The 121,896-nt window shown below is 46.9% G+C and overlaps 4 protein-coding genes across 5 annotated transcripts; 2 read left to right on the forward strand and 2 right to left on the reverse strand.

The window, feature by feature from the left end:
* Positions 1 to 19,849: 19,849 nt before the first annotated feature.
* On the forward strand, positions 19,850 to 51,457 carry LOC119379036 (G protein-coupled receptor kinase 2). 2 transcript variants are annotated; one of them, XM_037648175.2, is made up of 9 exons: positions 19,850 to 20,251; positions 21,095 to 21,190; positions 33,663 to 33,775; positions 39,971 to 40,048; positions 40,100 to 40,197; positions 48,368 to 48,665; positions 48,742 to 49,419; positions 49,484 to 49,621; positions 49,680 to 51,457. In XM_037648175.2, the coding sequence occupies exons 1-9, from the start codon at positions 20,200 to 20,202 to the stop codon at positions 49,824 to 49,826; spliced, it is 1,698 nt and encodes a 565-aa protein (XP_037504103.1). In that variant the 5' UTR covers positions 19,850 to 20,199; the 3' UTR covers positions 49,827 to 51,457. The 2 variants fall into 2 exon arrangements, with proteins under 2 accessions (XP_037504103.1, XP_037504104.1); XM_037648176.2 differs by having other exon boundaries at positions 19,851 to 20,251; positions 21,104 to 21,190.
* Positions 51,458 to 55,177: 3,720 nt separating this feature from the next.
* On the forward strand, positions 55,178 to 102,943 carry LOC119379034 (histone-lysine N-methyltransferase NSD2). The gene is made up of 5 exons (XM_037648173.2): positions 55,178 to 55,253; positions 55,367 to 56,392; positions 62,820 to 63,011; positions 92,555 to 93,691; positions 102,682 to 102,943. Exons 2-5 carry the CDS (start codon positions 55,453 to 55,455, stop codon positions 102,852 to 102,854), a joined length of 2,442 nt encoding a protein of 813 aa, XP_037504101.1. The 5' UTR covers positions 55,178 to 55,253; positions 55,367 to 55,452; the 3' UTR covers positions 102,855 to 102,943.
* Positions 102,944 to 102,947: 4 nt separating this feature from the next.
* Positions 102,948 to 119,412, reverse strand: LOC119379035 (protein TRC8 homolog). The gene is made up of 2 exons (XM_037648174.2): positions 118,478 to 119,412; positions 102,948 to 104,515 (listed from the first exon to the last, which is right to left on the reverse strand). The coding sequence occupies exons 1-2, from the start codon at positions 118,719 to 118,721 to the stop codon at positions 102,975 to 102,977; spliced, it is 1,785 nt and encodes a 594-aa protein (XP_037504102.1). The 5' UTR covers positions 118,722 to 119,412; the 3' UTR covers positions 102,948 to 102,974.
* A 25-nt stretch (positions 119,413 to 119,437) lies between these two features.
* LOC119379037 (TWiK family of potassium channels protein 18) lies at positions 119,438 to 121,089 on the reverse strand. Its single transcript, XM_037648177.2, has 3 exons — positions 120,454 to 121,089; positions 120,198 to 120,403; positions 119,438 to 120,126 (listed from the first exon to the last, which is right to left on the reverse strand). Exons 1-3 carry the CDS (start codon positions 120,983 to 120,985, stop codon positions 119,461 to 119,463), a joined length of 1,404 nt encoding a protein of 467 aa, XP_037504105.1. The 5' UTR covers positions 120,986 to 121,089; the 3' UTR covers positions 119,438 to 119,460.
* Positions 121,090 to 121,896: the final 807 nt, after the last annotated feature.

A 121,896-nucleotide genomic window follows, 5' to 3' on the forward strand; every position in this document is an offset into this window, starting at 1 on the left:
TTTTCGTTTTATTGCGATAGCAATTATATGGACAGTCTCGACGGGTTTCTGCCGTCGCCGTCATGTCCTTTCGGGATGAAGTCCAAATTGACAAGATCCCCCCGCGCATTGTTGTTTTACCGCGGGTAAAAGCGCGCGAGCGGGGGCGACGAACAGACGCAGAGATCAAACGAGCCGGCCCGTTTCCATCGCTCGGAGAGTGCATGCGATAACATCACCCCGCTCGGGAGGCCCGCCGTCGAAGCAGACAGGAAACGCCCCGCCTGTCTTAACCCATATATGCCCAGTGTCCTACATATAGGACGCTTCTTTGATGCACTCTAACATCGCTATTTCTTTAGCTCATGACTAGCGCCACCTACAGCACATCAAGCAGGCCTCATTCTCAACGTGCGCAAGCCTAGACACATGCTTGCTTTTCAATTTTTCATGCTGCCACGTGCCGACCGTTTTCTCCGGGTAAACGCGTGCGTTGTGTGAAAAAATTAACAGCATATCCACGGGTGAATGATGAAGAGCTTGGGCGACGCTCCTGAAGCAATCATGGTTACACCGTGAAATCTTCAGTGGTTTCGCCCAGCAGTAATCAAAGCGATAGCCCAGTACATCATCAAAGACGTGATAAACACTGTATATATTTATACAAGAAATTTTATTAATCGTAAGTAGTAGCTAGACATGGCTTCCGTTCCCCCTTCATTATAACGGCTTTATGGTCAGTGAAGTGATGGATCGGTGATGGGTCGTAGTGGGATGTTTGCAAAGACGAAGTAGTGGGCAGTTTGCAAAGGTGGCTTCCGTTCCCCCTTCATTATAACGGCTTTATGGTCCGAGCAAACGCGTGCTTTGTATGAAATACGTCATGGAGAGGAACAAGTGCAATGTCGGTGTGCACGTAAAATGTTTCAAGGCTTACTACACCCGCACATAGCACCCGTAATGCCCAGTTTCCTATATATATATTGAAACGCGCGAGCGAAGGTTCGACGAAGAAGAGAACGAGGCTGGACTGGCTCGCGAGCGACGCCGTTGACTCTTGGCCGAGCTACACCTCTGCATTTTCCCATCTTGTAAATAAACGCTTTCCATCGTCACAATTGTGGTGGAAGGTGCGGGGTAAGCCAGCTACTACCAAGTGATACCGGAGAGACACCGTCCCCTAACGACGGAACCGCAACAATACGAGCTTCGCCGCAGCCGTCGACTAGCGGGCTTGGCACCACTACCTCAAGAAATGAGCTCTGACGGAGACAACCAGCAACCATCTCATTCGGAACTGGAGCACGGAGCCCCGTCGACGGCTTCGGCGAAAAGTCGCCATCTTGGCTTGCCGGAACTTCAGTGGCGTTGTAACCTCCCGGAAGCGTTGGCGTGACGTCACGGCCTACGTCACGGCCTCCCCGTCTGCCCCGGCCATGTTCTCTTCTTCACAAGCCGCCATATTGGGCGCCTTGCCCTACGGCTTGAACAAACGCTTGGTTGGCCAACGACAACGCTTCGAGCGTCCGACCTATTTCTTCCGCTTTTTCCAAGGTCAACTCTTCGCCGTATGCCAGCAGCTTCTCCCGCAGCCGCAAGTTGGACGTGCCATGGATAATCTGGTCGCGGACGCGTTCCGCGTACATCAGCCCAAACTTGCATCGTACGGCTTTCTCTTTCAGAACGGTCACGTACTCCAGGAAACTTTCACCAAGGAGTTGACGCCGACTTGTGAACTCGTGACGTTCAACCAGCGGATTCGTGGACGCGGCGAAAAGCCGGTCAAGCTGCTTGACGAGACTGTCGAACTTGGAAGCGGCCGGAGCCGAGGAATCGGGGGCAAACGCCGGCGCGGACGCCGCGTTGCTTGGAGTCGTGCGGGCTTCTTCTAGTTCTGCTGATGCAAAATATTTCTTCTGTCCTTCCCGTCCCAGCATGCTGACGAGCACGGACGCGCGAGGCGCGTCGTTCCAGTCGATGCCGCCGGCCGCCTCAAGGTAGGCATGAAACATTTTCTTCCAGTCAGTCCACGGAACCGGGGGTGGCCCTGACAGCTCGAGGAACACAGGGAAGTGCCCGAAGAGAGCCACGCCGACAGGAGAGGTACAGCGAGGTGCAGCTGGCGGAGCAAGGGCGAAGACCTAGGCGAAAGGCTTGACAGGAGCCGCACATAAAGAGCTCTAGGCCTCGCGACGCCAGACGCGTCAGAGAAGCCAGAAAAAGGCGGGAGTCACGGAAACTCACGGGTTCTCCCTGCCGCGGTGGAAACCGAGGCGAAAAACATCCTCGTCGCCATGGTGTTGTGTCGGCGAGCGGTGACCGACGGCGAGGGCCCGACGACTGGCACGAGACGCGCCGCGCGCCGGCACGGCCCGCGACACGAGTGGGAGAAGTGAGAGTCCGGAGCCCGCGGAAGCCCAACAACGACTGAGCCGGCCAGCGGCCGTTTATTCAAACATGACACAACGGACACGCGTGCACCCGTGATTGGCCATATGCCATCACGTGTGCCGATACAAGACGGCCTCTGCCGACAACACAGCACAATAAGGCGCACTCTAAGTGCGCGCGCCATTCGCAGATGGCGCCACTACACTAGCAGATGGCGCCACTAGCAGAAAGAGTTGGTGGGATGGGGAGGTCCAAGCAGCATTAAAAGCCCGCCGAACCGCCAACCGATGTCACCGCCAGTGTGTAAAGAGGCCCCACAGCGAGGATGTCCAGGCGACATGGCAGGAATATCTGCGGCGAAAACGGGAGATGCAGGCTATCACACAACGGAAGATAGCAGAAGCCAATCACAAGACGCTCCACGCAATCAAGTCTGCAGGCAGAGGAGCAGCGGACAAATTCTGGACATATGTCTCTCGGCTCGATGGCAAAGCAACACAACCGGAAATTCGCACAGAATCAACGGGGGACAAGACCACAGATCTCCACCGAGCCTTAACCGACCATCTTCACCAACTGTACGCGCAGCCACACCCCAGTACACATACTGAACTCCCCTGCCCAGATGTCTCAGAACCGACTGGCACAGGCCACCAGAAGTGGACAGTGGCAAGGAGCGCCATTGACAGGGCTATCTCCAAGATAGGTGCCCGCACTGCTCGGGGCTTCGACGGCATTCCTGCAGGGCTGGTGAAACGCCTCGGTGCTGGCGCACGGGCCCAGCTGGCCGATTTCTTCAGCGAAATCCTAGCTGGTGGCCCGATATACCAAGTGACTGGCTACGTGGCAAAGTAATCCTGCTCCCGAAAAGGGGGGGAGACCCCGGCCTCCTACGAGACTACAGGCCACTCACAATCACAAGTGTCGTGTACCGTGTGTTCGCACAAGTTCTCAAGGTCTGGATGACTACGTGGGCCGAAGAGGGTGGTCACCTCACGGAGTTACAGAACCGTTTTCGACGAGATCGACGGCTGGAGGACAACCTTTTTGTCCTGACCCAATGTATAGAGGTTGCACGAAAGGAGGAACGGGGGCTGATTGGCTGCTTCCTAGATGTGTCAAAGGCCTATGACAGTGTACCACACGAGCTATTACTACAGCACCTAGAGGCACTTGGGATGCCGCCCACATGGACTGGATTGCTCGGACGCCTGTATAGAGATAGCTCTGTTGTGGCCACCCTAAACGGAGCCTACTCAAGTGAGGTGAGGGTGGACAAGGGATTAAAACAAGGCTGCCCTCTTTCAAAAATACTAGCCTCTGGGGTGGGCTTTGTGGTGGAGCGCATAAGCGATGGGCTCAAAGAACAGCAAACCCTGCCGGGACTCGTATTCGCTGACGACATTGTGCTGCTGGCGGGAAACAGTGGCGACCTACAGACCCTCGTTACCAGCTGTGCCGAGGCCATGGCGCCACTGGGACTGCAGTTCAACACGAAGAAATCGGCGGTGGTCAACTTCTCTGGCCCGGGGCTTCCTGGTTTGCTGACACTGCCAGGTGGAGGACTGCTGCCCGAAGCACCTGAGTACCGATACCTCGGGGTGAACTTCTGGGCACAAGTAGATTATACAGCAAACCACGAGAGGCACCTGAGACAAACATCCCAGAGGGCCGGCCAAGTACTCCGTAGGAGGTGCCTGTGGGGTTTCAACCGCCCCATTATGGTGCGCGAACTATGGAAGGCGGTACACGTGCCGGCGCTGACTTTCGCTAATGCAGTGATTTGCCCCGCTGCGCAGACCCGGGAGTGGCTTGAACGCAGTCAGCGCGCCGTGGGACGACTGGCTCTGGGGTGCCACGGCAACGTTGCCAACGAGGCAGTCCAGGGTGACCTGGGTTGGTCCTGTTTCGAAGCGCGGGAAGCTCGGAGCAAGCTGTCCTACGAAGGCAGGTTGTGCCTGATGCAGCCACATCGCTGGGCACGGCGAATATTTGATTATGTTCACCGCAACGGCATCCGCACCAGATGGTCGAAAAGACTGCAGCACCTCAGCAGGAAATACGGCTTCTATGCGAGCCCTGTGCAGGAGGACACCGAGCGTAAGTGGTCCAACGCAGTTAAGACCCAAGTGCGAATGACGGAGACTGACACTTGGCGGCGAGACATGGAGGAGAAGAGTACACTGAGGATCTACAGGGAATCCAAACAGGAGATCCATGTCGAACCCCTATTCGACAATAGTGTATCCAGCAGCCTCCTCTTCGAAGCACGAGCCGGCGCTCTCAGAACTCTGGCATATCGCCGGCGCTTTGATGACAGCGTGGGAGATGCAATGTGCCGTGTATGTGGTGCCGACGAGGAGACAATCGAACACTTGGTCATGGACTGCGAGGGCCTCACAACAGCACCTACAGATGGCACCACCTTACAGCAGGCGCTTGGCTTCTCGCCCAACGACGCTCCTGATGGTGGCGGAGTGGCTACGACCAAGAAGCGACTCAGTGAGTGGTGGACAAAGGTGCGCGCACATTGACATGTCGAAGCTCTTCTCGTTGAACATGTGCATGTACCGTGGTGGTTAGATGTGTGTGTAGCCACTTATGTGTACGCGCTATCGTTTTCTTTTTTAACGCGGTAGCGTTAGAGAGCTCGTGTCGCAGAAATTCCGCTGTCGGCGTCGGCACCGTTGGTTGTGAGCGAAAAATCATCCGTGAGCGAAAAATCGAGAAAGTAGCAAATAAAATAAACGATAAAATCTTCGGTCCCAATGAGGATCGAACCCGGGCCGTACGCGTGGCAAGCAGGTGTCTTACCACAAAGCCACGATGTTGCTTGCAGTTACTTCGGACAAAAACACTACATAAATGTCATGTAGTGAAAGGAGTCTCGACGCATTTTGTTCGGCAGGTGTCACGACGAAAACGAGCCCATACGGTAGGCGCATTCGCGAGGCCATCAAACTACGTCGAAAAACGCCGGGATAGTGCAGCCATCGCCGCTAAATACACACACGAACTTTCAAACAGCTCTAAAAATGGACAACTATGTCCATCTAGAGGAAAACATATCAAGCAAACGCAGCAAACGCTAGATAATGTGCTGCCATCTGTGAGGCATTGTGAGAAATATGTCTCGACTTTTCATGGCATCCGAGAGGGCCGGCGCGCAGCGTATATCTTGGAGGCCATGCGACTCTTGCTTTAGATCGAAAGCCTGTAAAATTCGCGCGCGTGTGTGCGTGTGTGTGTGTAACAATACACATTAATAAGTATGCACTTAGTGGTTGAGGTGCGCACTAGGGGCCGGATTTCGCTATCGCGTTCACCTCTTAAAGGCGAAGCTTAAGGGTCCCCCAATTTTTCTTTCTTTTTTAAGTCATTAGGCCAGGGCATCGGTTGATGCCCGCCCGTTACAAAGGGTGGGGGCATAAATCCAATCCAATCCAATCCAATGCTTCATAACAAGGTAAACAAGGTTCACGTACTCATTGACGATATTCCCACGATGGCTCTGGTAGACACCGGTGCAACTGTTTCTGTAATGAGTTCAGTTTTCAAGGAAAGACTTGGCCGCAAGGTTATGTTTTATTGGGATAAATCTGCTACCTTTCGAGCAGTGAGCGGCACGGCTTTGTGTCCAGTAGGTGTGTGCACTGTGTCAGTCTGTGTTGCTGGCAAGGCGTTCAAGGCAGAATTCGCAGTGCTCGCTCATTCCACGCATGACGTTATCCTTGGAATTGACTTCTTGCAAGAGTGCCGTGCGACTGTGGACTGCGGGGCAGGCGAGGTTCTGTTGTCTGCCCTCGCCCAGCAGCCTCAGCGTAGCAGAGACGACAACCTCGTTGTAGTTAAAGACGCTATTCTACCGGCATGGTCTACGGCCAGCGTGCTCGTTGCAGCTTCGAATGCCGACTCGAGTTTCAGTTCTCCTGGCATTGTGATTGAGCCGTTGCCTTTACCTTGCGTGAAGAAAAACGTCTTTCTGCCGCGCTGCGTTGTGTCTCTTACCGAGGGAAAAGCTAAATTATGGATAGTGAACTGCTCGTCTGAGTCTGTTGTACTACCAGAGGGAATGCGCCTTGCCATGTTTGAAAGGCAGTGCAGTATCTGCATAGGAGCTCTCAGCAGTGCGGCAAATTCAGACTACGCTGATGTCTCCGGCACGGAAAAAGAATTTTATAAAATGGTTAGCAAGTCTATTCCCTCGCATAAGCGCAAAGTGTTGGTTACACTGCTGGCCAGGCACGCTAAAGTATTTGATTTTGCACAGAAGTCGCATAGACCTGAGGCGCCCAGCACACGCACTCGTCACAAGATCGACACCGGATCTGCGCACCCCCTCCGACAGAAGCCTTATCGAGTTTCTGCGTCAGAGCGCAAGGTAATTTCACAGCAAGTCAGAGAGATGCTAACCTCCGGCGTAATCCAAGAATCGTCAAGTCCCTGGGCCGCGCCTGTTATCTTGGTCAAGAAAAAAGATGGGTCCTGGAGGTTCTGCGTTGACTACCGACGTCTCAACTCTATAACCAAGAAGGACGTGTACCCGCTTCCACGCATCGATGATGTCATCGACTGCCTGCATTCAGCGTCCTATTTTTCATCGGTGGACTTGCGATCCGGGTATTGGCAGATTCCCATGGATCCGGATGATAAAGAAAAGACGGCTTTTGTTACACCCGACGGTCTGTTTGAATTTAATTGTTATGCCATTCGGCTTGTGTAATGCCCCCGCCACATTTGAAAGATATATGGACACCGTTTTGCGGGGCCTCAAATGGGAAATCTGCCTGTGTTACCTGGATGATGTGGTGATTTTTGGCCGAACATTTGAAGAACATAATCATCGCCTTGACCTCGTTCTAACCTGTCTGGAGGAAGCTGCGCTTACACTGAACTCAAAAAAATGTCGCTTTGGAGAACGTGAAACCTTCTGGGACACCTGGTGGATAAAAATGGCGTGAGACCGGACCCGCAGAAAGTCGCCGCTGTCAGCAACTTCAAGCAGCCGCAGTCCCTCAGGAAGCTGCGAAGCTTCCTGGGCCTGTGTTCTTACTTTCGCCGCTTTGTCCCGAATTTCGCTGATAAAGCACAACCACTGACTGACTTGCTGCAAAAGGACGTCCCTTTTCACTGGACACCGGATTGCGAAGCAGCCTTTCAGCAGCTTCGGTTCATACTGACTTCAGGACCGGTACTACGCCATTTCGATCCTTCTGCTGAAACGGAAATTCACACAGATGCCAGTGGAATCGGCCTTGGTGCTGTGCTCGTTCAACGCCATGACAATGCCATGACACGTGGTAGCTTATGCGAGTCGTTCGTTGAGCAAGGCAGAGCGAAATTACACAGTCACAGAACAGGAGTGCCTCGCCGTCGTTTTCGCCGTGCACAAGTTTCGCCCATACATCTACGGCCGTCGCTTCTCGGTAATCACCGACCATCATTCTCTATGCTGGTTGGTAGGCCTCCGAGACCCATCTGGACGACTGGTGCGATGGGCTTTGCGCTTACAGGAGTTCGACTTCACTGTACGCTACAAGAGCGGTAACCGGCACGCAGACGCCGACTGCCTATCGCGCCTTCCTCTACCGACGACTGAGTGCGACGCTGACAACTTCGACCAGTATATCGACGCTATTACCTCCGAGTTCCCCGACCTCGCGACTTTCCGGACAGCCCAACACGAGGACCGCTCCCTAGATTCTCTGTTCGCCTCCGCGAATGAACACGCAAACCCAAGCTGTTTCGTGATTCATGAAGGCGTCCTTTACAAGAAGAATTATTCCGGACAAGGCGCCCGTCTGCTTCTAGTTGTTCCACGCACTTTACGGGCTCACGTCTTTCAGTCCTTACACGACGACGCAACCTGCGGCCACATGGGCTTCGCCAGAACGCTTCAACGAATCCAGCAAAGGTTCTATTGGCCCAAGATTCGACACGACACGGAAAAATACGTTGCTGGATGCGAACAATGCCAACGACACAAGCGTCCCACGGCTACACCGCCAGGACTTCTCCATCCTGTGCCACCTCCTAACTCTCCCTTCGAGACAGTTGGTGTCGATCTTCTCGGTCCATTTCCACGATCGAGCAGTAACAATCGATGGATCGTCGTATGTGTTGACCACCTGACGCGCTCAGAAACTGCTGCAATACCTGCTGCAACGGCCATGCACGTGTCGCAGTTTATGCTTCGCTTTATAATTCTCCGCAATGGTCCTCCACGCGTTGTCATTAGCGACCGCGGACGACAGTTCGTTGCCGACGTCGTTGAAGAGATCCCGCGTCTGTCTGCCTGCCATTTCCGCCATGCCACACCATATCACCCGCAGACCAATGGCCTCGTAGAGCGCACAAACCGACTCTCACGAACATGCTGTCTATTTATGTCGATTCCAAGCACAAAAACTGGGACCAAGTGCTACCTTACATCACATACGCGTACAATACCGCGAAGCATGAGACTACAGGTTACTCTCCATTTTACCTGTTGTACGCTCGTTCCCCACGATGTTGTCTCGACACTATACTACCTTTCACGCTAGACGTGGAAACCTCGGTAGCCGAGACGCTCTGCCGCGCAGAAGAAGCCCGTCGCATCGCACGCCTTCGAACTTTGGCATCCCAACAGCGTTCTAAGAAACGTTACGACGCCTGTCATCGCTCCGTATTTTATACTAAGGGCGATCTTGTGTGGTTATGGACACCAGTCCGCAAACGTGGTTTGTGCCAGAAGTTCTTGGCCCACTATTCAGGTCCATTCGTCATTCTTGACCGCCTCAGCGACGTCACGTACGTAATCTCAAGCGTCGCAAGCAGTGGTCGCCGCTCTAGCAAAACACAGCTGGCACACGTTGCGCGCCTTAAACCGTGCTACCATCAACCATCTGAGTGACTCGCCCAGAGGGCATCGTCTGCGAACCGGGAAGTGAAACGCGCGAGCGAAGATTCGACGAAGAAGAGAACGAGGCTGGACTGGCTCGCGAGCGACGCCGTTGCCTCTTGGCCGAGCTACACCTCTGCATTTTCCCATCTTGTAAATAAACGCTTTCCATCGTCACAATATGTATAGGACGGCTTGAAAAACAGTGTTGCGTTTACCTGGCAGTAAAAAAAGAACTTGTGCTTTCGTTTGAGGGTACAAGAACACTTTTTCTGAAAAAAAATATTTGTTTTGTCATTTTTTCTGAGTGTGGGCATATATGGGTTAAAAAAGACGCGAGGTGGGGAGCGGGGGGAGGGGTGTCGCGCGAGCAGCCACTACGCCACTACTTTGAACTTTGGATCTAAGGACGCGGTCGCGATCGCTCGCGCGTGCGCTATCTCGAAAGCCATCACAGCGGTCTCAACGCGAAGTGACTATGCGGAGAGCATCTCTCCCTGGAGCGGCCGCGTATTCTCTTACACCAGCGTTTTGTAGTTACGCGAGATCGGATACAAAACAGTTAGCTGCCAGCCTCACTTCGTGTAACACTACAATTTGTTGCTATCGCATTCATTGCTTCGCCCTTTCGCTGAAACTGACTTTTTAGATGCGAAGTATCTTAAGGCGGAGCTCAATCCGGTGGTGGTGGTGGTGGTGGTGGTGGTGTGCGTCCTGACCACCCTTACTGCGCATGCGCATACCCTGTCCACACACCTCCTCTCCCCTCCCCTCTCCACACCTCCTCTCCACTTTCCATCTCCCCTCGCCCTCTCCACTTTCCCTCTCCCATTCCCCTCTCCCCTTCCCCTCTCCCCTCCCCCTTTCCACTCTTCCTCTGAAACGTGGGCTAGACATGCATGCCGAAATTCTCTCCTGCGCAACGCCGCGATGAGCTCGAGCGCATGCGCGTCCCCTCCCCTTCTCTCTCCTCTCCTACGCTGCCCCCTCTCGCCCGCCTGTAGGCCGCGTTCCCCGCTCGCCCTGTGAGAATTAACGGCCAGGCTAGATGGAAGATACGACGCGCGTAGCGTCCCTCTTTGCGTTCCACGACGCGAGGTCGGTAGCATGCCCAACGAACGCCAACGGAACGCGATCGTGCAAGTGCTCCGGCTTCGCATCGCCTCATGGTCCCCTTTTTTCAGTCGGCGCTTTTGCATCCGCACACTGATGCGTGAAAGCTGTCGCAAGACACTGTCGGATTCAGTCGGCGCAGCTAGCTTATCAGACCGCTCGGCGTGACTGTGCTGGTACGCTAGCGATTTGGCAGTTGCGTTACCGGCCGCAGTTGCCGATTCGCAAGCGCACACACGCTGGCAACAAGACGAAGAACAGCAAGGAGCGCGGGCAGCTGCTTGCAGACTAATCGGAAGTCGTAGGTTCTTGTTCGACCAATCGCAGCATCGCCTGCATACCGCATCACAGATTCAACACGCTGACGTCACACACGTCACTAGGCAGACCGGAAGGGCCGGAGAGGAGAAGAAATTGTTTCTTGGAAATTGTGGCGCGCCCACGTGTGGCATCGTTGATCGTGACGGCATTCTGCATACGACGCGCGTCGTTTGAAAAAATATCGGAGGTGGTTTAGGGGCCCTTTAAGCTTGTCTACCAAAGGAAAACTAGCCCTTAAAGTTCCTCCTCCTTCGTTTATTTATGTAAATGAGTGTTTAAGTTATCGGATTTTAGGCACCCGTTGAGCCCCTGAAGAAGTATACAGGGTGTTTCTCGTAACAAGACGCAGGATTTAAAAAAAAGTGGTTAAGTGCAACTGAATGAACCAACGGCATATGGTTTACCGCCATCTTTATGCTTTGCTTAATTAATTAATGAACTTAGATCAATTATGCAAAATTGTTAATTACTTCCCCTTCAGGGTCAGAACGTACGTTTCGTTACGGGGGCATTCCTAAACGACCGACCAAATTTTTCCGGCGTTTCGAGCTAATCAATCGTGCGCGTGGACCCTGGCGAAATGAGCGGTCGCAGTTCTACAGGCGTCGGCTTCAGCTTTTTTGACGGCGGCACACGGCAAGGAAGCGGAGTGACGGTCCGCGCGCACGGTTGTTTCGTTCGAAGCATGGTTGAGAGCGCTCGCGTGAGCGCATGCAATCACGTGGTTTTATTTCATATTTTGCGGGCTTCCTTTAAACGCCGGGAAAAAAATCACCATGCAGCACGTACGATGCCACAAAAAGTTGGATCTTTCGTTTTGGACTGCCCTCTACAACGTATACCGAAACACACTTAGCCATGAAGCGAATATTAAATATTTTTGCTTAAATGATCTTAGTTAATTAACCATTTGAGCGCAATAAAAAAAATACCCTAACACACCATATGCCGTTGTATGGTTTCACTCAGTAGCGGTTAAGCACTTTTTTATATCCTTTGTTCTTGTACGTGAAACCCTCATATGTATGTCAAACAAGTAAACCTGAAGTAGATATGTATAGCCATGGCTGCGCTGTCGTGCATCTTTATTTTAATTCTCACCCTGCAGGGAAATAGTCTGGCACCTTCATTGATATGTTCCTTTTTAACACGAAAGTGTTTTATGCCGGGGTCCACCACGGCTCCACTTACGCATTTCCGTCACGGATATGACGTTCTAAAATATAAAGACTAACATATGGCAAAGAAAAAACTATAAGAGAAAGTTCCGTCACCGGGAGTCGAACTTACGACCTCTCGATCGCCAGCGCGCAGCGCGAAACGACTCCGCCACAGATGGCATGCTCGCTGCAATACTAACGGCGAGCTATTTATGTACACCATTTGCCGGTGGCGGTACTCAGGGATCGGCGGTGCAGCGTGTTTTCGTTATCACTAGCGAGATGGCGCGAAGGGCTCGAAGAGCGTAGAAGAGCGCGCTTTAAAAGTCGTCCCCCACGCGGATTAGCGCGCGCCTCGACAAGGAGTGGTCGCTCGTGCGGACGCTTATCTCGTGATCTCGGTGGTTTGTACGTCTTGCGCTCTGCCTGCAAGTTTCCGTTGAGAGCACAAAGGTCCCCTCGCTCACTGTAGCGGCCGCTTTTGCCAAAGGAGCGCGCTGCTCACACAGAAATAAGTTAAAACTGTGACAACCCTGTGTATGTTCGTTCCGCGTGTCCTTTCTGCATGAGCAGCGCAGTGCAAGTTTCGAGCGGCTTGCCATTCTTCGCGTAACATTACAATTTGACGCTGTAGCATTCATTCCTTCGCCCTTGGGGCGAAATAATGCACAAAAAACGCTCAACTACGTCTGTGAAGACACGTTTCACTTTCGTGTTATACCGATTCCTATGACAGAGGGATCAGCCATGTTTTTTTTGTTTTTTTTTTTGAAGAATGTGAGACCCTATAACTCATTTTTTTTTTTATTGTCGATGCGATTTAATAGCTAACGAAAAAGAACATTAGAAACCCAGCTTTCTATTTTCGGGTTAAATATCGTTATTACTCAATTGCTTCCTCGAATTTGGAAACAGCGCCAGACACGTTCGCGCTGCTATCCAGAATTTCCATGTGTGCAAAATAATGCTGCACGTTTCATTTTCCTTCTATACCACAAATCGGTCGATTTGTTTTAATTACTTGTTCTTCATTAATTTCTCAGTTTTCATAAATGCGTCTTCAATCTCTTTCTTTTTGATTCTAACCTCAACTCTCCCTTTAAGTCTCTTTTAATGTGTTTTGAACTATCCGGTTCGTGGCCCATGCCCAGAGACGTGCGACTCAATCGCAGTGCTGTACACCTACGCGTTTTGCAACCTTCTGCTTCGACGTGCCGAACGAACGTTGAACCATATATGGTCTCAGGTGTCGCCACACGGCGTCAAATGCGTCGGTGCGCGGCATCCGGTGCGGGCAGCCCACGAACCCCACCCACGACGACGCTCGTGTAAACCAACAATTGGTTCTTATAGAAACGTTGCGTATAAACAGCGATGCAGGCACACTCGTCACAAATTTCGGCGACACGAATTCACTTCTGCGCCAGAATGATTGATTGACATTTACGAGCTCATGACAGCGCGCACATGCTTGAGTAAAAACAGCAAATTTTTCCAACGACGGACATTTCGGATAGCACAATTAAGCACGTATAGAAGCCCATGCATATATGCACCAAGTAGCCGAAGGCCCCTCACACAGTGAAGGCGGCGAAACACCCACGGCATACCTGAGGCGACAATTAAGTGAGGCGTCTTTCGGCTTATTCGGCACACCGAAGGTTGTGGATAAGAGCACGAACAATTATCTAACATATACTGCAGGTCTCCTTATACTGCTCATATATCCCGGTCTTTTTCCGCGTACAATGGCGCTTTGGAATTCTCTACCCGGTAACACTCGCTCCTTGTCACTCAAAAAACTTGCAATTACTGACACATGTAAACTGTACCTAATTTTTTACCATTGTTATTTAATGTGCATTTCTTTTGCCACTACTATAGTAGCGTTTTCTTACTTTTTTGTTTGTTGTCTTAGCATTATACATATGACGTTCCCACTCCTGCTATATAAATAGGGCTTACAGTACACGCAATAAAACGAATAAACCCCATTTTGCTGGAATCATAGGCGTGCGCACGAGGGGGCAGGGGGGGGGGGGGAGCGCAAAGTCTGCCCCATACTTTTACTCAGTTCTCCCGTCATTGTTTAAAGAGCATGCAGGGTTATGGCCACGCAGGTTTTTGACGATAATGGCGGCCGAAGGCCCCTCCTGCCGAATTTCAAGAACATCTGTTTACTTCCCATCTTTACTCCCGCAAAGCCAAGGACCAAAGGCAGGCCATTGTGAGAAGCACGTCATCACTTCGTTTTTTCATTCATTGTTAAGCATGTTGTCTTTTGGACTCGACCAACCAGGGGGGGGGGGGGGCTGAGATGGAACTTTGCCACCCCTGATGGGGAACCCTGCACACCTATGGCTGGACTCTATTTCTCGAGTAAAATCTCCGTCGTTGGCGATTCCATCAATGTGATGCCTGCTATACAGCTCTCGAGACAGTTCATATGCCAGGAGCTTTAAACTGCACTGCAATTTCCTTGCACAAAGTGGGGATTAAGAGCAAAGTTTTCTCAAATCTCGATTTTAGCACGAAGTGCAACGCGCCAAAACAGACCTTACAGTGTGTCCGCGTTGCTTTTTCCCCACAATATTTTTTTTTTAGTTTTTAACCGTCAACTCAGCTTAATGGACAATTTTGGTGTGGAACCAACGTTGAAGAACCAATTAACAAGAGACACGACTACATGCGTACTTGGACAGAATTCATTCCTCCTTTACGTGGCACAGATTATCCCGAGTGGTGAGTATGCCTGAAAATTCCAATGGACGCCGGACGAAACCACGGAGCACGAAATCGGAGCACGAAATCACGAAAAGCCCTGTCCCCAGTAGCGTAGCCAGGGGGGGGGGGGCGCTGACCGGGCTACAGCCACCCCCTCCCCCTCGAAATTTTTTCCTGTACCACCCACCAAAACAGGCACCTGCGCCGGAAATTATCTGAATTTTTTCTAGAATTCCTTTCCACAGTCGAAAAGACACTTCGGTGCGAACATTGCTCATTTGGGGCTGGCTGTCCTCGCTACGCCCATGACAACTGGTTGCCATGCTGGCTGGGAACGAAAAAAGCGTTCCGTGTCCATGATATAATCGCAGGTGCAGGATGTACACGTGTCTTTGGATGCAAAAATGTTCTGAAATACGGATAAATACGGGTGAATTCATGATTGTGGAATGTTTACTCCAATGTGTCTGCTTGAGTACGGAACGACCTAACCTGCTGTCATTCCCGTCGCCGACTTCGCGCCGGCGACGCTAGAGTGGCAGCTTGTAACAGTGTCACTGCACAATAAAGCCTTTCCGGAAGATGTCCCTTCACGTAAAGGACTTGTGTAAATGACCGTGGGCCGCGCGGGCAGGGAAAGCAGAAAGGGCTCCGTTTTCGTGAGAAAATCGCAGCTGCAGGATGTACACGACATCCCTTTAGATGCAAAAATGTTTCCAAAAGACGGGTGAATTCATGATTGTAAAAGGTTTACTCCAATTTAACAAAACAGTTATTAACAAAATGGCATAGACGTTTCGCCACATATGCACCCATGCACACCCCTGCACATGAGGACATAGCTACGACTTAAACGATGCGACGATGTTGGCTCGTGAACGAAAGTGTGGCAAAAGAAAACTACTGGAATCGTGGTTCATTCGTCTTAAACCATTGGCTTGCAACAACAGCCGCGGCCCCCTACTGGACATTTACAAGGAGGTACGCGACACTTGTCGGTCTCCGCTCCGCATGTGTGGCTAAACTATATTCCCGACTAAAGTCCCTAGATTTTTCCCAAGGAAAAATCTAGGGACTTTACTCCCGACAAAAACTACTCTGCAAAAAATATCCCATCCGACTCCTTGGCTCGTCGTACGCCAGCTTTTGTTTACTTTTGAACTGTTAGCGAATAGCGATTCGAGCGCTTAACCCCCCCCCCCAATATATATATATATATATATATATATATATATATATATATATATATATATATATATATATATATATATATATATATATATATATATATATATATATATATATATATATATATAGTTAAAAAATCAAGCACGTAGGAAACATTGTTCAGTAAAGGACTGACGTTTCGGCCGCGGGATAGGCCGGTCCCGCGGCCGAAACGTCAGTCCTTTACTGAACAATTTTTCCTACGTGCTTGATTTTTTTTAACTTTCACTTCCGGGTCCTTTGTTAGCACTTTATTGTTTATATATATATATATATATATATATATATATATATGTGTGTGTGTGTGTGTGTGTGTGTGTGTGTGTGTGTGTGTGTGTGTGTGTATACATAGAAAAAAACAAAGCATAGACGTGTATGTGTTCACGTGACGTCACAGACAAGTTCTCTGCGCTACCTCAACATGGCGGCCACCGTGACATTTTATCTCATTAGAGAGTGTCAGTGCAGGGGAGGACACACAGTCGTTCCGTCCCCGCGTTCTTTTGTGCTCTCCCCCCCGCTTTCTTCTGTTCGCCAGCCGCGCCAAGGGTGAACACAAAGGAATGCGAGGGGTCACCGGCACTAATCTAATGTCACAGTTTCTTGCTCCGCGCGTTCGAGTAAGAGTTCATGCAGCGTCTCAACCAGCTGGTACCCGAAGATGGCGGCCACGGTGACGTCAATGCACAAGGGGTGGGAAGAGAGAGGTGAGGGGGTAAAAGCCTAGCCAATCCAGGACCAGCTAGGTGCCCAGCAGCTCTGCTGTGACCTACTGTGAGCCAGCCTTGCGCGACTTAGTTCAAGCTGCGCTGATTTTTGTTGAAGCTTTGAGATACGGGCTAGTTGGTGTACGCGTTCACGGTTCATAAAAACAGCGCACGAAAGGACGGGACCAAGGAAGAGCGCCCGTCCTGTAAGCTTCTTTTCCGTTGTCCCGCCATTTTGTGTGTTGAGCGGAACATGCAGTGCCACTGTTCCACTCAGCGCTTCGCTTCTTCCTTGCCATTCCACCCCGTGAGCGATGTAGGGGTGTGTCCAAATAAGCTAATCAAGATCGCGATCAAAAGTGCGCCGCGCAACACGTACCAAAGATGTTTTAGCAGCGCGAGTTTCTCGGTGCGTGCGGTGTATTAGCAGTGACGGTAATCGGTATTACCGCTCCGTGGTAAATTTACCGCTGTTTGGAAATGTTTCAGCTGCGCGGGTTGCTCGATGCACGCGGAAACATGAATAAATGATTATAGTAGCTAATACAGGCCTTGTAGATTGAAGCACATATATACCGACCACGACGGTACAATGTAAACCGCGCTGTAATGGATATTGCGATGATGATGATGATGACCTCTTACTAGTGGCGCTTACCCACAAAGGGGGATGGGCCAAGAACCGGGCGGCAGGATCTTTGAGGTAAATACTTATTAGGCTAAAGATAAACGTTGTAAATTTAGACTAAAAGAGAGAGAGAAAAAAAACATAGGTAATACTTGAAAATTCTTCAGAGCACAGTCAGACTATCAGGTGTGATGTTTGACGGATGTAACAACGGTTGGAATTAGTAATGAAAATAAGCCGATATAAACTAGCATGGTAATATTCTTGTTTCCTGTATGTAATTAAACACTGCAGAGTGGACCTCCCTGTGGCTATAACCTAATGTAATGCCACCAAATGATAAAACTTGCGGAACATTGATTTGTAATCCTAACTTTTAAAGGGGAGCGACGAGACATCTTTTTCTCTGATTAGAATACCGGTGATAGAATAAAAAGAAATGCTCTATTGTCTCTATTTCACCGCAAAACTGACATAACGGAGACGCGCCGAGTCCAGCTTTGTGTAAGTAATAATTCAACTTCGGAATTCTGCAGCGTAGTCTGGTGAAAGTAACTTCTACTTGCCGTGATACACACCACTCCTTATTCCAGCAAAATCTTAGATGTGCGAAGTCGCTGAATTGATCCCATGAAAATTTGCCTATTTCATTAAGCAGACACGCATTTCGAAATCTTACTACTGTCGCGTACGCAATATCGGGTATAATCGGTGTAATGGGTCCCCTTAAAGATATTGTGGCTAATGTGTCCGCCATCTCATTTAAATATATTCCGCAGTGGCCTGGTACCCATAACAGCTGATTTTTTGTGTTGTGAATATATATCGTCTTCTTCGTCCGTGGAAAACTCTCATTATAGTGTGCTTTTCCGAGCACTGCCGAACATAACCTAATTGGCTGTTCTGTGCAGTGGATCACATCCCATTTACTTTGCTGGTGATATATGTATAACAGCTGCGCAAGTAATCAGGCTGTGTGTATTTATCCACCTTGGAGATCGAAAAACAGAGAGGCTGCTGTCGGTGCTTTTTGTTGGTTTGTTTTTCTATATTTGCAGTCCACCATGGAAGCTGTTCACAGGACGAACCCTATGTGCCGAAATACATGGCTTGCATTGACGTCACCGTGGCCGCCATCTTGGTGCACAAACTGGTTGAGACGCAGGGTGAAGTCTTGCTCGAACGCGCGTAGCAAGAAACGGTGACATCAGATTAGTTCTGGTGCCCCCTCCAATCCTTTGTGTTCCCCCTTGGCGCAGCTGGCGAACAGAAGAAAGCGGGGAGGGAAGGGCTGGTTGTCCACCGCTGAAATGACACTCTAATGAGATAAAGTCACGGTGGCCGCCATGTTTGTAAACAAGCGCAGAGAACCTGTGAGGTCACGTGGCTTGCACTAAGCCGAAGTAACTGCTACTGAGAGACACATGAAATAAATCAGTCATTATTGTGATGAAACTTCGAAGTCCTACGTAAGGTTAAAACAAAATGCAGCCGCTAATTGGGGCTGCTAGGTTAGCGGACCGAAGGGCAGCGCCCCTCCCCCCACCCATGTGGCCGCGTACGAACGAAAGGCAGCTTCTCAATGGATACAAACATGAAAACGAAGCGATGACGTGCTTCTCACAACGGCCTGCCTTTAGTCCCCGGCGGTAAAGGTGGGAATTAAGTAAACAGTTCTTATGATGCAACATCAGGGGTCCTCGGTCGCCATCAGGATCAAGGACGTAGTACCCGTAGTACATGATCGTAAGCCTGCGTACGTGGCTAAAGCTGAAGGAATTCGCCACGAAAGAACAAACAGTAATTTATGTCTCAGGTACCAGAACCACGAATACAATTATGAGGCACCGTCTATGTGGGTGACTCTGCGGAATAATTTTGAGACCACCCGCGCGGTTCTCTAGCGTTCACCTAAATCTGAGCACACGGGTGTTCTTGCATTTCGCCCCCATCGAAACGTAGCCGCCGTGGCCGGGAATCGAACCCGCGAGATTAACACACATGGCGCACTTGCAAGCGACACACGCTCTCAGCTTGCTCCAAACAATACATAAGGGCACTCCTTTGAATCGCGTGCGTGTCCGCGAATTCAGTCACAACTCGCCGCTGACGATAGGCCGGCTTTGGCGCCAAGAGAGCGGCGACAGACCGAGAGAGCGACGCTGTAAACAGCATCATGCATCACAACGTAGCTGAAGAGACGCGACGTCGCAAAAACTCAACCTCACAGGAGTCACAGCGCATAAACAAAATAACAGCACATGTGCGCGCACTCAAAGAAGTCACCGGGATTGCGAGGAGCCGGCTGCATGTTCAGAAATGAAAAGAAGGGAGAAAAAGAAAAACACCACTTTGAATTTTAGGCGCCAAACACTGATGCAAATATGGCCAACAATTGAGCCGGCGGTCGAAGGGGAAAAAGGGAGCCAACTGGTTATCGTCAGTAGTCACGTATGCGACACGCACAAAGGAAACCCAGCACCGGGAAACAAAATGTTATTTTATCTGCTGCCATACGCTTGTGTAGTGCGCTCTCTCTCTAACCTTTTATTGTAAACTTGTATTTGAAAGGACGTTGCTATGAACGTGGTAAAGCGGCGAGCGTAACGTTGAAGGCAGTCAGGAAAATAAACGTCACATTTTATCACACACTACTTATTATTTCTCGAAGATGCTCTGCAAAAGCAATAAATAATGTGCAAAAATCTGACCAATGGCTAGCCTCGCTGTCCGACGCATCTCTGCTCACCGCCATTTTACCCCACCCAAGGCTCCGTGGAGGACTGTTGTTTTCTTGTTATATTTATACCTAGTATTTATTCATAGATATTTATATTTCAGGCTGATCTGGAATGGTTTACTGAGAGGAAAGGCAGAGCTAGCCGAAATGCAGTCTGTTAGAGCACCGGGACAGTCTTTAGCGAGGTGAAACGGAAATTGACAAACTTTGGGCATGTGTTTACTGTACGAGTCCGTAGAAATCTCATCGACTAAGGGCTGAACAAAAACGGGGTGGGTTCCATAAAGAACCCGCCGTTGGACCAAACTGCGTTCAAGCTGGAACTGATGGAACTGGAGAATATTGTCGCCAACACGGTTTACCTCAAGGCCAGGGAAGGTTGGTGTTTTCGTCTCCGTAAGGCCAGGTGCATGCACTGTGCACGTTCGCTCGCGATGGTGGCGGCGGCTGTGTGCGAAATGCCGGCTCCGTGCGGCCTTTCGCGCCGACATCGGCCACTTTGCCGTCCGGACTCTCGTAGCGACCAGAACCAAAAAGCGCCTCGATCGTGCGGGAGCCTGGCCATTCATAGTGGCACGGCTGCTTCGCGCAGTCAGAAAAAAAATGCTGATCCGAGTGCCGCGCTGCTCCGCCGCGCTCGGTGTGGCCCTTAACCACTGCCGGTCTGCATTGCACGTTGAAAACGTTTGTGCATGCGCTAGGAGTCGGCCACAAAGTCCAGTGCCTGAAACGCCTGCGTTTTCTGGCCCTGTGCTTTGTGCGGCCCGATTCTAAGGTGCCAAGAGAAAATCGCCGCTCGGCTACGGCCGGCCATTTCAGTGACCCAGAGAATATTCCGCATCTGTTGCGGTCTTTTTCATTCGAAGAGCCACGATGCAGTGTTAAGTTACCAAATATTGTACCACTCGGTTTTCATTCGATGCTGCTACCTGGACTACATTTGTGCGCATCTCGAGGCTCCACGGGCGACATTTTTCCTGTTGCGCGATGTGGACAAATGCGGGAACGAATTTCTGCGGAATAAGCGCACGTGGCTGCTGTTAAACTTGCCCAAAGTCGAGCGCGAACGAGAATCATGGTGCCATCCCATCTCTTACGTTAACTTTGAGAAGCACGAGTGTAGCGGTAATATGGAAAGCATGACGCCGTGTTTGCTGACGCATACCTGTGGTTTGCATGGTGAAGTTTTGTGAAGAACTGATGCGTGTTCTAACCCGACAGGTGGAGCAGACTCAAACAAAGGCAAGAGCAAAAAATGGAAGAAGATACTGCAGTTTCCACACATTTCGCAGTGTGTATATCTCAGGGACAAAGTTGGTAAGCACTGTTAGACTGCATAATTTTTATAGCTTGAAGTAGTTTTGTGTTACTGGGTTTTTATTTGGCTTCGTACTTTGTGTGTCGCGAGTGTATCTGTATAACTGGTTGGTCAGACTTGTTGCTTGAGTACTTTGCGTAAATGTTCTGAGCGGTCTTAGCATCTCTGTACTACATTTAAGGTTAGTATCTGTTGGATTCGTTTTGTATGGCTGCTTTCTCACTATCACCACGTTTAGTGGTGGCAGTTGTGTATTTTTTGTATGAATGCTTTGACACTGCAGCTGTAACTTTGTGATGACATAATTCTTTGATTTTTCTCTGCTTTGTTTATGTATAAACAAATGTACTAACAGGCTGTCACTAGCTTTTCCATTCCTTTCATTGCCATGTCCACATTCACACTGAAAGCTTGCATCACCTTTTAACACCTTGTTATGTACTTTACTGTCATGCTAAAAATTATTTAGCATGCGTCCCAATATTATTCTTGCATATATTTTCTGGGTCAGTACCAAAATTCTCAAACTAGATAATCAGGCGTGTAAGAATTGTGGTTTTCGTGCACATGCACGAAAAACGTTGAAAGGAAAAATATATATTTTTTATTGTGTGGGCTGCAAGAGTGATCTGAATGAGATAAAATGTGGTAACAGAGTTCACATCATCCGATTTGCATGACTGTGTAAGATGAATACGGCATGTATTGACAGTTTTGTTGAGTACAGTAGTGCTCGTCCTATGTGCATAATTAGTATTGGGTCCGAAGCATAATTCCATAGCAGATTTTTAACCTGATTAATACAGCTTCTCATCCAGTTCATGATTGGATGGTGCTTCAGTTACAGACTTCTTAGCTATACATAGTTTTCACGTGATGCACAGACGGGTTCTATGCGCTTGTACAGCCGCCCAAATCTTTACCTATAGTGTGCGAGCGCAGACTTTTTTGTGCGTCAGTGCCGTACGACAGAGCCAAGTTGCAAACAGGGCAAGAGTAAGCGCATGCCCACGAAGCGCACTCAGCTGGGCCCATCGTCTGCTTGGCTGTTCGTTCGTGAGAATGTCACCCTGCATTAACTCACTTCAGACGAACAGGCAGTGCGTCTTGCTCGTATCTTATATTCCGAAGATCAGCAAGCAACCGAGAAAGTAAAATCCGCAGATATGTCACACGCCCCCACGCACGAGATAAGCTGACAAATGTGGATCGTTCATTTGTTATGTGTTGACGCAAATGCTTTTTTTCCTCCTTGTAAGAGGGGCGCGCTTACTCTCGCCTTGTTTGCAACTTGGCTCCGTCGTACGGTGCTGACGCACAAAAAAGTCGGTGCTCGCGCACGATAGTTAAAGATTTGGGCGGCTGTACCTTAACAAGGCAGCCACCCTCACGCTTTATCTCATTAGAGAGTGTCAGTGCAGGGGTGGATACGCAGTCATTCGGTCCCTGCATTCTTTTTTGCTTTCCCCCGCTTTCTTCTGTTCGCAAGCTGCGCCAAGAGCGAATGCGAAGGTTTTGGTATGTAAGATACTTGGGGGCACCAGCGCTAATCTGATGGCGTGCAGTCACTGTTTCTTGCTCCTCGTGTTCGAGCAAAAGTTTACACAGCATCTCTACCAGCTAGTACTCCAAGATATCGACCACAGTGACATCAGTGAAAACTATGTACATGAACAACCACGAAAATTTATGTGATAGAAGTCTTCCCAATGGCACCTTAGAAGCATGGACTGAAGCCTATGTATTATTAATTCCCAAAGGGATTTTCTGCACCTGCAAATATAGTAGTCTCATGCATCGTGATTTTGTCTTTTTCATACTTACGGTCAGGCTGTATTCACCTAAAGGAAGCTAACAAGCATGTGTAGGTAACTGGCTACCAATGTCAAAAACACTGAGAACAGAAGTTATGTTTTGCCACCTAAGGATCGGTCACACGTATAGCACACACAGCTACCTGCTGACCGACACTGAACCACCTACTTTTGAAAATGCGGCAAGTCTCTCACTGTGCTTCTGGAATGCAATGAGCTGGAGATGTACAGGAAAAAGTACTTTCTATTACCGTTTTGCGAGTATGTGCCATTACATCCTGTAATGTTTATCGGCATTGAGCCGCTTTTCAAAACAGTCAGTTTTAGCATTTCTCAAGGAACTTAAATTTTTTCGGGTCATTTACCCAGGAGACCTAGAGCGACCTCCTGGGAGAGGTTGTTGCTGCGGCAGTTTTAAGGGAAGCACCTTTCTCCTAGCCCTTGCATGCAAGGACCTAGGTGACGTATCGGTGCCATGTGCATACTTTCATGAACCTCATTATGATCACCTGCCATACAGCCCATAATCATCGACCATCCTGTGCACCATTGTCATATTTTAAATGCGAAGCATTTCTTAGTGAACCTTTGGCACTTTGAGCGTTTCTATCTATCTATCTGTCTGTCTGTCTGTCTGTCTGTCTGTCTGTCTGTCTGTCTGTCTGTCTGTCTGTCTGTCTGTCTGTCTATCTGTCTGTCTATCTATCTATCTATTTATCTATCTATCTATCTATCTGTCTGTCTGTCTAGCCACCTACGTCTGGGTGCTCTCATGATCACCTCCTTAATTTGGTTTAGACCAAAAGTGGCATGGGAGGGTAAGAGGATTTGAAGAATATGACTGTCGGGTCATGACATGAATAACGTGAAAATCCTGTCGCGTATGTCGTCAAACCCTTTCCTCCAGACACGTGTGGCACATACCCGTTTACCACGGGCCGCGGTATACGGGTATGCGCCACAGGTGATTGACAGTTTATATCTACCCAGGAACGGCGAGAACAGACATCTTTAGCTTAAATGCAAGAGCGTTAAGAAAAATTGACATTGACAGCGTTGACCCGACGAATGTAAAGAATAAAAATTAGGATCCCAGCAGGAATCGAACCCAAGCACTCTGCGTGGCAATCGGGTATTCTACCACAGAGCCACGCCAAGTCTATAAACTGGTTTGGAAAAAGCAGCCTCCGTAGGCATAATGTCGGTGCAAAGTCAATTGTGGTTGTGGTGCTGGCTATCCAATTTTGCAAGAAAGCAATAAAACACTATACATGATACTCCCACGATGTGTACTCCTACGATACAGGCATCATATCAGATTAACGTCTGTGGTTCCAGTGTTGGCTCCGCTTTTATAGCAGTCTAATAAACATTACATTTGTATTCCTATGATTCATCAAGCTATATTGAAGCATTGCTCGACCCCGGAGGAATACATCAACGATAGTTACGTATATTCACATCATGGCACCATAAAGTGCCCTTAGTCCGCCAGAATGACACAGTGTCATTTTCATTTTTTTACGAGGCTGGGCGATGGCCTCATGCTGAGTGAGGATGATGCCAGATTGACTGACAGCAGCTTTGTAGACTAGGCTACGTAGGCCACATACACCCAGATAGTCTACGAATACAACAAGGGCCATCCACTGATGTTGGTGTACCTAGCACTATCCAGGCCTACCAGCCTCGACACCCTATACCTCAAGAACGCGAACTGTGACTTCAGGTTCCGACATGTCGCCGGCTATATCGACAAGCAATTTATCGAAGAAATGACCGAGGCATCCACGATTTCCAACAGCTGTACTGTACCTCATACTTCACAACACATGGACCCCTCGTCACCGCGATCACGATTGAATCCAACGACAAGTCATGACCAGCTGCTGGTGCTCACTGACCACGGTGATGATGACCTTATTCAAGAACTGTCAAGAACTTCTTCCACACATGCACACGGGTTCGTGAAACGTGCGTGCGTTCTCCATCATAAGGGACAAGTATAAGCACTAAATATCAGCTTACCGCTTCTGGTGTTGATAATACCCACGCTGCCGTTGGCAGCATTACCCAACTGTAAACAACTGCTTATATAGCACATATGCGGCTCTTCAACATATATGTGTGCGTATAAAATTTATACATATCTTTAGCGTCATTTTGTAACATTTCGCTGAGTAAAAAAAATTACGCCACAGTCACCTTCCTGCCACATGCTTCGCATAACATCGACTCCCTTGATACGTGGGATCTGCCGAATTTTTTTAATCTATATATGTTTTAAGCTTGTATAAAGTTATTGATTTTAGGCCACTTTACAGCCCTCTTACATAATCCATCATAGTCCATTCATCATCGCTTACTGAAAATTCATAGCGCTGGCGCTCTTTGGCTACACTTGGCCCTTGTGCCAATAAACACTATCATCATCATCAACGAAAGCCAAGGCTAATAGGAATTATATTGTTCTGCCTTATGTTAACCCACTCCTTTTGGTTTTTCTGACCCATTAAAACAGTTGTGAACCTCAGTTTTACCGATGCTGCATGCCGGGCTTGTGAGTGTCTATCATGAATGCTTGCTTCAACCTATCTTGCTACCAGATTAATTTAGACTGATGGTGAGATTGAAAAGAGCCGTCAAGAAATTCAGTTTATCAAGGTGAAGAACACCAGTGGGCTCCCTTCCAGTAATGCTTGGTCACATGCAAAAATTCTGCCCTCTTCACCACCCAGGTCACGTGGTGCTGCAGTGCAGCATCATAGTATTTATTTGTTTATTTATAAATACTTTACATGGGCATTGCATAAAGTGAGTCTAATATACACTGAATACATGATCTACATGAAAAAACAGCAGCATACATCATGCAGTTATGACAACTGAGGTGCAAAAGAATTACATAGTTCATGCAACACTAGTGAAGATGGAGTACTGGTAAAGATAAAACATATGTTATAGGGAATCACTCACACCAATTAACTTCAGTCAACTCGTGTAATCACACAAGATTAGAGTGTTTTACAATATTGAGGTGTACAGAAAAAAAAAAATTCTGGGATGCATTTGTCATCTAGCAAAATATGCTATGCACATTATGAGGTAACAGTCAAATCTAACAAAAGATGGGGTTTGCCTACTAATTGAGCAGAGAGAGGGTTGGTAGGCGCGTCGGCTCATGAGCTGCAGGCTTTCGTGGGGCCACTGAAAAGCGATGAGAATTATCAGCTTTACCAGACATGAATTATGCGGACATGATTTTCAAAACTGTTACTGCTGCACAAAGACTGACAGTTATAAGTATACTTGTCAGGCTTCTTTGAGTTTCTTATAGTGCATTTCACACTATCTGTTTACTGGTATTCATAAGAGCATGCCAGACTTCCACACTTGCTTTTGCCAGCATCTTCTTTCATTTAACTTGTGGATTAGCACAAACGAGCATGCAGGACCGCATAGCAGACAGACACCGCTCCTCTGTTGTGCCCACTTGTGCATAACCAACTAGCCCGCCATTCTGTTATTTTCATTGTTCATGTTTGTTGGCTGACCAAAAGTGTGGCCCATGGCATTCTTTTGTACACTGATTCATCTGCAACTCTTGGGACTGACATTTTATATACGTGGTAATTTTTATTTCTATTGTGGCTTTGCCATTATTCACTGTTTTTGAGTGACAGAACAGTTTTTTTTTCCTGACATTTATTCGACCACGGAGTTGTGTTCTGTTTTAGGTCAGCTTGAAGGAGGCAGTATAAAAGGCATATAAGGTTGTTTGAACCTGCTGTCGTTTTTTTTTTTTCCTCATTAAAAATGAGTTGGCATTAGGAATTTTAATCCTTCATTTCAGAGAGCATATTCTAAGGGTAGATTGCAGAGATTAGTGCAGCATCTGTGAGCTGTGCAACTCCGTGGCCATCATGCGCACTAAAAGTTCAATGACACATTTTTTTTTTTTTTTTTTTGCCTCCTCATTTTGATTGCATAGGCACCTTTCAACTCTGTAATCAGCTGCAACATGCAACAAGTAATTACTGTTTACTGTTGTCAGTTTAAAACAACTCTCGATGTGACCATGCTTCACTGTTGCCCTGTGTAGCATCACATTGATCCAACCTGACGGTCGTATGGTTTCATCAGCCATTTAAACGTACACATCACAGAAGCCTTTCCACATCCACAAACAGAGCACCTTGGTGTATTGCTCCAGTTGACATCGTACCAATGGGTGCTGTGCATTTCAGTGCTAATTTGGGTGGAGTTACAGTATTAGGCTGTTATTTGCATCTGTGGTGGGAATCGTTGCGCATTCAATCGGACGAACACAGGAAGGAAGGACAGAGTAAACGGAAAGAGCGCAAACTATCAACTGTCAACAGTTGAGAGTTTGCGCTCTTTCCGTTTACTCTGTCCTTCCTCCCTGTGTTCGTCCGATTGAATGCGCAACGATTCCCACCACGAACATGCACCAACTCGCCCAGCAAGAAGTTCTTCTACAATATTTGCATCTGCTTCAGTTGCTTCGGCTTGCCCTATGAACTTGCAGCAATGGGCCTGCTGTATGTCTCTTTAGTATATCAGAACACTTACTGTGATGGTAGCAGACCTTGCCAAACGTCATAGCTCACTTGTGTTACGCTGTATTTTGCATCTTAATGTGTGTTGTGCTTATGTCTGTGTTAGGCTGCGTTGCAGCTTGAGGGCAGCTGGCCAAGTCGGCCAAACCTGCTTTAAACTCAAATTAAAATATGTTAACAGCAGTGTAATTTACTGATATTTGGTCAATTCTGCCCATTTGTGCACAAAAATAAACTCAAGACGTCTCAAAAATTAGAAATTTTCTGTCAACTCGTGCAGAATAAAGTGAAAAGAAATAAAAATGGCATGCGCAAATATGCTGATCATCGTATTGTGCAGATCTTTCCCGATTGTGTTGTTTGGGGGAGACGTATGAAATTAAATGTTGTCCAAAATTGTTATTATTATTTATTGCTAATCACACACTTCGCATTCTCACATAATGGACAATCTGCAAAAATCTGTAAGTAGGCTTTTCTGCAAGGTGCTTTTCTCAACAAAAGCTCATTCATGGACTGCTTTTCTAGCTGCGAATGTATGCCCCACTTTATGTTCTACTGAAGGTGCATGAGCACACCGAAGGCTTTTCAAAAATTACTGCAGCAATGTCATATCTCATAGTTAAAGGGACACTAAAGAGAAACAATGAATTGGTTTAGATTGATAAAGTGTGCTCGGAGAACTCTTGTGTAGTTTATTTCACCACCATAGGTTTATTATTAGAGAAGAAAACCAAGTTCAAAGTTTCATTTTTAAATTTCGTGCCGAACTTTGTAATTCGTGACGTAAAAGACTTCAAAGAGCATTTAAGTATTTTGGCGCCACTGGCTCGACGAAATTTTCACAAACTCGTTATGTCAAGTCTCTGGCCCCCTCAGAGGACAATGTACTTTGATTTAACCGATTAGGAACTATGTAGGCCCAAGCAGGCGCCGTCAAAAATATGTGATGTCACGGTAAATGGTGCGGGAATTCCAAGGTGGCGTCGCCACCTGTATTTTCTTTTTGCGCGCTTTCTTGCTTATTAAGCGTCTTCGCGCAGAAAGCATGGTGTTTTTGGAATCGTGGAAGACTACTTCACTAATGCGAGAAAAATCGTTTTGCTCTTTAGTGTCCCTTTAACGTACACATGGTGACAGTGACCTAGGCAGAAATTTTTTTCGGAGGGGGGGGGGGTCGAGTTGGTTAAGTTGGGTCGAGTATCATTTTGTGCTCTGTACCCCACAGGGAAAAAAATTTACAGGGGGGGGGGGGGGCACGGGCTCGGTGCACCCCCCCCCCCCCCGGCACGCCACTGCATGGGGACCAATGAACCTGTTGATTCTATAAGGACAGTAGTATGCAGAAAGAAAGGAAACAAAAGGAAGGAAGGCTCAAGTGTTCAGTGTGGATAGTTGGTTCTTCTAATCTGTGGTCAAGGTTATTTGTTTATAGATGTTCTTGTTGATGCTTGCGCAGTGAGATTTTTGCATATTGTCAATTAGTGAAGTAAGTTAATGGCAAGATGCTACATAATGAGCAACACTTGAACATTTACTGTGGCTATTTTGTGCCTTGCAAACATATGTTTGAATGTTTTGCTCGTTTTGATTTCACGTATCTGTCGCAATTGGTCTCCATTGGCTTACAGAATTAAGGTTAGGCAATCTTTAGTCTTCATGCAACCTCAACTAAGGAGTCATTTTCTTCCATAAGCTTTGTTTGTGTTGGAGGGATGTGGCAAAGCAAAAGCCTTATGTACTGCATAGTTTTGAATGTAAGGTTCAATGTTGGAGAAGCATTGTAAAAAGCAGGGGTGGAAGTGCTGCGCCACTTGTGCTACGTTGCGCCAATCCGCTTCTGCTGTGCCATCCTGCTCCAAAACGCATTATTGCGCCGAAACTGCTCCCAAGCCGTCTTTGGTTTACGGCCTCCGCGATGGGCTCCGGTGAGCTGCCGGAACCGATCACCGAGGCTACGTTTGGTGCCTTCATGTGCCGCTGTCATCCGTGTCATGGCGCGCCTAAGCGAGCTTATATCATCATCACATCACTTGGCGAGCTCTCGTGACCTTGTCGAAGGCACAAAGAACCTAGTGAGCCACAAGAAAGTGAGTTGTGCGGCCATATTTTTATTGTGGCGCCGGCGGCAACGGAGTTTTCTGGCGCGCTGCGCGCACGAGGCGGTTGCTGTCATCGTGGCCTGGGATTGCGAACATGAATAAAATTAAGTGCATTGACGCTTCATAATGTCGAAAAGGTTCTATTTACTGCGAATGTTTAATTTGATGTGAAGCCATGAAGATAGTGCGAGCAGCTGCCGCGGACGTAAACGCGTCACCATTATTTAGAAACTTTGCGTTAAGGAAACCGCTGTATAGCTGAGTGTGTGATATGAATTTTGTGTCATAAGTCTGCATGAGAACGAAAAATTTGTTTTATCCGTTTGCGGTCAAACAAGCCACTACCAACTGCGAAATCACTCACAGGGCTTCGGTTTATGTAAGTCGGTTGGACCATTTCCGAAACTTTTTTTTTTTTTAGCGAGAGCGTGCCTCTCCATGTGCAGAATTTGTTGCATTGCACACAAGCCCTTAGACGTTATAAATGCAGCATGTAAACGCGCTCGTGCAGCGACGAGCTTAGTCTCGCTAGTGCGATCAGTTGCATTGTTCGATTTTGGCTCGCCAGAACCTGCGCTCGGCTCGTGGTCGAGTACGCTGTAGCTAGTACCATCCGCAGCACGTGACACGCCGCTCACCGCCGTTGCTGTGTGTGGTTTGGTACATGAGGTGGCGAGTGAAGAAATATACGAAACAGAACAAGATAGACACCTGGAACGTTTATTACTGAAAAGACGAATGTGAGGTAGTACGAAAACAGAACCACGGGATACAAATTGTGCGCTTGCGACATCTAGGAAATCTTGGAAGGGAACTTGAAGCGAAAAGGTGGAAGCGCTTGGCGCAATTTTTGGCGCGATTTACGCGCGTTTTTTGACGAACGCCTTCGCGAAATCGCGCTGTTGCGTCCCGAATGGCGCTATTTCATGCGCGACTGACGCGTGGTCGGAGGCATAGAGTTTCCTACAATACTTACTAGAGGGAACTCTGGCGCTAGTGTCTATGGGAGCTGCAATGCATCGCGCTTCAGCCAGCATGGGAATCATGGGTAGTACACGGATTTGTCTAAACTTCGTTCTTTCGGCTCCGTTTGGCTCCGCGTGGCCTGCATCCGCTTTGTCGCAAAACGAGGTTGAGCAAAAGTCAGCAATTTCACTTCACCACTTTAACTTCTTTAGGCTCACCGATTCAAATCTGGTCACGAAGTTCACAACGATCCATTCTTTTATCCGAAAGAAAGCCAAAACATAGCAATAAACAAAGCCACAAGTGCGTTCGAAGCCCAGAAGCACGAAGACTAGGCAAATCCGTGTACTACCCATCATTCCCATGGTGGCTGAACGATCGCAGCGCCAGAGTTCCTTCTAGGTCATTTTAGGAAACTCTATGGTCGGAGGGTCGCGCGCGTCATTTTCACGAACGCTATCTCAAAATTGCGCCGCCGCGTCTTCCTACTTGAAGTAGAAAAGACAACGCCTCACGCGGCACATCGCCCGCTCGTCCGACAAGCTGAGTTTAAGGTGTACACGCGTGTTTGTTTGGTTTCTTCCAATGCCTCCAGACGGCGCTGACCTTCACGCATTTCGAAGGAACTTTTTGCAGCTGGCGTAGGCTTTTGACGAGAATGTAGCAACACGACAAACGCGGCGCAGAAACGCCGCTGCCAAAAAACGTTCATTACCATGAACGTTTTTCATTTGTCAGTCTGGTCAAGTGTAGCTATTGAAAACATCGCTTATCTCGTTTTCCTGAGTCATTGCTCTATCACAGCTGTGATGTTTTAATGATAACACTTACGCGTGTGTATGTATATATATCATTTGTTTAAGCGTGGTTGGTGCATCAGTATTGAATATTTTCTAAAATCGTTAGAATTTCTTGTGTTTACCAGAAATAAAAAGAATTAAACAACAATGATGTTTTACCTTACAATTCTGCTAAACAACAATGATGTTTTACCTTACAATTCTGCTCCAAAACTAGCTTGCATTGCTCCAAAACACACATTTTGGTGCTCCAAAGCTGCTCCAAAACAGCATTATTCCTGCTCCCTGAGCTGCTCCAAAACACTCAAGCCCGCTTCCACCCCTGCTTTGCTCAGGTGTCAGGTTCAATCCCAGCCTTGGCAGCCACATTTTGATGGTGGTGAAATTAAAAGAACACTCATGTTCTTAGATTTAGGTGGTCATTAAAGATCCCTGGGGGATCAAAATTTTACACTATGTACAGTCGCTCTCTATATGACTTCCAACATGGGAGCATGTGACCTCACAAGCTCAAAGATTGTGCATGGCTTCCACTAGCCCTTATTTCCTCAACTAAATATTTTTGTCTCACTTTGGGATGATTCCAAATAAGAAAATGTCATTTTGATCTGGAAATGAGGATAAGTTGAAGCCATTCACAATCTTTGAGCTCGTGAGGCTCCTGTGTTACAATTCATACTGAGTGTGACAGTACTTGTAAGTTACTTAGTTGCTTGTTAGGTGGTAAATAGTTCAGAAGAATCATTACATCAGGAGTGCATGAGGACCAAAAAATAATTTTGTCATTTGTAGGAACTTAGGTAAAGTTTGTCGTGCTAAAAGATAAGAAAAGGAAGTGCACCAATTGTTGGATGCAGATATTTACCCTTGCCAGCCTGCAAGACAATCATTGCTTAAAGTTTTCCTTTACTCAAAAGAGGACTCCCATGCTCACATAGGCTGCTTCTTGTATGTATGTGTGCGTTTATTGCCAGGCAAAAGGGGGGGGGGGGGTAGACTCCTTTAAATTTTGATGGAAGGCCCAAGCTTCTCTGATTTTAGTACCTGAAGGTGAGAGCTTTACTTTTCTTGGAACTGTATATCAAAATAATCTCAATGATATGTTCTCTTCAGGCACATTGCACACAAATGTGCATGGGTGCACCAGAAGCAGATTTGCTGGTAGAAATAACGGTATTTGAAATATCTCAGTATTTCTTGACCTGTATCGCAAGTTTGAATAATATGTTGAAAGTGTGTTTGCAAGGCACTTTGGAAGCTAGAAACCCATGTGTTTGCTATAATTAGTGTCAGTATGTCAAGGAGCAATTTCATTTATTCCATTGTTTTTCACAGTGTAGCGTTTACACCACATTCAAGTTGTTTGATAGGTGTTCTCCAACTATGCCTGGCATGAACTAGTTAATATTTCCATATCTGACATTTCTGCAGAGTTTTTGTGTGGAGCCCTCGTTCTTTAAGTGTGACAAAACTCTGAAGAATTCAAATTTCTTAATCCATCCTGCAGCACTACGCTTTTCATGATTTTAAAAATACAAGAAATGTGGCAAAAGTAAACTCTCAATCGACTGAAATAATTGATGACTGAATAGGATGTGTCTGGTCAGCAGTGCAGCATAGCGCATGCAACTATGGGTAGTATTTATGAAAAATCTAGTAGTATTCAACAGCCATTCTAAATATCATGTGCTCAGTAACACACGTCAGACACTGGTAAAGGAGGCTTCTTGGAAGCATGGGCATAAAGAATAACCAAAGAAAATCCACAATGGAGGCTTGAGGCTTTTCCGTGGTTCGGTAACATCCAGTAACTTGTGCACATTGATAACCAAAGCAGCCGCTTGTGCTCTTTTTGTTGGTGCATTGTGTGTGCAGTTGAACAATGCAGACAAGCATGTTGACTGTTAAAAAAAGGTACATATGTATGCAGTATGCATATCTCAAATGCATGCATGCAACTGTTGGAAGAGCGCAGTAACATACACCTTGGCCATCACTTCCCGCGAACTCTATACATTTGCTAAAGACCATACAGCAATAGTAGAGCAGATCTGTTCCACATTTACTTCTCTTGCAATCCGTTATCTTGAGACAGGTTGACCTTTTGTACACAAGCTTCTCACAGGAGCTGCCCTTTCCTGCTGGTGCTCTTTGTAGGATTGAAATGTAGCTACATGCCGTTGTGGTTTCCGCTGCTTTCTGCTTACAGACATCTCCTACGGGTACATTGTGGAGCAACAGCCCATTGGCAGGCTCCTGTTTCGGCAGTACTGCCAGACAAAACCCCATTACTGCAAGTGCAACAGCTTCCTAGATGCAGTGGTAAGATGTCAACAACGTTCGTAGGTGCTGAATTACAAGTCCATGTTTTGTGTTAATGACGGTGTAGCATAAAAATATGTTTCTTACTTTTTTTAGCCGTTCTGTCTGAGCAGTTTTCTTCTTTTTGTAGCTACACAAATTTACATGTAAGTACATTAAACCTGTTGCTGTTATTGTCTTAAGAGCAAGTAGAGTACGAGTGGGTTAATGTGCACACCATACCCAGCATGCTGTTTTTGATATTTAGGAGTTCGCTGGTACGTTGTTTGATGCTGCATTAAGTTACATTATGTGCATAATGTAGGCCTTGTACAAAAAGTTTCACTGAGGTCAGTTCTTGCCTCTTTGTTGTGAATATCGTCCTTGAAGGAACACTAACACCAAATTTCAAATTTGGTACGTTGTGTTGTTTGATTCTCCTGCATACGTAGGTACCTCTGTCCAAGGGCTAGCAATGAACGTAGCATTTAACATATTTTAATATGGGTTATAAGCAGTAGTGCTCATCTCAGTTCACAGCACCTTGTGACATCATCAACACAACATGTTTGGTGGGTGCTCGGGCTCCCTGTGGCATTTTGCCCTCTCCGCACGCATTGTCGATGTCATAGATGGACATGTTTGTGGGGCGCATGCAACGCTACCTAGACTGGCGCTCTATGGGGGGCTTTCATCTCTTTCCTCCCTCGCTCTCTTGTTGAGTGTCTCTCTAGGTGGTTCCGGCTGCTTAGGCCAGCCATGTTTGAAGTGTTGTAGGGAGAATTTTGTTCTCAGATGCAGCACACTCTTGAACGTGAAGAGGGGCTGGGCAGGCGGGTGTGTCACGTGTTGTCTTATGGTAGGTTTCCTATGGTAGACCAAAATTTCAGCAGGAGAATATGCCTAGTGTGTCTCACCCTGGCTGATACCGCAGCACCCATGTTGTTTCATTTCTTCCCATACATGAGGCTCTAATTCAAAAAGCGTGCTCTCAACGTCACTGAAGTTTGAGCGCACATGATCTTATGGCAGTCCACCGCAGTGGGGTGCCAGTTTACTATACTTTTGGGTGGGCGTTTTGAAGTGACCCCAAAATTGAGCATAATCATTTATGTTAACATTAAATATACATTGGATTAAGACATTTACAATTCAGTTTCATGATTATCAGATAAAGACCTATTCATTAAAGGGCCCCTCACCAGGTTTGACAATTTTGAGCTGACGAGCGCAATGCATGCACTGGGCGTTCACGATTACGTCTGCCAAAATTTGCAACGCTACGCGCCACGTAAATGGGTGAAATTTCAAGCTGAACGCCGCTTGCCCTTCTTCTCGCGGCCGCGCGCCCAGAGAATGAGGGGATGACGTACATGAGAGAATGGCCCTATGTAGATGGTAGTGCTGTGACGTCGCTCCTCTACGTAGACGACTGTGCTCTGACGTCGCTAACACTAGCACGTGACACTGCGATAATTATTTGACACGACGTGTAGTTGGTGTAATTTGTTGCTTGATTGGATAAATAAAACTTGAGAGCAATAATAAAACACACAAACGGAATGTGTGCGTTTTCTGTTTTAATTTTTACTGCGAATCGCAGCGAGATTCGAGACTAATCTACCTCCGTTTCGCACGCGTTCGTGTTCTAGCGCTTTGCGCATCGTGCAGACGCCACCCTTTACAACGAAACTAATTTTCTACCGCGTTCCAGCGCTCATTAGGCTCATTTATCCTCCCGCGTCTAACTAGATGTTCATGCGGCACACCGCTAGTCTCGCGTCCGTAAAAATTTTGCAGCTTTCGTGCTCAGTAATAGGTTGAAAAGCCAAGTGATCGGCGAGGGTGCATTCGGCATAGCTTGCAGAGATGAAGCTCAAAGAACGCCACCACAACACCGCTCGCGTCTCGGGGGCTCGGGCTGGTTTGGGCACGTCATGCGCTCGTGACATTTTGTGCGCATGACGTGTTCATGCGTATGCGTTATGTGATCCTCCTGCTCGTGTGCCGAAGAGGGCAGGGAAGGTATTTGGCTTGCGAAGGCTACACGGGGCGAGCGGCAAGGGTTTGCAGCTCGCCTCCTCACATCATGGTTTCGCGCCGCTACAAATTATTGTTTTTCTCAGCTTCTAACCGACCGATTAGAAGTATTCTTGTGGCATAATGCTCTTAATTGGGCTCGCAACAACTTGCAATGTCTAACTAAAATTCGTTAGGTCACCTTTTGCCCTTTAAAGGGCAAAAGTCACAAACAAATATTTGGATGTTAGTGGCACTTTAATAGGGTTCTGAGAATATTAATGGTAATGGAATAAAAGACAGCGATTGACTATACATGCTTCTGCAGTGCTTATGTATTTGTGATGACAAATTACTGGGGTGTCCAAATTTTTAAAATTTGAATAGCATATAAACATTGGCTGGAAAATTGGCGGTAAATAGTACTTTTCTACTGGAGGTAGTACTACTTTCCTTTTTGCACGGGAAATGCCGGGAGAATGTTTGAATGATACAGCTGTACAAAAAGTCACAGTTTCGCCGCAAGGGCGAAGCAATGAATGCGATAGCAAGAAACTAATGCTATATGAAGCGAGGCTCGCCAATGGATACTCTAAGTTTGAACAGCGCTCCTGTTGCAAAGGTGGCCGAAGCAGCGAAAGAAACTAGCGTGCTTCAAGTGTCGAGCTGTGACACTTGATAGTTCGCGCTCATCTTCTGTTTGTTCGTTTAGCGGCGTCCCTTGAGCTCGAGTGGCTTTCGTACGCTGCGTAACATGAGCGCGGACATCACGGTGAAAGCGTGAAACACTCCTCTTCCCCTCAGCACAAGAAAACCGCGCGAGCAGACAGCGGAAGGGCAAGGTTCTCCCTGCGCAAGTATAAGAAGCGAGCGCGCGAGCTGACGACTTTTAAATGCGCCTGTCGTGCTCCTAACGCCATCTCGCTGGTAATGAAGAAACGCTTATAAGCGCAGCCGTCTCCGAGTCCGTCCAGCGCTAAAGGGTGTGTATATAACGCTCGCCGTTACCTACGTGGAGGATCTGCGTTTCGTGGCGTAGTGGATAGCGCCACTCGCTGCGGAACAAGAGGTCCCTGGTTCGATTCCGCGCTTCGGAAGCACTTTTCTGAATTATTTTTCTTTGGGGCTTTTATATATATATACATACTTATACATATACGGTGCATGACGGCGACGGCGACGGCAAAATTCAGCCGAGACTGTCCATATAATTGCTATCGCAATAAAAAAAATTAATTTCGATAACATGAAAGAAAGAAATAATTTTTTAAATCCTGAGATCCGCTGAATCGCAGCTTGATGCTGTGCCAGCGAAGACCGTTTCACAGTTGCCTAACGTCAGGCGTGAGCCTGAAAGAAATTCAGGCTAAGCACACTGTAATAGTATTTGGATTAAGCGAAGCTATCATGCCTGTTCTGCCGCCGTGGCTTCTCCTCATAGCCTCGAGTGTTACCCGAAGTAGTGTGACACCGATGCTATCATGTTCACCAAGCCAAACCACTTGCTTTCCACTAGCTTCAATGAATGCACAGTGTCGATAACCATCACACGCCACGCAAGCAGAAGAGCTGCGATCTAAAATCGCATAAAAGCGAAGGGACAACCTGAATCACTCGACCATTTTACCACTGGCCCCAGCAGAAGTTTCAATTTATTGCTTCAGTCTTCCTCTGCGGCAACACTGAAACGTCGTTTCAGCCCTGTGTGTGTACAAACAAAATTTTTTAAAGAATAAGTTGTATTCTGGATAAAGCACTTTTATGTGTATCACTTTCAGTGGGATGCTGTTTTGCATGATGTGATCTCGCACTACAATATCCCCTCTTGAGTACTTAGCATTGCCATTCTACGTGCACCAAAAGTGTAACTGATTTTGGCAGTTGCAAGCCTCTAATAGGACTAAGTTATTCTTGACATAAGATTATTTAGGCCTCTTCACTGAAAACTAAGTTAAATGAACTAAGCATTGTTTTCATCAAATCTTATTTAGGTTTCAACCAGACTTGTACACGTTACAGAAAATAAGTAACCGATTACAATTAAAATGACTTCTTTTACAACATAATTGATTACAGTGGTCAATAACAGCCCCAGAAAAGTGACTGAGCAATTACAGAAATGTAGTAGATTATTTTTGCGTTACTTTCCTTCAAAAGTTTATTGCCGTAACACAATAGCACAAGTTTACTCCAACTACAATGAACTACTGTAGCTTGCATGATCCACCACGGTGGTCTAGTGGTTATGGCACTCGGCTGCTAACCCGAAGGTCACGGGATCGAATCCCAGCCGCGGTGGCCGCATTTTCAATGGAGGCAAAAATGCTTGAGGCCCGTGTGCTTAGATTTAGGTGCACGTTAAAGAACCCCAGGTGGTCGAAATTTCTGGAGCCCTCCACTACGGCGTCTTATAATCATATCGTGGTTTTGGAATGTTAAACCCCAACAATTATTGGAGCTTGCATGGTAGAGAGAAGGCTGGAGGCTCGCGTGAGGGCTTGGGAGGCTTACGGTGGCTTCTGTGATATAGTGTTACATGTTGTTAACTTTCAACAGGAGCTCTTTCTTTTTCCTTCTTCTTTTCTTTCAAAGTTGTCGTTGCTGATTCTTCCACATTTTCTTGTTAACAAGTCAGCTGCTACACTCCCTCAACGCATGCCCTGGAGGAAACGGTGGTATTATATAACGTAGGGACACCTTGCGCACCAGCTCGTAGTTTTGCAGTGCTTCGATGCTAGTGTCCATGTCCTCTGTGAAGTGTCACGCTTCGCTGTTGCTGGCGCTCGGGTAAGGCGTTGCAGGTAAGGCCAAGGAAAAGGTGAAAAAAAATAGGCTCTGTAGGGACCCTCCGTCTTACAGGAGGGAGGGTCCCTACAGAATGGTCACATATTTTTCGGGATGAGAACTGCCATAGAAGACTGTTTACAACTTGACTTTGGAGAACAAAAGTAAAGAGAATGTAATTGATTACAAGTAATCGATTACTTGTAACGCGTTACGTACAACTCGGGTTTCAACTCACTACGTTGTGCAAACAAAAAGTAAGGAGGCAGCCCACAGTGATGTTTCTCATGATTGCATTGTTATTGTTGTTCGTTCCCGGTGCATGCTTCATGTTAAATATTGCAGAATTGTTCAGCACTTCTGAACCTTGAAAAACTAAAGCACAAAGGACCGACAGCACACTTGTTACACCTGCGATATTGCAAATGCAAGATCACAAGGAAAATCACACCATGTGAAACTAGTTTAAAGGTGACCTGCAACACCTTTTGAACATGGCCAGAAAATGCTGCCGATCAGTAGTCTCAGCTGACTGTCTGCTTAATGTTTTGTCTTCTAATGCATTCGTGCGAGATGGCATTGAGCATACTGCACGTGCTATTTCAGACACTGCGTGCCTGAGTCGTTCACTTTCCTCATATTGAGCCCACTGTGACAGTACTTACCGATGCACATCGTCGTTTCCAAAAGTGCCGTGCATTCGCCAATGCACGCTTGCTCTCTCTTATGCACCTTGCGAGTTATACACCACGGCAGACATCACTTGGTGTTTAGCCATTTTAAACCCCTTCAAAATGTGCTATCTGTATTTTGCTACTGTCCGTTGGTCAAGCTGACACAGGACAAAGCTGGTACGCACTCAGTTCTCACAGAGCTTAGCCCATACTTTGGCATGATCGTGCGCTTCTTGTGATTCGTAGGTACCGCAGCTGCCACAGGGTGCCGCCACGTGGCAGTGGTCTGAAATGCTCAAGGCTATGACGCGCACTGATGCAACTTCCTGCTGCCTTGTCATCCCTCCCTGTGTAGTTTTCAGCACGCTTGTTGGGACAAAGGAAGAGAAAAGGCACTTGGAGCCTACGACAAATCCCTGTAACTCCACTTATACTTCACAGATTCGAAAAAATTTTGCGACAAAAGATTTGTGAGGCAATAAACATCTAGAGTGTGGTCATATGATGATTACTTGAAAAGTCGTTGCAGGGCTTCAACAACAGTCAGAACGCCTGTGGCCCCGAAAAGGCATGACACTGGACACCATGTCATAAATAAGCGAGAATGATCCGTGCAAGTGGTAGACAAAAAATACAGTCATTGTGTGTTGTCAGCTTTGGTAGTCACGAATTCTCTTTAAAAAAAAGGGAAGCGAAAGGTATTACTGTGATTATCTGACATGGCATTTTTCTTTTTCAGGAAGCTTACGAGTTGCAGTTAGATGAAGACCGTGCTTTGGCAGCTCAAGATGTATTCAACAAGTTTCTCAGTGAACAGGTGAGTCTGGAAAACATTCATTAAATGTTACTGAAGTTGTTACTTGTGCAGTCAAGTGAATTTGTGGACGTGGTCAATGAAGATCTGGTGGAGAAGTGCAAACAAGGCCTGGCAGAAGCATCCAAGGATTTATTCGCTGAATGTGCAAGGTAAGACAGATATTGTTCATTGGAAGACTCAGTTAGACTAGTTGTTTTAACATTGTCAAGGTTGAATGCACTGCTTAGCAACAACACACGCAAGATAGAAAGAGAAAAGCACATCATCATTGTCTCACAACTATGTATCCTGCTTGTGTCGCACTCTTCTTGGTATCAGAGAATACTGAGGAAGCTTGCCTACTAATATGTACACATTGTGAGTTTTAGTTTTGCATTGGCCACAAGCACTAGATAAGTTGTATGTCGGTATGTAAGCCTATTGATGCACACCAGCACTGGGTGGTTACATATGTGTGGGTTGTTGCTTTAGTGTTTTTGCTCTCAGAAATTTGCTTGAGGCCACTTACTATGGCACAACTTCAATTCATCTCTTATTTATGTACAAGAAATAGTGTGATTACAACCGCTGTGGTAGACAGTTCACAGAACTGCAGGAACAAAACACTGTGGTTCAAAAATGCTGTGATAATCATGGGAACCATGTTTCGAACTAATCGTGAACCAAAAACTGTACCCAAACCAGAACTTTGGCTGGAACTGAATGTAACCAGAACTGATAATATGAGAATGTCTCTGAACCCAAACCAAATCTGTGCTATGGGGGGAAAAAACATAAAAGAAAAGAAATGTGTGTTGCCAGTTCTGCACAAAAAGATTTAAAAATAGAGGGTCAAAACAGATACTCAGCATCTTCATAGTGTTTCCACATATACTGTAAAATTCTTATCCCCCCCCCCCTCGTTCCACACCCTGATCATGCACCGCATCCATGCAACACTGGCATGCTTGAATCACGTTCAGTCCTGCTTAGCAGCCTAACTCTCTAAGCACCTGTGCCTAGAATGTTTCGTCAAAATTTGATTTATTGTTTTTTTTTTTTCCTGCTTAATGATAACATACTGTTCTGTCATCTGAGGTTCCTCAAGCCCTCCTTAGGTCCCTCTGCTTTGTGGCAAATGCATTGCCCCAAATCATTCCTTTGATTGGCATGTTGGCACTTGCCAATGAATGGAGCTCTTTTGTACAAAAGAAAACATGCGCAGGTTTATTGACTGTTTCTCAGGGCCACAACGTCATAGACAGCACTGAATGATTGCCAGTAAAGTTTTTTAGATGTCGGCGATTATACTGCAACTAATAATTATGCAGTGTGTGCATGCCTGTGTAATTAAGCGGCAAAATGTGCCATGCAGCTAGTGGCCCCTTCCCACTCTTGGTACGCATTTTCGCGTGACAACTACATACTGCAGCGAGGCAGACTTAAGAACCATTTCGCAATTTGGTTGACGCTGTGAAAGCTAAAATAAACTTTTGTGAATACAAAACTTCTTATTATTTTATGCGCTGCAAAACTTCGTTATGTACAAGCAAAAATAGTGCAACTACAACCACTGTGGTAGGCACTTTGTTATGTGCTGTGATGCATAAAACGGCACTCGTGTGGTACACTCATCTATTTGTTATCACATGTTATACATTGAGATTAAAGATAAAATGCCAGAACCATAAATAACAAAGGCCAAATGCAAACGCGACGGCATGGCTACTTTGAATAAAGGCGGATCCATAAGTGCCCTCCCGCCTCCCTTTATATCAGGTGTCTTAAACCCACGGGCCGCATGTGGCCCATGGCTTCACAAGGAATAAATTTTTGGGACTTCGCTAAATGTTATTCACATTATTTTCTTGCCTATTGCGATTAGCGATTAACAATGCTTTGTTCCGGTAAGCTATTGACACGGCACTGGTCTCGAGCATATTTTCCTGAGGCACCCCATGAGGTCACTGTGTGTTGAAACATCACCGTACAGCAAAAACTCTATTTAATAATTAGAGTAATTCTGGAGGTTAGTATCAATATCTCGCTCAAAACCTGACGTCAAGTCTCCTTCAGAGATGACCCATGTGTAAGATATGGGAAAGGCGTTCTTTCAGATGGCAACGTTACCTGACATTTTGTTCGAGACCCCTGATTAATATCGATGGGGAGAGGGGAGGAGTCATTGGCGCCCCTGGAAAGCTGTTGGGGTTCCTCAAGGCTTGAGAACTTTAGAACCGCAGTCCTTTGTTATTATTTTCCTTATTGCTGTAGCGTTAGGGCTGTTTTTCGGGATATTTAGGGCCGTCCCCATACAATCAGGAAGGGGGGATTGGTTCGAATACTGGAGCCTCCCGGGCCATTTAGGAGAGCCCACAGGTATGCAGATGTGCTAGACCATTTGCTTGTTTATTCAAATGAAAAAGTGAAATTTCATTTTGTTAGTAGTGTCAGTTAACTCTTTCGTTACCGCGAGAAAATAGTCATTTTTCATAGGTCTCGGGAAGAATTTTTTTGCCAGTACAAAGAATACTCCAACACACATTGCAGCATACCAAATTGTGCATAATAAAATGCTCTTTCCAAGAAATATGAATTGCAGAGCAAGAAAAATATTATGGAACACATAAAAATTTGAAAGTGTGCCATTTTCTGTTGCCCGTTAATAAGCACAACAATAAAAAACACTATAATACAAAAACATTCAAAACAAATAAAAATATACATTTTGGAGATAAATGACCCAGGAATAGTATAAAAAATAATTCTCTATACAATGCTGGTATATTAACATACGTTAAAAAAACTGAAACAAGGAACTGCTTCATCGCTCGTGCCATGCCATGAAGCAGTTCCTGGTTTTAGTGAAACGAAGGTGCACTGTGCACTTTTCGCACAAAATTTTTGTTTTTTTTATGAGAAAAGCCTGATGGTATTCCAATATAGATGGATGTGCGGGAGGTCATCAATGCCCGTATAAATCAGAAGTCCAATAAACTTCACCAATTCGTCTGCTATCACCTTTTTTCATAAGCCACCTCTCTCCGCATAGGTTAGCATTCAAAATATGCATCCAAACATATTTATTTGTATTGTTGCACATGGTATTGCTCACCTCCGCAGTGAAAAAAAAAAAAGGAGAATGAAATCGCGCACGGTCGTAAAACTTCTCACGTCGGTCGCTCCATAGCGTGGGGCCAAGATGTATTTCTGGCGTCTTTCTTGGTGTGAAGAGAAGCTTCGCAACTGGCTGGCGATAGCACATTGCAGCCATGTGATGTGTGGACCTTGCACGTAACTGAGTAGCTCTAAGATTGTGCTCAAAGGTCGGCAGCTAAGCATGCGCAGCGGAAGAGACCACTTGAGGCCTTAAACGAAACCAACCGCTGATGGCTGTGGATCTCCCTGGCTGAGGTGCCGTCATCTTCAGACTCGAAGCTCGTGTCCTCATCACTTAATTCAGGAGTGGTTGCAAGATAATTTTGAGCGGCGTGCGTTTCTCGTGGCACAGGCGTGCCTGCTGCCGCAACCATGGGACCGACTAGTGAAACCAGATGCAGCCCTCTGTTGGATTTAACAAGAGAAGCGGAACAGAAACTGCTATAAACTGGTTGAAAAGGCCAGCTGCGCACATTATACATGCGGCGGACCTTTGGAAATAAGTTTTCATAGAATAAATCTTCCCTGACTCCAAACAACAGCTCTCTAGTGAATAGCTGGGGTAAATTTCAGGCAATTAGTACTGTTGAACACTGAGATTGCAAAGCTGACACCATAATTTGATATTTGAATAGCAAGAGTTCGTTTGATTACGGAAGTTTGATGTTAGTGATGCATAACCACGAGCGGCACGCATTTCTCTGAAGTGCGTAAGCCACGCCCACTTTCCCAATAACACGCGCATCTTGGTTCACAAAAAAGTCTGTCAAAAATTACTGTGTTGGCAAAGCGGGAAAATTCAGACTGATTCTGAAAGTGCACTGCACTTTCAGGTTCATGCACTCGTGGGCCTATCACTCAGAGGTGCAAGGCCCATGAGAAACAAATACTAAATGCCAAAATCGGTTATTCAAAGCATCGATCACCGGTGATCAATTTGAATAGGCGTGGTAAAGAAAGACTGAAGGCTACCTTGAAGACTTTTTAGTTACACTAGTAGTGCAACCACTGGTTTTTGCTGTGTATTTCATGCTCCCTAGGCTCAATACATAGATTTTTATTGCTATTGTGTTGTGCTTTTGCCCTGTTACTAGATTTTGTACTACCGTTACAGTTACCTACAGTTGCAGATTAGTCAGGTTTACTTTTTGAGTTGCTTGGCAAGAAGAGCACAGAATCTTCCATAGAAACCTCACCTTGGCACATAAGCTTTTCTGTCCTAACATTTGTATTTGTTGATGGCAAAAGTTCACTCATTCAAATGTTCTTATGGTGGTGACCACTCCAAAACTCACTTTCTCTGCTACAAAATTACTAATTTGTTGCTCCAGTGCTGCTTCAAATATTTGTTGCTCTGATGCTGCTCCAGAGCTGCTAAAAAACACTCATTTTGCTGCTCCCAGCCTTGCTCCAAAACAACGAAGTTTGCTTACATCCCTGAATATGTGAAGAACTGAAAACCATCTGTTAGTTCATTTAGCTACCATTACCAGAAAGATCATAAAATGAGCATAGCAGTATACACAGAGAGCAAAAAATGACATTCTCAAAAAGTAGAAATAGGAATATGAATGAGTTTACTAGCACAGAAAGCTTCTTGTAGAATAACATTGTGGCCACCTTTCCATCTTGTGATTACTGTCGTGGGCTCGAGGAGCGCGAAAGAAAGCGACTCTCCACACAGCTTGCCGGTAGCAAAAAGCCTTTATATCACAGGCACCTGGACGCGCCTGCCCACGGAGTGTAAAACGATCCACGCACCAGGAGGGTGCAGTGGGCTCTCCGTCATTCACACTACGCGGCATGTGCGTGTTACAGTAGGTGAGGCGTCATGTCACATCTCCCTCTCTTAAAGGGACACTAATACCTCTGTCACACGGCCACCACCGAACTCCATTTCACTCCGTTCGGCATTTAACTACCTGATGGAGCATTACGAGAATGGAGTTGTGGCCGTGCTACACGGCTCGGTGCAAGCTTTCGACGGTTGCCGCATGGGGCAGAAACAGCGCTGCTGCGCTCGTCGAAACGTCCAATTTTTTGCCTGTGCAGTCGCCTTTAAAGCAACAAAAACGTGTTTTTGTGTGTTGATGAAGTGCTCGGAATCACCATTGCTGTTACAGTGCTTGTGCGTGCGCCTCACACGTGCAGAAACAAATGTCGCACGACGCTTCACAGCAGCTATGCGGCTTGGCGAGGCGTTGGTGTGGAGAGTACAAGCGCTGATGTCCGAAAAAATACAACTAAAACTTCCACTAAGGGGCGTGAAATGCTACGCAAAAAAAGAGCATAGTTTTTTTAATTATAATTCAGCTCATTAGGACGATTTTGCTAGTGCGGTTTTCAGCGTAGCAGTAGCTGGCTGGGAACGAGAGTACTCCATCGAGCCGAAATGGGCATAACCGAACTTTCTCCACCCAAAAGCTCCATTTAACTTCCTCAGCGAAATGGTGACCGTGTGACATGAACCCCATCTCCCTCGAGGAAAAGACGAGGGAGTTGAATGGAGTTCACGGGTGCCCGTGTGACAGGGGTATAAAGGCAAATATTAAGTCGACGTTGATTATTGAAATAGTGGTCCAGGAACCTCGTAGTGCTACTTTTGTGCCAAGGAAGTGCTTATTTTGAAATAAAATCATGTAATCATGTTTTAGTGGTCCGCATCACGTTAGCGCACTTCAAATCACCCGCCTGAAAGTGGTCTTTCTTACGTCACTGTTGCCGTGCCCAACGTTGCCCGCCTTTACTGCGCGGCGGCGTGCACTGGAGGCGTGCACCAATCGGGCATCCAGCAACATCACATGCATGCGGCATTTTGTCGACATTTCTGTCAGAGCGACTTTCACGAGCACGCAAAACACACACAGCAGTACGCGATACCAAAACTACCACTCAGACGCGACCACGTGAGCGAAGCAGGGCGCTGGGCGAAGTGCAGTCCGGTGAAAATGAAACCTTTGAACCACGCATGCCGTTCCCCATGGCAACGCCAAAGAGGTTCTTTTTCCATGAATCAAACAGACACGAACAAGCAGCATTTTATTACGTCTCCTGATGCACGGAAGGTTCTTTTTTTACTGCAGCTAGTTTGATTACGAGTGATTAATTGTAGTCGGACTCTCTCACATTATCGGCATAATTTCCAAAATGTCCTGCTTGTGGCGCTGATCGTGTGATACATTTAGCTTAATTTCTCGGTAAGTAGGGCACTGCTGTTGATAATATTGCCGTTTTAGGCGTTGTCATACATTGAGCTTTCACTCTGTGTCATAAATTGTTATTTGCCTTTAGTGTCACTTTAAACACGGTGACTCGACACCAGGAGAGAGAAACATGGTAGGCACGGATTGCGGAGGAAAGCAAGTCTGGCATGCTAGCTGTGTCCACCATGTTGACGTTTGGCAGCGGGTCCCGACAAGCTGGCTCTAATGGAATGGGTGATAACAAAGTAACTTTAATTACCCTTGAAATTCCTGGTAAATGTGTCTACTTGAAACCTCATTTTAACGAAGTAAAATCGTCGTGTCAATGTCAAGAATATAATCAACGAAATGCATCTCAGAAACCAAGAAATTCACGCGCTTTTGCACTGACAATACCCTGTGTTCTATCCTTTTTTTTTTTTTTTTTTTTTGTGGCAATGTACATGCTGTGTGGCGATTTTTTCTGGCGTTTAAAGAAAGCCCACGAAACATGAAATATAACCACATGACTGGCGAAATGAGTGGCCGTGCCTCTAGCAGTCTGCTTCCCAGTGCGTGAGTATTCTTGATGGCCGCACAAAGCAAGGAAGCGCCGTTGTCCCTGATAAGCGATAGGTTTACGGTCCACGTGGACGGTTTTTCACTCGAAGCATGGTTGAGAACGCTGCAGTATGGTAGCACAGGAGCGCACTCCTGTGGTTTTATTGCATATTTTGTGGGCTTTCTTTAAACGCTACAAAAAATCTCCACACAGCACGCACGTTGCCACAAAAAATTGGATTGATTGTTTTGGAATGCCTTCTACAACGTAATGAAACGCACTTGTCCCTAAAGTGAATATAAAAGATTTTGCATAATTTATCTTAGTTAATTAAGTACTTATGTGCAATATAGCAATATAAAAATAGCCTAACGAGCACCACATGACTGCAAACCATATGTCGTTGGTTTCATTCAGTTGTGGTTAACCACTTTTCTAAAAATATTTTGTGCGAGTTACGTGAAACACTGTGTGTGTTTGTGTGCGTGCATGCTTGTAATTTCTGCATCTACCGAATAGTTAACATTTGCTTGCATCATGTACCTGCAGAATACATTTATGTGTAGTACATTTACGTGTAGGCGCCCACTCAAGCAAATGTCCCTGGTGTGAAGACACACCAACACTCTAGCACATCACATACGAATGCGAGAGTTGGCTGGCAGAAGCCTTCTCGCCACTAATCACGAACTCGCTTGCAAATTGGACGTGGGAGGCGCGACTGCGAACTGGACTTGGGAAGCCAGTGGTGGCCTGTAATAGGGGCTCCACTCATATGCATGTGGATGTAGTTACAAGACTAGGATACATAAATGGTGTTAATGATTTGTGCTTGCCTCTCCTGGTTGTTGATCATGTCAGTATGGCAGTGTTAATGATTTGTGCTTGCCTCTCCTAGTGGTTGATCATGTCAGTATGGCAGTGTATGTAATTTATGTTCAGCACTGATAGATAAACATGCACAATCTGTATTATTATTTCAGCAAATGTTTCATTTGTTCCTAACAGTGGGGGTGTGTGCTTGCACGGCATAATACACTTATGATAAGTAGGCTCAACAATATTGTCTGAGTAGGTTCTGTGCCTTAGAGACATTTCTTCCTTTACACAACTACATAGCAAGCACCATAGTTGAAGTATGTGCATGTTGCAGAAATTAAGCAAAATAGTGAACCTCGGCTCTTCATGTAGTGTTTTGCATTGTACAGCAGCCATCTCTAGCATTTATAAAATTGCCAGTTTGCATCCATTAGCATGCGTGGCATTATTTTGTGGCTTACTGAAAATCTAAACAATCGAATACTGAATGTATGGTCAGTAATCAAAGGTTGCTCTGTAAACGACTGACTTGCAGTGTTGCAAGCCAATCCTTACTTGTGCATTTGTTCATTTAATATTTCTTTGTCGTCTAACCTTTGCAAACTGAAATCTTCACAGGGCTGTCAAGGAGTTCCTTATGGGAGGGCCCTTCAAGGAGTTTGAAGGCAGCATGTACTTTGACCGATATCTACAGTGGAAGTGGCTGGAGAGCCAGCCTGTGACTGCCAAGACATTCCGCATGTACAGGGTCTTAGGCAAAGGGGGTTTTGGCGAGGTTTGTGCTTGCCAAGTGCGTGCGACTGGAAAAATGTATGCTTGCAAAAAGTTAGAGAAGAAGCGCATCAAGAAGCGGCGTGGTGAGACGATGGTGCTGATTGAGAAGCAGATCCTACAAAAGGTCAACTCTCGCTTTGTGGTAAGTGATGGGCACATATAGCCTATAAATGAACTCTGGTTACAGGTGCATTGATGAGATATAATGTAAAATGCAGGTAAGCCTGGCCTATGCGTATGAGACTAAGGATGCACTGTGCCTGGTGCTGACCATCATGAATGGCGGGGATCTCAAGTTCCACATGTATTCTATGGGTGGGGAGCCTGGGTTCGAGCCACAACGGGCACGCTTTTATGCTGCAGAAGTGACGCAAGGTCTAGAACACCTTCATGCTAAGGGAATAGTGTACCGAGACCTCAAGCCAGAAAACATCCTGCTGGATGACCATGGCCATGTGCGGATCTCAGATCTTGGCCTTGCAGTGGAGATACCTGATGAGCACGAGGGTGTCCGTGGTCGCGTGGGAACCGTAGGCTACATGGCACCCGAAGTGATCGACAATGAACGGTACACTTACAGCCCCGACTGGTTCAGTTTGGGCTGTCTCCTCTATGAAATGCTTGAAGGCCAAGCCCCCTTCCGGGCACGCAAAGAGAAAGTGAAGCGTGAAGAAGTTGAACGCAGAGTTAAGGAAGAGCGGGAGAAGTACTCAGCCAAGTTCAGTGAGGAGGCCAAGGACTGCTGCCAGCAGCTACTGGCAAAAAGCCCTGCATCCCGGCTTGGCTGCCAGGAAGGTCGCGCAGGTGCCCTCCAGGTAAAACGGCACCCTTTCTTCAAGAGCCTTAACTGGAAGAGACTGGAGGCGGGCATGCTTGAGCCACCTTTTGTGCCCGATGTGAGTTAAATGAGGTGCACTGAAAGTGTAAGTTATCACTGACACCCCTAAACTTGCCTTGCAGCCACATGCAGTGTACGCAAAAGATGTGCTGGACATAGAGCAGTTCTCTACTGTCAAGGGCGTCAACCTGGACGCTAGTGACGACTCCTTTTATAGCCAGTTCAACATGGGTTCGGTGTCCATACCATGGCAAACTGAGGTGAGTGTTGCGAACATCATTGTAGTAGTAGCTGCTGACTGATGGTGTATGCATGCAGATGATTGAGACTGAGTGCTTCAAGGAGCTCAACGTGTTTGGACCGAGCCAGACGCGGCCCCCTGACCTCTGCTGGGAGCTACCCCCGGCTGAGGACCGCCGGGGCTGCTTCCCCTTCCGCAGGAAGCCACGATCCCGGCCCAGCTGAGCTCTCCCAGACTATGCAGACCCTGTATTCCAGGCATAATTGTTGCACCCAATGGCACTCTGAGCCCAAACCTTTCAGGGACCCTTGTTTGGTGAATTGTTTGTGCAACGCTAGTCATGACATTCCTAGTTTTGGCGGACTACTCTTAATTTATTTGACGCTCCTGTTGTGGAGTTATGTGGCACCATTTGCATCCAAACCTTGTGTGTGTTGTCCTGAAATGACAGTTTGGTTTTGTTTGTAATTGCAGGAACGTTTGCGAGTTAACCTGTGCAGATCCCCACAATCCCTACCTTCTGTGTGTTTCAGTGGAGTTGTGATTGTGCCATTTACATTTTTGTAAATACCATGGTAAACTAGCTGTTTTGTGACTCCCTCGAATAAATTGTCATCTCTTGGTCATGGTGAGGCTTGCTGTTTTTAAGTGCAGAATATTATATATACTGTTGATCATGATGCTTCTGCACTTAAGTGGAAACAGGTTCAGCAGGGTTTTTTTTTTTTTTTTTTTTTTTTTAACTATTGCTAACAAAGGCAGCAGGGCTGTATTGCTATAGCTTTGTTGTGCAAACAGCTCGCTTAGTTGCTGCTACCACTAGTGACATGGTCTCAAGCACACATATCAAAGTGGTGCGGCAACTTAGTTTTCATCCCTTTGTTTTAATGCCATTTCTCTGCATTACCATTGCATGAAGAAACATTGGTCTTGTTGACAATGGTGTTTGTCACACATGTAAGATGTGCTGCACAGCCACCTCTTCCCCAGTACCTTTTATGTGTTATGCTAAAGATATTTTAAGTGTGCTTGTACATTTTGACTTTATCTTTCTTTTATCAGATAGGTGCTTTGTTCCTTTCTTTGCAAGAGAAAGACAGTGTTCTTTGAATGTCAATTTGCAAGGACATGTTCAAAGGTTTTACTCAGGGTCATTTCCATAATTTCACATAACTTTAGCTTTATTCACTTTTTTTTCTGTTTTTAGTATCGGTAGCACTTTTGTGTGCGATGACACTGGCCTGCCGTACAATAGAGATGTGTTGCATGCACTGTGGAATTTTAGGTTGTGCTCCTTGGCTGCAAGGCAGTGGTTGTGCACAGTTGCGCACTCACTGTTTCACACAGCACAGAAGTGAGCGAATTTTTACAGAATGAGTTCTGTTGAAGTATAAGCATTGTGAAGTCCACTTGTGCAACAGAAATGTCATTCGTACTTGCCATGATGTATTTGGCTTTAGGTGAACTGGGCGTCGGCTGTGTTTTTTTAATGACTTCCTCTCAAGGATACCAGGCTGTATGCTTGGTGTACACACATACACACACAAATGGGGTTATCTGATTTGTACTCGTCTGTGCTAGTTGTTGTTCAGTACAGTTCAACACAGTGTATGTAATTTATGTTCAGCCCTGGTAGGTAAAGCCCATTGAATGCTGAGTGTGGCACCTGCTCAGGATAAGGGTGGCCTTTTCTGCTTCACCTGTGGCAACATGCCTTGCAATCATTTCAATGACTTTTCAGTACAGCTGTAGCAGCAGTATAGATGTTGCACTCTGTTGGTCCTCCAATTGAAGTATGCTTTGGTAATCTGCATCCATTTGTCCGTCAATAAAAGAATGCCTTTCCCTATTAGTATCCATCACTAACTGTGTTTCCCACCAGTTGTGGCACAGGATTCAGTTGCATGACAAGTCGCATGTGATGCAAGGGAGACCGCTTGCATCTTGAGCAAGGTGCTTGCCCTTATATTTGGTGTAAAAAGTATGCATTATTTTGTCGATATAATTGCAAACAAGTGCACTATAAGAAGCTGTTCTGATGAGAGAAAAACATTGTGAACACTTATAACTTTCCAAGGAAGAAAGTTCACCTCAAGGACAATAAAGCAACCACAGGTGAGTAAAACACTACGGTAGCCCACCAAGCAGCATTTAGGCCCTTTCATACGATAGAACATAAATTGTTGTACAGTTAGAGGCATATTAAACAACAGCAACAAAAATAAAAACAGCAAAGCACAAGGTATGTGGTCTATCTGAAAGGAAATTGTATGGCAGCACATTAGGAATGATGTAATGAAGGAAATATGTGAAATTCCTCATATAATGTCTGATCAATCCGTTTGCAATTGAGCGAGAATTGGAGACAGTACACCGTGATACCATTTCATGTGTATGGGTAAAGTGTGGTATGTGTGAAGTGTGTGCATACCATTGTGGTGGTATGGGTAAAGCATGTGCAATTGTTCACTATTATTTGTACTAGCTGTCTTTTATTTTTAGTTATTTTGCTGTACATCTCCACATGCTTGCCCAGCATTTTCAGTGCTGATAATGAAGAGCAGCTTTGTTTTGCATTGGAATATGAGGATAAGGATCAGGAGGACACTAGCTGCGAAGTATTGAGTAATCCTTAAAGGGCCCCTATACCACACAGCGGTCGAAATTTAGTTGTGGCGTTGAAGTTGTGCACGAGTCTACAGTGAACGCTGGCGGAGTTGCACGCGCTTTCTCGTTTCGCTCTTTCCTTCGCTAGGCTGCGTTCCTCGGCTCGTCTATCCACCTCTCTTGAGTGCCTTTCCTCGGCGTCCGAGGTGGAAACGCAAGAAGCGCGCGCATCTGCTAGCAGAAAACAGGCTCTTGTTCGCCCACTGACAGCGTCTCTTGATCGCGACGTCACCTAATCATACAGGTGACGTCACGGCGGCTGTTGTCAACAGAGCAAAGGCGCAAAGGCACAGAGAGGAGCAGGCGAGCGCCTGTTGGTGGTTTAGTGGCCCTTTAATGACTGGGAAGTTCATAAAGTTGCATATTTGTCAAGCATTTAGAAACCCGACATTTATAAAATAAAATTGCATTACAAGCAACCCAAAAGTGCCAAAGCGTCTAACAAAGAAAAAGACAATCGTCTAAAGCTCGTAAAGAGCTGACGTATGAAGCATTCAGACTTTGGATTTAGAAAAAAAACTCTCAAAGCCTTCTGAATGATGTGCCTTTTCACACTCCTTGAGCAGGGGGTCTTCTCTGCGTCTAGCCTCCCGTTAGTGTGTCTGTCATCTCGAAATGAAGCAGAGTACCATAGGTGGTACTACCCATGAAACACAAAACCTCTATAAAACGTTTTATAAAGGTTTCGTGTTTCGTGGGTAGGGCCACTAGTTCCCCATATTCTAGATCCACCAGCGACTGCGCGGGTTCACAGTTCCACTTAAGTCTAGCTTAGAGATTGAGTTCCAGTGATCAGTAAGCGGGCACTAGGTGTCTAACAGGCGCAAGAAGACGCGAGGGCCCACACAACAGTGATTTCTGTTGCCATATGAATGCGTAGCAAAAAAAAAAAAAAAGGTGTCCTGCGAGTACTGCCATTTTTAATAGATGTGCCAGGGGCCTATTACAATACCAAAACCGCAACGCTTACCGGGAGGAGACTTGATGAGCTCGAAAACGCGCAAAAAAAAAAAATGCAGCTGCTGTGATGTCGTGGATCTTGACGGCGTCTGCTTGGGGCCTTGGGCACACGCGGTTCTTGGCAGGGGCGTAGCCACGTTAGGGCACACCGGGCCCGTGCCCCCCCCCCCCCCCCCCCCCCCGAAATTTTTTTTGCCATAGCATACAGAGCAGAAAATGACACTCGACCACATCTGCCTGCTCGTCCCCACTACAGATCAAGAAGGGGCCCCCCCGAAAAAAAATTTCTGCCTACGCCCCTGGTTCTTGGTGGGCAAAAATGAAGCACATCGACCCCTGCTGGGGCCAGCGACACAGTACTTTTGTTGAATCAACGTGGACAAAATGCAGAAAAAGCACTTTGAAATCCAAGACGTCGAAGGTTTCGGCGCGAAACTCGAAATGAAACGTTGATCTTCATTTTTCTGTTCTGTTGGTAAGGTTACGACGGTGAAATTAATGCCAGTATGACATTCAAATAATTTATTTGTCCAGGTTGATTCGTTTCACTGCCCCGTACATTGACTTCGTAGATGTGTGTGGGAGGGGGTGGGGGTGCTGTGATGAACCTTCGCGGCCCCCTGATGGGGAACCCTGTGCACGCCTATGAGGGACACATATCTGCTTCCATCCCTCCGAAAAATTCCTGGCCATAATTCCACTCCATGACCTGAGCCAGCGCCTCTCGAGCGTGACTCGTGCATTGAATTCTCTCTGCGGGAAGGAGTTTACGCTAGCTGAATATCGGCATATCGGTGCGGTCACACACACAACCGGCAGCCTCGCCGGACGAGCATCTATGCGGGTTTTTTGTTCTATTTATGTTCACGTCACCAGAAGGACCGTACCTATTATGCCAGAACAACGGCCAGAATCATTGTTCCATGTTCTGCTTCGAAACTATCCAAATGGCACTTTTCTTTTTCGCGCCAGTATTTTTTTCTCCCCTGCCGTTTCAAGGCATGGTACACTGTCAATGAAACGCGAACTATTAAAAGTATCCACAAATGTCGGGGCTGGCGTCAGTCCTTTTCTCCTGGGGCTTTCCGGCGCTCAAAGGTCTTGCCACCCTACTAACCCTACCCTTTGAGTGCGGCCACCCTACACATCCCCTCGGTGCCCTCGGTGCTAGCACCGCTAGCACTACTAGCACCACCCTCGAAGAACACTTCCGAAGCAGGAAGGCTTTGCTCACTTCCCTGATCTGTTCTTGCTTAAAATTGGCAGAAAGACCGTATAATATTGTCCTGAGCGTGTAATACGTAACACTTGCCACGTATTAGCAGTATTAGTTACCAAGTTTTTAAAGGGAAAAAAAATATATTTCACTCCGCTGCCAAGTCGGCAGAAAGGCAACGGCGTCAGGCAGCTTTCCCATAAACAAAATATCATTATATATATATATATATATATATATATATATATATATATATATATATATATATATATATATATATATATATATATATATATATATATATATATATATATTGCAAAGCTGTAGTTCCACAATAAACAATCGAGACAACAAAATGCGCCCTTTCAGCAAAAGTCTTAGCACACTATTACATACAGTTAGTAGAGTCAGTACAGGTAGAGTGGTAGAATCACTAGAGTAGCACACACCACAGAACACCTTACAACAAACTCTAGTAGCGGCGGGGCAGTAGCCAGCGTGACCCACTGATCTCCAATGGAGGTCAGTGGCGTGACCAGCTAGTCAAACGATTATCAACATCAACTCTTTTTTTTACTGTCGGTTGAATAAACACCATAACGTAGAAATCGAAGCAAATCGGTCATATTCTTTAACTTTAGCTGTAAAGTAAACGAACATAAAATCACATCGGTGACGACCACAGCGCTACACTCGGCGTTTTGTTGTTTTCTTGCTCTCAGTGCAACCAATGAACAGTTTCACTTTTTGGCGCGATTTGCACCAATGGTAATCTGGTCGCAGGAGCCGTTTCATCACTGCGAATTGTGTGAGCAAAAGCTTTTTGAGCATGCATATACTGTTTCCGTGTGTACTTTGTCTAATTCATATCCTTGCTCTGTGACGCATTTTTTTTTTTTCGCCCTGCTTCCCGTAAATTAGGCGGAAGAACGCTTGTTTAGTGAAGTGATTTGCCGTTACGATGCGACGTGTGCACTAAGGACTCGCGTCTGCATTTTGCCTGCAACATGAAGAAGAAAGTTGGGTGTGACAGTGATGTCGACAAAACTGAAGCTCAAAATGGACATTTGCTGCACATTCCTACTGGCTCGGACTCGACATCAAATGACAGTGACAGCAGCGAGAAGGGAACGCGTTCTGATAGTTCAACACCATCAGGCGTCTCCCCGAATGAAGGCTCCGTTCAGCGCAGCAAATTCGGAAGAGTGCGAAAACCAAACGTCAGCCCTTGCATGGAATACACTCCTCTAGTTCGAAGGTATTCATCGCACAACCGCGAGAAATCGAGAACACCGTCTCGCAGCCCGCCGTCCCCATCGCATGGTCGCGAGACGCCGACAGGCGTCTCGACAGCAGCGAGCGAGAAATTTAAACCTACCGAGTCTCCGCAGTATCTCGTGGGAGACTTGCTCTGGTCAAAAATAGGCCATCATCCCTTCTGGCCTGCTATGGTTTCATTTGACCCAGTGAATGGAATATACACGAAAGTGATCAGGAATAAACATCGCATCTACCACGTTCAGTACTTCGGAGATGCGGCTCAGCATGGCTGGACGCAGCCGAATCGCGTGCTGCCATTTGAAGGGCTCGACAAGTTCGTGGCGCTGGGTGATTTGGAACGCGCACCGTATGCCGTGCCCCCTCGCAAGCGAGATGCCTGGATGATTGCGGTTGAGGAAGCGGTTGCCGCAATGGAAATGACACGAACGCAACGCAAGCTTGAACTCACGTTTGAATACTACGATCCGCCCACGAAGAAGCTGAAGACTGCACATCCGCCCAATGAAAACGGCATCGATGAGAAGGCGAAAGAACAGCTGTGTCTCATCTGTGAAGCAACCGGTGCCACGCTGACTTGTACAGGCCCATGCAAGATGAGCTTCCACCTGGATTGCATTGGCATCACTCAACCGCCGGCGGCCTTTCTTTGTGACGAGTGCACCACTGGTGAGTTAACTATTATGAGCGCAACTTATTTGGCTTAACCATCCCTCAGTGCTGCAGCATTGACGCCATTTTCAAGTTAAGCGTTTTCTTGACACTCTGTAGATGTTGAAAAACTGCACGTTTATTTATTTGAGAATGCTACTCTGATGTATGTACTAATGCTGTTTGGAAGTTAAATGTGACTCTATTGCAAGACGCATGAAATGGAATTGCGCATCGTGCATTTCATCAGTTGACACGTGGCGATTGCCCATGTTTAACAGCGGGGTGGTTCAGCTTGTAAAACCTGAAGCACCTCAAAGTTCTGGTGCAGTTGGCAAATCAGTTGTGTGGCAGCCCGCAAGGTGGAGGAAGGTTCATGAAAGGAACGGTTGCCGTCCATCCATTTGTACCACGAGTCACAAGGAAATATATACGGGTTACACTGAAAGGAAGCTTCCTGGCTGGTGCATCAGCTAGGCAGTATTTGATGAATCCTGGACCAGGAAGAATTTTTCGTCAACTGGGTGGCTTTCCTTTTTGTGAAGTCTATGTGGATTTCCTTGCTAGCTTCATGCTACATAGCGGGTGGACGGCAGTTTTTCTCTTTCATAAAGGGTCTCTTCGTAGCCTGACGTTTACTACACGTTTACCTGGGGTATAATCGGGCATTTGCACCATGCCGGCATTCACTGCGCATTCAGCTTTTGAGAACAGCAGGAAAGCCTTTGTCGCCTTTACCGAAAGCATGCAAATAAGTGAAATACATGGCAACTCGTAAAAATTTTTCTGTAGAATACAAAACTTACAGAAGTGATTTTTGTGAGCTTGTGCATAACGGGCTGTTCTAGCATAAGCATGCATGTGTGGAATGGTGCCAAAGTCACTATAAATGTTTGGCCTCCATGCCCTTTCTCCAGTCAAGGCAGTTTCATTTTAGCTCTGGCATTGCAGCAGTTATACCCATGCCACACATGCACAAGAAATGACATTCAGTAGTTAGGGCCCCAAGTTCTTGAATGACATTTTTTGGGTGCAGCTGTCACAGGTCTAAATTTAATGGCATTTGAGCTGATAATGTCAGTAACAGTAACTTCTGAAGTGAGCAATTTTAGGGTGTTAATTAAAAAATAAACACTCATTCAACAAGTCTGATCTGTGTTCAAGGCTAGTGAAATGTAAAGTTAAGCATACTACGGTGCCATTAGCTGTTGTCATCTTTTACAGTGTTGCAGCTGACCATAGTAACTTCGGCCATTGCATGTTGAATCTGAAGCCCAGAAGCAACATGGTGCCTGTCATGTCAAAGCTGTTGTAATCTTTAATTGAATTTCCCTATGGTGCAACTGTGGAATAGCATGAAAGTGTCAAAAGTCATGTATAAAATATTGTTCACACAATAGATGCTATTTATAATGTTTCAAGTGTACTGCACTGCATGAGCTGTGGCTACAAGAATATGCATTTTGCAGTCAAATGAGCTCTGGCAATTAAGTAACGAATGGCATTAAGGCAAATTACGTTAGGTTTGCCCCCTGGCACTGCGAAATTGGGGTTAAATCTTGGGGCATTAGGAAGTTAATGCCATTTTTTGTGCCCGTGTGGCACAGGTATTTTGTTTGTGAGGGTTAATAATAATAATAATTGCTAGTGTTTTAAATGCCAAAACCACCCGATGAAGTGTACGGGAGGACGGCCACTGCCATAGCTCAATTGGCAGTTCAATTGGGGGCATTATTCAAAGGGGTTGCAGGTTCGGTCCCTACTGGTGGCAAGTTGTCCTTTTGGCCACTTTTCTTCACATTCCTGTCATAAATACTACAAATGACATCTCCTATACTTTTCTTGGCCTGATTGTCTGTTGGTTCTCATTAAGGTTGTGTCTAACAAAGAAAAAATGAACCCTTAAATTCTCCTTATATTATCATGAGGTACATTGTAATAGGTGACTCTGGATTAATTTCGACCACCTGGGGTTCTTTAAAGGGACCGACAACTGGCCAGAACGTGAGATTAGATCCTGGTATAAATGAAAAGACCGCGAAATATAGTGACCGATTCCAGCATCCTTTTTGCGTTGCAAGTAGCATTCATATTTTTAAATCGTGTGTAAAAGTAACAAAAACCGGTATGTCGCGCAGCCTAGCAGAAGAGCCTTGAAGCTGGATTATGAAGTCGATCACTTTGCTGCATGTAGTTTGATGCTGTCATGAGTGTCGTAATTAGTCCTCAAAGTTAGAGTATGTATATTATTATCCAGCCCCACTCAATTCTGTGCTGCTTACGAGGTGAAAGGAGCTGCACGGTGAGAAGCGGCGCTGCCTTCGCGGCCGCCAGTGGACCATGTCGCGCGGCGGCGCATGCGCAGTAATTTACCGCAATCGAACACGAACCGCTCTCGCACTCGCTGTTTGCAGCATATGTTGTCTCGTGTGTATAATGACTTCATATTCACCGCAGATGTAAAAATTGTGATTACAAATGTTTTGCGGCGTTTTCCACGTCACCATTCCATGATTAGGCACTCTGACTGGTGAGGTTTCCGCTGCGCTGAAGAAAATAGGTACCATGAAAATTGGTTGTCGGTCCCTTTAATGTGCGCCTAAATTTAAGCACACTGGTGTTCTTTGCATTTCGTCCCCATCGAAATGTGGCCGCCATAGCCGGGAATTGAACCCGCCCCCTCAAGCTTGGCAGCACAAACCCTATGTGCTAAGCTACCATGGTGGGTTTATTTGTGAGGTTTAATGTGCAAACCTGCACAATGTGCTATGAGGGACACACAGGAGAAGGCTCAATGTAGGATTTGACACTCTGGCATTTTTAATGTGCACCCAAGGAACAAATGTATTCAACTTACAATAAGCAGTTGGTACTACTTAAGTGGCAACACACACGCGCGCACGCACACACACACACACACACACACACACACACACACACACACACACACACACACACACACACACACACATAAACTCTATTCTGAATGCACAAGGAGAAAGCAAAAAGGGTGGTTTTTTACAAGTCTATTTGATTCTCATGCACTTCTTGAACTAGCTCAGGCAGTGACACAGGTGTGACACCTCTGCATGGCTAAGTTAGCTTAAAATGTGCAGGCCCAGTGTCTGCACTTTGTGCTTTCTTGGGATTGTCACTGCTGATTTCGTGCAGCGATGAATCAGAATATGATTTCTCCGGGCACCATTGCAGCATACACTGCTACAAAGAATATGACCTTTTTGCTCACAGATTTTGCCATTAATTAGTGACGAGCATGAGCATGTCCACAAGAGATGCCTGTATTTGTACACAGCCCTGAAGTGTGTCCCATATGCACATTTTAGAAGGTGCCTGAAATTTAATTCAAGGTGGTTTTTTCTCGCCGGATTACATGCCACCATCATAACTACACCATCATCATACTGCTCATTTTTGCTTTTGGTGTGCTGCCAAAAAGCCAATGTCAAACATAATCATAACAAAGCATTTACGAATACGAAAAAAGAACGGCATTCCTGATACAGTTACGGCACATGCTGGACACAACCAGCAACTATTGAAAGTCATGAAATGCAAACGCAGAGGCAGAAGGCACCACGTCGACACTTTTCATTCGTTTCAAGAAGGTTAGTGCCGTGCTGTGGCTGCACTTCTCAACTAGCAATGCTTAAATATTTGAACTGCGTAGTGAACTAATGAAAAATGCAGATGAATTGAACATGTGTAAACACAAATATGTCAACAGGTGAAGAACAGATAATTCAGACAAACAACAAAGTTTTGTGAGACATCCTTTCCTAAAATCTTCAATAGACAAAGATGGCAGCTCTACAAAAGGAATTTCGTGAATAGCATTAGCAAACAGAGAAATGGGTTGACTTCCAAAGATTATGAAAGACAAGGATGTCACCTTATGAGGCGTGCTGGTTTTGTGCAGTAGCAGTGCAATTTTAACCACTTGATTTTCAGGATGATGAGCCGAAGATAACTGTATGTGAGCATGATTCTATGCAGACGTTTTGTTCTAGCTCCACTTCAGTGGGCAACACAAATTAAAAACAAAAACAAATATAGGTCTGCTTTTCACACATTATGAACAAGAGTAAGGCACTAGGCCAGTAGCGTAGCCAGAATTTCTTTTTTTTTGGGGGGGGGGGGTTGACTACACTTCATGAATGTTCGTGTGTGTTTGTATGTGTGCGTGTATGTATACACATGCAAAATTGAAAAAATTTTCAGAGAGGGGGTGGGGCTTGACCCCCCCCCCCCTCAATCCCCCCCACCTGGCTACGCCAGTGCACTAGGCTAATGTAGAGAAATTAAACCATCAAACACTGATGTAGCTACATTGTACAGAGGCAGAAGGGGTTCCCCTAGCTGGGTTCATTGGCCAAACAGCAGACCATGCAGTGCATGAGTTGCAGTTTTGTAGCAGTCTTGCTATACTGAAATCCCCAAAATGCTGTGCACTTGTTCAGCACTTTAAGAAACAAACAGCCACAGAACCCGGGTGAAATGAATACAAAGTGACGTCATGAACTAATTTCACCTGTTTGTTTCGTGTTTAACTCCTGCAAAAAGTACTTATGACTTCTGAAATGGTTGGTCATAAATAGCCTGCTGCAATGCATGCAGAGCTATGGTGTGTCACACTTGCCTTTTCTTTTGAAGCAGCTTGAAACATTTTGCATTCTCCTGTGTTCCCATGGTATAAGCTTTGGAGCTGTATTCTGGAATGAACACTTCAGGGATGCCATTTTTGTCACTTTCAGCTTGCATCAGTTTTGTAAGTATTTAAACTTATAAGTGGGTATTTCCCCTGTCGGCATTATGTCAGTGTCCGTCATTCCACTTTTGAGTGTCTAGATGACATTGACGATCATTCTTTGAATGGTTGTAACATTGCCTGAAACTGATTGTGGAGTACAATGCCTAGCTAATACCTGAGCATTGATTATTCCTTTCTTCCTAAATGCAGACACCATTAACATTGTGCCCATGCATTGATTGTATAAATTGTCATTGCTTTTCTTTGTTTTCATTGATGTGATGTAAAATCTTGAGGAGAAACGCCTATGTCTAAGCCACCTATACTGCTTTATTTGGGTTTTCCCATTGCTGTTGCTGAAGTACCCGAAGGAAAATTTGGCTGCATTAGAAATTAGACGGGGGAGTTGGGAGGAAGTGGGGAGCCTTCGGAAGGGCAGGTATTTGATATTTGCCTGTATGAGTTCAATTTTGTAAATACAGCTGGAACTTGGATATGTCGAAACCTGATTTTACAAAGTTCTCTATCTAACAAGGAAACTTCCATTCCCCATCAGGTACCCATAGAGCCCGATGTTGTCATCAACCCAAATTAATGAAACTAATTTGGCCACCAAACCCGATTTAACAAAGATTGTCCAGAAATAAATTAGTAAAGAAGTGGTGATTTCTTTTTAATTCTGACCCAGGTGGGTTTTTCTTGGAGCATTCATTTTAACACTATAACATTAAAGGGTGCTGACATGAAAATTTTCCATTGCCATTTTTGTGCATCAAATGAAAGGCTACGCCCTCAAGAGCCTAGAAAATGTGCTGGCAAGCGTGAGTGCACCCTGAAAGATTAATTGCAACATGTTTTTAAAAGGTAGTTTCGGTTCCTACTGTACCCTGACGTCATGACATGGTATGAGCTTCTCTAAGGTTGGGCGTTGGGCTAGTTGGTGCAGCATAATCCAAAAGTTTTACAGCGCATACAACGAGGACGAGTTGTCATAAACCCAAATTGTGTGTGTCTCTTCTTTGCTCGTCCTCGTTGTATGTGCTGTAAAACCTTTGGATTATGAGCACAATATCGTGACGTTTCCATGGCCGCTCTGCTCCGTGGCTGCGTTGGTGATGCACAAGCAGCCATTTTGTATTTCTTGGTACCTGGCATTATTGCAACTAGCCATACTGGTGTGTGAAGTCACCAGAATTGTTACTGTAGTCTGACGACACGCTAGTGTCGATGCCAGTAGGTGCACCATGCGAAAATTGACATTAAAATCAAAATAAATTATCTTACCAGCATTTGCTGAGCTTCACACTTCCTCAGAGCCATCTCTATACAGGAGATATATGTATGGCAGAGTAAACTCTCCTTCAAAAATTGGCAAGCTTTCAGAACTTTCACTGTACTACACCCTCTTAAATAGGAAAAAAGTACAACTTTGAAATCTTGACATTGCACTAATGTATCGCTGCTCGAGTTTTGACATGAATTCTAGTCCAAGTCTTGCCTTTTCTTTTCCCGTCAATAACTTTGGAGCATGACATGAATGAGAATAGAATTCTCAGGAAGACAAAAACACCTCGCCATTCTAAATTTATTTAGTGTTTCTCTTGTATATTTGGGGGGTGTCATCTGTGCTGCTGCCGCTGACACTGCTGCATCCTTAAATTTACTTTTCTCTGCCAGGTGCGCACCCATGCCTTGTGTGCAAAGGCACAGAGGACACACAGAAGTGCTCCATGGAACGATGTGGCACATTCTACCATATGTCCTGCCTGAAAACTTTGCCATTGCCAATCAAAGAGGACTCACCGATTTGCCCTCTTCATTTCTGTCTGCCCTGCCTCCAGCAAAAGCCACGTGCATTTAGCATGAAAGGCAAGTTCTTTTCGAATATTGTGAATGAAGCCTTAGGGCTACAGAACTTGTCACTATTTCCAAATAATCTTTCTGCCTTGGTGGCATTGTATATGCTAATGTGACTTTGTGGCTATGGCATCACACTGCTAAGCAGGAGGCCATAGAATCAAATTCTGGCCATGATTACTGAATTTCCATGGGGGCTAAATACCAGAATGTCTATCTAATTTCATTAGGTGAATGTTAAATTAGCTTTATAATTGAATTGAATTGAATTTTTTATTGCTCATATTTTTTTTTACAGAAAGTTTTCATACACTGCGTGGACCCATAGCCATAGGCTAGTTTGGGTCCAAAAAGAAACATTTTATAATGGCACTTCGGACAAGTGTAACTAAAAAAGTTATATAATATCTAATAAAAAAAAATTCGGCAGATCCCACGTACCGTGGAAGTCGATGTTATGCGAAGCATGCAGTGGGAAGGTGACTGTGGCGTAATTTTTTTAGTGAGCGAAACGTTACAAAATGATGCTAAAGATTTCTATAAATTTTATACGCACACATATATGCTGAAGAGCCGCATATGTGTTATAAACCAGTTGTTTAAAGTTGGGTAACGCTGCCAACGGCAACGTGGGTATTACCAACACCAGAAGTGGTAAGCTGATATGTAGTGCTTATACTTGTCTGTTATCGTAGAGAAAGCACGCACGTTTCACGAACCCGTGTGCATGTGTGGAAGGGGTTCCTAACAGTTCTTCAACAAGGTCATCATCACCGTGACCAGTGAGCACTAGACGCTGGTCATGACTTGTTATCGGATCCGGTCGCGATCGCGGTGGCAAGGGGTCAATGTGTAGTGAAGTATGAGTTATAGTACAGCTGTTAGAAATCCTGAATGCCTCGGTCATTTCGTTGACAAATTGTCTGTATATAGAGCCGGTGACATGTCGGAATCTGAAGTCACCCATCGTGTTGGTGAGGTTTAGGTCGTTGAGGCTGGTAGGCCTGGATAGGGCTACGTAGACCAACATCAGTGGATGGCGCTTGTCGTATTCGTAGGCTACCTGGGCGCATGTGACCTACGTAGCCTAGTCTACAAAGCGGCTGTCAATCAATCTGTCATCATCCTCTGTCAGCATGAGGCCATCGCCCAGCCTAAGTGCACTTTACACCCAGGACTTAGTGCACCTTAAGCTGCGATGATGTGAATATCATATGTAACTTTCGTTAATGTATTCCTCCAGGGTCGAGCAATGCTTCAATATAGTAGCTTGCTGAATCATAGGAATACAAATGTAATGCTTATTAGATTGCTATAAAAGCGGCACCAACACTGGAATCACGGACGTTAATCTAATATGACGCCTGTATTGTAGGACTACATACGTAGTGTTTATTGCTTTCTTCTAAAATTAGATACCCTGCACCACAACCACAGCTGACGTTGCACCGACATTACGCCTGCATAGGCTGTTTTTCCAAACCAGTTTGTACACTTGGTGTGTCTTTGTGGTAGAACACCTGATTGCCACGCAGAATGCTTGGGTTCGATTCCTGCTTGAATCCTGGTTTTTATTCTTTCCATTCGTCGGTTCAACGCTGCCTATGTCGGTTTTTCTTAACGCTCTCGCATTTAAGTTACAAATGTCTGTTCTCGCCGTTCGTGGGTCGATATAAACTGTCACTAACTTGTGGTGCATACCTGTACACCACAGCCGGTGGTAAACGGGTATGTGCCACACGTGTCTGGAGGAAAGGGTTTGACGACGCACACGACAGGATTTTCATGTTATTCATGTCATGACCACACAGTCATATTCGTCAGGTGCTCTTACCCTCCCATGCTAATTTTGGTGTACACCAAGTTAAGGAGGCGATCACGAGAGCACCTGGACGTAGGCGGCTAGATAGATGGATGGATGGACGGAAACGCTCAAAGTGCCAGAGGTTCGCTAAGAAATGCTTCGCATTTAATATCAGCAAAGAAACATTACAGTACACGAAATAACCGCTCAGATAAAAAAAAAAAAAGACGTTACACCAAAGGAAAGAACGGGGAAAAAAAAAGAAAAACACCTACTTACATACTAAAATTAAGACAGTCATTAGACTAAATATGACAGGACATTAAAAAATCTGTACATTCTTCTAAATAGTGTTTTTCTAGTGCCTTACTGAAATTAGCACACATTTTTATTTCAAAAGGAATAACACTCCAGATTTTAATACCAACGAACTGTAATAGCTGTTCTCCATATACGTTGTTAGTTCGTGGAATATTCCATTTACCAAAGGTTAGTTGAATGAGAAGGGGCGGAAAACGTCGACACGTGAAAAGGGTGGTGGTAATTAATAACTGTGTGTACATATTTCGCTAGTTTTAATTTCCATAGCTTGTCGAAGGGCAAAATAAGTAGGGGTGTGCGAATATTCGAAAGTTTCGAATATTCGTCAAATATAACATTCGAAATATTCGTATTCGATTCGAAAATCATGTATTCGAACAGTTTCGAATATTCGATAACTTCGAATATGCGATTCGGTTATCACGCATAAAATAACTCGTCTTCCACATTTCTGCTGCGTTCGTATAGCTAAAAACGTTGCCGAGAGGAGCGATAAACATTGTAAGTACACGGAGGCACGATATCTGCCTGCGACGAGCGCCCCAATACGTACGATTTATTGCTGGTGCATCTCCGACGCGCAGCGCTGTTGTCGATCATGTAACCATACATTTTCAATATTATGCGGCCGTAACGTGCCGCACTGCCACTCGTTCACTATATCTAGTCATTATTTTCATTGCACCGTGATATTTGCTTGTGTTGTGATGTGCATTGTGCTAGCCTGGACATTGTGTTCTGGAGATAGCAGTGTATGTTGTGTTGCCAGTCAGGCTGTTAATGTTTTTTTTTTTTTTTTTTTTTTTTTTTCAAATAGCTACATGTTAAATAAAGTATTGTGACTGTGGAGGCATTTTACCTTTGATATTCGATATTCGAAGGTGGATATTCGTATTCGATTCGTATTCGAAAAATTTGATATTCGCACACCCCTAAAAATAAGTAATCGGGAAAACAAAGGTTTGCTGGGGTCATTATACTTAGAATGAGTAATGATTCTTACAGCCCGTTTTTGGGGTCGTCTAACCGGGTCCAGGTAAGTTGTGTACGTGCCGCCCCAAGACTCAATGCAATATGAGACATGACAATGGATGAAAGCACAATAAAGTATTCGTAGAGTAGTGGTATTAAAATGTTGACGAGCCTGAGTAAGTGCATGACACCCTGAGGCTAATTTGGAACACACATTCTGAATCTGCATCTGCCAATGTAAGTTGTTGTCTATAGTGACACCAATATATTTGATTGTGGTTGCTTGCTTGATCACAGAATCGTTAATTTTTATGTGTATATCATTAGCATTGATGAATTTCAACCTAGAGTGAAATGTGGTGCATTTAGTGTTATCGATATTTGTAGACAGTTTATTATTCGATAACCAATGAGCAACCTTTTCCAATACGATATTGGACTTCGATTCAAGATCACTTAGATTTTTACCTCTTACTATGACACAAGTATCGTCAGCATACATCAGTATGTTGGAAAGCTGTAATATCTGCTGAACGTCATTAATATACAAGGAGAAGAGCAATGGTCCCAGCTCCAAGCCCTGGGAACACCAGTACTCAAGTGGCTCATAGAAGACATGAAACCATTAATTAATACAGCTTGTTGACGACCTTTCAGGTAATCTGAAACAAGTTGGAATATGGTCCCACGGAAACCATAATGTGGTAATTTACTTAGCAGTATTCTGTGGTCTACAGTGTCAAAGGCTTTTTTGAGGTCCAGAAAGATAACTGTTACTAATTTATTTTCATTCAGTGCTGTGTTTATAACTTGAGTAAGGGTCATAACGGCGGTGGAGGTAGAATAATTTGGTCTAAATCCGTGTTGCTGATGGGAGAGCATGTTATACTTTGCAATGAATTTATAGAAACAATTAGCAAGAATTTTTTCGAAGATATTGTTAATTATGCTCAAAACGGAGATTGGCCTGTAGTTTGACGGTTGAGAGTGATCGCTACTTTTATGTATCGGAATAACTTTTGCAATTTTTAAACCAGAAGGGTACATGGCTGCTCTCACAGAATGGTTAAATAGGCTGCACAAAACCGGTCCGAGGACGTCTAAATTTTCTTGAGAAGCCTTACAGTTATCCCATCTAGGCCAGCCGATTTATTCATTGGCATTCCTGACATAATAGATTTGATTTCCTCAAGGTCGATGTCATACATGACAAAAGAATTTGGATTGGAATCTGAGAGACCATGTTCGTGGCTGGGTTCCTTGAATTTTTTAGCTAAACCGTATTGGAGTCGATGTCATCAAGAAGCACCTTACAAGCGGGAGGGTTGCTGACAACGTCATCTACAATTTGCCAAAGTTTTTTCGAATTACCATTCGCCTGCTCTATTTGTCATGCCTAATAATCCTTTTTACTCATCCTCATCAAGGCAACTGATTTATTACGCATTGCTTTAAACTGGCATAAATAAAACTCGTTATGCTTACACTGTTTTCATTTGTCATGCCAGTAATCCTTGCTTCTTATGACTTCCAAGATTTCTTTATTCATCCAGGGACATAATGGTGTTTCTCGTGAATGAACCGAAACTTTTGTCGCTCCTTTTGATCGCGTTTTTAAGAAGACTAATCAAGTTCGAAAATTCAGTATTAACGTCATCATGGTAAAACTATATCCAAGAAGAATATTTCTTAAAGCCACATAGTCTATTTTTGTTACAAACCTCGGCCCGTCACGTTTTTTATTCTTTAGGCAATCAACAGAAACAAATATGGGGAAATGATCTGTGATAGGCTTGTCATACACTCCGGCACTAATATGTTTCTCGGAATTTGTCAGCGTGTGATCGATCAATGTAGCAGACGTTGCTGTTATTCGAGTTGGTGTAGTGATGAGGTTCCGAAAGTGATACGATTTTAGCACGTACATCTCATCATTCGCTGGACCACGGTGTCAATGTTCATATCACTAACAATAACAGCAGATTGTTTGACATTGTTTGTTAGTTGACTCAGAATCATTTCAATTATTTCAAGAAAGGAGAGAAAACATGCGTTTGGGGGACGATAAACTACACCCACTGTAACTGAAGATTCCAACCTGATGAATAGTGATTCAATCGCACATGTGCTGCATGATAGTGAAGGAAGAATTGTAAATGAATGCTAATTTTTTACAAAAAGAGCAACACCGCCCCCTCGAGAACGAGAGTCACGTGGCTGCGATACCATTGTGTAATCAGGAATAACAATGTTTTCATTCCTTTTTAGCCAAGTTTCAGTGACAGCGATTACGTCAAAGCGTTGTGGCTGCTGGGTAATAAATGCGAGAAGCTGATTAAGATTTTTTCTTATGCTGCGAATGTTGCTGCGAAATATCGACATGCCTCTGCGAGTACAATTGTCTTGTTGATTTAGGAGAGACATTTCGTTTGAACTGGGTATAGGCAGAAGAGAATTACTTATGCCACACTGTCGAGGTCCTCTTCGCGTGTCACATGAAACGTGCAAATTTTCACTTTTACACATCAGGATCTTGCCGTCAACCATCCACACAAATTTCCAGTTTTTTTCTCGCTTTAGCTGTATTGCCTTCCTAAGCAGTACCTTGTAGTCAGGGCACAGATGTTCGTTTACGAACACCGGCTCATTTCCCTCGAAACCAAGGGTCGACCTGTTCAGTCTGTGTTTTTTGGCTGCCTTCAAAATCTTGTCTTTTGTCGACCTAGACACAAACTTCACCACCACGTTTGGAGGGCCACTCTCACGGGTTGGTACATGATGAACAGCTTCAAGTGCATTCTCATCAAGCTTTACAACCAGCGACAACGCAATTTTGTTGACAGTCAGAGATAGGTCCTCATTAGGTACTTGTGGGATTCCCTTCAGTTCAATATTTTTCTTTCGACTGTACTGTTTAAGCTCAATTAATTGCTTCTTAGTTTCTTTCAATTCCTTATCTAGCCTTGAATTTTCCTTTTGACGCTGTATGCTACATGTCTTTACCTCTGAAAGTTCCGAACGCATGCTTTTCATTACGTTTCTAAAGTCTTCAAAGCAGTCATTTATGTGCCTCATTGACTTTGTGACAGCTATCAATTTGGCCTTTATAGCATTGATGGATGGGTCCTGATTCTTGTAGCAGTAAGGTCAGACATAGCCTTAACAAACTGAGCAGTCATTTCCATCAAAACTTTTGTGACTTCCTTGATGCTGCCACGGGGTTTGTCTGCTAGGGACTTTGCAAAGTCAGACAAAGCAGCTGTTGCACACGACTTAACTGCACAACAAAGACAGCGAACAAATGAGTTTTTCAGAGCGGTCCCACAGCTGCGAAATTTGAGAAATCAATAATTAGGGTAAATGCGTATTTGCCTACCTGAAATGACGCAAATCAACGGTTTAGCAGACGTGGTGTACACCTGTCAGGACCGCTCTGAAGTGCACAAGCCAGCTGCATGGTTTCTGATAGCGGCGACAGAGATGCCGCCCCTCGATGAACTCCGGAACGATGACGTATTCTTGCTTGTTCGTTGAGTACGGTGTCTGCCAGGATGCGCAAGCGTCCGATGAAGGCCTGCTGGCTCGTGCCAACCCTCGAAGTAATCTTCGCTTCACCGAGTAGCATCCAGGCAGAAACAGACACTTGTTCAACTAGGGCTTGTCCAAAGTTGCCTGAAATTATGCAAATCAACGGTTTAGCAGACGTGAAGTACAGCTGCCAGGACTGCTCTGTAGTCCTTTCTACCCCTATTTTTTATTTACGGATTGCATTGACTGAAGGATCGACAGATAAATACAGCAAGAGTGGCACCGATGGCAGCACGCAGCCCAATGTTATTGAGTGTAGAAAATTTTAAATACAAAAAAAGAAGACTGCCTTCAACTCTGATTTTGCGGGGTCACGTGTCCTCACTTCTCTTGCCCACTACGTACACTGCACTGCCAATGACAGAGCTCGAAGCACCTGCATAGCAGAAGTTGGCACCGCATGCTTGCCTCTTCTATCCAGTGCATCAATCACACTGTTGTCATAGTAACAAACAATGTGGCCCCCACACTGTAAGGAAAAGGGTGAGACAAAAACGATACGCAAAGGCGAGAAACATGCATATCTTGAATAACGCTCATGAGCATGCAGCACATGCAAAATTGGGTTGTTCACGAGAGTACGCAATTGAGAAAAGAAGCTTTCACATAGATATAAACCTGTCATGAGCATTTCTCTATGCATGGATGCCACAGGCTAAAAAGCAGCCAGTGCCCCATCGCATTTTGTAGTAGTTGCAGAGCTGTTTTTAGAAAAGTGCCTGTTTGCATTGTAGAGAAGCATTGGAACACTGTAATGGGCCGTCCTCTCGAGTACCTTCTAGTGGGTAGCCCTCTTCGCCTCTTCTCGGGGAGCACGCCCCTCGTGCTCGTGCTCGTGAGAGTCTGCGAGGTTGCGCTCCGTCGTGACTGTCGTCGCTGTGCATCGTCACCGTCAATCGCGCCGTCAATAAACACCTTTACAAAGTGGTGGAGAGTGCTGTACCGTCACCACAACTTCGGTCTCCATTCGATGCCCCTGGAGCTACGATCCCGTACCGTACCATCTACCATGCCGCAAGACGCTGCTCAGCAAACGTCGCCTCCTGCCCCGACCGCTTGTCCCGGTGTCCCTCGCATCCGCGACCCTCCTATCTTCACTGGCGCGGATGGCACCGACGTGGAGGACTGGCTCGCGATTTACGAACGGGTCAGTGTTCCGAATAAATGGGACGAAGCAGGCAAGCTCAGCAACTTGGTTTTCTACCTCGCGGGTGTGGCAGGCATGTGGTACAACAACCATGCATCCGATTTCCCGACGTGGTCCGATTTCAAGACCGCCATCGTCGACGTGTTTGGCCGCCCTGCTGTTCGGAAGCTCCAAGCCGAACACCGTTTACGTGAACGAGCTCAGCAGGCAGGTGAGTCGTTCACGAGCTACATTGAAGACATCCTTGACCTGTGCAAGAAAGCCGACGCGAGCATGTCGGAGTCTGACCGAATCAGGAATATTATGAAGGGTATCGACGACGATGCCTTCAAGATGCTGCTGGCCAAAAACCCTCGCACAGTGGCAGAGGTCATTACGCTGTGCCAAAGCTACGAGGAGCTGCGCCGGCAGCGCTTGATGACCCGTCGACCGCCATCACGCGATGCTGATCTCGCGGGCTTGTCCGCCATTGCTGACCACTCCACCTTGCTCGCCGAAATCAAGTCGTTCGTGCGTGAGGAAATTGCCCGCCAGGTCTCTCTACTGGCTTTCGCTCCACCGCAGCATGTTGACCAGCCGCCAACTACACTTCTGCCTCCCCTCCGCCGGGCGATTCAGCAAGAAATCGCGGAGGTCATTCCTGAATACCACCAGCCGCCTCCAGTGCCTGCGCCACTAAGCTACGCGCAAGCTGTAGCCAGGCCGCCCCCAGCGATTCCTGCGACTGGCCCGCGAAGTTACGCCGAAGCCGTCGTCAGACCCCAGGCCTTCGACGCGGCTGTGCCTCCTACATACGTCGACGTAGTCCCCAGGCCCCGACTGCTGCCCACAATGCCCTCATATCAGCAGCCGTCTCGTCCATCCCGTTCTGCGACATGGATGGGACCCGCGAGCCGCTGGCGCACTTCCGACAACCGCCCCATCTGTTTTGCGTGCGGTTGCGCCGGTCACGTCGCACGCTACTGCAATCGCGTACAGCCGCCTCGGGTCGCGTCAACGCTCACCAGCCCATCAAGCCACCCTTATTATGACCAAGCGCCGCCTATGTCGCCGACGTCCCGCCCTGCACCATCTACCCGCCGTTCACAGTCTCCACGACGTCGCTCACTGTCGCCGATGCGGCCACGTCCGGTCTCACGCGACCAGGAAAACTAGTCGTCGCAGTCCACGAGGCAAGGGCTGCGACGCTATCGAACTGCGAAAGCCCTCAGCGAAGCCTCTCTAACGTGATAGACGTGTTTGTGGACGGTGTTCGCGCATCTGCCCTTATCGACACTGGAGCCGCCGTATCCATTATGGACGCCAAATTTAGCCGATTACTGCGAAAAGTGACGACGACGCTTTCTGGGCTCTCCCTCCGTACAGCCAACGCCCAAAGTATTAACCCTACGGCGGTGTGCACAGCCCGCGTCATTATTCAAGATGCTCTGTACACCGTCGAATTGATCATAATTCCTGCCTGCTCTCACGACGTCATCCTAGGATGGGATTTTCTCTCCCGCCACGACGCCGTCATTCATTGCGCACCAGCCGAAATAGAGCTCTCACCATTCGCTGATTTGACGCCGGCAGACGGTCCGTCGGCTGCGCGCAAGGTCCTTGTCAAAGACGACACCAAGGTGCCTACAAACTCGTCAACGGCGGTGTCAGTGTACTGCGCCAGTCTCTCCGATGCCGTTGCACTTCTCTCACCATCTGACCGTGTTTGCACGAGAAAAGGCTTGCTGGTGCCTTTCGCGACCGTGCAAGTCACTCAGGGCAGCACGTCAATTTTTGTTATCAACCCATCTCAGTACAGTGTTATGTTGCTGCGAGGGGAATGTCTCGGCAGCCTGGAACCCCTCGAAGACGCACAAGTCATGGACGAACCAGAAGAAATGCACTGCCACAGTTCCAGTACGCTCGGCGCTGTTTCGACGTCTGGTTCATCACCCGCTGATGTATTTGGTTCCTCCATTGCTGACGACCTTACGCCGGTCCAGCGTTCCCAGCTTCTGGGCCTGTTGGAAGAATTTCGCTCTTCTTTCGATGTCGCTCAAAGTTCTCTCGGCCGCACGTCCGCCGTTACGCATCGCATCGACACTGGCGCCCAGCCGCCACTGCGGCAACGTCCATATCGCGTATCTCCCACAGAACGCCGTGTAATCAACGAGCAAGTTGACGACATGCTTCGACGCGACGTTATTTGACCTTCTAACAGCCCCTGGGCGTCTCCTGTCGTTCTTGTTGCGAAGAAGGACGGTTCCGTGCGGTTCTGTGTGGACTACCGACGACTCAACAAGATCACTCGTAAGGACGTGTATCCACTACCGCGAATAGACGACGCGATGGACAGCCTGCAAGGAGCCGAATTCTTTTCATCTCTCGATTTGCGCTCAGGGTACTGGCAAGTACCTATGGCTGATGACACTCGACCGAAGACCGCCTTTGTCACGCCCGACGGCTTGTACGAATTCAACGTCATGCCATTTGGGCTGTGTAATGCGCCCGCGACCTTTGAGCGCATGATGGATACCGTTCTGCGCAACCTGAAATGGCACACATGTTTGTGCTACCTCGACGACGTCGTTGTTTTCGCTCCGGACTTCTCCACGCATCTTCAACGCCTGCGGCATGTTTTGACGCGTTTGAGCGACGCCGGTCTACAACTAAATCTAAAAAAGTGCCGATTTGCAGCACGGCAGCTGACCATACTCGGTTACGTCGTGTCCAAGGACGGCATTCTCCCTGATCCAGCCAAGCTTCGGGCCGTGACCGAGTTCCCCAAACCTACGTCCGTCAAAGAACTGCGCAGTTTCGTAGGACTGTGTTCCTACTTTCGGCGCTTCATTCGAAATTTTGCGACTATCATATCACCGCTGACGAAGCTCCTCGGAAGTAACGGGCCCCTCAATTCGTGGTCGTCAGAGTGCGACGACGCTTTCGCGAAGCTCCGTCGTTTGTTGACGTCGCCTCCCATACTACGCCACTACGACCCTACGGCCCCTACAGAGGTACACACAGACGCCAGCGGTGTTGGCCTTGGCGCTGTCCTTGCGCAGCGCAAACCAGGGTTCCCTGAATATGTCGTGGCATATCCAAGTCGTACGCTCACCAAAGCCGAGACCAATTACACCGTCACCGAAAAGGAATGCCTGGCGATCATCTGGGCCCTTACGAAGTTCCGACCTTATTTGTATGGTCGCCCATTTGATGTCATCACCGACCACCATGCACTCTGCTGGTTGTCATCATTGAAGGATCCATCAGGCCGCCTCGCCCGCTGGGCACTTCACCTACAGGACTACGATATCCGCGTGCTGTACCGCAACGGACGCCAGCATGCTGACGCCGACGCACTCTCGCGCTCCCCCTTGCCTGACGACAATACCCACAGCTCAATGTCTCACAATGCCGTTTGTTCCATCGACGTTCACACTATTGCTACCGAACAGCGGAAGGATGAATGGATCGCTTCACTGATAGACTTGCTCACTGATCCATCGGCAACACCATCCACTCGCGCGTTGCGTCGTCAAGCCCACCATTTCGCCATTCGCGACGACCTCCTTCACCGACGCAATTACAACGCCGACGGCCGCCAGTGGCTACTAGTAATACCCCGCAGTCTGCGTTCTGACATATGCGAATCGTTCCACGCTGATCCGCAGTGTGCGCACTCTGGTGTATCGAAAACATACCACCGCATTCGCCAACGGTACTTTTGGCGAGGCATGTACCGCTACGTGCAGAAGTTCGTTCGCTCCTGCATCGATTGTCAGCGCCGCAAAACTTCAACGCACCTGTCGCCGGTGGGTCTGCAACCTCTACCTTGCCCTGACCGCCCGTTTGGGCACGTTGGCATCGATTTGTATGGGCCACTTCCTCTGACGTCGGCTGGTAACCGCTGGGCTATCGTCGCTGTAGACCACCTTACGCGATACGCCGAAACTGCCGCCCTCCCAGTGGCTACAGCGCGCGATGTAGCCTCCTTCCTGCTCCGCCGGTTCATGCTGCGCCACGGTCCACCCCAGGAGCTGCTGAGCGATCGAGGCCGCGTCTTCCTGTCGGAAGTCGTCGAAGCCATCCTCAAAGAGTGCAACGTTGTTCACCGCAAAACTACTGCTTACCACCCGCAGACGAATGGGCTCACGGAACGCTTTAACCGCACGCTCGGCGACATGCTCTTGATGTACGTCGCCGCCGATCACACAAATTGGGATTCCATTCTGCCTTTCGTCACCTACGCCTACAATACCGCACCTCAAAGCACCACTGGTTTCTCACCATTTTTCTTATTGTATGGCAGGCACCCGTCGCACACCATCGACACAATCCTTCCATACAAGCCGGATCGATCTGAGTGTGCGCCTATTTCTGCCACAGCCAGACTTGCTGAGCAGTGTCGCGAGCTTGCCAGAACCTTTACTACGCATGACCAAGAGCGGCAGAAAAGCATCCGCGGTGAGACCAACACTTCTGCACCCACGTTCCTACCTGGAGCGCTCGTATGGCTCTCGGTCCCTACCATTGCAACTGGCCTCTCTTCCAAACTACAGCCCAAATACGAAGGCCCCTACCGTGTCGTCGAACGCACATCCCCGGTCAACTACCTGATTGAACCCGTTGAACCATCTTCGGACATGCGCCGTCGAGGGCGTGACATTGTCAACGTGGAGCGCCTCAAGCCCTACCATGACCCGCTCATAGTGACCAGCTGTTAGGTCGCCAGAGGACTCCCTTTTCGTACCCGGGGTAATTGTAGAGAAGCATTGGAACACTGTAATGGGCCTTCCTCTCGAGCACCTTCTAGTGGGTAGCCCTCTTCGCCTCTTCTCGGGGAGCACGCCCCTCGTGCTCGTGCTCGTGAGAGTCTGCGAGGTTGCGCTCCGTCGTGACTGTCGTCGCTGTGCATCGTCACCGTCAATCGCGCCGTCAATAAACACCTTTACAGCATTAATATAAAAAGTACAGCAAGCAAGACTATGTAGCAGTAAAGAAACTGCAACTTTTGTTCTTAACCAAATGTGCATGAGTACTTGATGACATCACTTCCACCAGGATTACTTCTGGCCAGTGCCACGACATGCTGATGCTGTCGGCAGCGATGTTCTGATTTCTTTTTGTGATTAAAATAGTACTAAATATTCTGGTATAAATGTTTTTATTACCTATACCTAGGGCATCTTTCACTATTAGTCTGCATTACCTGCAAGTAAGACGGGTCCTTGAAAAGTGTTAGGGGGCCCCTTTAAAGGGACCCTGAAACGGTTTTGACAATTTTGTACGAACACACTGAGCCGGTAGAGCAAGTCCTAAGGATCATTTACAGACCGATTTAAGCTCTGTGCGTAAACTGTGTAATTTATTACAAGGCTTTGAAACTGCGAATCGCCATCGATCACAGCGGCTCAGCCAAACGCGTTTTCAAACTGCCCACTTCCAGTGCGCGTCGTATTGGAAGCGCGACGTCACGCAGGCGGCTGATCTGATTGGATATGTCCAGTACACGTCACTGAACCTCCTGTGGGCAGCGAGCGTCGTCTGCCTGTGTTACAACGTACTCAGTGTTGACGTGAGCTGAGCGACAGTGTTTATCTCGAGGTTTCTTTTCTTGGACATAATTAATTTCCCTAGCCGTGTTGTGTACCACATATCTAGCAATTTCTAGCAATTGGTGACTTGTAAAGCTGCGACATCGTGCAATGTTCGTGAGGCATCTGGCGAAAGAAATCCCTTCAGCTCGTCGCTGCAATGAGCATCGCGCTCTCGCTATCCGTTCAACGCCACGATCCACGTTTTTGTGACTGTAACTTCACCCCTGAAGACACAACCACATTGCCCGAGTTTACGTTTATCGGTGATCGTTCTCGAATTATTTTTGTTTGTCCGCATGCTTTTGCAGGTTGTCGCCGTACAAGAGAATAAAATAAGATCTGCTGGTAGTGTGGCGGCACCTGTCGGAGCAGATATCAACCACTCCGCGAGCTTCGTCTTTGTTGGGCCTCCGAGATTGCGCGCAACCCGTCGGCGCATGGCCATGACTGGGCGAAGCTCAAACCGTCGAGTGCGCTCATGAGAGCGCTGCGATCGCCGGCGATGTCAGGGTGTCTGTGAGTTGAGGGTGCAAGGCAGTGGTGAGGAGGAGGGTATAGATATGAATACCGTAGCGGCCTTGGTAGACAGTGTGTCGCTTAATTTCTGGTGCGAATGATTTGGGGACGCCCCTGCCTAAACGCTGACAAAACTTCAAAAAACCGTTTCAGGGTCCCTTTAAAGAACCCCAAGTGGTGAATACAGTCCTGGAGCACTGCACTACAGTGTGCTGTATAGGGACCAAGGTTAAGTCCACTGTAACATTGCGCGAGTCTGCAAGTAAAAGACCTGAGAAACCATTCAGGCTGATGGCAGGAGCAGAATAAATCTTTTCTTCTATTTTCTAACCTCACAGCTTTCAGTACGAGATACACATGCCGTAGCAGGCTGTATATATAAAGCAGCAGAGGAAAATGACTATGACTGCTAGATGCCTCATAATCAGGTTGTGCTGGTCGAAAACTTTATTGATGAGAAGGCCAAAAGTAAAGAAAATTAAAAAGCAGTGTTGTGGGCGGCCTTCACGCTGATAGTAGCGTGGCATCCAGGCTGTGCCTACGCGACGTCCTCTGCCAAGGTCACCAGCCGAAGTTAGAGATCTGGCTCGGTGCTGGACAAAGCAACTCTCCCCTCTTATTCCGCATTCCACCTTACTGCCCATCCCTTCCCACATCTCCTCCTCATTCCTAAATATTAATCCTCTCCCTAAGAATGTGCATCCTGAACATCTCCCATACAGCAGCGCGAGCCTTCGCATTCGGGCGTCAGTACAGATGGCAACCCGCCGGATCTTATCTGGATGCCGCCCTGTACCACCACTACCCAGCCCATGCCCTTGCAGTCACATTACATGCTGTACATTTTGGGCAAAGAAAGTGTACATTTTCACAATTATTTAGTAAGGGCTGCAATATTGTTGGGATTCCTTCTGCTCATTCCAATGCAATTCTCATCCACCATTTATGGCTAGCTGATGCCAAAGTGAAAGGGTTCCTGAAAGGGTTTTTTGAAGTTGCTTCAGTATTATACATTAAAGGAGTACTGACATGGTTTTGAGGCATCGCAAAAGGGACATTTTTCGGTTCCTTGTCATGCAGTGTTAACACTCTCCACACACCGGAGCCAGGAAACGTGTATAAAATATTTTAGTTTGATTTTAAAGTTTTCGTCACCCAGCATGTGAGCCAGCCCCACAGCAATGACGTTATCATTACGACGAGGTAACACAGTTCGCTGGGTTTGCGGACTCTGCGTTCTGCATGTGGCCGAAATCGCTGCTGGAGTCCCGGGACAACATTGTTGTTTTCCTGCACCACGCTCAGCTGACAGCAGACATACGGAGTTGCTGTCCCCACAAGAATTAGACCTACATCAGACTAAATTTGACACGTCACTGTGAAACCATCCCCTCGATATCGACACCGAAAGTGGTTTATTAAGGTAGCGGTATTAAAAATATATTCAATGCGTACCAAGGCACCACAACACTCTTTTTAGGGTTCTCAACATCACTGTTTTTATTTGAAACAATAATATGAAAATTTTAAAATTCGTGTCGGTACTCCTTTAAGCGGGCATACTTTGTGTCAAGGTCAATCCGCCTTTTGCATGTTCAGAGCACACATGCACCATATCGTAGCGGCGAGCGCCGGAAACGTTCTGTGCTGCGTAGGTGCTTCATGGAGCAGACGACGCACGGTTACAGGGTTCATAGCGGTCCTTGAAACCCTTGAAAACCTTGTAATTTTCAAATAGCATTTTCAAGGCCTTGAAAACCCTTAAGTTTTGTAGGCCCTTAAATGGTCCTTGAATTTTGTCAATACACTTTTATTGAGGCAGTTTTTAGCAGTTGCATTTTGGATAGTTCTATGCGAATAATCAAACTCATATTGCACAGTTCCAATTTGCTATGACATTAATTTAATATTTGAAAGTATTTAAAAAGAATGAATAGACATATTCCACCACGTGTAACCCTCCTTAAAGATGGTTTCACTGCAACACGGCCCTGCTATGCCGAGAAATGACCTTCTCAAGGGAAATCCGTCTCAGCGCGAAGCCACACTTCTGCACTTCACTCATTCTTTTTATTAGCGTCTTATGTTGCCTAAGTGTGAGAAATTTTAAAACTTTCAATTATTTTTCCACATATAATTTGCATCCTACTACAATTCAAATCCCGCTACTATTTGAATTCACTTCAAAATTATTCGACACTAGTTGCCATTCACTTTGAGCCTAGAAAGTTATGTTCGCACGAGCCTACTTTTGATCATAGGGTTAACGAGGATCTTATTTTGTAGCAGTGGAGAGGGAAGGGTGCCCGACCCCTTTACAAATGTGTGAGTGTGTGTGCATATATGCTCATCAGGTGAACGTGTTCATCGCCTAGTTGCTACTTGCTATGTTACATATTTGCCCCTAAAATGACACAAAATAAGTTGGAAGCACTGCCTGTGTTGTCGTGTTTGTGTTTTTTCCTGCGTTTTTGTGTTATATTAGCGGCGATTATGTCATCTATATATTCATATAAGGTTAAAATATTATAAGGCTGGCAATGCACATTTTGTGTGTGTGTTGCGTGCACACGGGCTCACTCAGTACATCCATTATGTGAGGTGAATCAGTTTAAGCAAACCTGCAGAATACTGAAACCTGCAGAAAACAGTGTAAACAAAATAGCGAAAAAGGAACTGTGAGAAGTCCTTTAGTTAGCTATTAATTGTGAAAAAGTGCCTGCTTTGGCTTGTGTGCAATGATGGATGTGCTTCATGCTGTAAAAGCTGGTGTTTCCTGTTTCTACGATCTCAACAAGTGTTGTTTCAAGTCCTTGGAAATTCTTCGTTAGGTAATTGAAAGTCCTTAAAAACCCTTGAATTATTTTCTTCGAAGTTGCTATGAACCCTGGGTTAGTAATGTGTGGGTAGCCTGCAGCAAGGTCGACATACTAGGCCGACGTGACGCTGACCCCGAGAAGTCGTCAACATGCATGACACTGGCGCCAAAATCGACTGACTTATTAGTGGACCATGACCATGACTTATTAGTGGACACTGACGACAGCGAGTCGCTGTTATGTTTGTGCTTCCGTGCCTACAAAACCAGTCTGACCGATCGGCGCAATTGCCAGCTGAGTAAAGACTTTGCACTGAAAATGCGATTGCTGGAACAGCTGTGTTTGCATGCATACTTATTCGTGCTCACTCATACTCTAAGCATGTTTTGGAAGTTGAAGTGCACTATTTTCCAGCCCATGCCATTCGTCCACACGGAGTTTGAACAAGTGAACATCTCATTCAACGATCGAAATCGGTGTTGCTATAGGCCTAGCACAGTTCGTACGCTGCAGATGAAGTAATTGTCACAAAGTAGAGCAAAGTAAACTGCTCTTGCAATTAAGGCATGGCCATGCCAACTTCAAGAGAGCAACAATACGGTGGCACACAAAACATGAGGAGCGGCAATGCGACCCCGATGCCGCACTGCCAGCATCATCAGCAAGACACAATACATTTTTTTGAAGGCAGCCGGCAACACTTGCTTGAGTTTTCATTGACGAAATGCAACTACGTAGTGGTTGTACATGCACTGTCATGCAGGCAAAATCCTTACTTAGCGAGAAATGCAGCTTGCCTTAGACAAAAAGAAAAAGAGAACAAGTGGCCCATTCGGGAGTTTAGCAAAAAATAAGCGCCTCCATGAGATGTAGTGCAAGTCTGCAATCGGTGCTTTCGCGAAAAAGCTGCCCATTCTCTACATGAGCATCTATGCGCACAGAGAATGCCTACACTGCGACAATGCGTTATCAAGCATGCAAACTCATGAAGAGCATGAAATCCAGGATGAAAATATCAAAATCAGTATAAAACAGTTCCGAATGAGCCGGTATGCACTAGTTTGTATTTTTTTCATCGTTTCGTCATTATTTCATTGCGCATTTTCAAGTGTACAGTAGACTCTCAGTAAACGGAAATCTCTTAAATGGAACTGCTGCTTAAATGGAACAGCTATCTCGGATATTATTGGTTTCGTACTTGTATTCTGCACCACTGGTCATCTCTCAGTAAACGGAACTCCTGTTAAATGGAACACATTTTCTTGGTCCCTTGAGGTTCCGTTTAGTGAGAGTCTACTGTACTTCAAGCGAACAACCATGTGGCCATGCATGCCGATGTAAACAAATGCACCGCTTTCTGATGCGAAGTCCTCAGCAAGCATTAACACCCGTTTAAAGATATTTACAGAAATATTAACTCAGCAATAACAGTAACTTTTATCATTAACCTTTATCTTAAAGGGGTACTGACACCTTTTTTCGAAGGCGAATTTGCTCTGCCATACAAATCTCATGTATGCAGGGACAGCTGTCAATTCTTCCCTGGTGCACCTACTGACATCAACACTAGCTTGACGTCAGGCTACAGTACTAATTCTGGTGACTTCACACAGCAGTCTGGCTAGTTGTGATGACGTTAGGTACCAAAACTTCCCAGATGGCCGCTTGTGCGTCACCAAAACATTCCAAATCTCTGCTTGTGCGTCACCAACGGAGCCACGGTGCAGAGCGACCATGGAAACGTCACTTTGTAGTATTGTGCGAGAACGTGACAAGAAGTTCATACCGTGTTGTGCCGTCAGGGTACAGTAGAAATTAAAACTAGCTTTTGAAAACATTCTGTAATTACTTTTTCAGGGTGCACTCGCGCTTAGCACTACCTTTTCTAGGCCCTTGAGGGCTTGACCTTTCACTTGACGCAATAAAAACTACTGAAAATTTCCGTGTCAGTACCCCTTTAACGTCTCTTCAGGTTCAACAGGAACTGGCGCACGCACTCTATGTCAACATTTATATGTCAGGAAATGTTGCTGGGTGTGTCCTCAAAATTTGATACGGGCAACTGTCGAGTCCGTAACATAGTGCATTTCTACTTTCAAAGCATGTTCGTTTTCACATTGGTGGCTATCTCGTTGCGGTGTGCTACACACTCGTTCAGTGGCCCAATGCCAGGTTACTGCTTTTGTCGACATAAATGGCACAAAAATCGCACTCTATGCGATGATTCGTGGCTGTTGGTCGTGCCGGAGTCTTCATCAGCATCGGCACCTAGTCCAAGCATCCATCGCCGAAAGACGAAAATTGCTGAAGTGAAAAAAACGAAAAAAAAAAAACTTCCAGCTTCCTTCATGCAGCGTGCACCGGACGCCGCAAGTTTTGTTTCTCGCGGCACCCACGCCATAACGCAACGCAAAAGATGGATTGGCTGTTACCCTAATTATTAGCACTGCCTTTTGTCCTTAACTTGCCAAATGTGCAGCCATCGCAGACAATGGCTGCACCTCCTGTAGCTGTCACTTGCAATGTTACTAGATTAGCTTCAGTTTGCAAGAGCCACTTGAGCCACATGCAAGAAAGTGTCCCCTTTTCGTCTCCTCTCATGCTGTGGTGCTTCCATTGCTGTAAGTCTGAAAACTGTGCTCACCTGGCTCCGTACTGAATGCATTTTCAGTGCATTTGTTTTGCAACACTTGAATTTGTATCTTTTGTGCAGTAAGACAGAAGTATTGCTCTCAGGAATGGCGAATAAATACACCTGAACCACGTAGCCAAGGTTTAAAAAAAGAAGGTTAAGCGAAGGTATGAGGAATGACGTGCTATTCGCCCTGAATTGTGCGTATAGAAACTGTTCAACACAAAAATAAGTGATTTCGTTTCTTATTTCGGAGTCTGCTTGTAACATTCACTTCTTTGATTGCCTAATAAAATTTGTGGTGAGGAATGCCCACAAAATTAGACTATTACAGTCTGTGACGTCGTTTTCTGTGTTTGCGTAAACTACAAGATTCCATGTTGAATTGACAAATTTGTTTCTTGCTCAGGAGCCCATATGTACAAAAATAAATTTATTACTATGTACAGGTCATGAAAATTTAATCCAAACTCACTCGGCTGCAAAAGGCATATTGATCTTCAGCAAAAGGGCTTTGTTATTTGCAACAGTGACTTTCTCGCAATTTCAAGCTGACGATTCACATCCCTAGTGTAGAAGTGTATGCTGGTCACTATAACAAAACTCGGAGTTCGTCAGGTAAAGGCAGCTGTATGTTCCAAGTTGAGCAATGTTCTCCACTTCCAGCTCACCACGCACTTCCCAAAAGATGTCTGAAGTAATGTGACCCCCCCCCCCCCTAAAAAAACCGCAGTTGACAGGCTTCATGAAGTGCAACGTTATTCTCGTAGGATGTTTCAAACATCCTTTCTTGAAGCTTCTGTGAATAAGTATGATAAGCATCTTTGCCTACAACTGGCAGTGTGTATCTGAGCTATACATGAAGAGCGGGTGGTGCTTTCACTAAATTTCTGAACTGCATATCCCGAACAATCTACTGCCCCTTGAAATAGACAGGGTCGCTGTTATCATGCTAGTGGGAGTCATTTGACTTCTCATACTGGCATCAATCATGGCATCAGTCAGATCTTGCAAGTTGGCCTTATTCTGTGGTCTTTGGCTCTTGTCCTTTTGAGTGTCTTGAACTCCAACAAGTACATTACTTGGTGCACCTTCCACGTACACTACCATGCAGAATTGGTTTTATGGATGCATACAAACACAGGAGCCTGAATATTAACTCTGTGAAGTTCAAGACTGTTGCATATTATTCATCAGCTCCGAACGAGTGTGCTAATGTAAAGTGGCTTTGAAAACAATGAGAAGTCTGAGGATCCGTTTGATTCACTTGCCCCACCTGAACCAGTTCACAAGCTGCTGCACCCTGCCATTCATTTCAGCGGTGCAGCAACGTTGTTCATTTTAAAGGGACACTAGAGAGAAAAACGATTTTCTCATTTTAGCAAATTACTCTTTCACGATACCAATAACACCACACGTGCTGTGAGAAGACTCTTGGTAAGCGAGAAAACAGGCTAAAAGAAAATGCGGGTGGCACCACCTTGAAGTTCCCGCACCAGTCGCCGTAACGTCATAAAATTTGACGGTGTCTGCTAGGACCTACATGCTTCCTAATCAGTAAGGATGAAGTATATTGTCGTCTGAGGAAGCCTGAGACTTGACATACCGACTTTCAGGAGATTTCATTGAGCCAATGTCGGGTGTTGTACTTGTGCACAAGTCTACAACGAACACGTAGCCATGAGAATTTTTCGGAATGGTGCTGTAAATAGCGGAGTTACACGCGTTCGATGACCAAAATGCGGCTCTCGCTTGTTTCACTCTTTCCTTCTCTACACTCCGTGTGACAGTTCCTCTCTCCTCCTCGCAGAGTGCCCCTCCTCACCGTGAGAGGAAGAAGGGAGCATGCATATATCTGCTGTAGACAAACCGGTTCTTGGTGCTGCTAACATGACCTGATGTGGGTGCTGACATCACGACCAACGCTGGGGAAACTGAAAGGCCTGTAAAGGAGCACAGGATTGTTTTTTGATTTTGTGGTGCATCTGCGGCTCGTAGCACTACCGCATTTGGCATTGTTGGTCGTGACAGCATTCTGAACTCGATGCGCTTGTTTACTTTAAATGTTAAACAATACTGAAACTCTTGACATTCATTTTCTCATCTATTAATAAACCTATGGTGGTGAAATTAACAACACTAGAGTTCTCGGAGTATAATTTTTCAATCTAAACTAATTTATTGCTTCATTTTAGTGTCCCTTTAAAAGGTGCAGGAAAAATGCTGTGCTGGTTCACGATTTTCCTGCACCCTCTATGGTGACTGTGCTGGCTTGGTACAGACATGAGTGTGCATGCTAGCAGCACAACTGATGACGCAGCATTTACGTGTAAGTGTCATTTCAACCCTATTTACGTGCGTGTACTGTTTCTATGAAGTGTGGGGTGTGTTTGCACCTTATAAGCTGTCCATATGTGCGATTTGCCACCTCTCAAAGTTACGTGGATGGCGTACATTAAACGGCGTACACGCGGTGCCTGCACCATTGAATTCGAGCTGCTCAATTTCTGAACTTCTTGTGCACTGCCGTGAACCTGTTCAGATTGGTGCAGGTGAATCGAACGGACCCTGTAATAATAAACGCTACCACACTGCCACACTTAAGGCATGCGCCATCGCCAGGCAGCCAGAAAAGATGCTGCTTTTTGGTAGGGAGAGAAGAAATGGCTGTCGGTAGCACACTCCCTCCCGCAGGCAGCCCTGGAGTGAGAATGGCAGGCCTAGGCACTGGAACGAGAAAGCCACCGTAGAGCTCTGTGCAGACCTGTTTGGGGCACTAGCACAGATGGTACTCCAGTGTCTCATGCATTGTATGCTAAGCAGGCTGAAGGGACTGATTGCCCATGCTGAACTTTCTGGCTGCAGTACAGCAGCAGCCAACTTGGAGGCATTGAAGAGATCACTCTGTCCTTGTTGACCCTCTCTCAGGATGCAGGCAGGGAAGGTGGGTTCCCACCGACGACTCACTTTAGGCTGGAGAAACCCATACACATTCATGACCTGTGCTTGGGATCAAACACTTGAGTGCTCTGCCCATGTCTGCAGTTGCTCTCTATTTGCTGTGGTTGTGTCCAAGGGTAAAGGTCACATGAGAGAGTGCTTAAAGGTGCCAGAATACGGACACACCAACCCACAGGCTAAAAACAGTTAATTGTGGGCAATAAGCTCCACAGGGCACATGTTTTGCTCATGGTAATTGATGCAAAGCTGTTTAATATTGTCACAGGAGTGAGAATACCCGCAATTAAGAAAGAAAGAATGAAATGTATTTACAAGATATACACGGCGAGTCCTTCAGCCAAGATGGCGGAACACCAACAACAACAACGCGAGCGCTCTTGCGATCGTCGTCTTCATCGACTCGATGGAGCATTCCTGCTTGTTTGTCACGGCTTGTAACATATAGCCCCCGCCGCTGGGAGCGCCGTCTCGGCGCTTAGTGAAGAGTACGATCGTGGGCGGAGAAGTACGGCTTCAGACGGGATACGTGCACAATGTCAGTAGAGGGGACAGACGATGACGATGCACTGTCCAACGGGGCGATCTCATACGTGACGTCAGTAAGCTGGCGCAAGACCTTATACGGCCCGGAATAGCGGGAGAGGAGCTTCGATAACAGACCAACGTGGCGGCAAGGTGTCCAGAGCAGGACCAACGATCCTGGGGAGTAGGACACGGCCCGGTGATGGCTGTCGTAGCGAGACTTTTGAGACAGCTGCGAGGCAGAAAGACGATCCCGTGCGATCTGGCGAGCTGTTTGAGCTCGAACAGTTGCATCGCGGGCGTACTCTGTAGGAGTGTAGGTATCTGATGGTAGGAGAGTTTCAAACGGTAAATTGGGATGGCGGCCATACAAGAGATAGAAGGGGGAAAAGCCAGCAGTATCGTGGCGTGACGAGTTGTAGGCGAACGTCACGTAAGGCAGAGTGTTATCCCAATCTCGGTGGTCCGCAGAAACATACATAGATAGCATTGTGGTCAGCGTGCGATTGAGGCGCTCAGTGAGTCCATTAGTTTGCGGGTGGTATGCAGTGGTGAGCTTATGACGCGTAGAACACGAGCGAAGAATGTCGTCAACGACCTTTGAGAGAAATGAGCGACCACGGTCGGTCAGCAGTTGACGTGGAGCTCCATGGTGGAGAATGACGTCGTGCAGCAGAAAGTCCGCAACATCAGTTGCACAGCTTGTCGGTAGTGCTCGCGTAATAGCATATCGTGTCGCATAGTCAGTAGCGACGGCAATCCACTTATTCCCACTCAGCGACGTTGGAAATGGTCCGACGAGATCGAGGCCGACGCGGTAGAACGGGTCGGCAGGAATGTCTATAGGTTGAAGTGGGCCGGGCAGCGACAGCGAAGGACGCTTATGGCGTTGGCAGGACTCGCAAGATGCAACGTATCGGCGCACAGAACGGTAAAGGCCTGGCCAGAAGAATCGACGCCGTACGCGATCATACGTGCGGGCTGTTCCGAGGTGTCCGGCGGTTGGGACGTCGTGAAGCTGTTCAAGAACAGTAGAGCGGAGCATTGCGGGAAGAACTAGTAGAAGCTCTGGGCCTTCGGAGCTCATGTTACGCCGGTAGAGAATGCCATCACGGAGCACGAACAAGTCGATGGACGGGTCGGAGTCGTGAGAACGTAGACCTTGGATGATGGACCGCAGATTGGCATCACTGAGCTGTTCACTGCGTATGTCGGTGAGGTCAGAGATGGCCAAAACGCAGGCGTCTGAATCATGCGCCGACAGGTCAGGGGGATCTACAGGATTACGAGATAGGCAGTCAGCAACCTGGTGCAGTCGGCCAGACTTGTAGGTTACGTCAAAGCTATATTCTTGAAGCTTCAAAGCCCAACGCCCAAGTCGTCCAGTAGGATCTTTCAGGGACGACAACCAGCACAAAGCGTGGTGATCTGTGATGACGGAAAAGGGGCGGCCAAACAAGTATGGTCGGAATTTGCCGACTGCCCAAACAAGTGCGAGGCACTCGCGCTCAGTGATCGAAAACTTGCACTCGGATGAGGAAAGGAGGCGACTGGCGTAGGCGATGATGCGATTTTTCCCTTGCTGCCACTGAGCGAGAACTGCGCCAATGCCATGTCCGCTGCCGTCGGTGCGAACTTCAGTGGGTGCTGACGGGTCAAAATGGGCTAAGATGGGCGGGGAGGTAAGCAATGTAGTAAGTTTGCGAAACGCATCAGCTTGTTGGGGACCCCAAGAAAACGGCATATCCTTCCTCAGGAGTTGTGTCAAAGGCCGACCAATGTGGGCGAAGTTCTTGACAAAACGTCGAAAATAAGAACATAGGCCGACAAAGCTGCGTACATCTTTCGTGGAACGTGGTATGGGGAAGTCTTTGACGACCCGAATTTTGTCAGGATCAGGTTGGACGCCTTGAGCACTGACGAGGTGGCCGAGCACCGTGATTTCTCGGCGGCCAAAACGGCATTTGGAAGAGTTCAGCTGGAGACCTGCGCTCCTGAAAACTTCAAGAACTGCCGACAGGCGGCTAAGGTGGCTTTCGAACGTCGGTGAGAATACGATGACATCATCGAGGTAACAAAGGCACATGGACCATTTGTACCCACGTAGCAGGGAGTCCATCATCCTTTCAAACGTAGCCGGGGCATTGCATAAACCAAAGGGCATTACTTTAAACTGGAAAAGTCCGTCTGGTGTCACAAATGCTGTTTTTTCACGGTCTTGGTCATCGACAGAAATCTGCCAGTATCCCGACCTCAAGTCAATAGAGGAGAAGTAGGCAGACCCATGTAGGCAGTCGAGAGCATCGTCAATCCTTGGCAACGGGTAGACGTCCTTACACGTGACCTTGTTTAAGTGACGGTAGTCTACGCAGAAGCGCCAGCTGCCATCCTTCTTTTTTACGAGCACGACTGGTGATGCCCATGGACTACAGGATGGTTCAATGACGTCTTTCGTGCGCATTTTATCAACTTCACGCTGTATTACCTGTCGCTCAGCATGGGACACGCGATAAGGACGTCGTCGGATTGGGCTGGCGTCTCCCGTATTGATTTTGTGAGTGACGACCGACGTCTGACCTAAAGGGCGGTCGTCAAAGTCGAAGATGCCCCGGAAGGATTCCAAGATACGCCGGATATCGGCTCTCTGTGCTGGAACGAGGTCAGGCGCGATCATCTTGTCAATGTCGCCATCAGCTGGGCTCAGTGAGGAACAGAATGAAGCGGCGGGAAAAGAAGCGTCTGCAATGAACGCAGAAACAGAATGGTCAGCAAGAGAAGAGACGTTGGCTAGAGTCATGCCATCTGGGATAACTTGCGCACACCAGCTGAAGTTCAGTATCGGTAGAGATGCTCGATTATTCGTGACCGTGAAAACCATGTGAGGAACGGCAATATTTCTGGCCAGCCAAACGTCAATGGTCGGAGTCAACACATAATCGCCGTCGGGAATAGGAGGACAAGAGCCCAGGGTCACATACGTAACGGCTTGAGGCGCTAGGCGGATGTACTCGATAGAACACAAACGTGGTTGAGGTGTTGCTGGAGCGTCGTAATAACTTGGCAGGTCGAGCTGAAGTAGGCCAGTTCCACAGTCAATAAGGGCAGAGTGGGCGGACAGAAAGTCCATGCCAAGGATGAGGTCATGGCAGCACTTTTCGAGCACGGCAAATAGTACAGCTGTGGAGCGATCAGCAACAATAATACGTGCCGAGCACATCCCAAGCACGAGAAATGTTCCACCGTCGGCGACCTTGATGAGCGGCACCGTGGGCGGCGTTAAAACCTTCTTTAGGCGGCGACGAAGCTCTGAATTCATCACTGATATGTGGGCGCCTGTGTCCACAAGAGCAACAACATGTGCGTCGTCAACTTTAACGTCTATAAGGTTGCGTCGAGTCTGCAGTGTGGTCAGAGGATTTAGCGGGCGAATCGTCGATGCAGCGTCACCTCCGGGAGCTGCATCGTCTAGTTTTCCCGAGACAGGTGGGAAGTCGGCGATGCAGGACGGCGGAATTGGGGTGAGCGAGACGACGGGCGACGAGATTGCGGGGAGCGGGACTGGTGACCATACGGTGATGGTGACCGACGATACGGCATGGAAGAAACGTCATCACTGGTGGACTGAGGTGACTCACGGTGGGGTTGGAATTGACCATCATTTGTCTCTGGGCGACGGTTGGACCCATAGGACGCCTGACGCCAATACCACCGGCTGTTGCAATAGCGGGCCACGTGGCCAATACGACGGCAGTTGAAGCAAATGGGCCGGTCGTCAGCAGTCCTCCACTCGGCGGGATTGCGAGGAAGCACCGACCTCTGGCCTTGGGCGTACGAAAGTGGTGGACGACGGTCATGCGATCAGGAGGAAGCGGCCGTGCACACGGAGTCCAGGCCAACATTCGAAAGCTCTTGACGAACGATGGCGTGTACTAGTGGTACCATTTGCGAGCCGGAATCACAGGAACGAGAGCACGTGGAGGCAGGAGAGATAGCTTCGAGTTCACGTCGCGCTATCTTCGTCACGTGCTCCGCAGTCAGTGGTGCCTGTGGTAGGGGAGCGTCTTCGCACGACCATGTTGCTGCTGTATTTGGAAGTCGAGTAAATTGATGGGCAATACGTCGGCTTTTGGCGGTCTCGAAACGCTGGCACTCACGGATGATGGCATCTACTGTGTCACAGTCCTTGCAGATCAGGAGGTTGAATGCGTCATCTGCTATACCTTTCAAGATATGAGCCACTTTTTCAGACTCCTCCATGCTGTCGTCCGCTTTGCGGCAAAGAGCGAGCACGTCTTGTATATAAGAGAGGTACAATTCATTCGATGTCTGCGCACGAGACGCCAGCTCCTTTTTGGCCGCTATCTTTCTTCCGGTCGATTTGCCAAACAGGGCACGCATCTTTTCTTTGCACGCATCCCAGCTGCCAATTTCTGCTACGTGGTTCTCGAACCACACTTTGGCTGTCCCTTTCAGGTAGAATAGGATGTTCGCCAACATAAGAGTGTCGTCCCAGCGATAATTCTTGCTGTTGCGTTCGTACATCGGCAACCATTCTTCGATGTCGACATTGTCAGTCCCGCAAAACGTGCCTGGGTCTTTCAGCTGTGGAAGGACAACTGTCGTCGTGGCGGTTGCCGCTGCAGGGGCCGAACCCTCTTCTGCCATCGTGGGTTCAACCAAGTGTCGGCCGCTTCGGAGCTCCGTTATACCGTGTTGGTACCCCGCACCACCACCAAAATGTCACGGGAGTGAGAATACCCGCAATTAAGAAAGAAAGAATGAAATGTATTTACAAGATATACACGGGGAGTCCTTCAGCCAAGATGGCGGAACACCAACAACAACAACGTGAGCGCTCTTGCGATCGTCGTCTTCATCGACTCGATGGAGCATTCCTGCTTGTTTGTCACGGCTTGTAACAATATTGTGAGCTACCCAATGGAATCATTTTTCTCCATTGTATAGGGGTTAGTCTTCAACCCTAAGTGTGACTTAAACAGAAACACACTGGCCCATGAGCAACCACATTGGTGTCCCACAAAAATCAATTTACAGAGCAGCCTGCATACATGTAAGTATGCCATGTAGCAACCTGTGCGTGTGTTGAAGGGGGGGGGGGATGCCATTCTCCTAAAGCAATGTTTTGGCATCTGCCATACTTTGCTATTTTCCCTGCAAACTACAGTGAATAAAAAAAACTAATTCACAAAAGTTTACAGGCAACCACTGCAAATAAGAAATATTGTGATTGCTTGTTGTACTTTTGGAATGTCTGCAAATAGATCTAGGTGATCAAACTGTTCTCTAAATAGCATTGACTTGTAGATGTGTTATATCCATGTTTGCAAGATAACTTAGTTTTTGCACATGGTTGCTCAGCTTTGTTTCTTACAATCAATCCTCAGAGGAGTGTACTGCTAACCCAAAGGTCGCGGGATCGAATCCCGGCCGCGGCGGCTGCATTTTCGATGGAGGCGAAAATGTCTGAGGCCCGTGTACTTAGATTTAGGTGCACGTTAAAGAACCCCAGGTGGTCGAAATTTCCGGAGCCCTCCACTACGGCGTCTCTCATAATCATATCGTGGTTTTGGGACGTTAAACCCCAGATATTATTATTATTATCAGAGGAGTGTAGTGGCATTTCAGCCATTCTAGCATTACAGCTATCATCCTTTCCTTCTTTGAGTAAAAAACCATAGTCCAAACATAGCTAAATGGTTTATGCAGAAAAAAAAGCAAAGTTGGAACATCAAATGAGATGAGTAGGTTTGCCTCTACCCTGCGTTTGCAAGTACAGTGGTCACGGATTGAAATGTATCAATGCAGGGCTAAGTAATGCATGTAGTACTTTTGTTTACACTCTACCCTGCGTTTGCAAGTACAGTGGTTACGGATTGAAATGCATCAATGCAGGGCTAAGTAATGCATGTACTTTTGTTTACACTGTCTTCTGCTCGTGTACCATTGGCGTCATATTGGCTTGTACACTTGCATCAGAGCCGACATTGCCTTTAGTGGCAAGATTTGTAGCAACGCAATGTGGTTATCTTGAGCAGTTGCGCATACCTGTTGTTATACTTTGAAGTATTTATGTTGCGTTTCAATCTATGAGCACTGCACTGCCACTTGCAGTCCACTTCAAATCTCTTCGTCAAAACAACTAGCCATGCGCCTACATATTTCACTGCAAAGGGCAGCTTTTCGGGTAGTAAGATCATTTTGCTCATGGTAATTTATACAAAGGCGTTTACTGTGAGCTACCCAATGGAATCATTTTTCTCCAGAGTATGGGGGTTTGTCTACGACCCCAAGTGTGACTTCAAATAAAAACGCACTGACCATTGAGCAACCACATTGTTGCCCCACAAAAATCGCCTGCTGATATTCATTACTGCATTGACCAGTGCAGACTAAAGACAGCTTGTGTAAGTTTTTCTTGAACTGTGTAGTACTGCTACCATGAAGCAACATAACGAAGCAATAACAGTTCGCTGCAAAAGGTTGCACAGCTACAATGCTAGGCCACTCCTGTGCATAGAAAGTTGCAGGAAGACAAATAATTTTATGGTGAGAATTCTGTAATGGGGTGCTTGGTGTCAAAGTGTGCTACTTTGTCTCCATCTTTCCTTTCCCCTCCCCCCCCCCCTTATTTCTGACATCCCCAATGCTAACATCTCTTGGCATACATTCTTTGCAGGCCGGCTGTTACGTTGTGTGCAGTGTCCATCAGCCTTCCACTCCGGGTGCTTGCCAGCTGGCTCGAGTACCCTAGGCCCTAGCTCCGTGGTGTGTCCACGACATGGACCGCAGAACGCAGGCTCTGCTATCAACGTTAATTGGTGCATGCTGTGCTCCAAGGGTGGGGAATTGCTGTGTTGTGAGGGCTGTCCAGCTGCCTTTCATGAGACCTGCCTTGGCCTGCAAGCAGCACCAGAAGGTGCCTTTTTGTGCCCTGACTGCCTTGACTGGAAGCATCCAAAGTACGGCGACATCCTTTGGGTCAAACTGGGCTGTTACCGCTGGTGGCCAGCCCAGGTGTGTGCACCAGCTGATGTACCATTGAATATTCAGGCCCTCAAGCATGAGCCTATTGGAGACTTTGCCGTGCGTTTCTATGGTTCACATGATTACTATTGGACCAATCGGCGCCGGGTGTTCCTTTTTGAAGAAGGTGACAGTGGCAGCCTGAGTGCAAGCAGCAAGAGTGTGGCACGCCTTTTTGAGGCAGCTCTTGAAGAGGCCACACAGGCTTGGGAGGAGCAACGAAGGGCTCGTGAGCTGTGTGAAAAGCCAGCACCTTTCCGCATGATCCGCACCAACCGGGTTGTATGTCCAGCAGCAGCCGTGCCTTCTGTTGCCGTACGTATGAAATCTATCTGTACGTGCACCCCTCAGGACCCTTGCCGTGCCAATTGCCTAAATCGACTCCTTTTGTATGAGTGCTCTCGCGACCTGTGCCCTGCAGGGCCTGATTGTGAAAACCAGCGTTTTCAGAAGCGAACATATGCTCGCACTTCATTGGTGCGGACACCTGGCCGTGGATGGGGCCTGCTTACGAGTCAGGCTCTGGCAGCAGGTGATTTTGTCATGGAGTATGTTGGAGAACTCATCGATGAAGAGGAGTGTGAACGACGGCTGGCAGAGCTACACATGGAAAACATCCAGAACTTCTACTTTTTGACCTTGGAGAAGGATCGCATCATCGACGCGGGACCAAAGGGCAACATGTCACGTTTTATAAACCATTCGTGCGAGCCAAACTGCGAGACACAGAAGTGGACTGTCAATGGAGATACACGAGTTGGTATCTTTGCCATTCGGGACATTCCTGCAGGTTAGTGGCCTGTTATGCATGCTTTATAAACATGCTCACGGTATACAGACGTTTTTCAATATTTTAGTGTACTATGAAAATGAATGGTCATGCTTGAGCTTGGGAGTCTTTGATTACTGCACTGTTCTTCAGCTGGGAATGTGTAAATAACGCACTTAAAAGGGACTGACAACCAGCCTGAACATGTGACCGGATGCTAGTGGAAATGGAAAGACTGTGAATAGTAGTGACAGCATTCTTTTCGCGATTTGAATAGGATATGTATTTTTAAGCTGCGTTTGAAAGTCCCAAAACGTGGTACGCTACGCTGCCTGGTGGACAAGTTTTGATACTGCGCAAAGGAGTTGTTTGGATTGCTGTATGTAGCCTGCTGTTGTTTAGGCACATCAAAATTCGTGCTTAAAAGTACTGTCTTTATACTATTGGGAATCCCCACTTTATTGTATGCTTATTACATGGCAAAAGGAGTTAACACAGAGAAGTGGCGCTGCCTTCGCGGCAGCTAGTGGAACTGAAAATCTGTGTTGAGCTGTGGCGCACGCAGGCGGCCTACCACAGAACACAAACTGCAGGTACACTGGCTTGATAAACACATTACTTTCGTACAGGCAGTGCCTTACATGTGTTGCATGTACGACTTCATCAGCATTGCGGATAGAAAGATTCTGATAAAAAAATGTTTCACAGCATTTTCCTCATTACCATTCCATGATTAGATACTCTGATTGGAATGCTTTCCATAGTACTAAAGAAAACAGGTAGCATAAAAATGGTTTTCAGCCTCTTTAGATGTGGCACCATCATTGTGACAATCATGAATACATGACAGCTTTGAAATTCTTGTCTGCCAAATATGAATTAGTTGTTGACTTCCAAAATACAGATTTGAATGTGGCAGTGGCTGAGAATTTGGTCCCTTCAAGCAGAAGTTAATTCAACCAAGCATAAAAAGGTATAAATAAATGAAAATTGCTGCAGCTCCTACTGAAAATTCGGCCATGCTTTCTAGGATCATATTTTTGTTGTAAAAACAGTTTATAGCTTTAAAGGGGCCCTGCAACACTTTTTCGGCATGGTCAGAAAACGCTGCCGATCGGTTGTTATAGTGCAGCTTAGTGCTATAGTGTGAGCCAAACATTACAGTGCAACTTACAGCCTGGAATTTGCAATTAATTCTCAAAGTCAGCTAGAAGTCGCTTCCTCTTATCTCTGCAAACGATGCCATAAACCCAAAGTCCACAGCCATTGGCTGATTTGAACATCGCGAGTTCCATAGCTGCTGCGGCCGCTGTGGGATGCCGCCACATGCCTGAGTGCGCTCGCGATCACACTGAAAGTAAGCAGCGCATTCGAAGGGAAAAAACAGAAAAGAAAGCGCTCAAGGTTATGGTGAGCAGACGTAGATTCTTGTCTCCTTGTCACCCCCCCCACCCCACCTCGTAGCTTTCAGCGCGCTCGCTGGGCTGTTACAAAAAGAGGAGGAAAGCACTTAAAGTGTACAACAAATCCCTGTAACTCTGCTCGTACTTGACGGATTCAAAAAATGTTTGCGGTGGTCAATTCGTGAGGTAATAAACTTCTTTAATGAAGCCATTCGATGATTGCTCGGAAAAGTGTTGCAGGGCCCCTCTTTTAAAAGATGTAAGAATGGGCTTGTTGGTGGCGATACATGGTGAAACTTGCAGCTAACTGAGAAGGACACTGATGAAAAAAGTGAAGACAGGACAATGAGCTGTTGGAAGTAAGTGCATCGTCCTATCTTCACTTTCTTCGTCGGTGTCCTTCTTTGTGCGCTGCAAGTTTTGTCATTATAGCTTTGCTGGTATGTTGAAGAGTGAAAAAGTCTGCATTGATAGACAACCCTCTTGGAATTTCACAGTTATCTGTTTCAAAAATTATGAATAAAAGAAAATAAGAAGAGAGAAGGAAACTCATCCGTGAAGGAGATTGCAATTAAAATCCAAGAATGAATGAGATATCATCTTCGCAGCCAGTGATGTCACCATTGCCAAGAGCAGTATTGCAGAGCAACAACGCACATGAAAAAGGTGAAAGCTACTAACTGTTTAACAGCTCTCAGTGTTTGAAAGGTGCTACGCTCGGCTATAGGCGCCGTTACAGAAGGAAAAGAAAAAACAATGGCAACCTTGTCATCAAAGTATGTGAGCAGATATACAAAGAACAGTGTCATGACAGGGAGATTAGAGCATGGCAGCGGTGTTTTCACCATTAAACTTGTGGCTTTTTTATGTCTGCTGTGCTTCAGATCTCAGTCAGTTGCACAGTTATTCCACAAGATTAAGGCGGTATGGTAGGGTAAACAGGTTGTCCGTGTTTCAGCTTTATATCTCAGGAACTGTACCATATTTTGTTGTGAAATTTTGTGTGCTCAATAAGAGAGCTTGTGGCATTTAGTCTGTGCAATTTTGACCTTGTAGTTTTTGTACTTGCTTCTTATTGAGTACCAAATTTCAGACTGGTGCACAAAATTAAATGTACCTTTTCTCAAAAACAAAAAGCAGTATGACTGTGAAATTTGGCATGCTTATTCAACATGATATTGGTATTGATCCCAACCTATAAAAACGGGATCCTACATTTATCTCACCAGGAAAGAAAAATATTGTCCTCACTTGTCACGTGCCACGAGGGAGACTTTCCTATTAATCTTCTTTTTTTCTTAATTATAACTTAAATTGTTTTTCAAAGTTTTAGGTTCAGACTATTTGGAAGGGATTTCATTCTAGTTCGGGCGCTGTAATTTTAAACCCTTGAATGGACCGTGCCAAAGAATGTTTTTGAGAAGAATCTTTTCTGAGGCAATCAATATGCGTTGATCCGCCATTGCAACGAAATCCCGGCATGCAACTCGTGTGCCGTTCAGCAATGCATGACGAGCTTGTTGTCTTCAAAGCTCATGCAATTATAGTGCGCATGGGTGATGAAGTGGCGGAATTTACTGACAACAGCAACACATTGTTTGGCTTCAACCTTTCATGGGCTGTTGTCATGAAAAGTCTGCACAAACTACAGTCAGTGCGTTCCTCAAGTGACGCTGGCATTCAGGTGCCTACTTCACTTGAGACAGCCAAAGTGCCTAGCCCAGCTAGCTGCTGCGCTTATATTCATTGATGGCAGTATTGTCAAATGCAGTGTCCTAAAGCCATTTTGAATTTTGCCATAGCACTTGTCATTGCAGCGGTTAGACAACATTGAACTGCGCTTATATTACTTTGCATAAAGCTCAGTACACTTCAGAAAGTTTGAAATCACTACAGCTTATCAGCTATCACGTCCGTCAGTCATGTTGTCGACTTCGCGGCAGTCCTCTACTGAGCAGCCTATCTGAGTATGGCTGAGATTTACGGCTCAATTGCACAGCTCAAAGCAAGCGTTTAGCCCTATCTGAACAAGCACAAGAAAAAATATTAGCTATAAGTGGAACTTTTGGAGTATAAAAGATTTGGATAACGCCTTGATCATGGGCTTTATGCCAGAAGGAACTCTCTCCGTCTTGGAAACTGCTTCAGCCTATTCAAACAGATCGTCGCAAAATGTAAAGATGCGTCTGTGTCTGTCAAAAATTTTGGTCCTGATGAAATGCTACTGAGGAGCTAAAGTTAGTCATTTACTCAACAGATATTTTTCTTCTGAAGGTGGCGGTGAAGGGGAAACTTCATTTTCGAACGTCCTACCCAGGCACTAGATGGTGGTGATCGTGGGTGCAGTCTCCACGACACTTTCTGCATGGACCCAGTCTTCCTTCATTGCCTCTCTTGCGTCCTGTATGCATTAGGGCTGAATAAACTGTTGCATGCGAGAGCCCGACTCAAGTGTGCATCTAGATGAACTTTTTCCGAGAATTGCTTTCGCCAGGAACAATACTATGATGACTACAAGCACGCATATGTATAAATTTGCACTTTAAAGCGACTCTTCATCTTTTTTCTGTCAATTTGATGTTTAAGACCTAAAAATCATGACAATGGCAACTATAGCTGCATGCTCGCTCATTTAAGTGATTGCACGTGAACATCAATTTGGACACTTTGGCAGCTTTGTAACTCCAATCTCACAAAAATAATGCAACATGTTTTTACAGATTAAGTTAGAGCACGCACTGGGCTTTAATTCTGACGAGTTTAAAGAAAATCGAAGATGGCCTTTTTTTTTAATTGCATTTCAAAGTATTGCATTTTTGAGACATGCCTTGACTTAAGCATTTTTGGTTTGCGTTTGACATCATTCTCGGCAATCATATTTAACACAATTGTTAAACTAGTGTGTGGCAACACTGGAAAATTTCGGAAATTCTTAGTATTATAGACGCGAAGCAAAAATATCTGAAACTAGAGCATTATTGAGCGATGTGTCGTATTTGCGATTTTTTCTTTTTCATAAAATATGGGCAACAAAATTGCAAGATAACATTTTGTAAACACACGTTACTTATAGTATGCCAAGAGAAATTGTGAGACTCACAGCTACAATAATTATTTTGTAGGACCTCGTCAAAATCCCATTTCCGCGCATTTCGCAAAAAGCGGCTCTGCTGTGTGGAGACTTCAGAATTTTTTTGACTAAGACAAAATTTTTTTCACGAAACTAAGAATGGTTTCGTGGTCCTGGGGACTCGAACAGCAAAATGCATTTTTTTTTTTCAGCGAAATTAAAGGGGGTCAGCGCGCATGTACCGATGTTCTTATCTGAACACACCCTCTACGAAGCCTTTTCAATTAACTTAATCAGCTTCTACACTAGCAAAGACCTCGTAAAGTTTGTACATTGTGTCCTTTTATAAACGCAACTGCCACTGTGTTTCAAGCAACTTGCAGAGGTTACCCTCGCATGCTTTTCTGGCAGCACACTGTTCAGCAACTGACTGGCTAGCTGGCAGTAATGAGCACGCTGTTAGTAAGTTTGCCTGTGTGATTACAGTGCACATAAGTTGAGAAAACCTTGCATGCTGCGATAAAGCTTCCTATGACCATATTTTCTATAGATTCTTTTTCTCCTGTGGTGTCTTTCATGCTGTCTTTGTACAGAAATTAAGAATGCGGTTAATGTAACATAGCCCTTACTAAATGTGGCACTGCCAGCGATGCACATTTAAGTTTATACAAGTGTTACATTCATCTTAACAACCTTGTTTTCTTGCTTAGCACAAAAATTGACATTACAAATGTCATGAGAACACTAAAGAAATGGCCATTGCAAAGTTTATGCTGCCAAACAGCCATAAGGTAAAAAATTGGCTGAGGTTTAACTTTTGTAAACCTATTTATCATGTGCGAAAGGTATTGTGGGATGCCATGTCGATGGAAGGATGCATCCCAACATAAAACATAACGACTGTTTATTAGCGTAGTACCAGCAGCGGGGCGAGCATACCGATGTTGCGCTCGAACAGTTAGCGAAGGAATCATCCCTTCCGAGTTTGGCAGCTTGGGTTTATAGCCACCGTCGGTGACGTAAGCCTCCGGTGACGCTGTGGTGGCGCTGTCCCTTATCGGAGGCGTGGTGCAGCATGCAGCCTTGTCACGCCGGGCTAGCTAGTGATGAGGTGGAGGCTGCGCCGGTTTGTGCGCAGTGTGTCGCCACAGTATGTTTGGTTTGGTTTTGCAAAAATTATGCGCACAGTGTTTAATTAAAGTTAGGCTTTATTGGAAATTTGATAATGAAACCACCCAGGAGGTTGAAACTTAGTAGTCATATTGCAGTTGTGCACGAGTCTACAGTGCATGCTTGTGAAATTAGACTCTTTTGATAATCAAAATGAGGGCCTTGTTTGTTTCACTGTATCCCTCACTACGTGCCATTCATCAGCTCGTCTCTCCATGCTCCTGCTTGCCATGCGAGGTAAACGAGCAGGGAGTGTGTGCACCTGCTAGCAGTCAAGCAGTTTCTTGTTCACCCACTTGACAGCGTATTTCGCTCGTGACATCAACTAATCAGACAGATGACGTCACGATGGCTGCTGGGAATGGCTGAAAGGCACAAAGAGGAGCATGCGAGCACCTGTTGGTGGTTTAACTTCGCCTAGTCCTGTTGTGAACAGTAGCGCAAAAAATTCACGCAGACGACGACAGAGCAAGACGGGACACAGCGCTGTGTCCCGTCTTGCTCTGTCGTCGTCTGCGTGAATTTTTTGCGCTACTGTTCACAATTATGCAATACCAACTAGCCCACCAGTCTATCCTTTTAGTCCTGTTGTACCACAGCGGTGAGGCTCCGAACGAGTGCAGCTGCAACGCCTTTTCACAGCGAATCACGTGGCTTGACATCAAGCCTGCCACACTTGTGTTCCAGCAGCTCAAGGTCATTGTGATGTAATTAATGACCTTGGGAGACGTGACGTAGTTTTCACTCTAAAAAACTATTCAGGGGCTATTTTCACAAGTGTGAGTCCGTGACACTCAACACGTTTTTTTGTGGTGGCTCTTAATTGAGTTGTCGCCCTACTAGCACTACTGTTTAGTTGGTGATTTCCTTTCGTATAAGAAGCAGGGGATAGCGGGGTTTGATGAAGCATAGGTGGCATGCTTTTGTATTTTTGTATCAGCTTAGCAATACCAAAAAAAGATATATACAAATCACATTTTGTTGCTTTGAGCAAATTGAAACTATTATGCAAACGTTGTTGAGTCTTGCTGAGCACTTAAAGTTTGTGTTTTGGTAGAGGGTTTTAAGTAGAGGAAAAAAAAACTGTGAACAGGTCAATTAGGTATAAGCATGTCTTAGGCCAAAAACAGGTAGTGCAAGAGGAAAAGGCAATACTACAGCTTCTCCTGCAGTTAAGAGCAGCAAGATTTTTTTTTTTTTTTTTCTTGCTGACTGGCCAATCTTTAAGACATTGCCAGAATAATTGCATTGAACTGGTCATTGCTTTGATTTCTCTTTCGTCACGAAATTTTATCTATGAAAGTTTCGGCATTTCGAAAAAATAGTTTGCCAGACACCCGGGTTTAAAAACAGTAGGATTATGTTTTGTGTATGAAGAGTTTAAGGCTTAAATAAAGTCTGCAAATCCTCCTGCAGTAAACCTGTCTGTTGCAAATTTATAGTAGGTAGTAAACAGAGGCTTTAAAAAAACGGGGCAATATTACACAGCAGATAAAAAGAAAACACACAGTAAACCTAAAAGAAAGTGCTTGTTTCAGAAATGTCCGCAAAACTTGGGTATTTGGGTTTCTGCCTCTACTGACCAGTTGTGACGTACGAGAGCTTTGTATTTCATTATAGCCTGTAGGCAAGAAGTGCAGGTGGCAATATGTTTCCTGCAGGTATGATGTTTGAATTTGAGTGGCATGTATAGTGGCTGCAGGTGGCCACTTGTACCATTTCTTCAGAGTGCCGCTGTTGTAACATCAATACATGCAGTGTACTACGGTTTGCTGTGGTGTTTCTGGAAAATATGCAGGTGCTACTGACCTAAAATTTTCATAGGGCTTTAGTTTCTGTGGCCTGCAGTGTTACAGTGTTGCAAATAGCATGGCCGGCCTGGGCTGAGGCCACAGCCGCTTGTCAAGCATGAGCCCAGCCCCGTGCACTGGCATAGGTTGGCAAAATAAATGACTCGCGCTCGGACTCGCTCAAAAAATATATTTTTGCTTTGGGCTCACTCCGACTTAGGTGAACCAAAACTCTACTCTCTGCGACTCACTTTTACTCAGACAATGCAAGTAGGTTTACATAAATGTGAGTTAGATGTGATGGCTAGCCCATGCGAATGGCTCTGTGACTGAGAGTGCTACTGAAAATGAGCAGACGCCAGTATGAACTTTGAAGGAGAAACTACCGGGCCAGTTGGTTTTGTGTAGCTGATGTGGGAAATTAGCACGACAAAAGGGACAGTGTGCCAAGGTAGAACTGGGGGCTCAACTGCAACACTGCTAATTTAGCCCCCTCTTCTTCTCGGCGCCACCTCTGCACAACCACAAAACACACAGACAGAAGAAAAGACAGACAAGCGATTAATTTCTTGTGTCATCGTTTTCTCTTCTGTTGGTGTGTGCCCTTTCGTTGCGCTGTTTTGCGACATCAGCTATGAATGTCTAAGCTAGTGAGATGCGATGAGTGCAAGTGCTTATACCAGACAGAGTTCAGTCATTCTGTCGAGTAGGAGTTCATCACATTTCCAGGCTACAGTGCACAGGTATAGAGTGGTATCGTATCAGGACCATCAAGATGGAAAAAGTACCGTTAGAATCACAATGAGAACAGATATTCTTCATTGTCCTCTATATTGGCCAATTCTCCCCCCTGGCAGTTCAAGTGTCTGTGAAGCAGATGCGAAAAATGAAAAACGGGCCCATGGTTTGTTTGTGTGATTTCATAGTATCGACATGACAGCTTAAAGGCGACATTGAGTAAATCTGGCTATATCAGTTTTTTCTGGAATCTTGATTGAGTGCTGTTGCACATAAGTCAGCGAAATGAATGATGCACTTCGATTCCTCCCAAAAATGAATATTTTGCATAGGGCTCACTTAGACTGAAATTGTACTCTACCAGGCTCATTCGTACTCAGATTAATCCTGCCGAACTGGGTTCACTTGCACTCAAACTCGCCAAAATATTCGTTGGCCAGAGTCACTCAGACTGTGGAGTATCCTGCTCTACAAGGCTCACTTGGACTCAAGCTCACGAAAATTTTGCCCAGCAGGACTCGCTAAGACTCACAGGTTGGGCTGAGTGAGTCAGTTCTCATGAGTCAGCTTGCCAACCTATGCTGTGCTGTGCCTTTCCAACCTAGGTAAAGCATTAAAAATCTGATGGACCACCAGCACGTCGGCAACAAAGCTGCGGTGAGGTGGGCATTGGACTTTTTAGGCAAGGTCAAGGCTTGTGAAGTTTTGCCTGCCATTTTGTTTGCATGTGTTCCACTAATATCTCCAGATCCTGTGCAGCAGCTTGCTTATAATGACTGCAACAACCCTGTGGGCAAGTAGGTTGTGGCTAATATTTTCCTAATTGTCAATCTCCTGCAGGCACAGAGCTCACCTTCAACTACAACTTGGAGTGTCGTGGCAGCGAAAGAATCACTTGTTCCTGTGGCTCCCAAAACTGCAGTGGATATATTGGGCTACGGCCAAGACGACCAGCTGAATGTGAAGGCAAGCTGAAGCACCGCAAAGGCCGTCAAGAGAAGGGATCTGACTAGCGGTGCAATAAATATAATGCACTTGAGCACAAGCCCAATGATCAGAATCATGCCACTTGAGCGATTGAATGTGATTGGATGCAATAAATACACTTTGAAAAAATACAGTTCATTCAGTCCTTACTGATGGTAGAGTGTGCTGTGACAAAGCGGGCACATGTCTCGCACATAGAGCCATTTCCGAAGACATGCACTGTGAAAAAAATGCCGACATCGAGTCACTCTAGCTGTCTGCAGTTCTTGAAAACATATAGTACACACATCGTCTAGTTCACGCAACTGCTGGCTTGTAGCCTCTGGAAGCGAGTGCAGTTTATAAAGAGCAGCTCTCCGCCGTGCACAAGCTTTCCAGCCAGCCTTTGCTTGCTGATATATGTTGAAGTAAGCATGGAAGCACATCATGAAAGCTCTTATGGTGCCACGTGATTCGAATGCAAATATCCAGGCACCGTTGAAGAGGAGGAAGACACCAAACAGGAACTCGAGGACACTGCCTGTTGCTCGCAGATAGTAGACGTAGTCATCCAGCGGCTCCCACATGGTCTCGCGGCGCGCATCCACCAGGAAGAGTAGATAAATGAGCAGCGAGATGACCACTTTGACAACGAGCTCAGCGCTGAAGGCACTGACAGCAAGCAGCCAAGTGCTCACTGGCTGGTGTGTCCACAGGTAGGTGAGCAGCATGCACGGGCATGCAGCCAACGCCAGGCTGAGGCCCAGCGCGCGCGCGTGCCGCTGGCGCGAGCCGCTGCGGGACGCACCCAAAGACACGAGCAGCGGACCCAGCATGCCCTGCACAAAGTGGAGCACGGCGGTGGCCAAAAGGCAGAGGTTTCGCGCCAGCCGGGCAAGCCGGTGTGGCGGGTCGAGGCTCGTCAGGCCCGTCTGCAGTGCCAGCACCAGGAACAGGAGGCCTGCCACGGTAGCCAGGCTGCGCTCGGGGCTGCCCTCGAGCAACAGAAGGCGGCGCGCCGCGCCAGCCGCCAGCCGCGCCAGCGCAGCCACCAGGCTGGCCATGCCAAGAAGGGCCACGCTCGTGTCGCAGCCTCGCGCCGCGAGCTCCGCCAGCGCCTGCGCGGCAGGCAACCGCGGCGGCAGCAACGCTGCGTGAGCTGCCATCCGCAGCAGCCAGAAGAGGCGCAGTACAGTGGGCGCCCTCAAGCGCGCCCAGTGGGCCTCGAGCAGCGCCTGGCCGCCCAGCTGGCCGAGCAGGGCACGCGTACGGGTGATAGCCCGGCGGCCGGCTGCCAACACCGGGCCCGAGCGGCGAAGCGCAGGCGCCACGAGCAGCAGCTGCGCGCCGAGGGCGGCTGCTACTGGGCTGGCCCCGGGCGCCGGAACCAGGCACACGCTGGCCACGGTAGGCGCCAGCAGCGCCAGGGCGAGTGCTGCCGTGGCCTGGGGACCCCGTCCGGCTGATAGTAGCAGAGCCAGCAGCAGCTGCAGCGCGTAGTTGGCGCCCGTGCGTAGCAGCGCGCCGGGCTCGAGTCGCAGCAGCTCAAGCAGCAGGCTGCCGTCGCGCGAAAGCTCCTCGGCGTAGCGCACCAGCTCACGGTTGCACACGTACGACCAGAGCACGGCACCCTGCGCGCTCAGCCAGAGGTAGACGTGCAGCAACTGGCGTGTGTGCAGCACTGCCATCACCAAGGCACCTAGGAAGGCTGCGTTGCAAGGTTGTGCGAAATTTAGTACATGCAACGACATATTCACTTTATTTGCACGATCGCTCGTGTCAGCACCAGGGACACTGCGCATCAGCCAAACGAACCAGTGACTGATCTCTACAGCTTTGCTAATACAGTTGAAACTCCATCTAGCGAAGTGGTGAGGACGCTCGAATTATTTCGTTAAATCGGGAAATTGGCTAAATCGAGAAAGGGATTTTTCGGCTATCCGAAATCTAAAATTGTAATGTAGCGACAACAAAAGGTTACCAGGCCATTGTCCTAGCCACCAATCTACTGCTACGCATGTGAAAAGTCCGCGAGGGCGGCCCTGACATGGAGCCTCCCATGTCGCACGATACAGCCCAGAAAGAGGTTTACGTGAAGCAGCGACGGGCGAACGGTATGCGGAGAACGAATGAAGGAGTTGTGCGAGCAGGCAGAGCCAGAAACTTGCAAAGAGACTATTAGCATAAGCGTGCGCACGAGGGGGGCAGGGGCAAAGTCTGCCCAAAACTTTTACTCAGTTGGACCTGTGCCGTCATTGTTTAAGAAGCAGGGTTATGGTCACGGAGGCTTTTGACGATAATGGCGGCCGAAGGCCCCTGATGTTGCATTCCAAGAACTGTTTACTTCCCATCTTTACTCCCGGAAAGCCAAGGACCAAAGGCAGGCCATTGTGAGAAGCACCTGCGTGAGCACTTAATTTTCATTTTTCCATCCATTGTTAAGTACGTTGTCTTTTGGACTCGACAAACGGAGGGGAAGGGGAGGGCGCTGAGACGAGACTTTGACCATCCTGATGGGGAACCCTGCGCACGCCTATGACGGTTAGTGCCATGAAATCACGAAACCAACCACCGTCGATCGCCCGTAGCACCGCCTGGTACGTAAAGGCCGAGACAGACGGTACGATTTTCCATGCGATGCGACGTCCGACGCGGCGGTGGGGAAACCTGAATGGTGACCTTTCATAGCATCGGACAGCCACCATTCCGGCTGCCGCACCGCCGCTACTAGTACACTGTGCCGCCGCGTCGGCCGTCGCATAGAAAATCGTACCGTCTGTCTCGCGCTTAGAGCGCTCCGACTGCCGAGTCCATTGCTCCATGCATGGGCGCGGCGTGCAGCCTAGTCAAACTAAAGCTATAAGAGGGCCGTGAGTAGGGCGCCTGGACGTTTTAATGCGATAACGTTAGAGCAGACGCTCGACAAAAAACCTGTCTCTGCAAAATTGGAAGGAAATCACCACTTTTTTACTCAGTTATTTCTGGAAAAAAACTTCGTTTTGCTGGCCAAGCTAGTTTTGAAGATAGCACTGGTCCCTATGGGTGTTTGCTGGGGAATCGAAATTTCTTCGTTAGATCGGGAACTTCGTAAAATCGGGTTTCGTTAATCGAGATTTAACTTACTGAGAGTGAACTTTAGCTACGATGCAGGCGAATAAAGCCTCGTCGGACAGTGGGCCTCACAGACAATGAGTTCGTGTCGGTACCTTTCAATGCGAAATCGCATTGCTCATGAAGCGGAAAATCCGACGAGCGTCTAGCGTTAGAGCCCCTAAACCACCTCCGATAATTCTTTTAACATTTCAAGTAAACGCGCGCATCGAGTTCAGTATGCCGTCACGGTCAACAATTCCAAACGCGGCAGCGCTACGAGCCTCGGACGCCCCACAAATTCCAAGATACAATCCCTTCTCCTCTCCGTCCCTTTCGGCAGTGTTCAGCCCACGGTGTAAGAACATTCAGGTGTTGACACTGCGCGCGCCTAAGCGGCCAGAAAATGTTCGGTCGTCGGTCCGTTGAGCGGTGCGCCATCTAATGGCTTGAGGCGGACAGCGCCCGCGAGTAGCCGAAACACGGTGGTGCTGCGTCATCGCCGCCGCTCTCGCCGTTCCCTCTCCTGTTGCTCTCTCGATTTCGCCCCTCGACGCCGCTTGGCGGATGCACATTATCCAGCAAAATGGCACAGAAAAATGCACGTTATCAGCAGCATACGCGTTGCTATGGAGACGACTGCCCCAGGGGCGTAGCCAGAAATTTTTTTCGGGGGGGGGGTTCAACCATACTTTATGTATGTTCGTGCGTGCGTTTGTATGTGTGCGTGCCTATATACGCAAGCAAAACTGAAAAATTTCGGGGGGGGGGGTTTGAACCCCCCCAACCCCCCCCCCCCCCCCCCTTGGCTACGCCCCTGGACTGCCCCGCTTTTCGTAGCGCCCTCTGCAAGTCATCTGATAAGAACCCGAACATTATCTGGACGCGCGCGGATTGCGGTTTCCCATGCGTTGGGGAAAGAGTGTCATCACCTGAGTATATTCTTACACCGTGCCCTCAGTGTTCGCCGTGACGTCAACATTTTCGTCTGCTCGTCATACATAATACCTGTCCGCTCGGATGTACCGACATGACCCGCTCCCAGAATTGTTTTGGCCCACCACTAAAATTTGGATTGCTTACCCCAAAAATTGACTAGGCCAAGTTCGAAAATTCAGATGACCAACGTTAAAAGACGACTTGACCCGCCCCTATGACTGACTTTGCCCAATTCCTACACATGACCAAGTAAGAGCCTTAAGTTGCTAGTAGGGTGGCTGGAATGTTCTAAGGTTACATTACCCAATCATGGAGAACGAAAAAAAAAAAAAAAACGCCAGGACGCAGGGAGCGTTATTTACCATCTTGGTAGTCAATAAAAATCGCAGTTTCGCCGCAAAGGCGAAGCAGTTAATGCGATAGCAACAAATTGGAATGTTATACGAATTAAAGCTGCAGCTCTTTTGGATCCGATCTCGCGTAACTCTACAAAACTGGTTTAAGAGAATACGACCGCTCCATGGAGCGAAGCAGTTTTCGTGCTGTCTGTCGTCCCAACGCGAAGTAAGCGGTGAGAGCACAGCACGTATACGAGCTGTCTACTGATGTCTGTCGAGATAGCGCGTGCGCCAGCGCTTGTGAACGCGCCCATGTGATCAAAGTTCGCAGTTGCTGCTCGAGCGATGCAGCGCCCCTCCTCAACGGCGCCCTTTCACACTCCTTCGCCCAACGAAAGACAGGCGGCGCGTTTCCTCTCTGCTTGAAGAGCCATCGACTGCAGGTCTCGCACGCGGGACGATGTTTTCGCATGCGCCCTTCGTGCGAGGGAGATGGCCAGCTCGTTTCATCTATGCTCTAGGCGTGCGCACAGGGAGGGCGGGGGGGGCGGTCGCCCCCCCCCCAATCACCTAAGAGAGGGGCGCAAAATCTGCTCCGTACATTGACCGTTCTAGTCACCTAAGAGGGGGGCGCAAAATCTGCCCTATACATTGACTTAGTAGGGTGGGAGGGCGCTGCGACAATCCTTCGCCCCCCCCCCCCCCTGATGGGGAACCCTGTGCACGCCTATGTCTATGCTTCAACCGCGTTCGTCTCCAACACTCACGTGCTTTTACTAGCGCGTAGAACACACGATGCACATGGTGATGTTCTTGATTTAGCGTTAATACGGAACATGACGGCGACGCCGACGGCAGAAACCCGCCGGGAGTGTCCATATAATTTATGAAATAAATAGCGTCTTCGACAAATCGCACCAGGGCACCCGGGCACTGCGATTATTGAACGAGACGGCACACCAGGGCACACAGGTGCGATTTTTCGAATTTGCCATAAGGGACAAATAGGACCAAGTCACGTGACAGGCAAGCGCTATTATTGGTCGCCTTGCTTTGATTGCGTCTGCTGGGGGCCTAATCCTACCCAAGAAGCACTGGGCACTGAGAGCGGCAAGGGCTGTGTCAGAGGAGGTTGGCTCGCAGATGTGTTGGGCTAGCGGAATAAAGTGCACTGCCTCTTAGTCTTTCCTTCTTCTAGAGAGGATACTTCCTCCATGTACCCAATGTGAGAATGTCACGTTAATTACCGAGATACTGCAGCGCAACAACACGGACGGAACAAAAACGACAAGGACGAGCGATGAACTTGCAACTTTTATTGGAAAAATTGAATGTGTGTGTGTGTGTGTGTGTGTGTGTGTGTGTGTGTGTGTGTGTGTGTGTGTGTGTGTGTGTGTGTGTGTGTGTGTGTGTGTGTGTGTGTGTGTGTGTGTGAAAATACAACGTTTCATATATACAGGGTGCCCCAGTAACTCTAGCCACAGTTTCTAAAAATGGCGACGCGACCTGTTCACTAATGTATGGAGTAAGTCACACAATTTTTTTATTCTGCTTAATTAAGAATGATTAACTAACGAACTTTTGCAGCAACGAAGCTAGACAAAAAATTCCAATTAGAAAGTTGTAGGTCGGTTTGCAAAACGTTCGATTAGACAGTTTCCAACTTTCTGTTAACCTATATATATATATATATATATATATATATATATATATATATATATATATATATATATATATATATATATATATATATATATATAGCTCAATGGCAGAGCATCGGACGCGTTATTCGAAGGTTCGGTCACTGCCGGCGGCAAGTTATCTTTTCGTCCACTTTACTTTCTTCACATTTATATCCTAATTACTACAAATAACATCCCCTATACTTTCCTTGGCACTGCCCCGCCACGGTGGTCTATAGTAGTCATGGCGCTCGAGTGCTGACCCGAAGGTCGCGGGATCGAATCCCGGCCGTGGCGGCTGCATTTTCGATGGAGGCCAAAATGTTTCAGGCCCGTGTACTTAGATTTAGGTGCACGTTAAAGAACCCCAGGTGGTCGAAATTTCCGGAGCTCTCCACTACGGCGTCTCATAATCATATCGTGGTTTTGGGACGTTAAACCCCAACAATGATTATTTCCTTCGCATTATTGTATGCTAGTTCTCATTAATATTGTGTCTAACAAAGAAAAAAACGTGCCCTTAAAAGTCTTCTTTCCTTAAAAAATATACCACGGGATATGCACGCTTGCGTGCCGTGATTGAAGTGCTCCCAAACGATATGCTTCCCTCGCCGCGGTTCATGACAGCGATAAGCAGACGCAGCGGTTATCGCTTGTGTTGCCGCAAGCAACAGGTGCGTCACGGCACAGCCATAAACATCGTCGCTGCCCTGTCGCCTTTTAAGCGGCAGCACACCCGGCCAAATGCTATGCTCGTTTTCACGCGGAACGTTAGGGAGTACCGCCTCACTCTGCGCTTTCTGAATCCGAAACTACGACTGGACACTATAAAAACGTCTCCAAATAATTAACCGTTGCGCGCTCAAGCAAACGAAGTTTCCAGCCATGATAAGTGGGTCGTTAGCTACATATTGGAACAGAAAGAAAAAAAAAAACAAAATAGCATTTTGCGTACCTTGAAAACGGTGCTATTTTGTCACCAGTATGCGGCTGGTGAAGCACAATTACTCAAATCCGTACGTGCATATATACACATCTAAAACCGAAAAATTTCAGGGGGATTTGAAGCAGGAAGGTGGACACTCTAAATTGCATGCCAAGCACTCACGCACTGTCAATCCAGAGCGCACCGGGACATTACCGCCAGGGGCGTAGCCAAGGGGGGGTTGGGGGTGTTCAACCCCCCCCCCCCCCCCCCAATTTTTTTAGTTTTGCTTGCGTATATATACACGCATACATACAAACGCACGCACGAACATACATAAAGTATGGCTGAACCCCCCCCCCCCCCCCGAAAAAAATTTCTGGCTACGCCCCTGATTACCGCGGTGCAGGGTCCAGCGCACCTCTGCCGGCAAACTATTGCACGTGGTGCACGCGATCTTTCCGACATTTCAAAACCTAAGAAAGTTGCGTTGACAGTTTGACCTTCAGGTACAAACTCGTGGCGCACAACTCAAAAAAAAAAAAAAAAAAATGAACGTGTGGCAGCGCCACTACTGTGAAACCTGAGGAAGTGCGTAGCACGGGCACCCAGCGATTCCCATTCGTAGAGTTCCCACTGCTCCGTTTACCAAAGCGTCGATGACGCCAATGTTTGAGGTAAGCATGCATGTAGGGTTTTCCCGGCGCGAGTAGAATCTTGTTAGAAAGATTCGCAAACTCGGTGTGCGACGTGCGCTACTTTTTGCTGCGCTTTATCGACTTCCTGCTTGTTACGGCAGTTGAGATACGCGTCGTCTGCAGCGAGTTCCGTCAGGTTGTTTCCTCCATCAGATGTAGCGACGCAGCGCCGGCGAAACACAGGGGGGAGGGGCATTAGCTCGCTCGGCTAGAGTCACTGTATATGCTACCTTTAGGTAGCAGAGTTGCGCATCTGTCTTCCAACGCCGCTAGCAACCATGCATGGCGGAGAAGCTGCCGCTTGGGCCAATTTGTTTATTTCTCGACGCCACCGCTGCAGCGAGCTGAATTAACACTAGCCATCGACAGCCAATGTTTATCGTCGGTTTTCGACACGCCAGACAGGTTAATCGGCGACACGGTAGGCATGTCGCCTGCAAAAACGAAGTGCGACTTCACTGCACAGCTGTGGTTGCTAGCCGGACCTATGCGCAACTCTGCTACCTAAAGGTAGCATATACAGTGACTCTACGCTCGGCAAGGCGGTGACGCCCTCTCTTGCGCGGCCCCGGAGTCAGCCGCAGGTTTCCGAAACGTTTTTAGCGATTTTTAGTTAATTATTGCGATTACTTCTTGGTTATCTCTGTTAATTATATTATTTTAAACCTTATGTACGTTCATTTTAACCTGGTTTTGAGCATTGCTAGCCTTGTTATGGCCTGTATTGAGCGCTTTACTGTAAGCGTGGTCCCGCCACATGAGATGCATGGATGGTCGACAAGCCGGGCCCTTATAGTGCTCCGCACTTAAAAAAAAATTAAAAAGAAACAGGATCGACATGACTGATTTTTTTGCTTTCTTCTAACGTGAAGATCGTATGGGCGTTAGGCCATTCCAGCAGGCCTGTTCCCGAGCGCATGTACAGCGGAAGCCGCGAAGAGCAATTTCATCCCAAGCTGATATCATTAATATACACATATATCATCCAACACTATATCACCCGCCACAAAGATTACCACCGCTGTCCAAATTTCGAGGAAGCCTTCGTATATGGAGCAAACTGCAAACGGATATTCACACTTGAGTCGTACGTGAACGCTACATGTGCTGTATTCTAAATGCGCACATGAATGCGCAACACTATCACATGTTACCGTCACGTGCAATCGCATCACAGCTCACACCTATTCGACATCCCACAACACGGCAATGGACTGTCCAACTCCGGCAGCGAGAATGGCATTTAACAGGGGCGTAGCCAAGGGGGGGGTTGGGGGGGTTCAACCCCCCCCCCCGAAAATTTTCAATTTTGCTTGCGTATATATATACACGCGCACATACAAACGCACGCACGAACATACATAAAGTATGGTTGAACCCCCCCCCCCCCGAAAAAATTTCTGGCTACGCCCCTGGCATTTAAGGCCGCTGTACTTCTGGACTGAGAGGACCACCCACTCTGTAGCGCGGAGAAGCTGGTCACGCTCGCGGGCTGTTCTTCATAAAGCGTATTCTCTGTCTCCGTGTTTTTCTTGGTCTTGGCCCATCTTCCATTTTCAACTATACATGCTTTGGAACTTAAGCGCGATGTCGTATTCGTACATACAAGCTTTGTCGCCGGTGACGACCCTTTGCGCAACTCATCACTGCTAGATCCGACCTTGTCGTCGAGAGTTCGCAACTATCGCTCAGTAGTTGCGGCACCATCTTGGCGCAAACATTTTCTCTTTCCAAGATTTCAGGCAAAATCCGGTGAGCGAACGACTTTTCAAAACTACAAAAAAAAAAAAAACATCGGCAGATCCCACGCCTTGCGGGAATCGGTTTCATGCGAAGCAGTCAGCAAGTAGTTTTATGCCACATTTTTTTTTTTTTTGGCTTTGAGCCAAGCGTTACGAGATGGATCGACGTCTTTTTGTGAATGTAATAGTTGTGTACACATCGTGGGCTTACCAGGTACGTCGTCAACAATGGCGTTGAAAGGGTAACTTATAGCCTGACGTAACGTCAGCACTCACGTTAGAGCACATACGTCAGTAAACGAAGTACACTTTACGGTGCGATGATGTGAATATCACACGTAACCTTTGTTAGCGTATTCCTCCGTGGTCGAGTAACTCTTGAATACAGCTTGATGAATCATGGGAACACAAATGCAATGTTTACTAGACTGCTGTAAAAGCACAGCCAACACTGGAACCACAGACGTTAACCTGACATGACGCCTGTATCGTAGGGGTACATCTGTATTGTTTATTGATTTGTTATAAAATTAGATAGCCAGCACCACAACCACAACTGACGTTGTACCGACATTACGCCTGCATAGGGTGTTTTTCCAAAGCAGTTTCTAGACCTGGCGTGGCTCTGTGGTAGAACACCTGACTGCCACGCAGAATGCTTTGGTTCGATTCCTGCTGGGATCCTAATTTTTATTCTTTGCATTCGTCGTGTCAACGCTGTCGATGTCGGTTTTTCTTAACGCCCTCGCATCTGGGTAGATATAAACTCTGTCAATCACCTGTGGCGCATACCCGCACACCGCGGCCCGTTGTAAACGGGTATGTGCCACACGTGTCTGGAGGAAAGGGTTTGACGACGTAAGCGACAAGATTTTCCCGTTATTCATGTCGTGAGCAGACAGTCATATTCGTGAAATCCTCTTACATCCCATGCCAATTTTGGTCTACACCAAGTTAAGGAGGCGATCACGAGAGCACCCAAACGTAGGCGGCTAGATAGATAGATAGATAGATAGATAGATAGAAACGCTCAAAGTGCCTAGGGTTCGCTAAGAAATGCTTCGCATTTAAAACAAGCAGAAGTTTAGGGGAAGATGGAAGCTTGCAGAGATGAAAAATTCGTGAACAGGGCCGTGTCGCTGGAGCCGACGTTTCGACAAGTGGACTTGCCTTCTTCAAGTTGCAGCCTTGAAGACAAGCCCGCTTGTCGAAACGCCGGCTCCAGCGACCACCCCGTGTTCATGAATTTGTCATCTTTCCAAAAGTAAGTTCTTCTGATGCAATTGTCATACGGTGTCACTGAGTATACGGGAGAACGCGCGCACACGACCAATGCTTTCATGTTCACACAAGAGAGAGGAGTGTCCTGATCTTGCATCGTCCTTGGTATGTTCATGTCATCCCCGAAAACGCCCGACACAGTTGAATACAGTTCTTGAAGCACCCCTTACAGGCCTTTCCGCAAAAAAAAAAAAAAAAAAAAAAAACAGCTTGCACTAAGTCGCGCAAAGATGGGTCACAGCAGAGCTGGTGGGCACCTACCGGGTCCTGATTTGACATTTAACCTCTCACCTCTCTCTTTCCCGCCTATTGCTATACTATACTACACATGGCTATGCTTGCTATTTTCTATATTTAACGTGTCTCTTTCTCTCTCTCTGTGTGGTCGGTATCCTCGCCTCCTCACCCTCACATTTCTCCTGCTCACCCTCACTTCCCTTTCCCACCCCATTGCTATACTATACTATAAGGGGCTATGCTATGCTCTGCTGGCGTGCCTGGATAGCCGAGTGGTAACGAAGCTAGCCTTCGGATTGTGGGTACGCGCGTTCGAATCCCGCCTCGCCAAAAAAAAAGAAAATTGTTCGCCAAGAATTCCTCTTTCTTTATCTCTCTCTGTACTCTCGCCCATCAGAGTTACTGCATCCCACGCCGGACAAATCGGCGCACGTGTTCTGGGAGCGAAGCACAGGAGGAAGCTGAAGAAGAGAGTCGGTTCATGATGATGATAATTTTCTATCTACGACACACGTCGAGCTTCGTGCATAGCAGCTGATGATGAATGAAGGAATTTTGTGCGATATCTTGGTCCGTCTGTTTGTCGATCTCAATTTCGAGAGAAATTAGGAGAGTTACGATGCACAAAATGAACGCGCATCAAATTATCCCTTTTCACATACAGAAGTCCGGCTTGTACCAGAGGCCAGCCTTACGTGCCGGACTGCTGTACTTGAGGCCATGGAGACACTTTTCTGTTTACTCGCTACACGAACTTTTGGGGCAGACCACCCTGTTCTAGACGACCTTAACGGGGAATGTCAATGCATATTTAGCGGAATATGGTAATATTTCCAACGTGTTGCTAAATGAGAATTTTTTCGTTAAGCCGATATACAGTGTCTAATGGGCAACTATAATAAAGCTGGACATCTTTGTCCTGAACCAAACCATTGCGGTTTCAGTTTTCTATCTTCCTCCGATTCAGCTCTCTTTATACTTTATATTTCAACACAACTTTATACATCTCGTCTGATCCTTATGAGAGACTTTCACGCTCCACCTAGTGTCCATTATGCACTGCTACCTCGCGCCTTGCTAGGTAGTGAACTTATTAGACCGTTCATTAATATGTCCGGCTCACCCAAGTGGTTCACGGCGTTACTAAACAGAGCGCACTCCTTGATTAAGTGTTTTTAAGCACAGATCACGCCGACAAGCTTTGTGAGAGCGACATATTCGGTGGAATCTCCGAATAAGTAGCGGCGGCGCCAGGATTTTTCCCCAACGGGGGCAGCTACAATGAGAGAGGTCCTTCCAGGGAAGTGGGCGCAGAGACCACGAGGAGACCATTGCCTCCCCTCCCTGCACCCCCTGGTGCCGGCCCTGTGATAAAGCAGCGCTATATTTTCGATTATGTGTATTGAAACCCAGTTTTTAATATAGACATTTCGATGATAACTGAGCGTCACATCTCAGCTGAAAATTTTGAATCGTTCAGATCCGCGCAAGTTTAGACATCCAATACAGTGGCTTTGAAATTCGAGAAAATTGTAAAATGATGTAATCACCGCTTTATTCCACTTAATCAGAAAGAAAAATCCTGATATTGCTTGAATAAACATAAAGTGAGCAGTTATCAGGCCGTGTGACGACTCAAACGCTCAAAGCGCGCTCGACAGTGAACTCATGACCTGATTTGTTCTGTTAAAGACGCACTCATTCTTAAATGAATTAGCTAACGAATCTTTTAATGACAGCTGTTAGGTTTACTCAAAACTAATCCTCGGTAGTTTTGGGTCTCTGTGTTACCTCGCAACGACTTATAAACATTTAGGATATACAACGAGAATGTTAATGGTCTCACACAAATCTTTAATGCATTCAATGAGAATTTTCAGTCTGTCTAAGCTACCGACAATCACGCGATTTCAAAAATTCTTTTGCCAAATCACCCTGCTCGATTTCTGATACTAGTTTCTACAAATGGTATGCTTAAATCTTGTAAAAAAAAAGCTCATTTTTAATTCGCTATTCTAAATGCATAACCACATACAAATTTTTAATCGAATAGTACTTTATCTACTGTTCAGCACGGCTTTAGACGTGTAACCTTAAGAGACAGGAAAAGAGCAGAGTGGGTCAGGGAACAAACGGGGGTTAAGGATATCATAGTTGAAATCAAGAAGAAGAAATGGGTATGGGCCGGGCACGTAGCACGTCGGATTCCAAGAGATGGCAAACGCGTGAGGGGGAGACAGAAAATTAGGTGGGTAGATGAGATTAAGAAGTTTGTAGGTGGCAGCAGAAAGCACAGGACCGGGTTGATTGGCGGAACATGGGAGAGGCCTTTGCCCTGCAGTGGGCGTAGACAGGCTGATGATGATGAATACAATCACACAGTTCGCTCACGCCACTGCTCTTCAAATAGTTGCCGGTAATCAATTCGACGTGTGCATTAATATTTCGTCGACACGAACCTACAGGGGATGTTGAAAGATATGCTCATGTTGTCGCTAAGCAGTCACAGAACGTGGTTCAGCTGCGCGAGTGTAATCGTGCACACCACTGCCCTTTTCATGGGCAGAAATATGTAAAAATAAATGGGTTTAAAATATCGCGATTCATGGGTATATTTATTCTTTAGTCCTCCTATTCGAGGTCGGCTCCATTTCATATTGCAGTTCTAAAGCGTTCGTGTTCCTCGGTATTCATAATTAAATTTAATTTTGCATCACTTAAAGGCGGGAGTTTTGATACAAAGACGAATTAGCTCCTGTATTGGGAGCTTTAGAGTGTCAAATAAAATGGAGTTGTCCTCAAATACGGTTGTCCCTACGACTTATCAACACAAACTGCCTTAATCGCGAAATTGAAAACGCTGTTAAAAAGTTTTTATTAATTACCTTCTTTCTCACTCTACCTGTTCGCGAAACCTACGTCCGCTAAGACGTATATAAACCACGCGTGCAAGTAGCATTAGTGTAATTTTATTAAAGCTATTGAGGCTAAACAGAACCAAGGCTAAACAGAACGATGTATATATAACCTTCCATGCGGCGTTCGTGCTTGGCAATGACGTACAACATGGGGCAGTGCGTGCATAACCTTAAACATATATCTTGCTAGGCGCTGACGTTGTCGACAAATTAGCGACATGGAAAAGTCTTTCGGATTTACGGAACTCTGGCGGAGCTTCATCTTGTACAGAAGTAAGTGATAACTGTCGTCAATAGCTTATACGTCCTGATGAGCTCGTAAGCGCACTTTGTTTCTCTTAACTTTACAGATATGTGTTTCATGAATATTGGCATGTGTGATTAATTAATTGAGGACCCTGTGTCGGGTTGAGTGATCTACTTTTTGAGCCAAGACGATACGGCAGCCTCCTCCGATCTGACTGCGCTGAGGGAGAAGGTCAACTGTTCCGTTAAAGAAATTGTTTAGAGCTATAAAGCTGACTGTCTGGAGAATTCCTGCATTTACAGTTTTCTATTTACAGTGCTTTTACTGCTGGTTGTGAACTTTATACCGCGCAGAACGACAAATGACGCCATGCATACCGTGGATCAGTGTGAGGTTCAGTGCAGCGACCCTCATGAGCGTCGATGCAGTGATATCTGGTTTGACTGGTTCGAGTGCAACTAAAGATGGAACATCTCTGTTCAGAACCACCTGCCGCCGGCGTTGTACCTGCGATTCTGTTTACAGTAGTGCAGACTAGTGTCCTGCCCAGCATTGTTTAACGTAGCGCTACGGCGCCGCTATTCCGGGCAACCATCATAAAAAGCACCTATAAACAGTCGCAACATTTAATCGTAAAAGTTTCAGCGATGGTTTATCACGCAAAGTTGGTTTAGTTAACATTGTTGCAATACAATCCCGGAGAAAGAAACTGAGGCAACGTTTGTAGGAAGTGGCATCGTTCACTCTTAGTGGCTTGAGACAATGCCAATTGCGGATGTTTTCGTAAGCAGCGTGGAGTGCGTCGACCTTTTTGCCATAAACTATGCCTTCTACGAGACGCCGGGTCGAGGGGGGGGGGTCGTAGATGTCGCCTGACCAGCCAGTCCCCATGCGACTTCGCCCTTGGCCTGATAAGTTAGCCGTTCTTATTGCTTTTGCGATACATATCGTCCTTGTCTCTCTTTATGCCATCAGTGCCAAATTTTCCAGCCTAAAGGTAGCTATAAGGTAGCTTTGCATTCCTTTCTCTCTCTCCGACTTCTTAAATAAACACAAAAATTTATTTCCATCTTGTGAAATAAATGCATTATATATATATATATATATATATATATATATATATATATATATATATATATATATATATATATATATATATATATATATATATATATATATAGATTGTAAGTCAAGCACATATCCGTCCCAAATCATCGTTACGCGTCGTTAAGACAGGCGCAGCTGAGCTAGAGGAAACTTTTGCTTTTTTTCAGCCACAAAATAGAAAACAGACGGGTATTCATTTCAACGCTGACGCTGACATCAGTTTTCGCCACAAGCAATGAATGAAGCGAAGGGGCATATCATCGAGCGAATGTTCCATGATATCATCTGTGCAAAAGCAACATGTCAACGCTTTCTTTTTCTTGAAAAGAGGCATCGTCGTGAACTCAGCACAAAATCGCAGACAACGGTTAAATGTGGCAAGCACATGCAAGCGTTAACACGCGAATACGTGCACATTCGCCCATTCGAAAGTAGGCTATGAATTGGAGAACAGTAGACGTCTTACCTTGCAGGTACAAAAACGACCACAACAACGTCGGTAGGTCGAAGTGCGTAAATACGTCGTTCTCAAGCAGGGCACTGGACGAATTGCTTCCGTCACTGTTGTCTTTTATTACATCGACACCTGGTTCAACAGCACTGCCATGTCGAAGCCCCAAACTGCAGCTTAAAACGGCGTCCATCACAAACAACGGTGGCACCCGCAGTACAACGTCTAGAACAGCCCAGATCTGTCCCCGGATCGACATACTCCGTTCTAGCAGACAAGGAAACTTTAACCATCGAAGAAATGCATCGCGCTTGCAACCACCACGAGCTCACCGCGGTAGAAGCACGAGTAAGCAACAGCTACCAGTTACCAGCGTCAACGCGACGCTAGCGACACCGGCGGTGCAGCGTGAGGAACACACGGTAACTAGGGGCAACCAGCGGGGCAACAAAAGAGAGAATGGAGAGTAGAGTGTACTAGAATGGAGAGGATCGCAGCGCTTGTTCGCTCGAGTGTGTTAGGAAGCGCCCTCTATGCTCTTTGGCAGCTATTTGAGAAACTTGATATAAACGAAAACATTTCAAAAGAATGTCGTCAAGGAATGAGTGTATTCAGCTCTGTAGATGTTTAGTTTCACATCTAAAGTTCTGAATACAATGAGCTGTTGTCAAGATCACACAAGATGCAGCTGGTGCTGCGGCAGTAGCAGACGGTATCAACAGGTGCAAGCCTCTATGGTGTAAGCAAACTGACCAGAGTTATGACCAAATTGAGTGACACCTTGATCCACAGCAGTAGAGATGCTGTCACATCTGCACTACATCAGTTATGAGCAATAGTGGACACTGTCGTGCGGCTGCTGATCAACTTTCAGCTCTGCACTGCAGCACCGTGGTGAGCGTCTGATGTTTTCGCGTGTGTTCACAGCGGTGTTTGTCTCTCATGCCATGCCTTACATGGGTAGTTCGAGAGCCTATAATTTATTCTCAAGAGGCCGTTCAGGTGGGCTCTTTATGCTGGGTGTTATTTTTAGTTGCAGTGTCATTCGAAACTGCTTTTTTATCCACAGCGTTCTTGGCCGCAGCTTCTTGGGCAGCAAGTCCCTTGGCAATAGCTTCTTTGGCAATGGCGTCCTTTGTCACTGCCTCGTCAATATCGCTCTCCAAAGGCTCCTTTCGCTCTTGGTCTATCACCATGGCGTCGAATCCAATGGTTGTCCCCAGCTGCATTCGAGCTCTTTCAAATATGGCGGAGAGCTTCTCCTGCACAACGTTGATGCACATGGAAGTGAGCGCAAGGCCAAAAAGTAGGTAAATGAAAGTAGCCATCATAAACATCGGGTGGTCTGGGACGTAGTCACCGAATCCTATTGTGCTCATCGAAATGAAGACAAAGTAGAAGGCTTCGAAGAAGCTCCACGACTCCCAAATGGTGAAGATGCAGGCGCCGACCGTCATGTAGATGGAAAGCAGAAGAAGGGCCAGCGACACAGGCAAGTTGAACTGGTCGTCAATGACAAGCTCCTCTTCGCTGGCGGCCTTGCTCGCTTCCTCACCGCCTTCTTCGGCGGTCGGCGTGGTGGGCTCCTGCTTCAGGTAGGCCGGGTAGGGAACGTACGCCATGGTGTCGTTCACCTTGCGCCACACGAAAGCGACGTACTGCAGCTGCGAGAAGAAGACAAAGAAACGCGGTAACTGTAGCGGCCACCCACTGGATGCTGAATACGATATCATACCTGCGGAGGGGGTGCTTTCGCCTTGTGCTTGCCGCAGCGGCCCGTGCGGACGAGTTGGCGCAGCGACAGGAAGAGCCACTTGATGCCGCGCGTGAACACCTTGCCCAGGTCAGCCAGCACCATGAGCAGCAGCGGTATGCCGATGAAGGCGTACAGGATGGTCACCGCCATCCCGGCCATCGTGCTCGGGGCGATGTTCCCGTAGCCTGCGACATCCGGAATGTAGGTCGCGTGCCGCTATGGCGCATGCACTCACCGATGGTTGTGAAAACGGTGCCGCAGTAGAAGAGAGCGCCCCAAAAGGACCAGATCTTTTTCTCCGAGTGGCTCACGATGCGCGCTTCGTCCTCGAGCACACGCACCTGCGTTTCGAACTCGCGCAGACGGCGCAGTGCGTGTCGCCGGAATCCGGCCACGGACAGGGTGCGCTGGGCGATCACCAGGTCCTCGATGATGTACTGGCGCGCGTTCAAGATGGTCTGCTTCTGCTTGTCTTCGAAGGGGCCCTCGATGAGTTGGAAGAGCGCAGCGCCCATGGCCGCGTACGCGAGAAGGACGAGCAGCAGCAGAATATGCGAGAACCAGCGTTGGCTGAATGCCTTGATGCTTTGGGCGGCGCGGACGGCGCAGCTTCTCGTCTTGTCAGCAGTCAGGTTCACAATGTGCATAGGATTGAGGATTAGATATTGAGGTGGCCTCGTCGGATCAGACTGCCAGCTGATGACCGACGGCTGGCTGAGGAACGCGGGCCGCCGGCCCGCTCGGGGCGACGGGCTCCGCGACGACATGTTCGCCTCTGCTGCCCCGTTGGGAGCGGCTGCCCAAATCGGGCGCAGACCGGGCGCCCCCAAGCAGCTGGGCCACCGCCAAGCGGGCCTTCCCCCAAAATAGCCGCCACGCCAGCGCCGGGGCCCCAGGTGGACCGCGCGCTGGCCTCTTCCGCATCATCGATCCCGTGCGCCACCTGCGGCCATCCGGCCCTGGTGCTCGATCCCCGGTGTTCCGGCGGCGCCCTGCCCATGCCGCGGACACCTGCCGCCGCGCCTCGAAACGTCTTGCGGCCGCGGTCTCCGGGCGCGCTGGGCATTCCGCCGCGCTGATTTGCAGAACATTGCTGGCACGCTTTCCTGATTCAGTTCCGCCATACAGAAAGGAGGTGCGAGGGCCAGCAACAGACGGCTAATGTTACCCGCATCCTTGCGCAATTTCGCCTAGAAGGGCAACGTTGCCGGACCTGCGAATGCAGACCACCTGTTTTTCTTCCTTTAATACTGCGGGAACTATAATCGCCATAGGTGAATTTGTGTTGTGCTTCTCGACCCTTAAAAAAAATACGATTAGTTTACTTTTGGTACAGATGTGTGTTAAAGCGCTAAGCTACCTATGTTTCCAATTACAATTATTTTTTTTTAGATATAATCCTTGTGTTGTTCAGACTTTAGTTACGTGTTTGTATTTTTCGCACAAGTGGAGACAGGTGGAGACCAGTCCTCATAGAATTCACAAACTATAAAAATTGTGCTCTAAATGAACCAGCTACCAAAGATCCCATCTTGTGGGTATGTGGGCGTTTCCCCCTCCCAGATCGCTCCTGCCGGCCCCCTCAAAATTGTCATGGGATTAACTCATCAGAACGCTCGAACGGGAGAAACAGTTCGCCATCGTTTCCTGGGCCAACAGGTTTCCTCGGTGGTATTTC

This window comes from Rhipicephalus sanguineus, chromosome 1, assembly GCF_013339695.2.
Source record: "Rhipicephalus sanguineus isolate Rsan-2018 chromosome 1, BIME_Rsan_1.4, whole genome shotgun sequence".
Classification (NCBI taxonomy): domain Eukaryota; kingdom Metazoa; phylum Arthropoda; class Arachnida; order Ixodida; family Ixodidae; genus Rhipicephalus; species Rhipicephalus sanguineus.

Bases quoted from the DNA above. Each gene is read 5' to 3' on its own strand.
- LOC119379036 (XM_037648175.2), top strand. From the start codon at position 20,200: ATGGAACTGGAGAATATTGTCGCCAACACGGTTTACCTCAAGGCCAGG. The intron at 40,049-40,099 runs GTGAGTCTGGAA...TTACTTGTGCAG, and splicing joins ACAAGTTTCTCAGTGAACAG to TCAAGTGAATTTGTGGACGT. The intron at 49,622-49,679 runs GTGAGTGTTGCG...GTATGCATGCAG, and splicing joins CCATACCATGGCAAACTGAG to ATGATTGAGACTGAGTGCTT.
- LOC119379035 (XM_037648174.2), bottom strand. From the start codon at position 118,721: ATGTCGATCCGGGGACAGATCTGGGCTGTTCTAGACGTTGTACTGCGG. The intron at 104,516-118,477 runs GTAAGACGTCTA...CTTGCAACGCAG, and splicing joins GTCGTTTTTGTACCTGCAAG to CCTTCCTAGGTGCCTTGGTG.
- LOC119379037 (XM_037648177.2), bottom strand. From the start codon at position 120,985: ATGTCGTCGCGGAGCCCGTCGCCCCGAGCGGGCCGGCGGCCCGCGTTC. The intron at 120,404-120,453 runs GTGAGTGCATGC...CGGATGTCGCAG, and splicing joins CACCGTTTTCACAACCATCG to GCTACGGGAACATCGCCCCG. The intron at 120,127-120,197 runs GTATGATATCGT...TTCTTCTCGCAG, and splicing joins CGAAAGCACCCCCTCCGCAG to CTGCAGTACGTCGCTTTCGT.
- LOC119379034 (XM_037648173.2), top strand. From the start codon at position 55,453: ATGAAGAAGAAAGTTGGGTGTGACAGTGATGTCGACAAAACTGAAGCT. The intron at 63,012-92,554 runs GCAAGTTCTTTT...CATTCTTTGCAG, and splicing joins ACGTGCATTTAGCATGAAAG to GCCGGCTGTTACGTTGTGTG. The intron at 93,692-102,681 runs GTTAGTGGCCTG...AATCTCCTGCAG, and splicing joins CATTCGGGACATTCCTGCAG to GCACAGAGCTCACCTTCAAC.